At 49.0% G+C, this 141702-nt stretch overlaps 3 protein-coding genes across 6 annotated transcripts; all 3 read left to right on the top strand.

Moving 5' to 3' along the window:
• The first annotated feature begins 27367 nt into the window (after window positions 1-27367).
• RPH3A (rabphilin 3A) lies at window positions 27368-92535 on the top strand. 3 transcript variants are annotated; one of them, XM_028116680.2, is made up of 20 exons: window positions 27368-27438; window positions 31823-31834; window positions 40742-40888; window positions 55246-55375; window positions 56643-56729; window positions 57264-57429; window positions 60557-60595; window positions 60703-60855; window positions 66172-66258; window positions 67965-68027; window positions 69065-69304; window positions 71538-71617; window positions 74303-74377; window positions 75991-76100; window positions 80423-80549; window positions 83819-83875; window positions 84591-84745; window positions 88407-88488; window positions 91503-91599; window positions 92405-92535. In XM_028116680.2, exons 1-20 carry the CDS (start codon window positions 27368-27370, stop codon window positions 92533-92535), a joined length of 2109 nt encoding a protein of 702 aa, XP_027972481.2. The 3 variants fall into 3 exon arrangements, with proteins under 3 accessions (XP_027972481.2, XP_027972480.2, XP_087875417.1); XM_028116679.2 differs by lacking the exon at window positions 31823-31834; XM_088019291.1 differs by lacking the exon at window positions 60557-60595.
• A 6861-nt stretch (window positions 92536-99396) lies between these two features.
• Window positions 99397-110247, top strand: OAS1 (2'-5'-oligoadenylate synthetase 1). Of its 2 annotated transcripts, none has more exons than XM_028116522.2 (6): window positions 99397-99691; window positions 101548-101836; window positions 103938-104122; window positions 107746-107978; window positions 108432-108653; window positions 109734-110247. In XM_028116522.2, exons 1-6 carry the CDS (start codon window positions 99512-99514, stop codon window positions 109762-109764), a joined length of 1140 nt encoding a protein of 379 aa, XP_027972323.1. In that variant the 5' UTR covers window positions 99397-99511; the 3' UTR covers window positions 109765-110247. The 2 variants fall into 2 exon arrangements, with proteins under 2 accessions (XP_027972323.1, XP_027972322.1); XM_028116521.2 differs by having other exon boundaries at window positions 99402-99691; window positions 108432-108585.
• A 7842-nt stretch (window positions 110248-118089) lies between these two features.
• On the top strand, window positions 118090-137297 carry OAS3 (2'-5'-oligoadenylate synthetase 3). The gene is made up of 16 exons (XM_028116416.2): window positions 118090-118348; window positions 120774-121056; window positions 122697-122872; window positions 123925-124163; window positions 125564-125717; window positions 126151-126495; window positions 127594-127876; window positions 128196-128371; window positions 129101-129351; window positions 129784-129928; window positions 130661-130834; window positions 132187-132472; window positions 133532-133707; window positions 134013-134251; window positions 135019-135166; window positions 135363-137297. Exons 1-16 carry the CDS (start codon window positions 118172-118174, stop codon window positions 135372-135374), a joined length of 3264 nt encoding a protein of 1087 aa, XP_027972217.1. The 5' UTR covers window positions 118090-118171; the 3' UTR covers window positions 135375-137297.
• The last annotated feature ends 4405 nt before the right edge of the window (window positions 137298-141702 follow it).

The raw sequence follows: 141702 nt of genomic DNA, 5'->3' as shown, positions 1-141702 counted from the left end.
CCCCGAGTAGGGTGACCAGCTGTCCCAGTTTGCTTGGAACAGAGAGGACTCTTCGCATGCCAGCCTCTCTGTGGTTCAAACTGGAAAAGGCTCCGGCAAACCAGGATGAGTTGGTCATCTTATCTCTATGTCAGATGCTTGGAATATTGAAGAGCTCTCCAAAGACCAGAGACGTGGCTTTCTGGGGGAGTTACCTGCTCTCCTACTCAGGGGGAGGGATGCAATGGTCTCTGGAGCCCTCCCCAGCCTTCACGTTCTCCGCATGACTCTAGTCAGACCCTCTGCCTGGGTCTGCAGAGGCCAGTGGTCAGTCAGGGGCAGGGGGCTGGCTCCCTCCTCCCTCCCTGCCCCTTCCCCCTGGCAAGACTGACCACCCAGCTAGTCATTTGCTCATTTGTCACAAGAGGGGCTCAGTGAGAGATTGTAGATGGTTCTACGCCAGACGTTCTCACACTTGAGCCTGTGTCAGAATCCCCTGAAGGTTGGTTAAGGCAGGGTTTCTGATTCTAGTGGGACTAAGATGGGGCCCAGGAATTGGTGTGTCTAACACATTATTCCCAATGATGTAGTTACTGCTGCTCCAGGAACCCCACTTTGAGAACCGCTGCTTTTGACCAGTTCATTCCCGAATATGTATTGTTCGCTACCATGTGCCAGGCACTGCTGTAGGCACTGGGGATTCAGCAGTGAATGAGACAGAGTTCTGTAGCCCTCCTAGAGCTGACAGTCTAGTGGGGGACAAAGGCAGTAATTAAGTAAACACATCAACAAGATGATTTCAGGAAACGATATGACATGATAATGAAAGACAAGTGATAGGTAAGGGGGGGCTAATTTAGTTATAAAAAGGGGGGCCAGGGGAAAACTTTGAGAGATAACAATGTTTGGATTGAAAGCTGAGTTTCTAGAAAGAGCCAGAACAATCCAGGCTGGGGGAACAGCAGTGCAGAGGCAGAGACAACCGTGGTGTCTTGAAGGAACAGCAAGACCAGCGTAAGAGGGGAGGTGGGGGGCTGGGGGGGGAGGGGGGCAGTGAGGGGGGTGAGGTGGGCGGGGGGCTGGGGGCTGGGGGCTGGGTCATGCAGGACTCCAGTGCAGGCGAGGAGTCTGGATTGTATTTTATTTTGGGGGAGGGTTCTCATCAGGAACGTGACATGATCTAATTCACAATCTCGGTCATAATCACTTTGGTTTGTTAGTGGAGAAAGGACTGCAGGAGGCAGGGGTGGAAGCCGGGAGACCAGAGAGTGGGGGCCCAGTGATGGGGCTGTGGACCAGGGAAGAAGGTGGTCAGATTTGGGTGTATTTTGCGGGATCACAGACAGGTCTTACGGAGGGATAAGATGTGGGGGTGCAGGAGGAACCAGGGCCCACTCCCGGGGAGACAGGACCTGTTCTTGGCATTGGTGCAGCACTTGTGATTCTGGGGATCACAGAAGGGGCCTTGGCTGCAACCAGGGGCCAGTGACTTAAGAGGCAAGAGCAATAGTGTGTGCCAAGCTCGGCGGGGGGCGGGGGGGGAGGGCTTTCAAGGAGATTGCAAATGCTCCTTCCATGCTCGCTAAAATGCACCATCCCTCTCTCCCCAGAGGAAAAGGCAGCAGCTCAGGGTTTTTTCTCTCATGAGCGGGGCTGAATTAATCTGCCAGTGCTAAGCAACATACTGGTAGGGGGTCTTTCTGCTGCTGTGTCAGGCGGGGATGTGGCCAAGTATTTCTCCCAAAGGTCTACAGATGGGGGAGCTCTTGGGAAGGGCTGCTAGGCAGGAGGGAAGACACGAGTTCCTGGCGTTGGCAGCATTCCCTCTGATCCTTAGAGACCTCCATGTTGTTCACCAGAGCTGGTGAGCCCCGGCCAGAGGGGGTCATCAGCATTGGCATGTCCCAGAAGCTCCAAGCAAGACGACCCACCCCTAGAGGGGACATGCAAGGTACAGACCTATCACATAGCTCCTGCGCTTGTCACAAAGAGACCAGCTGGCCATTTCTTTAGATTTGTTTTTTTTCTGTTGTTTTTTCCCCCCCTTCAGGAGGGTTTATCTGGCTGGGATTTACGTATTCTCTGTCTTATCTGCAGGGGGGTCTGGGCGCATGTCCTCTTCTGAACACTCCATGCCTCTTTGGAGAGCAGTCCCCAGGGAGAAATAAATAGTGCTCCCATGCTGGTGGCCAGGAGGGGGCTTTGCTTCTGATTATTATAGTGTGAAGAGAGCTGGCCTCCTTTGGAGCTTCTCAGGTTTCCACCCAGAACTCATCTGCTTTGTAGATGAGTGCGGAATTTTTGTTCTGGCCCAGGTGCGGAAAATGGAGTTCTTTCTCTCATTTCCTATGACAAGACCACCGTTGATCCTTAAAGGTTTCTTTCTCAGTTTTTCGTTATTTTTTCTCTTTATCCACATAGGCCATACCCCTCCCCTCACAGGCAGCCCTTCTATCCTATTTAATGGACATCTCTTTTGTTTGTATATGCACCTTCAAAATATGGACTTTTAACTTATATAAATGGTATGTTCTATAAATCTTCCTGTTGCTCATTTTTTTTTTACTCACCACCGTGTTTTTAAGATCCTTCCACATTACAAAACGTACATCTAGTCCTTTGCTTCCAATTGTTGTTATAGTCCCAGCCATAAATACCCCCACATTTAGTCCCAGCCATAAATACCCCCATTCTCTTAGCCTGTTAGCTTCCTTCCAGTTACCTGGGCTATATTGGGACTTTCTTGCACTAACCAGCTGGGATTCAGAACACAGAGACTTATTTTAATAAAGATTTAATAGTCATCGGGGAGGTGTGGGGAGAGGCTTCACTGTTTAGCTGTTGATTGTTTGCTCAACAAACACTGAGCACCCACTCATGATGCCCTATGGGTAAAGAGAAGGAGGCAGTGGTCACATTGGTGGGGTTTGGAGCCCCGGCACAGATATGAGTTTGAATCAGACTCTGATACCCACTGGCTGTGTGACCTTGGGCAAAGTGACTTTGCCCCTCTGAGCCTCAGTTTCTTCTTCTGTAAAATGAGGAGAATGATAGTATTCATTTGATGAGTTTGTTGAAAGTGAAGTGAGAGGCTGCATGTCATTGCTTTGTGTGATAAAACTTTTTTGGCACCCTGTGAGGAGGGTTGGATAGATGTTTATATCCCCTCCATGTTCTGATGTTCTGCTAGATCTACCGTGTGTGTGTGTGTGTTTGTGTGTGTGTGTGTGTGTGTGTGTGTGTGTGTGTGTGTGTGTGTGTGTGTGTGTTGGGGAACGGTTTCCTAGCTGAGGCCGAGACAGTGGCCACCCTGTTGAGTAGTTCTTTTCCCATCTATGTGGAGAGCCCCTGGTCCTGTTCCAGAGTCAGCCACACGAGCCGCCTCTGTGGGTCCCCAGGCCCAGGGTTTCTACTCTAACACTGACGTGGCCTCTGGAAATGGACTGGTGGCAGCAGAAAGGCTCCTGTTGGTCCTGAACATGGTCAGAGGGTAAAACACCATAGAAACTGGTAGTGGGAGTCTTCAAGTGGCCAGAGAGCCCCCCGCCGGCAAGGGCCCCCCCGCAAGGCCCTGGGATTGAACAGACTCCAGCTCTGGAAAATTCTTCCTCTGGTTGTCATGGCAGTGGGTGTAGGATGGGAACCTTCATCCCCATGGGGCACCAAAAGGCTGAGATTTTGGGTTGACAGACTGTAGGGTGGCCTCAAGTCTCTATGCAGGGTGGTCTCTGATGCCCTGGGGGTGGGACAGGGGGCTCCCTACCTATTTATAGCATTTCATCATCCTCTTGCTAAGAAGACCCCTGAGCTAAGAGTATCTAGCTGGGTTCGAATCCTGGCCGTACCATATAGTGGTTATGTCCCAGAGCTGCACTTTGATATGGGAGCAAACGAATTGGATCCTGTCCACCAAGTCACAGAGCAGTGACAGGGGGCTTGACCTTGGGCTTTGCACTTACCTAAGTGCAGACCAGAACTCTGAGGCTATAGAGGACAGAGAGGTCTCAGTTCCCCAAATTCACACTGCTGGTCAAGGGGAGATTCAGGGACTCCAACCCAGATCCTTTGGACACCAAAGTCAAAGACAGAATTTTCGTAGCGAGGAAATGAACCTCCCAGGGACTCATTCTGCTCTGTAAAATGAGATAATCAATCACCACTTATTGTTCGGAGTTGTTGTGACGATCTAGCAGCTTAGAATTTCTTTCTTTAATAGGTAGCTCTGCAGAAATGGACTCTGTAGTCTTCAGATCCTCCTGGCTCGGATCTGGGGTCTTAAGCATGAATGTTACTCCGATGAAGGGCGGGAGGGCACGGATCCGTAGGAGGCCATAGCTCAGCGATTAGAGGTACAGCCGCCACCCCAGAGCTCCTTGCAATTCGAGCTGTGCAACTTGCCAGCCTGTGCCCTTGGGCAAGTTATTTGGTCTCTCTGGCCTCAGTTTACTCCCCTGTGAGATGGGAATAATAATGGTGCCTCCCTCACAGGGGCGCTGTGAGGACTCTATGACGTCATACATACATGAAGCACCCGGAATAGCGCCCAGGACGTGGTACGTTGACGGCATAAACCTCAGCTGCTTATGATTACATAGAACTTTTTTTTTTAAGTTACTTCTAGAGTCAATGTTTTTTTACCATAGCCTCCCAAAAAGAGGGTTAGAATTATGAATTCCATTTACAGATGAAGGAAGTAAGCCCCTTGGAGGTAAACTGATTTCCTGGGGATGACAATGGCCAAATCACAGAGCTCCAAAGCATAGGAGGTCCACCAGACCAATGACAAAGCATAAATCTGACAAAAAGTGACAAAATGACAGTCCCAGAGGCTGGAGAAAAGCAAACAGTGAATTCGGTGGCCTCAGGATCCTTCCCGATGGGCGCCAGCAGCTAGAACTGTAGTACCTCCAGCGCTCAGGGACCCGCACAAAACGTTTTGCCAGACGTAAGTAATAATCTATTGGGAACTGGAATCAAGAAAACAAAAATCTCCTAGGGATGTAGATGAAATGATTGAATGTCCATGTATACATAATACATACTTCATTAATTGTATGACACATACTTAAGATAACATTTTATATAAAATAATCGATTAATTGATTTTTCCTCCTGCTGATATATATTTAGAAAATAACTAGTGAACCAGAAAAGTAAGGAAAGTTTTATAACTTTAACAAAACTCATCTACTGCAGATAATTTTTGTTGAAGAATAGGAAAAGGAAGAGACACCATTTGGAGTTGCCTGGTGGTTGAAAAGTTGAGAAAGAATTTACTTGAACTATTTTGCTATGCAAAATAAATTGAGAGAATGAGGGGCGCTTGACAGTGTGAAAAACATCTTGGATAGAAGACGCTTTCTGAGGAATCTTTGGTTGGGAAGATCCTTACCTTCTATTTGTTCACTTATAGCATTTGCCAGGCACTGTGCTCAGTGCTGGAATATAGTAGAAAATGATTTCGATTTGGTCCTTTCTCTCAAGGAGGTAGACATAAATCAGTAATCATGCATGCGGATCTTATATATATATATATAAAATTAAAACCTGAGTGTTCTGAAGAGGTCTATGAGAGAGCATCGCAAGGAAATCTGGGAGGGCTTCCCTGAGGAAGTGACATTGGACCTGAGAGCTGAATAGGAGTTAACTGAGTAAAGCAAAGAGAAAAGAACAGTTATGGCAGTGAGAACAGCACGTGGAAAGGCCCTGAGGTAGCATTCAAGGCTCTGAATGAAAGCCAGCATGATCGGAGCACAAGCTTGGGGGGGAGCCCAGTGTGAGATGAGGCTGGTGGTACCTGCAGGGCTATGTGTGGCAACTTGTCTTTATTCTGAGAGAGGTTTGGAGAGAAACTCTGTTTTCAAAAGCGGATGACCTGATCTGATCCGTTTTGTAAAGTTAGCTGCGGCACAGGATTCACATCCAGGGGAGGACGTGGAGCGATTTGACAAATACTCTTGAACTGATGCACAGAGAGCTTTGTGTATGGGCCCAGCCCCCTGTGCCCTAGCCTCTTTACAGCACCAACCCCCTGGAAGGGGGGAGGGCAGTGCAACCCCAACCAGGGAGAGATTTTGTTCTGCGGTGAATGGTGAATCGTGGTGTGGGGCTCCTCCCTGAAAATCTGGAGAGGGGGGTAGGGATAGTTTCTAGTCCACCTGGGTTGAAATCCCAGCCCTGCTGCCCTGGGACTCTGAGCAAGTTACTAAATCTCCCTGTACCTCAGTTTCCTCATCTGGAAAATGGGGCTAGCAATAATATTGACCTCACTGGATTTTCTTGGGGATTTAATGATTCCATATATATCATCTTTGCTTGGACCAGCATGGCACATGAGAGAGGCTCAATAAACCTTAGTTATTACCATCTTCATGGCGATGATCATGGTGATGACAATGAAATCTCAGAGCTCAACATTCTAGAAGGGGTTCTCCTAATCCATTTCACCCTCTGTCCCCTGCCTCACCTTCTGTAGCCCTTTCCTCAAACATCACCTTCTCAGAGAGGCCTTTTCCAGATCATCTTATTTAAGATTGCACCCCCGTGCCAGAATCCTAGGTCTTCCTTGTGTGCTCATTTCTCCCTAGCACTTAGCACCATGTGACACATGATCTTACTACATTATTTATTTTGTTCGTGGTCTGTCTCCCTAGTAGAATGCCAGCTCCCACAGAACAGGAACATTTGACTCTTTTATTTACCACTGTCCACTCAGTGCGCTGTATCCCACAGCATCCAGCACCTAGTAGGTGCTCAGTAAGTATTTGTTGGATAAATGAACGCTAACTGTGCCTCTCTAATATTCGTGCTCTTGTTCAAAACCTGACCCGCTCCCCAGGCTGCTCTAACTCACCTTGGTGGTTCATTGAACAGCAAAAGCAGCAGTACGGAAAAAAAAAAAAAAAATCCCCAAGGCCTAGAAGGGGTGGGGGATGGACAGGGAAGGTGTTGAGGCACCGGAGATTTTGGTGCTGGGGGAAAAAGTGAAAAGTCTTTTATAAAACCAGCTCAGCAGCCTGATCTTTTTAACCTGATTAATCACATTAAGACTTAGTCAATATCCACATTCCCTCAGCCCTGGCCACAGCAGCTGGTGGAAGCAGACTTATTCAATATTTAAGAAGACCTGCATTGCAGGCGAAGGGTTTGGGCCGCATGTGGAAGAACAAGCAGCAAATGCTCAGGGACAGTCTCTTAAGTGGTGGATTGTTTTTTAAAAGGAGAGAAACAAGAGAGGGAGAGGCCCCAAAGCCTTCAGCCTCCCCCTGGCCTTCCCAGATTTCTGATGACATTGACCAGCACACCCCAGAGTTATTTGCTCTGACTCAGGGCGAGAGAGTGTTACCTGCAGAAAGGAGACTGGCAACCAGGAAGCTTGGTCTCGTGGGTCCCCTTTTTCTTATTTATTTATTTATTTATTTTTAAAAGATTTTTTAAAATTTATTTATTTGACAGAGAGAGACACAGTGAGAGAGGGAACACAAGCAGGGGGAGTGAGAGAGGGAGAAGCAGGCTCCCCGCTGAGCAGGGAGCCCGATGTGGGGCTCGATCCCAGGACCTGGGGATCATGACCTGAGCCAAAGGCAGACGCTTAACCGACTGAGCCACCCAGGCACCCCGGTCACCTTTTTGTAGCATTGGCATAAAGTGATGGCTTTCAGAGTGTGGTCCCCAGACCAGCAGCATCAACATCACCTGGAACTTACTAGAAATGCGAACTCTCGGGCTCTGTCTCAGACCTCCTGAAACAGAAACCCCGGGGCGGGCAGGGGGGACATCAGTCTGTTTTCACGAGCCCTCCACGGGACTGATGCATGACCAAGTATAAGATGCCCAGGCAGGAGGGACGGGGGCCTGAAGAGGGTGTGGAGCGGGGCCCGTGGTTCTAAGCTGGTGGGTCTCCATCCTGGCTGCACATTATAATCTTGCCAGGAAGACTTCCAAAAAGTGTGATGGGAATAGTCACCACGACGAGTTTCTTCTTTAGGTGGTTTGCTTGGGATCCTGGAATTAGCATTTTTGTTTGTTTTTGGTTTGCATATATTTTGCATATTCTACTTTATTTTAATTCCCGTATGCTGGAATTAGCACTTTTTACAGCCCCCTAGTCCCTCATGCTTGGGCTCACCACCTGAGAATTTTAAAGAGCACCAGAGCGCATCAGTTTGGAGATTACTGCACCTGGGAGAGGACAGGTGGACATGAGGCGCTGAAGGTGGGGGAAAGAGAGAGGAGAAGTGTATTAAGTTCAAACCTTACAGGCTGTGCTTGGCAACCAGGACTTCATGCTAGAATTGTCTTTTTTTTTTTTTTTTCCTGAAACGAGAGCTCCCACTTCCTGAGCATTTAGTGTGGACCAGCACTGTGCTGGGAACTCTGCATGCCTCATTTCATCCACCAGCCCTGAGAAGAAGGAATATTTGTAAGCCCCATTTTCCAGACAAGGGAAATGAGGTACAGAGAGGCCAGGGAACGTGCCCAAGGTCCCAGGCTAGCAAGGGACCAAGCCAGGATGGCAGCAGTGAAGTGTCTGACTTTAACCACTTCCTGTCTCATGGGTCCCTACACTGAACACAGGTTGGCTTCCTAGGAAGGGTGATTATTGAGGAGAGGTCCTGAGGATGTCTCCAGAAGCACCGGGTGAAGTGGCTATTGGAGAGGCTGAGTCTCGTGTCGCTTCCTCCTCCTCGTGCCTCTAGATTCAGACCGTAGTTTCAGTTCTGCCAGAAGAACTTGCTTTTCCAGGAGCCTGGTTTTCCACCCAAGGCTTCCGCATCCCCAGGTCCCACGAAGGCTTGTGAGGGACACTTTCGTGTTCTTTCTTGCTTTTCATACGGCAGCTTGGCCATTCAAAACCAGACCAAAAACTCGCAGATAACTGCCAAGCCTCCACTCATGTTTCAGAGAGAAATGACCTTCATGCTTTCTTTCTTTCCACAAGTTTCTTTTCTCAAAGAGAGCTAAGACTCAGGGTCAAGGGGACTCACTCTTCACTTGCCCTCCGCTTTGAAAGATGAGGACCTTCGTACTCCCTCAGATCAGGCCTCAGTCAGTGACCCGGTTTATGGCAGAAACTGAGCTGCAGCCTGGTGTGAGAGGAACCACGGGCAGCCGCCCCCAGCTCACTGCAAACCTTGTTCCCCTCGGTGCCCACGCCGTGGGCGCTAGAGATGGCAAAGACACTTAGAAACCCATTTGCTTCCAGCCCTGCTTCATTATCCGATCAGACTCCAGAAAAGCCATGTGCTGGACAATTCCTGTAAGTTTTCCGTCCCTGGCGAATCCCCAAACCAATGTGTTCACTCCTGGCTGGTTTCCATCCTCCCAGCTCACCTCGTTCTGCTCCAGAAAGGTGAATGGTTGGAGGAACGGGGTTTGAAATGCACCTTGGACGTCTCGGGGGAGAAGTTGGCCAGGAAACAAGCCATAATGACAGTACTCTGTAGGTCCCTGGCGCTTTTCCTCCCAAATTGCCTCTTTACATCAATTATCTCATTATCTACACCTTGCCTCAACCACACTCTGAGAAAAATAAAACAGAAAACAGACCAAACTACTAAACGTTTGCCCCACTAAATAGTCCTCATTGTAAAAGGGAAAGTGGAAAGGTAGGAGCACTTGTTGACTAGTATTATATATATATAAACATCTGCGTATCCTAAGATATATAGCATATTACACATTATGCATATAGTATACTTTCTACTTTATATATACACACATATATATGTATGAGAGAGAGAGAGAGAGAGAGAGAATTGATTCTCATTATTTGGAGTAGTTACATTCTGCAAAGTCACCATGATCACTGAATTAGCAAATACTGAATCATTGCTCCTAAGGGAAAATAACGGGGTTAGGTCCCTGCAAGCCTCTCCTCACACTTCATCAACCGATCCATACATATCCTTTGTTTTATGTGTGTTTCTGCTTAAAGACACCTTATTCAATACATGTCTTCGTCTGTTCAGGCCATGGTAACAAATTACCTTAGACTGGATGGTTTATAAACTACAGAAATTTCTTTCTCATAGTTCTGGAGGCTGGAGGCCCGAGGTCAGGCTGCCAACAGGGTCGGGTTCTGATGAGGATCCTCTTCTGGCCTGAGGACTGCTGACTTGTCTTTGTGTCTTTGCGTGGCAGAGACAAGAAAACTCTCTCGTGACTCTTAGATGGGCACCCTTAGATGGGTCCCATCATGAGGGCCCCGCTCCCGTGACTTCAGTTAACCCTGATCACCTCCCATGGCCCCACCTGCTAATACCATCCCACTGTGGGGGTAGAGTCCCAACACATGAATTTTGAGGGGACACAAACATTCAGTCCGTAACAGTATACAGTATTGTTGATTCATTAACATTGAACTCACGACCAATGGCACATGGCACATGAACTTATCAGACACATGTAGTTTCTCTTTAAGGCACATCACAGGCTTCTTGCACTTAGGAACACCAGAGAGCACCTCGGCGCTATGCTCAGGGGCCATTTTAAACAGTGAAATCACCGTTTTATCATCGTCATTTTATTGTTTGCAATAAAAATGCAAACAACGTGGCATTAAATGAGACTTTGAAAAAGAGACTTGTCTGCAGTATGAGAGCTGAAGGCAGAGTTGCCAGTGGACTTTAGCAGCTAACATGCATGTTGGGTGACTCAGTTTTTTTCTGGCTGTTCTGTGTGTGTGTGCACACGTGCACATGCCAAATGACCATGAAGGTGCTACAAGTATTGCTTTGGGGGCTACAAATAAAAGTTAGTGAGTAGGCAAATTCACAAATATGGAATCTGCAAATAATGGGAATTGGTTCTGAGTGTGCGTGTGTGTGTATCAATCAGGATTACATTGATTGTAAACCTCACTCAGGCTAGTTCAAGTGATACAAAGGGACATTTATTGGCTAATGTGCTAGAAGAGTCCACAACACGGCTGAAGCATGACTGTATCCAGTGGCTCAAAAATAGCATTAATGGGGTGCCTGGGTGGCTCAGTTGTTAAGCGTCTGCCTTCGGCTCAGGTCATGATCCCAGAGTCCTGGGATCGAGCCCCACATCGGGCTCCCTGCTGAGCAGGGAGCCTGCTTCTCCCTCTCCCACTCCCCCTGCTTGTGTTCCCTCTCTCGCTATGTCTCTCTCTTGTCAAATAAATAAAATCTTTAAAAAAATAGCATTAGGTTGGAGTTCCAATTCTCTAGCTCTGCTTTCTTCTGGGCTGGCCTCTCTCTCAGGTGGGCTTTCTCCACCTGGGAGAACCCCACCAATGTCCTTAGAATGCAGAAACTCAGGGCTTAGCTTTCCACAGTTCACAGAAATCATTCTCCACAAGATTGACAGCTCCGTGGGGGGCTGAGGAGCAGACATGTGTTCCTCCTTTCTGTGGTACCAACACTCCAGTTTTCTTTTAGGAGCTACCCTTTCCATATCTCAGTGCATGGCACTCTGATGGGGACCTCAGCTCTGCTCGGGTCATATTCCCATTGGCCAAAGAAAGCTACATGCTAAGTCCAGAGTGAGTGTGGAAGGAATTACCCAAGGTGGAAGGCATGTTTGTTGAGGGACATTAATTTAACAATCTCCTCTGCTGCTCCAGTACAAACTGGACCATGGCCTGTGTTTGTATTTTTGCTGTTGGCGTCATATACTTTTGAGAGCTCATGTCAGTCCCTGGAAATCTGGAGGCTGAGAGGCCCCTAATGCAATAAAATACTTCACCTACTAGAGCGAGTACCTTTGAAAAGAAGAGAAACTAAATCAGCTTCAGATGTAGGGTTTTTTTTAGAGATTTTATTGATTTATTTGAGAGAGAGAATGAGCAGGGGGAGGGGCAGAGAGAAGGAGACAAGCAGGCTCCTCACTGCGCAGGGAGCCCGATGTGGGTCCTCGATCCCAGGACCCCGAGATCATGACCTGAGCGAAGGCAGATGCTTAACCGATTGAGCCACCCAGGTGCCCCCAGATGTAGTTTGAATATGATGTCTTTTCAGAAAGTCTTCAAGTCAAAGGATGGACAGTGACTTATCGGATGCACCTTAAAGGAATTGTGTGTGTGTGTGTGTGTGTGTGTGTGTGTGTGTGTGTGTGTGTAGCGTAGTGTATACAAAAATGGACTCTGACATCTGGGGTTTGGACACGGACTCTGCCATCTGTTTAGCTGGAGACTTTGGGCCAATACCTAACCTCTCCTTGCCTCTGTTTCCTGGTATAAAATGGGGCTAAAGACTGAGTTGAGGATTGAGATAGATAACCACATGTGTAGAACACTTAGTGCTGTAACAGAATAAATGTTCTCGGCTGATTTAGGGGCTCAATGAAGGGGGATGGGCAGGAGGAAGAAGATGGCGGTGAGTATTTAGAGTCGAACTGTGCTTGACTCCCAGCCTTATTACTTACTGGCTCTGGTTCAATCTTGGGGAAAGCCAGTTAACCCTTATAAACCCCAGTTTTCCCATTTGTGAGAAGGACTCTGGTATCTCTTGGCAAGCATGACATGAGCCCGTTGTAAGTGAATCACATAGTGTGGCCCCTGGCACCTGATAGACAATAAATGCCATTGCAGGTGTTACCAGCAGCCTTTATGCCCCAGAAGTGTGACCAGGGAAGCTTGCCTCTCCTTATTCAGTGCCAACCATGTGCCAGACACTGTTCTAAGTGCTTGAAACGTATTAACTCATTTAATCTTTCAATGTCCCCCACCCCGAGGGAGGTACTATTCTCACTGTTATTGTCCTCTCTGGTTTTCATGTGAGGGAAGTGAGGCACAGAGAGGTTAAGTGACTGTCCTAACACACAGATAGGAAAAGGCAGAGCTGGGATTTGAACCCTGGCAGCTCGGCCCCTCTCAACCTCCGTACTTCTCTGCCTTCAGTGATGAGGATCTCATGCCTGCCTGCCCCCGTGATCGTGAAGACCAAGGGCTTTGTAAATCGCAGGGAGCTCCATCTATACTTGATGTTCTGATGGCTATTTCCATGGGGACATGGGGAGAGAGAGAGAGACAGGAACTTTGTGGTTCATTCATGTCCTCCAGCCAACACCAACCGAGATTCCTTTTTCTGTCACTTTCTCCCACCTGGCACCAGGAGGGTCTGGGCAGGGCAGGGGGTGGAGGGAGGCAGGTCTTCAAGATCTACTATTATGGCAATGAAGAGAAGCTTTCTGTTCTTTTCAAAGTGGTCTCAGATTTCTTAGCATCCACACCCCAGGGAAGTGGCCATGGCCACACTGTTTGAGGCAAGAAGTGTCCTTCCTGGCTGGAGACTCTGGAACTCGTGTTATTTTTCAGGTGGCGGAGTTTCTGGAAGAACACCTGGGTAACACCTGTGCCAGCACTGGGCCAGGTAGTCTTTACTACTCTGTTTTCTGCTCCCACCTCTCACCAGCCCTAGGAAATAGGTGCTGTCACAGCACCCATTTTATAGATGAGGAGATTGAGGCTCTAAGAAGTTAAATAGTTTGCCCAGACTTACCCAGCTTGGATTTAGCTAGCAGTTGGACCCAGGTCCATGTGACTCCAAAGCCTGAGCTCTTTTTTTTTTTTTTTCAAAGCCTGAGCTCTTGATGGAAAATTCTGTCATGAAATTTGTACCATGGGTGAAAATGAGGGTGATGTGTGTGTGCATGTGTGTGTTCTCGCCAAGGCGAGAAAACAAGTAGGAGCCCTTTCGGGGGTCCTGATTGCCTCTGCTTCACAAGGATGAAGTGGAAATAAGCATTTTCCCAGGACAGGGAGCATCTGAGGCCAGAGTACTTAATCTTTCTGTCTTAAGACACTGGCTCTGCCTGCTTGATAAGAGAGTCAGACCAAATCAGGGAGTTAGTGCAAGGAGGTGACTGGACCAGGAGGAGTCCATGAGCTTGAGCTGTTCCTTTCCAAATGCAGAAAGGAGAGGCCATTTCAGAAACGCATGTCACCCTCTTTACAGCAGCCCCAACAAGTAGTTTTGCTGTTTGCATTGGATTACTTCCAGTGATGGAATCTCCTCACCTCTCAAAGCAGCATACCTTCCTTTGATACCTCTGATGGTGAGAAAGCCATTCTTGACCTAAGCCCGTCTCCCTCGCTGTACCTCCCACCGCTTGGTCTGTCCAGGCAGCTGTGTTATAAGAGTGGTGGTCCAGAGAGGTGGTTTTTAAATTTAATTTAATTTAATTTAATTTAATTTAATTTAATTTATTTATTTGACAGAGAGAGAGAGAGGAGAGAACAGAGAACAGCAGGGGAAGTGGGAGAGGGAAGAGCAGGTTCCCTGCGGAGCAGGGAGCCGAATCTGGGACTCGATCCCAGGACTCTGGGATCATGACCTGAGCCAAAGGCAGACACTTAACCAACTGAGCCACCCAGTTGCCCCCAGAGTAGTGGTTAAGAGTGTTGGCATTGAAGGGAGACACACCGGGGCCTATAAGCTGGCTGGCCCCACCGTTCCTGGCTGGTGACCTTGGGCAAGTTAATACACCCCTCTGAGCCTCAGGAATAGGAGTAATGTCAGAGTCTACCTCACAGGATGGCGTTGAAAATGAAAGGAGGTTGTACTTGGAAATTGCCCAATTGAAGGCTGGTGCTCTTAATTTCTGTGCCATCCCACCTTTGCTAAGGACAGACCCTCAGGGTGGGATAGTGAGCTGGTCATAAGCACAGGCTCTGGAGCCACACTGCTGGGATTCTAAATGTGTCCCCATCATTTACTAGCTGTGTGACCTGAGAGAAGTTACTGAACCTCTCTGTGCTCCAGGTGCCTCACCTGTGAAGAGGAATAATCATCGTTCATTGGCTCATTGTGAGGATTAGGTGAGCTAAGTAACCTCGAGCAGTGCCTGGCATGTCGCAGGCACCGGGAAACTGGATGCACGCCTAGAGGAATAAATGAGGAGAGTTTAATGAAGAGACATTTACAGTCACGTGAGCAATCCAGCAGGTCTTGGATGCTCCATGGCCCAGCACCCAACGGAGGGAGCCATCAGCCTCTCTAGGCCTGGAGGGGCACAAGGGAACACTTGTGGACCCAGAAGAGAAAGAGTTATATGGAGAGGTCCTCCTGACAGGAGCTGTGACCCCCAACAGCCAGCCCATGGTGACCAGCAGGAGGGGGCCAGAGGATACATGCCCTAGCCTCTCTCTTCCCACCCTCCAGTCTTCTGCTGGTGCCTCCCATTGGACAAACCCAGCCAGGAGCCAGAGGGCAAGAGAACCACCAATACCAGCCACACAGGACATTCTCCCAGGGCACAGAGCCGGGTGGAGCGTGAATGCCTCTGGAGGAGTGGATGGAAAATATCCAGCAAAGCTGTTTTTATTATTGGGTCAGACCATACAATGCTGCCACTAGCCACCATATTTGCTGTACGAGAACAGCAAATTAATATGCTGAGCCAGATATTGTATTATTTGCATCAGTGGTCAATGGAGGAGGGTAGTGAGAAGGCTCATTTATAGAAGACCCAGGTCTGCATCCTTGGATATTCCACCTGCTACCAATGTGACCTTGACAAAGTGGGGCCTCAGTTTCCTCATCTGTAAAAAGGGAATGCTATGTCTCTCATCTGTGGTTGTGAAAATGCTCTTCGGATGTGAGGATGAGGCCCGCTGCCTTTTTTTTTTTTTTTTAAGGGATAAATGCCCCTCGCTGCTCTGTTTTGTCCCCTCTACCACGGTAGAGGAGGGGGCAGGATGGTGCTTGTGATCTCTGTGGTGTGATGAGCTTTAGAGCTGCAGATAAGTCTGTTCCAGCCGGGTTTTGATCAGGATGAGTTTCATTGCAACTTGGGCCTGAGTGGCAGCCAGAGGCCATTAAGCTAAGTGACTTGTTTTAATACGCAGACCTGGCTCATCGCATTTTCCTGTTTGGGGTCCCCTGTGTCTGGGCATGCTTGCGCGAACACAAAAATCAGTCCTGAGCTTTTCCTCTCTTCCTTGCACACAACAGCCTAGCTGGAGCAGAGATAAGCTTGGTTAACAGCACAACAAAGGCGAGTTTCCGCTTTATCAAGGAATCAGGTGATTGGCTGGACTGTGCAGGGAGTCCTGGAGAGCGTTCTTTAACAGTGTGTGCACTTAGTAGTTCAGTGTTTGGATTTGTAGACTCAGGGCACAGACAGATTCATAACCCAGAGGAGGAAGAAAAGGTTTGGGGTACCCCTCTCCAGCAGGAGACATTCTCCTCAGGAAGATCAATTCTGGATGCTCACCCCTGCCTTCGGTGTGTGAATGCACACCCTGTTGAGACTTCCTGGCTGTGTGTCCTTGGGCAAAAGACTGGACTTCTCTGGGCTTCCGTTTCCTGATCTGTAAAACTGAGTAATAAAAGACCATGTTTTCTAGGATTGTTCTGAAGCTCAAATGAGATGTTGCACATGGAATACTTAGTACAGTCCTGGCCCGCGGGAAGCACAGACAGGGTGGGTTAGGTTGTTGCTGCAGTAACACATAATCCCCAAAGTTTCAGTGGCTGGAGCAACAGAGATTTGTTTCTCGCTCATGCTACCTGGATGCGGTGGGCTAGTAGGGGGTGTCTGCTCTGCATGTATCCTCCCACAGGGACCCGGGCTGAGGGGGGGCTCCATCCTCATACATCCACGATTGGCAAGACAGGGAAAGGGGAATGTGGTGAAGAATGCAGGAGGGCACGTGACGTGATGAGTGTTATATGCACAATGGGTGTTATAAGCAACTAATGAATCATTGAACGCTACATTGAAAACTAATGATGTACTATATGCTGGCTAATTGAACTTTATTAAAAAAAAAAAAAAGAATGCGCTGGCTTCTGTTTCCACCTGGGAACGTTTATTGGTCAAAATGGCTCATGTGGCCACTCCCAGCTTCCCAGGGAGAGAGAAGGGCAATCCTATCACGCGGTTAGTCAGCAGCACTAACGACCACCGCAGCCCTCAAAAACAACCCTTGCTTTAGTACAATTACACTGTTGCTATCATATGATAATATCATATATTATTATTTCCATTATTCATCATTATCATGCTGCATGTACTTACTCTGGCTTCAAAAAGCCAGGGACATTTCCTTCTAGTGCCAGAGCTGGGCTCCCATCTCTTTAGGAAAACGCAACTGAAATCATTATTATTAATAGTAACGTAAATTCATGATAGCTCCCACTTGACGAGCAGGTGTTTTGCAGCGGACCCTGAACTGAGGGCTTCCCATACACCATCTCATTTAATCCTCATGATAGTTATAATTTGGGATCTAATTCTACAGACGAGGAAACTGAGGCTCAGGGAGGGGAATACACTTGTCAGGCTGGTAGATGGTGGGATGGGTTTGGCTGCCACACCCATACCCTAGGTCTCCCTGCTGAACGGTTTGCTAGAGCATGTGGTCTTAGCCTCTGGTTCCTTAAATGCAAGCAGGGTTGTCTGGATGGAGATTGCTTTAGGTGACGGGGTTAATCATGGCCTGCTCTCTCTTTCTGGTCCTGTCTCCCCCTGCTCCCTGCCCTCCGATCACCCCAGGCTCCATTCCTGTGAATTTCTCCAATCCACAAACATTGCCATGTCCACCGAAGCCTGTGAGTCTTTGCTCACTCACGTCCCCATTCTTTTCTTCATCTTTTCAGTCTTGCACACTCCTGCTCATCCTTCAAGGCCTGGCCCAAATGTCCCCTTCACTCGGAAGACCCTTGCCACCCCGACCCCCAGGCAGATAGAACCAATACCAGAATCTTCCTGTTCTCATGGCATTTAGTACATTAACAAATCTGAGCATTTTCTAGACACACACAGACACAGCCTCTTCAGAGGAGGTACGAGATTAGTCTTTGTTTTTAATTAATGCCAGCTCTGTCATCCTGACTTTTAATACCACCACCTCATTTGTCTTATTAAGTACTTAGTTTTGCTTTTAATTAGTACTGTTTATTGTCACTGAATTTTAATTGTCAGTGCAGGGTCTCAGTAGGCCTTGGTGAGGAAGCTTTACAAATGTTTCCTGTCCTCCTGCAAGGCCTGAGCTTGGGTGGCAATGCCTCTGAAGTGGGGGTGGGGGGTTCCAGGGGGTTGTTGAAGGCTGGTGTATTTCTCCCCAGGCCTTGACCAATTCGGGCTGCCTTTGACATCCCTGTTTGCTCCAAGGTGGCTGGTCTGTGAAGACACATAGAGGTCAGGAGGGTTGCAATGGCAAAAATTCAATTCAAATTGACTTGAGAAAAAAAAGGAGCAACATATTGGCTCATGGTTGCCAAAAAGGCCAGGATAGATTCAGGCATGGCTGGGTCCAGCATTCCAGTGCATTATCGGAGCTCAAGTCTCTTTCCGTCTTTCAGCTCTACTTTTATCCTTTGGCAGGCCTTTCCCATGTGGTGGTGGAAGTGACTAATAGCAGCTCCGGGCTTCTGTTCTACCAGCTAAGCAGTCCCAGAGGCAGGCCTTCATCTGTCCAGATTGGGTCATGTGCCTATCCCTGGACCAACTGCTGTAGCCCATGGGCTATAATGCACTGATTGGCCCGGAAAGGGAAGTTGGTCCACTTCTAGGGACCAGAATGGATGAGCTCCTCCTAAGTGACACAGAAAGAAGGAGGGTTCCCGAGGGAAAATTGGGGTGCTGTTACCCCCCAAAAGAGGGGTAAATGCCAAATAGGCAAACCAAGATATTTCTATCCCAAATAATCCACTGAAATGTCTCACTCAAGCCTAAACAAATACTGGAATTTAGACCTTTGTTCTCCTCCCTAGCCAAACCCTCAAATAACATTAGCAATGACCTCCTTGCCTACTGCTTGAAAAGGAGTTTGGATTACAAGGTCCCTGCACATATGTTAACTCATCAGCTCTTCCCAGCAACCCTGCAAGGTAAATGTAACAAAGATGGGAATTTTTATGTCCTAATTTTACAGATGCAAATACTGAGGCCCAGAATGACTACGTGACTTGCCAGAGTCACACAGAAAATAAAATGAATAGGGGAGCTGGGGTTGGATCCCAAGACTCTGGGCCCACAGTCAGCTGTTGTCCTGTAACAGTGGGCTGCTCTCTCCATCAGCTTTTGCTGTGTAACAAAGCACCCCACAGATTAGGGCCTCAGAACAGGAACCATCAATTTATCTCATGATTGTTTAGGTCAGCGATGGGGTTGAGCTCAGCTGGATGGTTCTTCGGTCTAGGCCCGACTTGGATGATCTTGTGTGGGCTTGTTAACATTTGTGGCCAGCTTGTATGTTGGCTGGGAGTGACTAGTTTATAATGGGGCAGATGCAGCAGCTGGGACGACTCTGACCCTCACAGTGTGGTCTCTACCACCTGCCAAAGTTGCAGAGTGGCAAGGGCTAGGCTCCTTGCCTGCCTGAAAACCCTATAAAATGGGGACTGTCCCATGGGACTCTTTAAAGGCTCATGGCAGGAATCATCTGTTACTGCTGTGTGGCTGTGGGAGAACCATGTGGAGGTGACAATGAGTTTGCTTTGTTTCAAGACCAGGAGCACAGAGGTGCCTTCCCCTTGAGCATCTCTCGGGCCTGTCTCTGTCCTTGTCTCAGGCACCAACCAGCTCAGCATGGAAGGAGCCAAGACCTTGCCATTCCAGCCTTGGCCAGGTTCTGGGGAGGCTGGGGATGGCCCAGCTGGCTTCAGGAGCAACAGCAGGGAAGCCAACAGTGGCCTGCACCTTCTGGTTGTAGCTGGCCATATAAGGGACACTGTGGCTCTAAGAGAGGAGTCTGGAATGGCAAGGCATGTGGGCAAGTGGAGGGGCACTCAGCTCCATCAAATGTGACAGGCAAGGCAAGAGACTGCCATCTTTCTCTCTGCTGGCCCATGTCCTTGCCTTGGCAAGGGTGTCTTGGAACCCTAAGAGCTTGGCAAATCAAAGTTGGATGCATGGTTGAGACAGAATAGAACATATTCAGCTTAGTTCTCAAAGCTTTTCCATGGCGTCCATATCATTCAGAGTGGAAGCTCAAATGTTCCTCATGATCTGACGTGCCCCCCTTCCCTCCCCCCCCACCGCTGCTCTGATCTCAGCTCCTACCCATCTCCTTTTTCTTGCTCTAATCCAGCCACTCTGTCCTCCTTGCCATTTCTCCAACTTACCAGCACATGCCCACCCCAGGGCCTTTGCACTTACTTTCTCCTCTGCTTGGAATGCTCTGCCTCAGATATCCACATGACTCAGTCCATTACCCCCTTCAAGTCTTTGCTCAGATATCATCTCTCAGTGAGGCCTCTTCTGAATACCTATTTAAACTCAAACTTCCTTCTTAATCTTCAATCCCCCTTCTTGGTCTTAATGCCTTACTGTTTGGTTATTATCTGTCTTCCCCCACTAAAAGGTAAGCTCCACAAGGACAGTGATTTTCCTCCTTCTTGTTTGTTTGCTTTGATGTTGTATCCCCAATGCCTAGAACAGTGTCTAGGCATTAGATGTTCTATATTAGATATATTAGATAATAGATGTTCTATAAATATTTTTTGATTCTTCCTATTTCTCAACAGAAGCTGGCAGTTTGTATTTTTAATTAAGTCCCATGCTTTTAGAATATTGGCTTGATTTTACTTTTCCCAAAAACACTGCATGGGCCAAGCAAAACATATTTTCAGCCCAGACCCTGTTCCTGGAATATCCCACCCACGCCCGGTCTCCCCCCATTTGAGGTCCTTGGTGCAAGTTGCATTTCCCACACCACCAGATAGTCTGAGTGAGTTTTTCCAGATTCCTAATTGAGCAGTGATAGGCTGGACTCAGGGGAAGAGGGGAGGGACAGGAAAGAGACACACATAGATAGAAGTGACTGGGCGCCGTCCAAGCTGGTGGCTGCAGGTTCTGCTGCGAGGCTTCTGGGTGAATCCCAAGACTGTGAGGCTGGGAGGCCAACCGTGGCATCGAATTCTGCGCAGACAGCGGCTCACGTTGGTTCCCTGCAGTGCCCTGCAGTGCCCCATAGAGCCCCCCAGGGGCCCGTCCCATACACCTGCTAGAGCTCTGAAGCTAAATGGGCTTTCAGAGTTGGTTTTTCAGCTCCTCAGAAAGCAACAGAAGACCTGGAGGTGGTTGGAGGCACAGTTCCTGAGTAAACAGTGCCAAGGAGAAGTAGGCAGAACAAAATGCAAAGAGGGAGAAATGCAGAGTTCTGGAATCTGGCTTTTCCAGGCTTGAGACAGAGTCTTCATGGTAGTTTCGGAAGCAAGGTGGCATATGGCTTAACACCAAGCTGTGCAGGGGGACAGATCTGGAATGGGCCTGAGGGCTCTGCCCCTTACATGCAGATTTATGGAGTGCCTGTGGCACTCACCGAGCTTAGGTGAAGATTTACTGAGCATCTACTGTATACCGTACTCAGGACCGGCTGCAGGGTGAAAACGCAGGGCCCTCTGTCCAAATATTATTAAGAATCTCAAGATGGTAACAGCAGAGCATTAAGGCAAGCTTAGGGCCCTTCTATGCATAGAGCCCTGGGCGACTGCCTGGGTTGTGGGCCCATGAAGCTGGCCCTGCATGCACTGGACGTAAAACTGTTGAACAAATCTGGACCCAGCCCTGCTGTCATGGATCTTACAGAAGAGATGGACAGACAAATAGTAAATAAAGAAAAAATAGTAATAATTGCAAATCATGATAAGTATTATAGAGGAAACCAATGCAATGGGGTGAGAGGAGGTGACTTAGAGTGTGTAGTCAGGGAAGGCTTCCTGGAGAAGGTGACACTTGAGCAGAGACCAGCAGAGTATGAGAAGGAATCAGCCTCGTGAGAATGCTTGGAAGACGCTGTCAAGGCAGGGAGAACAGCAGAGGCAAAGGCCCGGTAGCTGGAAAAGCCGGTGCGACAGGAGGTGTGTGTGGTCAGAGATACAGGGGGGATAGTCGGCGGAGGGACCTGGCAGTTCTTTGAAGTCAAGGAGGAGGCCTTAAGTCTTACAATAGGCAGCCACCAAAGCACTTTACTATTTTTAAATTACTAAATGTTCATTTATTTTGAGATAGCTCACATTGCGACACGGTTGCAAATTCAAAGAGGTACATTGTGAAAATTCTCCTTCCCAGATCAGCTTCAGCGACTCTCTTCCTCTCCCCAGAGGTGAGCGGTGTTGTCCGCCTCATGCTTGTTCTTTAGAGATACTTTATGCATGTCTAACCCAAAGTCACACGCATGTATCATGCCTTCCCCTCACCCCTCGAGCACACGAGTGCTGTTGATCTGGAACCTCATCCTGCATCGCGGTGTTCACACCAGGCAGTTTATCCTAGTGACACAGCCATATCTGTCATAAATCATCTCTTTATTCCTTCCAGCTGTGTAGCACCCACCGTCCAGATGCGCCACCACCGGCTAGCCGGCGCTTAGTATCAAGCATTTAGATTGCTTCATAGACACACTTTAAGCGGGACCTTGGGGAGCCCACTTAAACAGTCCATGACTCAGTGACTCATCTGCGAAATGGGTAAGAACATCTCTGTCGAAGGCTATGGTGAGGACTGAACAAGATAAAACTTGACAGGCACTTAGCAGGTGGCGAGCCCTTGATATGGGAACCGTCAGTTGTTGCTATTGTTGTTTTTGTGTTGGAATACAGACTGTGTCCTGGAGCTTGCTCCAGGACTGGGGGCAACCTGTGTGCAGGAAAAAGAGCTGGAGCCTCTGGCTTCTGGGGAGGTGGTGATTTTTATGCTTTCTGAACTTGCAGCTGCAGGACTGGATCTAAGCCATGGCTTTGGCCGTGACCAAGCCGAAATGTGTGCTCTTTCAGCATCTCCAGGGAGGGTGCTGGGTGGGCATGTCTCTGCTTGTTTCTGAGGCTGAGAGGTGGGAATACAGTCAGGGGTCGAGGGTCACCAAACACTCGTCAGGTTCGAACAATCTAAAACCGAGGAGGAATGTTCTGTGGGTGTGAGCAGAGTAGTGATGAGCACATGGGCTTGGGAGAGAGTTCAAATCCTGGCTCTGCTTCTTGGTAGCCTTATGATTTTAAGCAAGTGGCTTAAGCACTCTGAGCCTCACTTTCTCACCTGTAAAATGAGGATGCTCTCACTTACCTGGGAGGAGGATTGTAAGGATTCAAGCAAATGGTAAAGGTATGGACTTTTGCACATAGCAGATGCTCAAGAAATGTTAGTCATCATTGCTGAATCGACTAGTCTTAGGGGAAGCAGGAAAGGGGGGTTACCATTCTGCAAATGCTCACAGCATGTCAGGGACTCTTGTGGGTGCTTAAACTCACCAGCTCGGCGACACCAAGGTTCTGCAGGTTCTAGGACAGAATCCTATGTACTTTATCTGACACGTGCATCTCCTTTGGCTCCTGGAATCAATGGTTGGTTTCCCTCTGCTCCTTCTCCCTGGGGCTGCAGGCTTCCTGTCCACTGTGCTGATGGCTTCTTTGTAGCACGCAGTAGGAGAGGCAGGGGCATCTGAAAAGGTCAGAGGCTTACCATTTCTATTAACTCACCCTCAAACCCGACATCTTGTCTGGACTTCATGGAGCACCATCTGCGGGCGGGTAGGAGAGCGTCTTAGGATCGCCTCCTGTCAGGTTAGAAGGTGGTTAAGTGGCGTGCCTGGGGTGATGAATTCGGGGATCAGAGCCCTGCTGTCCTAAAATTCTCCCTTCTACTCCCCCACGAGGTCGAGTTCTCTAAAAGCAGAACCAGCGATGGGATTTGTAGGACTAGTGATGACTCAGGGAAGCCGTATAGGGCAGTGGGGGGTGTGGCTTCAGCTGGGGTCTGGCCTCAGCCTGATCCCGTGGGGAGCTCTGGAGCCGTTGGTACACAGAGCTGTCCCACCTGGACCCAAGGAGGCTGTGCTTTTCTATCCCCAACTTGTCCGTTGTTCATTGGCTTTGGGCTGCCCCTGGGGTATCTCTGCGCAAGGTGGCTGCTTCTGCTGGCTCAGGGCAATCCTCTGGGAAATGGTGCTGCCCTGAGCTTTTAGCTGGAACACTCCTAGAGGCTGGGGGGTGGATGCCCCTCCTGGAAAGGACATCAGCAGTGCCTGCTAGCCCCCTCCCTTCCCCCTGCATCTACTCCCCTCCCACCCCTTCCCCTCCCCAGTGAGGACCTGCCTGCTGACACATGACCTCCTTTCTCTGGGCTCACTCCTCTGCTGTTCGGTGTCTCCATGGCTGAGGCATCCCCTCTCCTGGCCCAGGTCCGGTTGACCAGGGCATGCACTAGACAAGGAGTCCAGTCCTGAGAGGTGAAGTGCTTTGAGAGCCCTGGATGGCAAAGCCGAAATAAGCAGTACTGTCCGGGGTGGCTTCAGGCCTGGTGGATGGAGCTGGGTGGTTTCCACGGGGCTGTCAGCCAATGCTCTTGTGCTTGGCAGGCAGAATATTAATAGGAAATGAACTCCTGGTGCTCATGACTGAATGAAAGCTGGAGAGGGTGGTGGCCAGGTTCCCCCTCGAGGGCACCGGAATTTGGAGATCAGAGCTCACGGGAGGGGGTACTGTGTAACCCTTGGCCCAGCCCTCCCTGCTTCCTGGGACCCCACCCCCACCCCCCAGGGCAGTCCTTCCTCTCCGCTGCAAAGCAGAAGGCAGGGTATTCAAATGAACGTTCCAAGTCCAGTCCAGGGACAGCCAAGGAAGCCCATTACCTGGGCCCGAGGCTCTTGGCACCCAGCAGGGCCCAGGGTGGCCTCGCTCAGCTTCCAGCACAGGCAAAAATGAGACGTTAAGTTTCTTCTCAGCAGATTTCCTCTGCACCAGGAGCCATCTCTCCTTTCTTTCTGTTTTCTAAGTGGAAACAGTGAAATTGTCATATGAGTCTGGGAAGATTATGTCAACCACAGGGGAGCAGACGAAATGGCTTCTCTATAAGAGGCTTCCCTCCCCCGTGTCCAGCCCTCAGCCCACTGGAAAATTTAATAACCCCACCAGTTTCAGGATAGCAGAGGGAGTACCCTCCCTGCTCACCTCCCGGCTTCTCAGCTGTTCAGTGTCCCAAAAAACAAGGCCGTGTTGTACCAAGACCTTCGGGGAAATCAGGACCCACTGGACACGGTGAGCCACCTTCTGAAGTTTTTTTTTTTTTTAATTAATTAAATGTAATCTCCGTGGTCTCTCCCCCTTTCTCTTTGGCTAGACCCTGCGGGAGGGGCAAGGCGGGGACCTTCGCAGAGGCCAGAAGCCTGGCTCAGTTCAGCTGGATTGCCTTAGTGTTAAAGGAGACTCATGCAGGCGTTCAACAAATATTTATTAAACGCCTTCTACGTGCCAGGCGCTATGGGAGGTGTTGGAGATTAAGAGGGAAGAGAACAGAATAAGTCCTGCAAGGGGCTTACATTTTAGAGCTAAGAGATGCAAACTCTAAGCCAATAAACAAACAAGACATATGGTAAGTTTGGGAAGGGATCTGAGCTCTGAAGAAAAGGAAATGAGAGTGAAGGAAGCCAGAGCGGAGGAGCTGTTTTAAGTGGAGCAGTCAGGGAAGGCCCTTTGAGGAGGTGACACTTGAGAATAGACCTAGACAAGGGAAGAGAATGAATCAAACAAACATCTGCAGGTGGAGTTCAGGCAGACGGGAGGGCAAGGAAGTGGGATGCTGGACGAAGCACAGGGAGGCCTGTGGGGTTGAGTAGGGAACAAGAGGAGAGTGGGAGGTGGGGTTAAAGAAGGAGGTCATAAGGAGCCAAGATCATGCTAAGGAGTTGAGACTTTGTTCTGGGAGCAATAGGGAGCCATTGAAGACTTTTGAGCAAAAGAGTGACATGGGCTGATTTCCTTTATTCGGGGTGAAGGAAGGGACATAAGGTGCACACCTGGCTTTTGCAGATGTATGTACCACCCACGTGAAGATACAGAACATTTTCACCCTACTGAGTTCCCCTCCTGCCCCTTCCCAGCCAGTACCCTCCCCAAAGTTAGCCATGGATTTGCTCTGATTTCTACAACCATCAAATACCTTTGTCTGTCCTTAACTTTTATGTAAATGCCATCAAATAGCGTGTCCTCTTTTGCTGCTGGCTTCTTTCATAAAACATCATGTCTTCAAGATTCGTCCCCATTGTTACGTACATCAGGAGTTTGTCTTTTATCGTGGACCAGTATCCCACTGTGTGAACAGACCACTTTTATTTATCTGCTCTCCTGTTGACGTACATTTGAATGACTTCTAGTTTTTAGCTGTTATGAATAAAGAGGCTATGAACATTCTTGTACATGTTTTAGAACATGAGCATTGTCCCCCTGGGTATGTGCCTAAGAGTAGAATTCATGAACCGTAGGGTAGGTAAATGTTGATAGCTTTAATGGGCCTGCCAGTTTTCCGAAGGGTCATCTCCCTCCCCCAGCTTCACTGAGATAAAATTCACATATCATACAGTTCACCCTTTTAAGGTAGACAATTTAGTGGCTTTTAGTATATTCATGAAGTTGTGCAACCATCATCACAATGAATTTTAGAACATTCTCATTGCCTGCCCTGGATTTGCCTATTCTGGACATTTCTTATAGAGGGAATCATACACTATATGGCCTTTTGTGCCTGGCTTTCACTTGGCATGTTTTGGAGTTTCCTCCACGTGGCAGGTGTGAATGCCTCCTTCCTTTCTACAGCTGGATGACATTCCATTGCACGGATACACCGTATCTTGTTTGTCCATTCATCAGTTGGTGAATATTGAGTCCTTCCTACCTTTTGGCTATTATGAACAATGCTGCAATGAGCATTTGTGTACAAGTTTTTGTGTGGGCATGTGTTTTCATTTCTCTTGCATGGGTAGATACTTAGGCATGGAATTGCAGGGTCATATGGTAGCTCTGTGTTTAACCAGGGTGGTGCTGTTTTTACAAGCCGTGACTTATGTTTGTGAACATCTTCCTGGCCCCTGTGTGGAGCATGGACTGAAGAAGGCCAAGGGTAGAAGCAGGGCTACCAATGAAGAGGCTACAGTAGTAAGCCGGGTGCAGATAGTAGTGGTTTGGATCATCATAGTAGCCAGCCAGGCAGAGAGCAGTGGGCAGATTCTGGGTCTGTTATGAAGATCAAGCCACCACGATTTTCTGATGGCTTGGGTGTTAAAGTATTTTAAAAAAAAAACAACCAGGATTGATTCCAGGATTTCAGATCTCAAAGCTGACCAAGCCAAGTGGACTGGCAAATGCGTCTGATGACATCCCCCAGTAGGAAGACCCTGGATTGGAATTAAGAACTCTGATGACCCTCCCCCTGCTGGGCATGTCATCTGGGTTAGTGAATGAGAAGAATGTGCATTTAAGGAAGAAGGCTCTCTGCTCTGATCCATTTCTGCCACTAGGGGAAGTGTGATGTCCTCAGTTTTCCCCATCTGGGAAGTGGAGAAGCTGGGTGAAGTTCCCTTTCTTCTCTGCATGCCCCGGAGTGCTTGGCATAGAGGAAGGACTTGAGAAATACAAAGAGCGGCTGGATAACTGGGTGATGTCCTCTCTGGGTTCCTATTTTCCAGGAGCACCGAACTTCTGCCATGACGGACACCGTATTCAGCAACAGCTCTAGCCGTTGGATGTGTCCCAGTGACCGACCTCTTCAATCAAAGTAAGTGGCTGTGTCTTCTGGGGTGTGGCTTGTGTGGGGTCAGTGAGGGAGAAAGGAGTTGCAAAGAAACAAATAGAATTTCCTTCCCTGGGGTGGGAAGAAATGGATCTGGTAGGGGTATTGTTATAGAAACTTCACTGATTTTACTGCTTTGCAAGGTTGGAATAACAAGAGGAAATTCTGAGCTGCATGCCCCATATTAGAGATGGCGGTAAGAGCATGGACCCGGTCCTTAGAATCAGGCTTGGTTCTGCTTCTAGACCCAAGCTCATTTCCTGTGTGATCATAGGCGAAGCTTTGCCCCTTTCTGGGCCTCAGTTTTCTTATCAATCACATGAAGAAGTTGGACTAAGTCACAGGGCGCAAAATGGCAGGCCACCAGCTGACTCTGACTCACAGAAGTATTTTCTTACTGTTTGTTTTTGGCCTAATGATTTAAAAATTGGGAAATGGGACATAAAGGTGACATCACATTCTGTATCCAGTGATTATTATACGCAAATCAGTGACACCTCGGATCTGTACCACCCTGGCTCATGAGAGCTGATAAATTTTCAGGCATTTTGCAAGCCAGTAATTAAACACAACCATTCTGAAAAATTGAGTTTGTAATTCTACAGTTAAATGATACTCAACACAAAGGATGTAAAGACTCAAAATTAATCACTTAATTATTTTACGACATTTTGTTATTCTCTGTGTTATGTTATGTACGTCTACCATACCCATGTATATAATGATACACTACTGTGTATTTCTTCCTGGTTTTGCATTCAGTGGGGCTTTTTCCCCACTGTTAAATCGTCAGTTGTGAAAAGTTCACCAGCACGGGGTGCCTGGGTGGCTCAGTTGGTTAAACGACTGCCTTCGGCTCAGGTCATGATCCCAGGGTCCTGGGATCGAGTCCCACATCAGGCTCCCTGCTCAGCGGGGAGCCTGCTTCTCCCCCTGACCCTCTCCCCTCTCGTGCTGTTTCTCTTTCTCTTGCTCGCTAATAAATAAATAAATAAAATCTTTTAAAAAAAAAAAAAGAAAAGAAAAGTTCACCAGCACACCATTGCTTGACAATCTAAGGCTGCTGTTTATCATTCCTGGAGATTTTCACTCAAAATGGCTTGTTTCTTTGAACACTTGGTAATTTCTTATTGTGCACTCAATCTGTGAGAATCCTGGAGATTCTCCTTCAGGGATATTTTTCTTCAGAGGGATTGGCACTCTTGCTCCTGCCTGGTCAGGGGTACCACTCCCCCTGGGATGACGTTAGCCCCCCTCACCCCCCACAGAGGGTCCTGGCTCCATGTCGGGGTCTCAGATTGAACGTCTCCGCCCCTGAGGAGCTGAAGGTCAGACTCCAGAACAGCAGTGCTGGTGTTTGCCTCAGCTTCTTGCTCACAGCTCACTGTCCTGGATCCCGTCTGTTGGGTCTTCTTTTTCTTTTTCAAAAGATTGCCTTTATAAAGGTATACATACGCACCTTCAACAGCACACAAAGTATGATTTGGTCATTGTAAAAACATATACTCGTGAAGCTGTCACAACAGCCAAGGGCGCCTGGGTGGCTCAGTTGGTCAAACGACTGCCTTCGGCTCAGGTCATGATCCTGGAGTCCCGGGATCGAGTCCCACATCGGGCTCCCTGCTCAGCAGGGAGTCTGCTTCTCCCTCTGACCCTCTTCCCTCTCGTGCTCTCTATCTCTCATTCTCTCTCTCTAATAAATAAATGAAATCTTTAAAAAAAAAAAAAAAACAATAGCCAAGATAGTGAACAAATCCGTCCATCCCAGAAGCTTCCTTGTGCCTCTTCTTCCATCTCCTCCCCACCCATTTCTAGGTAATTGCTCATCTTTCTGTAACTAGACATTAGTTTGCATTTTCCCGAATGTCCTAGAAATGGCATTGTAGAGCGCGAACTCTTTTTTGGTGAAGAGATGTCTCTTCTCTTTCTCTCAGCACAATTTATTTCATGAGCCATCCCTATTGTTCCAGAACATCCAAACTGTTTTGCGTAGCAATAGTCTGTTCATTGGTATGACTGAATTCCATTTCGTTGTGTGGATATACCACTAATTTATCTGTCTACTGAGGGACTCTGGGCTGTTTCCAGTTTGGGGCTGGTACAAATGAAACCTCCTATAGAGATGCTTTCCTCTCTCTTGGGTAATTATTTGGGAGTAGACTGTCCCTACTTGCATAATAGGGACTTCTCACTAAGCAGCCAGACCATTTTCCAAGTTGGTTGTGCCATTTTATGTTCCCGCCGGCGGGCATGGGAGAGAGTTCCAGCTTCTCTGACTCCACCCCAGCTCTGGAGATGACCAGTTTTTCCAGTGTTAACCCTTCTAGTGTGTGTGCACAGTGGCATTTCTCTATGGCTTTCACTCTCATTTCCCTACTGACTAATGATGCTGAACATCTTATGTAATATTCGCCATTCCTCTAACCTCTTTGTTGAAATGTGTTCAAATCTTTTGTCCATTTTTAAAATCAGGTCATTTACCGTCTTGTTAAATTTTACAGGGTTTTTTTCATATGTTATGGATAAATGTCCTTTTTTTGGAAACACATTTTGCACATATTTTCTCTTGGTCTACGATGAGCCTTTTCTTTCTCATAACAAAATCTTTTGAGGAGGAAACATTTTTATTTTGACAAAGTCTATTTTGTTTATTTGTTTTGCCAGGGGAGGCAGTTGGAGAATTCCCTTGCTTTCTAGCAATCCCAGAACTGCATTAAAAAAGAGTCTGCCCTGGGGCGCCAGAGTGGTGTAGTCAGTTGGGCGTCCAACTCTTGGTTTCAGCTCATGTCGTGATCTCAGGGTCGTGAGATCAAGCCCCGTGTCCGGCTCTGCGCTCAGTGCGGAGTCTGCTGGGGAATCTCTCTCCCTCTCCCTCTTCCCCTTCTGCTCATGCGCTCTCTCTCTCTCGCTCTCTCTCAAATAAATACATAAATCTTTTTAAAAAGAGCGTCTGCTCTAATTTATCTAGGACCTAATTATATACTGGTGAAGGGTCTTTCTGAATATTTAGTCCACTCATATTCTCTGAAGCAAAAGCCCCTGTCCGCTTCCTTCTAAGACCTCTAGTTCTACAAATTTTACAGTTTTGAAGACCCCAGGGAACTCTGTTGGCTTCCTTGTCAAAAGGAAACTTCTAGTCTGCCAAGCCCTTCCCGTGGTGTCCTCTTGGAGCCAAACTTACTTTGCAGAGAGTATTCCATCAGCCAAAAATTGTGTCTCTGTAAGATAAACAGTTGCCTGAAGGGTGGCTGGGGGTAAAATATTTATTTTATTTAAGAAATGTCAGTTAATTAAAATACCATCCATCAGAGTTTACTTTAGTCAATATGAAGCCAAACAATTTGCCCTACAATTAAATTAGAATTATTCAAACAGTCTGGACGTTGTTTCATTAAAGTGCTGCCGGGCTCCTACGAAACATCTTGCATTCTGCGCACATCCAGCTGCCTTGATTGCTCCTGCGTTTCTGTCAGATATTAAAATTATTTTTCAAATAAATGCTAATGGGTGAATTACAGTCATCACACATGCTGGCTCATCTGCTGCAGCTCATGCAGACGCCTCTAATGCTTTTCTCCTAATTAACTGCTGGCTAGCCAGAGACATTTACAATTTTTGTGATTTTCAGATGCTTTCGTGATTTTCAAATACCTTCCTCTCTCAGCCTCCTTGAATCTAATGACGGTGTTTGAAACACTGTCATTGTGATTGCGTTTGAAAGCCGGGAAGCAATTTGCTTCTTGCTTGGGGAGGGTGCTCCCTGTGTTGGGAATACGTGGGGAGAAATCCTGGTGCCTGAAAGTTGACATTTCTCCATGGCTTTCAAGTCTGCAAGCCAGAGAGTACCAGAGCTTGGGGGTGGAAACTGAGGCACATAGGGAGGCCATGACATGGCTATGATTGCTCCCCTAGTACATGGAGATCCAGTTCTCCTTTCTGGAACAACTTGCTTTACCAAAATGGGGGACTGCAAATGAATGATCCGCTGACTTGTTCGGGGCTCATGGCCCTCCCTCAGTGTGCTCCTCATCCCCCAGGATGAGGCTAGCCATGCTGCCATTAGGTAGGTGATTTCTCTTTGGTACCGAAAATCCATTGTTCACATACATCAATGTTCAGCTCAGTTAATTAATAAGCTGAACTGATTGGTCATTTTAATCAAAGCTGAGGATTTTACAACCTTACTTTGCAGCAGCCCTTTTCGGATGTGCCAAAATGAGATGATAATGACTGGGGTGGGGGGTAATCATACCAGAAGTAGGTCATTGCAATTTACACGCTGTGGTTGTTGCATCCAGTGTTGGCAGCGTTAGGAGATTTCTTTCCTAACTTTATTTTCTCTTTCTCTCCTTTCTTTGCCTTCCTTCAGTGATAAAGAACCGTGAGTATTCTGATACTTTAATTTTGCTACAAACTGAATTTGATCTCTTTTCTGATCAAATTAGCTTTGCCCCTAAAGAGAGCTGGTTAAAAAAGGAACTAGCAAGTTTTGCATATCTAAAAAAGAAAACAAACAAACCCAAGTTTCCTGAGGAAAAAAAAAATTATGAAGTTTCCAAAAATGATCTTGGTAAAAAGATGGAGTGCATTCCTTAGGAGAGCTCTCAGTTTCATCCTTGTTAGTAATCTGTGGGATTCCAGCAAATTTATGGACCACTCTGTGCCCTCTTCTGCAACATTTGCCTGGGAACAATGTTCTCAGATAAAGACAGTGTTAGCTCACATAACTGCTGTCATTAATAAAAGGTGATGAGGAACAGAACAGAGCCTGTGGAAAGTTACGTGCCGCACATATGGTCCCTGTCACCTCATGGGAGGTCAGTCTCATTTCCCAGTGAAGTGCCTTTGACGCAGAGGTCCTATCTTTGCTTACAATGTTTCTGTTTTAAATTAGATTCATTTCCTCAATATGCATGACAGATTGAATGCTGGGTCCAATAAATGAACAGTCAGGCTGCAAAGCAGACCAAGCTTTGGTTGTGTGTGCACATTGAGAAGCTCTGGAAAGCCGTTTTTACCCTTCCCTGAGATGGGGAAGTTATCACAAAGCCAGCAGCAGAACACTAGGCCTGCCATCGGAAAACCCAGGACTGAGTCCTGCTGTGGTACTCAGTTTCAACGTGGCCTGGAGACACGCCCTTCACCTCCTTGAGTCCTGGCTCCCTCCTTTGTAAGGTACATCTGATAACCCTGTCCTTCCTCCCTCTGCGAGTGGTGGTAGGATCGAATGAGATGCACAGGAAAGCTTTGTAAACTGTAAAGCACCAAGCAAAGTCAGAGGCATGTGTGAATTACAACCTTGACTTACCTTTGTATATATATACATTGTGTGTTTACACATACACATACACACACACATATGTTGTGTATATATGTTATATATACCTTGTAATATATATTATATGTGTGTGTATATATATATATTACATATGGAACTTGTATATACATATAGCACTTGCATAATTTCAGCTTTTTTGGACCCAAGTGACCACATCAGGCCCAGAATCCTTAAAGGCTTTCTTAATGCTGATAAACACTTAACCAGGTGATTTGGGGAAATTCTTTCCCCGACTCCGACCCTCCCTCCATATCTGTCAGCTGGGGGCTTGGGACAAGCTGATCACTAAAGACTATTTGAATGTTCTGCAATCTCTCTTGTTGGCTGATAACACTCTGGCCAGACCAGATCAGCGTTTTGTGAATATTGTGAGTATATTATTCAGACATCCAGAGAAAGAGGCTGGGACATTGTCAGATCATAAATATGAACATCCCAAGAGAGAAGTTCACGACTCCAGAGGGTGCCAGGGCTCTTGGAGGCTCCCCGAGGGCTGAAAGTCGAAAGGGTGTATGTTCATTCTCTTTCTCTCCTTCAACCCTTCCCTCCCCCCTTTCTTCCTTCATTAACAAATACCAAGTGCCTACCAAGTATAAAACACCGTGCCAAGCCCCAGGGATACAGGGATAGCCAGGTATGAGTATGTGTCTAGTGGGGTCTACAAACAAATGAACAGCCAGTCAGCAACAAATACACAAATGTGCAAGGAACTGTAGTAGCAGAATCACAGTGGGCTGTGGGGCACAAGGAGAGGCGCCCAGCCCAGACTTGGCAGTCGTGGTGGGAGAGTTCCTGGAAGAAGTGACGTGTAAACTGAGACCATGCGATGGAGGAGCAAGATGGGGAAGAGACAGAGGAGTTTCAGGTAGGGGAACAGCAGGTGCAAAATCCAAATAGGAGAGTAGCGTGGAAATTTAGAGGAAGTGAGTAGAACTCAGTCTGACTTAAAAGATTAGCAGGCCCCCTGAGATTTCCTTCACATTCTAAAGGGGGTGGGGGGGCCACAGCATCCCTTCTGCACCCCCTTTGGTTTGGTAGAGGTAAATTTCATCCAAAAGGGTCTTTGTGCCAGCAGGGCATATTAAACCATTTTGTGGTGTAGCAGCCTCTCCTTCCCCATCCTTTCCTCCCGGATTCATTAAAACCTCATTCACTGAGCCGTAAAGAGACTTCCTGCTGACACCTGCCTCTGTTGGCATCCTGGGGGGAAGGGGGGTGGAGAAGAAGAAAGGAAAGAAAAAGGATTAATTTTCTGCACACCGCTGCTATTTAATGCTTCAGAGCTTTCGTGCCCCGACAGCACTTCCATCATCCCACTCCTTTTGGGAATTATAATTTATTAATAGAGACATCTGGCGGGTATTTATTATGTGACTCTTGTGTGTGTGAAATGAAGAATCGAGGTGGGAGGCCAAAAGGAGGCGGGAGTCTGGCCTTTGCAGTATTTTAGGGAGCAGCACCTGTGAGGTGCTGCCATCAGGAGTCAGGATGGATTTCATTCGGCCTTGGGGGCTGTGGCTGCTGGCTGTGGTGGGAGGGCTCCTTCTGACACTGCCCAGATGCACCTGAGCAGGTATGTTCAGGTGGCCAATGAGGCATGGCCAGGATGCCAGTTTCTTGAGTCTCTGACTCACACGTGTTACTTAGCAATTCCCTGGTCTCTTCAGAGCATCAGTCAGTTGGGAAATGAGCAGGTCAGCTGCGGTGATCTTTAAACTTTTTGTCAGCAGTGAAACTCTTTCTTCGAATAAACTTAATTCAGAAGCTAAATATATATAAGACAGATAAGAGGAGAGCTGGATAAAGACCTTTAGTGGCTGAAAGCATTCAACATATGATAGTGAAGTTTATGCAACTTGTCATTTCAAGTAATACCAACCCGTAAAATAAATGTGGAGACTCTAACAGGCTTCACCTTTGTGTGTGGTGCCATAGTGGATAGTGTATCGGTTAGCTTTGGCTGTGTGACAAACCATCTTAAAACTCAGTAGCATAGAACCAAAGTTATTTATTCCCAGGGTTCTGGGCTTGGCTGGTGGCCCTGCTGGTCTTGCCTGGGCTTGCTTATGCATCAAAGGGTTGGCTGATCCAGGACGGCCATGGCTGGAATGGCTTAGCTCTGCTCCACATGCTTCTCATCCTCCAGCATGCTGTCCTGGGCTTGTCTGCTCGTGGCAGAGGTGAAGATGCAGAAATGCACGAGACTTTTGCAGGCTCAGCCTCAGGAAGGGCACAACATCACTCCTCTGCATTTTATTGGTTGGAGCAAGTCGTAAGTCTGGGAAGGATTCACGGGTAGGGAAATAGACTAACTCTTTGGTGAGAGTAAGTTCAAATTCACATGGCAAAGAGCATGGATACTTGGGAGGGTGAAGTATTGAGGTCATCAATGCAATAAACCATATTTCATGCTTTTATTAAATATTAAGTTCTTTAAAAATTTTTTTTCTTTTTTTTTTTTTAACTGGGATCCTGCTTTGCTAGTGTTGAGAACCCAGCTGAGTGAGGATGGAAGGCCTGGTTAACTGCCTACTCTGTCCCTTTCTTCCCCACTCCCCTGCAGCCCTTGAGATCCCTCTAGAGAACTGCCAAGAACAGTTTGGGGGGAATAGGAGGCAGGAATCCTTCAATATTTCTCCAGGAAGCATTGTCTTAAGTATGTGGATAAGAGTGGAGACAGGCTAGGCTCTTCCCTCTCACCTGTCCCAGCCAGTGAGCCAGGTCTCTCCTCATGCAGCTTTGGAGGGTCCAGAGTGGCCTCTCACGGTCCCTGAGAATAAATGAAATTATTCCCATTTAATAGATCCAGAAACCGATATTCAGAGTAGTGCAGAGCCCCAGTATACACCTGCTTATACATAGCAGACCCAGGATTACAATCTTGAACTCTGCCTGGTCAGGGTCAAGGAGGGCTCACGTTGGCCTGCAGTGGCCCTCTGGATGTTTTCTGGCTTGGGTACAATGCTGTGAGTAACTTGTTCAAAGAAGCAGTACTTTGGTCTCCAACTTTGGTCTTTGATAAGTTCCCAACACTGGACTCTGGTCTTAAGGATGTGCAGCTGCAATCCTATGCCAGAGGCCCAGGCAAGGGAGCCACTGTCTTGTCATAGGAGCATTCTCGAGACTCCCATGCTCACAGTGCTCCCCAGCATATCATGGGGAGACCCAGACAGACCCAACCTCCCCCTTGAGAGCAAAGGCTTTGGTTTGAAACACCATCTCATTTCCCTCTGTTTGCTTTTGGAATTAAAACATGAAAATCCACAGGAGGCTTGCGAGTCCCCACTGAGACCAATCGGTGACATTTTCAAACACTGAGGAGCTGTTTGTCAACTGCATGTTTTGGAGCCAAGAATGGGGAAAGGGTTTGGAGAGATGCTGGCAGCCCCCAGCAGACCGTCTGCTTGTCTGCAGATGGAGGCAATTTTCTCAGGCACGCCCTGTCAGGGAACCCCATCCCTGCTTATGTTTCTGGAGCCATGCATGTCCAGCAGCACCCGTTTCCTATGTACATGGACCACAATGAGTTGTGTGTTGGGGTGAGAGGTGTTGGCTTCATGTCTGGCCCCTGGCTGACCCTGTCCATGAGCGGATTGTGAGCTGCAGGAACATGGCCTCGAAGGGGTCTCCACTGGGTACATGGTCCAACATCTAACCTGTGCTCTGTTTTGGTCACTGAGCTGCTTTGTAAAGGCAGGAAATAAGCGGAGAGGGATCAGAAGAGGAGGAAGGAAGAAAATAGGGACAAAGGAGGGAAGAAGAGGGGCAGTTGAGACAGCCATTTCCATGGGAAGCCAGAGGGACCTGGGGAGGTGGCTGAATCAGGTTGTAACTAAGGCTCTTTGGGAAGGATGAATGGTCTTCATTATGCTAGAGTCCAATGTATCTTTTAAAAATAATGAGAAGAAATGGCAGACTAAGGGATATTAGCACACCGTAAGGAAGATCTTTTTAACAGAACATCACAGGCTCCTTATAAGAGAGTGAGGTCTCCATTGTGGGGAGCATTCAAGCAAGGCAGACAGACAGTGGTCTCCATTTCCTGGTGTTCATGACTTTGTGTAATCCCCTCACCTTGAGTGTGGGGACCTGGGATGTGGGACCTGTTTCTAACCTATAGAATATAGCAAAGGGACCTGATGTCACTCTCATGATTACATTATGTTATAGAAGACACTCTCAGTTGACAGGAGCTAGATTCACCTGGAATACTTGATGAAGCAAGCAGCCCACAGGATGAAGTTGGGGAAGCCCACCTAGTTAGGAATTGCAGATTGCCTCCAGGACCTGGGGGTGGCCTCTTGACAACAGCTAACAAAAAGCCAAGCCCTCACTTTAGGCAACTGCAAGGAAATGAATTCTGCCAACAACCTGAATTTGCCTGGAAACAGATTTTCCCCCAGTCAAGCCTCCACATGAGAACACAGCCTAGCCAACACCTGATTGCAGCCTTGTGAGACGCCAAGCAGAGGACCCAGCTTAGCTAGGCCTGGACGGACACGGAAACCGTGAAATAATACATGTGTGTTGTTTTAAGCCCCTAAGTTTGTAACAACTCATTATGCAGCAACAGAAATTGTATACTGACACTGTAGGTGGGTCTTTATGCCACTCCGTCTCTATCCTCCAGCCAAGTGTTTCCAGTTATCTAATGCTGCAGACCAAATCACCTCCAACCTAGTGGTTCAAGACAGCAGAAACCACTTGTCACATCTCACAGTTTCTGTTGGTGGGCATTTGAGAGTGGCTGGACTAGGTACTTCTGGCACTGGGTTCCTCACGCAGCTGTAGTCACATGCCCACTGGGCAGCAGGCATCCCAGGACTTGCTGGGGGCTGGAGCATCGCATAGCAGTCAAGTTGGCTCTGGCTGTCGCTGGAGGGCCCCCGATCCCCTGCACGTGGACTTCTCCACCGGGATGTTTGCCTGTCCTCATGACATGGCACCTGGCTTCCCTCGGGGCGAATGACCCAAGACACCAAAGCAGAAGCTGCATGATTCTTACGACCCAGCCTTGGAAATCACACACTACCACTTCCACTGTATTTCGTCAGTCACACACAGGACCAGCCGGGAGTCAGTGTGAATACCAGGAGGCATGGGTCTTAGGGGACCATCTTGCAGGCTGGCTGCCACATGGACCTTCACCTCCTCGGGCATTCCGCCAGCTTTCTCAACTCCAGGCCTTTGCAAAGACCATTTATTCCCTCCGCCAGGCCTGGTCTCTTCCTCTGCCATCCCATCACAGATTTCAGCTTACCTCTTGGGGTCTCTGCAGGGGCCCTAACTCTGCTGCGGCCCGAAGCTTATATAAGTTAGGGGGCCCTCTTTAAAATAACAAAAATACCTTGCTGTTGCAAATTTTTCAATCACTCAGCCACGGCTAATGCCCTTCCTGGGGTCGGAGAGGGTGCCTATGCAAACAAACAGTCTCAAATGTAAGGTTTGCCGGCATCACAGTAGACCCTTGTTGGGGTCTTCGCATGGATGTCACTTCCCCAGGGAGCTGTCCTTGGTCCCGTGGACTGACCAGGTTCCACTGCTTGGGTCTCCCTATGGGTCACACTTTTTTTTTCCTGGATTTCACCGACTTTTTTTTTTTAATTAACATATAATGTATTATTTGTTTCAGGGGTACAGCTCTGTGATTCATCAGCCTTACACAATTCACAGTGCTCACCATAGCACATACCCTCCCCAGTGTCCATCACCCAACCACCCCATCCCTCCCACCCCCCCCCACTCCAGCAACCCTCCGTTTGTTTCCTGAGATTAAGAGTCTCTTTTGGTTTGTCTCCCTCTCTGGTTTCGTCTTGTTTCATTTTTCCCTCCCTTCCCCTATGATCCTCTGTCTTGTTTCTCAAATTCCTCGTATCAGTGAGATCATATGATACTTGTCTTTCTCTGATTGACTTATTTCATTTAGCATAATTGGGTCACACTTTTGATTAGACATTTAACACCCCTTTGGGCCACAAGGGACCATGTCTTATTCAAAATCTTTCTGTGCTTACTCTCAGACACTATTCTAAATACAACTGACATGGTAGTGGTCTAGACTCAGACAAGGCCTCTGCCCTCCTGGAACAACATTGTGGTGGGGGGCAGTGGCATGGGTGGAGAGATGCACTAACCAGGTAAACAACAAAAATTTTTCCAAAGATAATTTCAGTTAGTGATGGGTGCCATGAGAAAAGTAAATCTGGGCTGTGGGAGATCAAGGAAGACCTCTCCAAGAAGCTGCTATTTGAGCCGAGACCTGAATAATGAGGAGCCGGCCCTGGAAAGATCTGTGGAAGTAAGTTTTCCTGGTAGGGGGAACAGCAGGTGCAAAGGCCCTGGGGCAAGACAGTGTTCAGGACTGAGCAGAGAGGCCAGTGCAGCTGACTGTGATAAGGGAAAGCAAAAGGCCATAAGGATGGAGAGGCAGGTTAAGGATAGAGCGGGTAGGATTTTGCAGATAGGCAAAATCTTTTAGAGCAGGTTTTATTTTATGAAGGTAGAATTCACACAGTAACATAACATTAGCCATTTAAAAGTGTACGATTCAGTTATCATATTCACAATGTCATGCACCCACTACAGCTATGTAGTTCTGGGCATTGTTCTAAATCAGTGAGAAGTCCTTGGGGGGTTTGAGCAGCGTGGTCCGAGTGCTTTTTGCAGTTGTTCATCCCCAGAGGCCCTTGCTGCAGGACAAGGTGTGTTTCCATGAGGAATTTCCCCAGGCCACACCTTCCTTTCCTTTCTCAGAGTAAGGCCTGCGCCCAGGCAACTGTTTCTCTTTGCTTTCAGACTCTTCCCTCTCCGCTTTTCCGAACGAACCAACTAAGGGTGGGAGAATGGAAGAGAAGCCAGGGGGAGGGAGGAAGATAGGGCTTTTAATTTCCAACTTTGAGTGTCAAAAGGCAATTTCATGCCTGCTGATGTGATTAGAGCAGTGGAAATAATGGAGTCTGGCAGCTGGTGGGGTGCTGGCTCCGGAGGATTCCTACTTACTGATTTTCTTCCCTAGCAGGGACAAGCATTTCTAGTGGTGTTTAACCTTGTGCTCCCCTCAGGGGGTGCACCTCGGTGCCATGGGGCGTGAACCATCTTATTAGCGGAGATGATAATTTGCCATAGACTACAGTATCCCCTCTCCACCCGGCAGCCTTTGATCTGCTTGCCCCCACTGGGGCTGGGTGGGCAGAGCTCGGGTTCCCTCCATATTGTGGAGGTTAAGTGAGCCGCCTGCCCAGCTCCGAATTCCACCTCTGCCACTTTCCAGCCATGTGACTTTGGGCAAGTGGTCTCATTTCTCCATATTTGTAGGGACCGTGTGAGGATGACATGAGGTCATGTGGGCACCCAGTGGGTGCTCTGTCAATGTTGGCTTTCAAAAAAAGAAAAGAAAAGAAAGGCCAAGCAAAGTGCAGGATGGAATGCAAAAGCTACGGCAGCTTTTGAGGTTGGAAATCTGGATGTTGATGTGAAATGAAGAGCTTTTTGTAAACCCAGTTGGCAATTAGTTCTAATTTATAAAAGAAATCATTTGTGGCCCAAACAGAACATCCATGCCAGGCAGGAGCTGGGTCAACCTGGGACCCAGGGCTTCTGACTACCCTCCCAGAATTGTTTCTGCTCCAGCTGTAGAGTCTTCTATTCTGGATTCTTCTCCTGAGAACACCCTTACTCTCCGGGTTCTCATGAGCATCCTACAAATGCTGCTCACAGAGTGTCTACCATGTACTAAGTGCTTAGTGGAAATAAACTTCATCAGAATGCTATGAGGGAAGAAAGTGTCCCATTGTACAGATGAGCAAACTGAGGCTTGTCTCCAGCTGGTGAGTTTCCCTGCGGGGATTTGAACTGAGATATACCAGACCCCAGGGACCAGAGCCTAACCACCACTGCCTGCTTCCTGCTGGGCATCTCTGCAGCCTCATGCCTCCCCGTATTACCTTTCAGGCTCCAGGCTGGCTGGTCCATTCATCCTGGTGGTCAGCCCGACAGACAGAGGAAGCAGGAGGAGCTGACAGATGAGGAGAAGGAAATCATCAACAGAGTGATTGCTCGAGCTGAGAAGATGGAAGAGATGGAACAGGAGCGAATCGGGTGAGGCCCCACACTTCCCATCCATCTGGAGAGCCCCTGAGGCCTGAGGGCCAGCAGACTGCCGCTCAGGGGTGTGCTGGGGGGTGGGGCAGACTGCCTCGGGGGTTTGCCACTCCCCCCCGCCTCCGCAACTGGCAGAGCTGGAATCCTTGTGGCACGAGGTGGGAGAGCTCAGGAAGGAGGAGACAGAATGGGCTGGGGACTGGCTTGGGAGAGGGCTTGGTGGCTGGGGGTGCCTTACAGAGCGGGAGCTCTGAGAGGGCAGTGCATTGGAGCCTGGGGGCCCGTGATTGTGAGCACAGGGCATCTGGGCCAATCTCAGCTGTGTAGAAATATGCTCTAGAGACACTGTAGACCAGAATATACAGCTGAGGGAGAGGTAAGGAGGAGAATGTCTAGGGACAGTATGTCAAATAGCACATTTGCAGTGAATTTATATGAGAGAATGGCAGAAACGGATCCTGAAAGAGGGAGACAGCACGAGAGGGAGGTGGCAGAGGTTAACCAGGTGGGTCTGGACTCTGAAGAACGGGGGGCTCCATCCCAGCCTCCCCACTTGCCCGCTATGGGTCCTGGGCATGATGCTTCACCTCTCCGAGCCCCTGCTCGCTTGCTTGTTGAGCAGAGGACACGACAGTCTAGCTCACAAGACTGTTGCAAGCAGTAGGTGGGGTGAGGCACGTACACTTCCCAGACCCTGGTGACACTTCATTTTCATAAATGGTAAGAAGAAGGGAAAAAATAGAGTTTAGAGGGTGGAGCTTTTTTGAATGTGTATGAGAGAGAAGCGAGGAATAGTGATAGGAGGCTGTGTGACGTGTGTCAGAGAGTGACAGAATCAGTGAGTGAGGCCAGGGCTAGAGAGGGAGGGGGCAGTATGTGGGTGGTCTTGCAAAGGGAGGAGTGGGTAAAATGGGGGTGACTGTGGGGGTAGGGAGGGGAGGGGGGACCGAGGGAGGGTACGGGTGTATGGGGGTCTCTTGGCACAGGTGGAAAACTGGCTGTCAGATTGCCAGACCCCCAGGGGGTCCTCCCAGACCAGGATCTCAAATGGACCTCCTCCTCCGCAGCCCCTTCCCCAGACCCTTCTGCCAGGGGTAGCCTTTGCCAATTGCCTACAACTGATGTGGGCACCGAAGTGCCTGTTTATCTCTCCACCCACATACTCAGCTAGGGGCAAACAAGAGTCTTGGATGGAAAGTGGAAGTCGGTGCCTTTGGTCTGAGCCTCCACAGATCATTTTAGTCGGGGTGGGTTGGGGAGTGCTGCTGACAGACAACAGACACCTGTCATGGCCAGGGTCAGTGTCAGGCTCCACACCCTCCATCTGCTTACTCTGGAGGTAGCTGAAGGGATAAGTCTCCAGGGGCACGCTTATGGGGTTGCACTCTTATTTTGCTTTTTAGAAGAGAAACCAGAGTGGGGAGTTGTCCAGGCAGGAGGTCTATGAGTGTGTGTGTGTGTGTGTGTGTGTGTGTTCACCCAACAATGGGCCTCAGCCTTTTGAAGTGAGGGATATGGGTAATAAGGGTAAATGCTTAAAAGCAAAACTTCTCTCAGCCTTTTTCTGCCATAGCACTTACCACCGGGTAACATATTTTATATTTTACATAATTAGTTTGTCTATTGTATATCTCCCTGTTAGATTGTAAGATTACTGAGGGTAGATATTTTTTTGCCCGTTTTGTTCACTAGTAAATTCTTAGAGCCTAAGTACATGGTAGGGGTGCAGTAAAATATTTGTTCAATGAGTGAGTGAACGTGTCAGACCATGAGGCTCCAAATTTCTTTAGACGTCCCCTGTGGCCGAGAGGGTCCCGATTCCCAGGGAAGGCGCTCTGATTAGCTGGCTTGTGTCAGGGGCTGTCTCTCATCCAATCAGCTGTGTCGGGTGCCAGCCGTGTTGTACAAACATGGCAGGCAGGCTGCTTCAGGGGGTAAAGTTATGGAGGTCCCTGTGGGCTGAGCAGATTCAAGCTTGAGCCTTCTAGAACAAGATAGATGGGTTCCCTGCCTTGTCCTCCATGTCTTATCATATCGCCCCAGCTAACTTGAGGATGTGGTAGAATAGCATGGTGGTTAATTCCTGGGGCCCCAGAGTCAGAGATACCTGGGTTCAAATTCCAGCTCTACCATGTCCTCTCTGTGTGACCTTAGGTAAGCCACTTTAACCTCCCCGTGCCTCAGTTTCCTCATCTGTAAAATGGGGTCAACATTAGCACCTAACTCTTGGTGAGTGTTTAATTAGGGTGCAAGGGGTTATCGTAGTGCCTGGCACAGAGCACATGCTCCATAAAGAGTGGCAGTCCTTTAAAGATGACTTTGCTGAGGAAGCTCAGTTTTTGACATTGGCCAAGGCCTCTATTCTAGAAAAATGCCCTGAGACTCCTGTTTGGCAAGCCCTGGAATTCCAGCATCCCTGGCTTCCTTAAAGGGAATTTGAGAGGCTTCCAGGGAGGCTGGGGCCAAGCCCTTGAAGACAGAGTGTCCCTTCGCTGAGATGGTGTTCCTTCTGCCAGAGTGGGGGAGGACAGCCCCACGGGATTCTGGCTGTGGCTCTTTCCAGCAGCCAGTGCTCGCTGGTAGCATTGCCGGAGGCAACCCAACATGATTTGTGTCTTATGATCTCAAACCTGCCCTCATTCCTGTTCTCTCCATGCTTCCCTGGGAAGGGATCAGAGCGGACTCAGAGGAAAGCAAGATGACACATCAGGCACGAAGCAAGGCTGAAAACGGGGTGCCATCGGGGCTTCCACTTCAGAACCCAGGGTTCTCAGTCAATGAGCCTTTGGGGCCTCGGTCCCCCTCCCCCCATCTAATGAGGCAGGTCAGGCTGATTCTCAGGATCCTTCCTGCTCAGACTCTATAGTGGTTGGGTGTGTCTGATGGAGGACCTCATACCTGCTGTTGGCTGGCCCTCTCAGAGCTAATGAGCTCCTTCTAATGGTTAAAATTGCAGATGTACCTGAGAACCCTTCCAGGTTTGCACCAGCTCTGTGATGTGGAATCTTCTTTTCTATGAACTGAGGGAAAGCCATCTGGGAGGGGTGGGACATCATCATTAATAAACATCATAAAAGATCATCATCATACTAGGTACCATTTATTGAGCACTTACTATGTGCCAAGCACTGAATCTAAAACTTCCTGTGGATTAACTCGTTAACTGCTCCTCTCAACCTTGTCGAGTGGGTGCTATTATTGTCCTCCTTTTGCAGGTGAGGAAAGAGACTCAGAGAGGTGATTGGCCCAAGGTCACATAGAGCCAAGATACACATTCCTGTCTGGCTGACCTTCAGAATTTTGCTTTTAATTCTTAGGTGTCTTTCCTGAAGGCTTGGCCCCAAATTCTTAGACTCTGAAGAACATGGAAATTTTAAAAGTTCAGGTGTGGAGGGGGACACTGTGGGACTGGAAGCTGGAGCCTGTTGGGTGCTGGTCTAATGGTTTCTTCCAGTTCTTGTTCGCCTGTTTGTACCTCCAAAGCTGTCAGTACTGGTCTGCGTGCTCCCAAGGCTCTGACAGATCTGGGGAAGAATCGCCCTCAGGCCTCCTAGGAGGCGCCTCCGTCCCTGGGGCACCCCAGGAAGCCCCAGGCAAGCGGCAGACAAGAGCTGCTTCTCTCCTGGAAGCCTCTTTGCTTCTGTCCTGCGGGGGCGGGGGGGGGGGTGTCTAAACCTTACCTCACCACTCAGTCCACAACCCAGCTCTGCTCTCTTCAACATCCCTGGAGGGAGAGATGATGACCAGCAGGGAAACTCATTAAACAGCCTCCTGTTGCCCCCTTGTCCCTTACTGAGGTGCTAAGTGGGATAGTGGAGTTTATTTTTCATGCCCTGACTGCTCTTTGCAGGAAAGGGAATGAATTCGAGGGAGATTGCTTGAATTATGTGTTGCTGTATAACAACCACCCAAAACTTAGTGACTTAAAGCAACAGCAGTTCTGATTTTTCATGATCCTGTGGGTTGAGAATTCGGGCAGGGCTCTGATGGGTTGGTTTTCTGCTCCATGTGGTGTGGGGTGGGGTCACTCGCTCAGCTGCATTCAGCTGGTGGCTGGGCTGCCCTGCAAGGGCCACAAAAGCTCAGCTCCCATGTCTGTGCTTCAGCACTCTCTTTGTGGCCCACCCTCTCCGTGGGATCTCTGCTTTTTCAGTAATCTGGCCTGAGCTTTTACATGGCAGCTGGATCCCAAGAGAGCAAAGATGGAAGTTGCCAGGATTCTTAGCGGCTGGGTCTGGAACTGGCAGGGCATCACCCCTCCACGTTCTCTTTGAGAGGGAAAATAGGTCCCTTCTCCTTATGGAAGAGCGACTTAGGCCCCCACGGAAGGAAGGCATTAATGGCGGCCATCTTTGGAGACTCTACCACCTTATGCAAAAAGGCGAGTTTAATATAAGGATGGGGATATATCTCAAGGGACCCAAGGGCAGAAACACAGCCTGGCCTCAGGAAAGTTTTTCTTCACATCCAACATGTTAGAAAATATACCCGTGCCATACCTGCCTGGATTTTATAGCTCTTCCTAGTCCTAATTCCAGATTCCTAGGGAAGGAAGTCCGATTGGGCCAGCTCACCCTGAGCACTCCCCTCATCCAGTCAGCTGTGGCCAGGGGTGCCAGGCCACACCAGCGTGGCTGCCGAGTGTGAGAAGGACCTTTGTGAGTTGGACAGACACCCATAGGATGTCCACCGGACTTTTGAAGGTATTAACTCTGCAGTTAAACATTTGCCTAGGAAAATCTGTTTGTGGTTTTTGTTTTGTTTTTACCCACTGGTAGGTCCCTCTGCATCCTTATATTTCTTTCTGCCCAGAGCCTCTCAAAGGCTTAGCTCACATATCCTGCCTGTGCCACGGGATAGGTAGCTGGGTGGCTTCCATTTGAGGTCATTTTCCCTAAACAGATGGGCCCCAAAAAGTAATTAGGATTTGTCATTAACCTTGGTGTCCAGATGATGTGATGGAGGAGGAAGGCAGAGAGACACAAGGGGACCTCTTGTTTGTTGACAGAATCCAACCTTCCCATCTCAGTTCCATCATCTCCTATGTTTTTGGCACAGAATTTTTCCAAAATGTGGACAGAGGGAGAATTGAGTAACAAGATGCATAACTTTGCTACATTGAATCAGGTTGACACACTGACAGTAAGCCAGATCATACTCTCCTCTTTCAAAAGGAAGACCACCCCCCACTGCTGCCTTCTTTTTTTTTTTTTTTTTTTTAACCTGGAGGCCTAAGTGTTCTATAAATAGGATTCAGGGAGGTGTTTGTGCATGTGTCTTGTGTATTTTTTGAGAAGAAATATTAATAGATTTCACCAGACTTGGGGGGGGGCTCTGAACCCTCCTATGTTAAGAATCATTGAGTAGTAGTACCTCAGTGTCCCCAAGAATTGGATTTCTAATGTCCTTTCACAATAATACTTTATGCAGCCTGTTTTTGTAAGATGAACATGGAAGTCTTCTCAATTCCTTAAGTAGCCCAGTGTCTGGGATAAAACAGAAGAGATGAATACATGTTGGAGGGATAATTTGTGCTGAATGAATCGTAAACCCTAAGCCTCTCGTTGAATCACTTTGACCTCACTGCTTCCTAGACCTTATCTGTAAAAGGGGGAGTTGGACCATGGGGTCTCCAAGTCCCTCCAGCCCGGGGTTTTTCAGCCTTCATACTACATGCATTTGGGGACAGATCGTTCTTTGTGGTGTGTACTGTCCTGTGCATCGTAGGAGGTTTTTTTTTTTTTTTTAGCAGCATTCCTGGCCTCCGCCCACTAGATGCCTCTAGTAAACCCCCATCCAGCTAAGACAACCCCAGATGCCTCCAGCCATTGCCACACGCGCCCTGCTGAGAACCGCTGTTCTAGTCCTGCTGTCTAGAAGAAAGAAGAAACAGACTTGAGAATTTTCCTGGTACCACGCTCAACTTCTAGGGAAATAAAGCAGTAGCGCCCTCTTACGAAGCTCCATGTACCCACACTGTGCTCGAAGCTTTATGTAGATTCCTTTTTGTAAGTTTCATAACAGCCCTATGCGCGAGACCACGTTATTATCATTCCCATTTTACGTATGAGGAACCTGAGGCACAGAGAGGTTAAGCAACTTGCCCACGGTCACACGGTTAATAAGCGATAGAAGTGGGATTACAACCCCAGGCAGTCTGGCTCCAGGGCTAGAGTCTAACTCTGCTGTTCTGTAGAAAAGCAAGTATTTATTGCCAAGCACTATGGTAGGGACTTCCAAATATGTTATATCTCCTTTCATTTCCTTAATGTCCCCTCATTGAGAGACAGTCTGTTATCCCTGCCATACAGCCGAGAAAACCAAAGCTCAGTGAGGTTCAGACACTTGCCCAGGGGCACATAGCCTTTACATGGCCAAACCTGACTTTTGAACTTGAATCTGTCTCTCCACTGTATCCTATTGCCTTCTGGGGTGCAGGGAGGGAAGGAATTGACAGATGAGTTGAGGGATTTAAGTAAGTCAAGAATTGACAGGGTGTCTTGGATCTTCACTCAGGCTAACTGGTTCTGTCTCACACACTTCTTCCTTCAGTGGGGCAGTTCATGTCTCTCCACTGCAACAACCCTTGTCCCCTCCCCCACCTGGGGAGGGGATAGAAAGAGCTCCAACCATAAGCACTACAGTGAAACAAAGACTTCATCCTTCTACAACATCTGGACAGCTAGACCTGGCCTCCAGGGTCATCTCTGCCCCTCACGGGCTCTGTGTGCCTCAGTTCCCCATCTGTTAAGTGGGGGTGAATCATGGAACTGCTCTCACAGGTTATAGATGGCCTAAGGAAAAGAATGCATGTGGGGCTCCTGGGTGGTGCAGTCAGTTCGGTGTCTGACTCTTGGTTTCAGCTTGGGGTTGTGATCTTGGGGTCATGGGCTTGAGCCCTGCGTCGGGCTTTGCACCTGGTGAGGAGTCTGCTTGGGACTTTCTGTCCCTCTCCCTCTGCCCCTCCACCGCCTCAAATAAATAAATAAATCTTAAAAAAAAAAGAAGGAAAAAGAAACAATGCATATGGAGTACTCAGCACAGCACCTGGTAACCCTGACTATTCCAGGCTTTATAAGGACCCAGCACCTTGCCTGGCATTGACTGACTACCTTAACTCCTCTGTACCCTCCAGCAGTCTTTCTCTCTTGGCTCCCTTGTCTCCAGCTCTGAGCCGAGGTGACCCCTTCCCCGAAGAGCTGAGGCCTGGGCAGGAATCCCATTCACCCATCCATCAAGGAGAGAAATTAGGATCTACAGCTTCCCAGGTGTTGACAGCAATAAACAACAGTGAGAGTTAATGAGTCTGAAATGCTCGCATCCTGCATGCCCGCCGAATGGCGCCGTGATAGAGCAGCTCAGGCATTTTAGGATAGGCTTCTGAGAGATCTTGGCCATGGAGCCTCGGGCCAGCCTTCATCAGAGCAGCTGTGTCCCCATTCACAGCAGACGATCTGATACTGACTTAAGGAAACGCCAAGTTTAGGGTAATATTCCCCCCACTGGGCAGTTAGGGTGAGGGGGAAAGCAGCACGATCTGGAATTGGGGTGTGTGTGTGTGTGTGTGTGTGTGTGTGTGTGTGTGTGTGTGTGTGTGAGAGAGAGAGAGAGAGAGAGAACAGAGGGAGAGCCAGAGATCCAGAGAGACAACATGACATCCACTCTCCCACTTCGCGCTGTTTTTATGAATTGTGTGTAATCACCACCCACCGCTGCTCTGAAGGCAGCCCCTCCGGCCCCATCCCGTCAGTGGCACAGCCCTGGCTTTTTGCCATTTCCCTCATGGATTGAGGAATCGCCCGCAGAGCCATCATGCCTCCCAGGCAGGGCACCTTGGCTCTGCAGCACGTCACATTAAGCCTACTTCCCAGGGTAACTGTGCATCCATCAGCCTTCTCCCCAACATTCATTGAGACGCTGCTGCAATATGTAGTTGACAGCTCAGAAGTGGTTGCCTGAATGTTTCTGAGGCCAGTTTGCACTTTTTGAGGGAGCTGAGCTTTAGGAACAGGCGATGTCAGTCCTCGATGTGGTTTCTTTCCTTGTTTGCAGAAGGTAGCCAAATGGGGCTAGGCTTTCTGCGAGCCGTGCATGGGAAGGCGCGTTCCACATGTAGGTGTGATCCCACACGGGTGTGTGAGCGTGCACGGGTGTGCTCACAGGTGCGTGTGGACCTGTGCCTCTAGGGGTGTGCCCGTGGTGTTCACCTGGGTGGATACGTGCCATCCGTGTCCATTTCTAGTCATTGCAGCCCCTTCAAAGGCTTTTCAAAAGGCAGATTTCATGGGCAGATGATAGCATCCTGATAGAAAAAGTGTGAGTACAGGGAGTTATAAAAGCCACGGATATCCAGAAGAAATAATTAGCAGCAACCATTACTGAGTAGTTATCATGTTCCGGGCATTTTACACACGCTCTTATTTTATTTTTGCAACAACCCTAGGAGGTAAGGACTTTGTTTTCCCTAGTTTACAGATGAAAAACAGAGGCTCAGAAAAGTTAAGTAACTTTCTTGGGGTCCCAGAGCTAGGAAGTGGCAAAGCCAAATATGGACCCAGGCAAGCTCAGCCCAGAATTGGCACCCCAAGCCTTGCATCACTGCCTATTTCTAAATTCTGAAAGTGTGTGCATGCCTGTGTGTGTGTCTACCTGTGTGGAGGGAGTCTGCGTTTTCCTGGGGCTGAGCATGAGCACCGGGAGAAGGTGATTGGGATCCTGCAGAGTCCAAAGTTTGGCTTGTCTGTCATCCACAGCGAGGCAGAGAGATATTGCCCAAACCTTGCTCTGGAGAGCAGGGCAGAAGTCTGATTCAGACGTGAATCAGGGGGAAATAGGACCTGGGTGGCAGATGGAGCAGGAATGTAGGTGTGGTAGGCAGAATAATGCCCTCCCCTACCCCCCAAGATGTCCACATCTTAATCCCTGGAAACCTGAGGATCTGTTACCTTCCATGGCAAAAGGGACTTTGCATATGGGATTAAGTTAAGGATCTTAAGATGGGGTGGTTATCCAGTGGACCCAATGTAATCACATGGGTCCCTATAAGAGGGAGGCAGGAGGGCCAGAGTCACAGCAAGATTGGAAAATGCTGCACTGCTGGCTTTGAAGATGGAGGAAGGGTCATGAGCCAAGGACTACAGGCAGCTTCTAGAAACTGGGAAAGGCAAAGGAATGGATTTGCCCCTGGAGCCTCCAGAAAGAATACAGCCCTCCCAGCACCTTGACTTTAGCCCAGTGAAACCCGCGTCAGACATCTGGTCTCCAGTGGGACCCCTGTCAGACATCTGGTCTCCAGAACTGTTAAGGTAATAAATATATGTTGTTTTAAGCTGTTAAGGTTGCAGTGATTTGTTACAGTAGCAACATGAAACTGATACATGGGGCAGCTTCCCGGAGCCTGCTATTGGGCGATGGGATTTCAAGGCCCTCCTGCTACTGTACTCTTAGCAGTACTGACTTAGACCCACTGGGGACAGTCCTGTAGTTTCCAGAGACCCAGTCCAGCTCCATGTGTAGACAAAGTCTGGGGACTTACCTGCTTCATTCTGCCTGGACCCACTGCAGCATCTGAAACTCTCACTGCTCTGAGCATCTCAAGAGCTCCATTCTTATGTCCACGCGTTGTCTCAAAACAGGGGATGTGGAGCCTCCTCTACCTAAAGCCTCTTGATGCTATCCCATCAAGACCTGGAACGGAGTGGGCCCTGCCCACCCCTCCAGCCTCATCTCCCTCCACCCAGCGCATGAGCCATGCTGAGCGTGTGTCAGGGCCTTTGCATATACTATTCCCTCTTCTTCCAAGTGCTTTTCCTCACCCTCTTTACTGGATCAGCTCCTCTTTATCCTCAGGTCTCAACTCATTGGGTGTTTCCTCAGAGGCCCCTTCTTGACGGTTTCTGTCCCTCTCTTCTGCATTCTCCTGGCTGCCTATACTTGTCGTTCAGGGAACTTACTATGAGCGTGATTATGATGATCTATGTGATGAATTCAGTAGTGCCCGAGCCCTCTCTGCAGTGCCAGCTCCACGAAGGCAGGGACTCGCCTGTTTTACTCCCTGTTGGGTCCTCATTGTCTACTTGGCACGTGGCAAGTGCTCCATAAATATTTGAATGAAGGAGCAGCACATCTGCTTCCATTTGGATAGCAAGGTCGGACCAAGTTGGGAATCCACTTCCCGTCACCTCCAGGGGGGTTGTCTGCTGGGGCCCAGAGGAGGAGATGTACCCTTTCTGGTGCCTGTGGGAGCATCCTGGGAAATGGGAGATGTCACAGAGTGAACAGCAGCTCCCCTCCCCTTAAGCGCTCAGCCTGGTGATGGATATGTTTCCTGGATGCAAGGCATGAGTGGTAGTCATAAAGTTAATCGGGCATGTAAAGACATAACTAGAGAGTGACAGGCACGTACGGTGTCCAGCTAATTGGGCTCTTAATGTGGATGCATTAGACTGGCAAACAAACCAGGCTGCCGATACAGAGAGGGCCTTCTCTTAGGCATGAAGGGACCTTCTATTTCAAGACACCAGGGGAAGTCTTGGTGTTTCAGCCTCAGGATCTGAGACTCCCTGACTGCTGCCTGTGGGAGGAAGCTTGAGCTGCAACTCATCTAACCCCTCACAGTAAAGTCTGGGAAAAGGGCCCCCAGAGAACAGAGGTTTTTCAAGCCTGTTTACTGGAGAGAAGGTAGGATTCAAACCCATGTCTTTTAACCCTGCCTTACCTGCTCTCGATCTTCAAAAATGCACTTTCTCTTCTAATATAAAGGCAACACACGTTCGTGGTGGGAGGTTAAGGAAGCATAGGGGAGGCCACCTAATCGGGTGCTTGAGGAGGGAGGGAGACAGAGGCATTAAAGAAGGAAAATTTAAAAAAAGAAGGAAATAAATGTTACTTATAATCCCACCACCCAGTGATTCTCACTGTGAATATTTGGGTGTGTTTCCTTTCTAAATTTTTTTTTGTCTGGTACACATCATGAAGAGCTGCAGATGAGCATGTTCCAAACCCCAATTCACACCCTGACTACAGTTCTACATCCTGGGTTTTGGGGGGGTCTTTTTCCCCCCTTTAACATAATAAGGAGAGCATTTTCCCATGCAGTTTGCCCTACCGCCCCCTTCCTTCCTTCAGCCCTTCCCGGAGCATGGCCAGGAATTCACCAGCATCAGGACCATTCAGGGGGCTGCTCCAAAATACAGATTCCCAGACCCTGCCACGATCCCACAGGATCATTGTCTGCATGCCAAACACTCTCCCAGGGTGATCTAGAAGCACCGTGAATTTTGAGAACCGCCCCCCATGCCGTGGCTCCCCACAGGGCTGCATACTCTAATACTGCTCACCGGGCTTCAGCAGACCCATAGCTGACGAGGTTGAGAGTCGGAGGGGCTCCGTGCCTCGGTATTCTTTCCAAAGGCTCCCTGAGTGATTGACATGCGCGGAGGGTTGCAGGCATCCTTCAGGATGCATAGAGTGTGCGCCTGCCAAGACTAGTAGGAACAAACATTCCTTCTGGGGTAAAGAAACGGAAATATTTTATCACCAGGATAAAGACCCATCTGTGATTTTGACTTAGCTTCCTGCAAAGTTTCATTTCTAAGTTTATGACCTTTGGCTGTGGCAGCTGTCTGTGTTGAGGTCCTAGCACAGGGAGCCGCAGAGAGGGTGTCCACACGAGCGGGCTGCAGGAAAGATCTTGGAGCAGCGACAAAGGTGTGCTCTTCCCAGCCCACGTGTGCTTCTATCCTTATTGGTCTCAGCCAAATTCACAAATAACAAGGGTCCCCAAGCTGAGACATCTGAATAATGATCTTAAATCTGTGGTTTTTCCGTGCCATTTGCTCTACCATAGGAGCTAATGAGACACTCCCCGTACAAGGCCTGTTAATGGGGCCTTTCGGCATTTAGGAGTGAACAGTGCAAGGAACAGGCATCTGGGGGCACCTGGGTGGCTCAGTTGTTAAGCGTCTGCCTTCGGCTCAGGTCATGATCCCAGGGTCCTGGGATCGAGCCCCACATCGGGCTCCCTGCTCTGCCAGAAGCCTGCTTCTTCCTCTCCTGCTCCCCCTGCTTGTGTTCCCTCTCTCGCTCTGTCTCTCTCTGTCGAATAAATAAAATCTTAAAAAAAAAAAAAAAAAAGGAACAGGCATCTGGGTGGAGGCTCAGAGTGTGGGTTTTGCAAGTGGTGAGTGAATCCATGGCCTTGATTTTCCACGAGGAGGCAGGAAAGCCTCCAAACCTCCTAAACAGAGTGCACTATAGTTTAAAATTGGGTCATCTGGCCTGGGCTGTCTTCCTGAGGCTTGACCCGAGGCGGGAAGCCAGGAGGGTTTCATGGAAAGCAAAGATGATTTCCTGACCCAGAGAACTAGATACTCGCCCTCGCTGAGCAGCCCCAGGCCAGCCTTTCACCCTCTCTGTGCTTTGGGACCTGCCCTGCTAGAGTGAGAGGAATAAAATCGAACCATTTCCTGGCTAGGGTGGTGGATGAAGGAAGAAATCGGTAGAAGAGGAAAGTGTGTACAATAGGAATGTCACCATGCATTTACCATCCCCTGCCTCCATCAGCTCGCCTCATTGTCTCATAATATTTTATAATTCTGTGGCATTGAAAGGCATCCTGAAGTTTACCTGCCCTGGACAACTTCAGGCCGTTTCTTTAAACTGCGGCTTTCCAAAGGAGATCTAATTTAACAGCCTAAACAAACAAAAGTGATAAATGCAGACATGCTGTGGGTGAAGGAGGGTTTTCTGGACCCTCAGAATCACCCCCCCACCCCACCACTACAGTGGGTGGCCCCTAAACTGGCTCTAAGGAAATCTGGGGTGCCATAAAGCACAGTTTGACAACCGCCGATTCAGCTTAACACCTTCTGCTTTACAGATGAGGAAATTGAAGCCCAGAGAGGCAAAATCCAGGGCCAAACTGCAGATTTCTCAACCCGACATTGAAGGCTTTTCAGGGAAGCAAAATGATGGGGCAACTGTTGGGTGTCTTGTCCCAAGCTTAGGGAAGTGAGAGACAGAGGGACAGAACCAGCCGGGGTAACGGGGTGTGTGTAACTTGGTGCTTACCAATAACTGAAGGTCTCCCTGGGTGTGGGGACTGCAGGGGTGGGGCGAGCAGCGTGGAGATCAAACAGTTCAAGAAGATCCCCATGGCTCTGCCCAGCACAGAGCAGGAGGGTGGAATTACAGGTAAGAACAGGGACTCAGGACAGACTGTGCCTGGGTCTGGATCCCAGCTTTCTCCACCTTCCCGCTGCGTGACTTGCGTAAATCACAGCCTCTCTGTGCCTCAGTTTTCCCACTTGGAAAATGGGCACAAGAATAGTTCTCAGCGTATTGTGCTGCTGGAAGGACTCATTAAGAAGATCAAGGTGAAGTGCCTAGCTCTGCGCCTGGCACATGGTAAGCGCTCGGTAAACACCAGCAACTGTTACGCTAGGTGTTCTGAGACCGTGGACTGGGGCTTGCGCCTGGTGACTGCCCCCCACCCATCATCCTATAAAAACAGTTTCTAGGGAGAACCCAAGGAGGGAGAGGGAGGGAAGAGGAGGTGGAGGAGGAAGGAGAGGGCCGCCTCTGGCTCTGCGCATCCTGCCTCCCAAAGCAGTTCTGTCCGATCTGGGTCACAGGGAGGCTCTGGAGCCTGCAGGCTGCTCTTGGCTCACCCTGGGGCAGAACGGCTCTCCTGTGAATGAAGCACAAAGGGAGAAGCTGCTCTTTATAACGTTGTGAGTCAGAGCACTTTGCAGGGATGGCAGGAGCGAGGAGGGCATGTGGGGTGAGTCCGTATCAGGTGGCTGCCAGGCAGGGCTGCCAGCGACCTTCTAGAGCCTGTGATCCCCGAATTGCGTCCCAGCGGTTCTCATGCCCATGGTGCCCGAAGCTGGAACCCGACCCGTGGAGGGGACGGAGCAGGGGGGCAGGGTCCAGCTCCATCCTGAGAATGGGAGCAGGTGTGCTAGGGATGGGGCTGGAGAAGAGCCAAGTTGAAGAGCAGCTGTAAGTAAACTTTGAGATGCCCACAAAGACATCCAAGGGAAGACGTCAGGTAGACAATTAGATAAACAGAGATCATGGGAGATAGAAAGTCTAGAGAAGGTGCTTAGTCTGTGGTCAGCCCGCGGTCAGTAGAAGAGGTGGGAGATATGGGACTTGGGTCTGCGGTGGTCTGAAAATGTATCAGAATTTCCTCTACACGTGCCTTTTTCTGGGGAAGGGTCCAGCAGTTATCATCAGACACTCAGGAGCCCACGACTCAGAGAAGGGTTAAGACCATCAGCCTGATACTGTGGGAGATGCTGGTGGTCCCTGGTCCTATAAGGCCCTCATGACTCTGTCTCTGCTTCCAGGCGCCTGGTGGACCGTCTGGAGAACATGAGGAAGAACGTGGCCGGGGACGGGGTGAACCGCTGCATCCTGTGTGGAGAACAGCTGGGGATGCTGGGCTCCACCTGTGTGGTGTGTGAGGACTGTAAGAAGGTACTGTCAGCCTCCTCTTCCCTGCTTCCCTGCTCTTCTCATGCACAGGGCTAGGCCTGGGCTCAAGCCAGCCCTTGGGGCCCTGGGTCTTGGGGATGGAGCTTGGATCCTGAAGGGTAGTTGCCAGCATATGATTCCTTTGGGGGTGCTCCCATGCCCAACTATCTTCTAGGCAACCCTGATTCTGGTTCCTCTCCTGGAAGATGCTCTGACTCTTCTGCCCCTTGGAGCTCAGCTCAATCTAGGGTGAACTTGGGAGCCTGAGGTAGGACTTGAGCTATGATTGAGCCTCCAAGTATCCTGGTTGTGGCTTAGCGAGTTATGTGTCAGGCTCAAGAGCATACCAGGCAGGTGTCTACACCTGTGTGTACATGGAAGGTTTACTGAGCATCCTCTTACCCTGGCTTAGAAAGCCCCTCTCCAGCCAAGTTAGAGCCATTGGGCTTCTTGAGCATTCATTCTTGAAGGCGAGTCTCCCTGTGCTCCCTCCACCCTGCACCTTCCCCTCAAGCTGTCGGCACTTGACGATTCCAGGACACGGATACAACTGCCCTTGGGTCTGCCCAATTCCCAGGAAAGGAATTCAGGGGAACACCTGAGCTGGAGACATCCATAATGTCACTTGGCATCTCCTGCTTGGAATCCCCCTTAACATTTAGAATGCAATTTTGGGGGAAATTTATCTAGGCTAAAACACTTAATCTGCTGCAGCCAACCAGATAGTGAAAATTTCGTGACCTGTTGGGTTTTCCTTTTTGTCTTGACTGCCAGGCAACTCAGCCAAAAGTATAACATTCTAACCATCACACAGTCATAGCTTTTATACGGGTAACTTTCTTCTCCTTGGAGAGCTGAACCTGCAGCAGCCATAGGCTAGGTTAGGTCAGATTCATGCGGGAAAGAAAGAAGAAATAATAAACAAATAAATATGTGACCTCTCCTCTTGAAAACTCATGCCAGCGATCTCCCCTGTGTGGACACTGAAAACTCAGACCCCACAGGGACTCTTGGAGAACTCAGGAGAATTCACTCATCCAGTGCCGGGGAGTGACTCCAGTTGTTGTTATTGGAAATGAAGACTCAGATTGGAACTTTAATCCTAACTGGCCTTGGTCATGGGAGGGAGGTGAGGAAGAGTTCAAGCTCTTTACATCCACCAAGAGAGAATAGGGCTCAGTTGCCACCCTTCCCACCCCCTTCGCCCCGATCACTGGCAGCTCAGAGCCTGGCATATCTGAGTGTGCCCTGGGCTATATTTTGTCCCCAGAATGTCTGCACCAAGTGTGGGGTGGAAACCTCCAGTAACCGCCCGCATCCCGTGTGGCTCTGCAAAATCTGCATCGAGCAGAGAGAGGTGAGTCGATTGGTCCCATCTGGCTTTTGGGACACCCTTCCTTGTTTGCGGCACCCTTCCTCACTGTAACCAGGGAAACTGGGTGGCAGTCGAGGGCCGGGGAACCTGGCTAGGTATATGTCCTAAGGGATTGGTAAAAAGGAGCCAGCTCAGCGGTGAACACTGGTAGAACAGTCCATGACGTTTGAAAGAATTTCTGTTCTCCCGCTTCCGTGACTCTTCTCTTCCTCGAAGTAGGGAGCGCGCCATATTTAAGAGGTGGAAGACTTGGAGTCCACTTACTCTACTTTCACTCTCTCGCTGGGTAACTTCATACCAGTTCATCATCTTTCTGATATTCAACTTTCTCCATCAAGAAAATGGGTCTACTCAGGCCCTGCCTACTGAGTGTTTGGGGATAGTGTGTGAGTCAAGTAGGAATTGTGGCAGGCTCTGTACTGTGGGCAGGGAGCAAAGTTAAAAAGTGGCACTTGTGAAGGCAGGACTCTTAGTGACTGGCTGCCGTGTCTTCATCCTCTCCCTCTCTTCCCCTAGGTGTGGAAGCGTTCTGGAGCGTGGTTCTTCAAGGGCTTCCCCAAACAGGTCCTCCCACAGCCTATGCCTATAAGGAAGACCAAGCCCCAGCAGCCTGTCAGTGAGCCTGCTGCCTCTGAGCAGGTCGCGCCTGAGCCCAAGCATGCTGCCCGGGCTCCAACCCGAGGTACAATAAAACACCTTCTCCTTTTAGGACCAAGGACAGATCTTGGCTAACTGGTCTACACGGAGGATGTCCTGACATGATGTCTTGTGTTTCTACCCAGCTGGTGAACAGCCCGCCTCTGGGCTTGGGTTTAAGAACCCTATCTCCTCTGCACAGCTCACCGTGAACCCTTACCAAGAGGGTAGCACAGGAAACCAGTATGGAGCTTCCTCAAAAAGTTAAAAATAGGGCTACCCTACAATCCAGCAGTCGCACTACTGGGTATTTACCCAAAGAATACAAAAACCCTAATTCAGAGGAGTACATGCACCCCTATGTTTATAGCAGCATTATTTACAATAGCCAAGGTATGGCAGCAGCCTGTGTCCACCAATCGATGAATGAATAAAGAAGACATGGTAGATATAGATATACACACAATGGAATATTATTCAGCCATAAAAAAAGAATGACATCTTGCCATTTACAACAACATGGATGGAGCTAGAGAGTATAATGCTAAGTCAGTCAGAGAAAGACAAATACCATATGATTTCACTCGTACGTGGAATTTAAGAAACAATAAATTAGCAAAGGGAGAGAGGGAGAGAAACCAAGATACAATCTTTGAACCGTAGAGAACACACTGATGGTTACCAGAGGGGAGGAGTGGGGGGAATGGATGAACTAGGTGATGGGGATGAAGGAGGGCACTTGTCATGATGAGCACGGGGTGTTGTATGGAAGTGTTGAGTCACTATATTGTACATCTGGAGTGAATAGAACACTTCACAGTATAGTGTAATACGGTAACACTATTGTATCATGTAGTGTAATACGGTAACGCTATTGTATCCCGTAGTGTAATACGGTAACACTATTGTATAATGGTAGAATTAAAATAAAAACTTCTAAAAAAAGAGAGGGTAGCACAGGAAATTCTCCAGCAATGCCGGGCTGCCAAAAGCTTTTGTTGTCATCCCTGATGGAGTATTTAGAGGTACAAGAGGTGGAAATTAAAATTAGAAACTGAGAGACTCCTGTCACCGCAATACACACCGGGGCCTGAGGGGGACTTGCTGGGAAGGCCTTCCTTCTTCTGCAACTTCTTCTATCAACCATCTCCTGTATCTGAAATGGTACGACTTAAAAGTGAAAGATGAGTAGAAGGGAAATTACCAAAAGAAAATTACCACGGCTATGGATATTATCACTCTTATCCAAGTATTACTATTAATTAAGTAAAATGATGATAAAAGGGAGAGGCAAAAAAGTAAAAAGAAGAAAAAAAGCAACTACAGTGCAAACATATTTTAATTGGTGAGACCAATGGGGCTGACCTCAGAAGAGGCCCTTGTCATGATCTCAGTTGACACTAAGTGATAAAATCTGGCCTGAACGTCAGTTCTGGAGTTGAGTGCAGGCAATGCTTCTGAAAGGTAAGTTGTCGCTAAAGGTCTCAAAGGTCGAAATGTCCAACTTTGTCTTCCGTAAGATGACTTCTAAAGGTGCGCAGTCCGGTGCCTGGCACTGAAAAGGCATCCACCAAATGCTTTCTTCCTGACATGGCCCAAGCAACGTCTATTCCTTGCAGAGAATTACCGAGTTTTCAATATACACCGTGTCCCCAAGGAGCCCCCAGTGTCACCGCCAGAACATCCTTCTTCCTGGTTAGGCTTTCCCTCCTGTAGCCTGAGAAGACTGCACAGCTTCACCATCAAGATCTAGGACATCTGAGACCGAGAGAACCTGAATCTCAGTTCCAGCTCTGCACGTCGCCTAGCCCTCTTTCCTCATCTGTGAAATGGGGTTAATAACTCGCTGGGTTATTTTAAAGATTAAATGAGATGCTAGATGGGAGGTGCTTTGCAGAATGTAGCACTTAGTAAATATTGACCAATATTATATAATGTTAAAGACACAGACACACACATAAATAATATGAACTAGCTTATCAGATAACTTTGGACAAAGCAAATAACCCCAAAACTATGCTTGATATAACACCCATTCATATCACTAGAAAGAAGTAACATCACCAGCATTGCATAGTGACAGATGAAAAATTATTGGTAGAAAAATTATTGGTTATTCCAGTACTGGTGAAGGTGGGGGAAATGGATACTTTACAAACTGTTGGTAGGACTATAAATCACCTCCAGGCTTTTGGAAAGTGTTATGGCAGAATTTAATAAAATTTGAAGTATACATGCCATTTGATCTGGCAATCCCTCTCTGGGAATATATCTAACAGCAATAAAAGGACCAATATAAATAGATATATGTGTAAGTATATTTATTGTATCATTATTTATGGTAGCAAAACCCCTGGAAACCCCTAAATGTTCATTAATGGGATTGTTTAATGGATTGTGGTATAGCCACACCATGCTGTATTAGGCATCTTTTAAAATTGAACGATGGAAATGTATATTAGAGATTTGGAGTTAAGCCCATGATAGAAGCTTTCGATATTCTTTTAACAAACCCTTACTGAACACCCAGCGAGTTCCAGACTCTGTTCTGTGCCCTAGGAATACAGTGTTAAGTGGAACAGACAAAATCCTTGCCCTCACACAGCTAAAATTGTCCTGGGGAGAACAGATACTCGACGAACAAGGACGGGCAAATACCATGTAATACCAGATAGTGATGGTGTCCAGAGGACAGATGAAGCGGGTAAAGGGGACAGATGTGCCAGGAGGCTCCATGTTGGACAGAATGGTCACAGAAGGGCTGTCTGAGGAGCTAGTATTTGGGGGGAAGGGTGGAGAGGGCTCATGGAACATTTGGGAATGTCACGTGCAAAGGGACTTGAGGTTGGAGCATGCCTGGTGAGTCCTGGCAAGTGAACAGAGAACGTTCTAGAACAGTTTGTACGATCATTGGCTAATAATCCCAATTTGTTCTTTTTAAAGGCTTGTGCATGCTCACACATGCTCGTGCACACAAAGGAAATCATGTGAAATAGTAAATGGGAGCTACCTCACAGGGGATGTTGGGAGAGGAGACTTCCACTTCATTTTGTAAAAGTTCTTAAGAGTGGCACTGGGCCCCTTTGTGTGTTCCTTAGGCAAGGGTTCTCCAGAAACCGTAAAACAAGGACTCCCCATCATTTCTCTCTCTCTCTCTCTCTCTCTCTCTCCAGGTGACACTGAAGACAGGAGGGGCCCAGGTCAGAAGACAGGTGGGTTCTGCTGACTCAATCTTCTATTTTGGGACAGGAGCCCTTCTAACCTTCTATCCCATGCCTCTGATGCCCTTTCTCCATTTAACACGTGCTTTTCTCTCCAGGTCCTGAACCGGCCTCTGCTCCCGGGCGAGGAAGCTATGGGCCTCCTGTGCGCAGGGCCTCTGAGGCACGCATGAGCTCATCCAGCCGGGACTCAGAGAGCTGGGACCACGGCCATGGTGGGGCTGCCGGTGACTCCACCCGGAGCCCAGCAGGTAGGAAACATGGGCAAATCCAGACAGGCTTCCTGGCTGAGGAGAATCCAAAGGATTGGGGGTGACAATGTTTTAATCCATGTATTCATTCAGTATTTATTGAGCATCTGTTGCATGCCACGTTCCGTTCTAGATGTTGGTTCTAGTCTGTGGTAGAGGAAAGACAACTCAGAAACAATTCTGACTCTAGACATCCGTATGTTTGGTTATACCCATTTCCTGCTCTAATGCCAAATGTCAGGAAAACGTAGGGGTTTTTGCCTTCCTCCCAGGAAGCCCTGAGGAAAATGCAACGTGCCTTTGAGCAAAGTCGGGACACTTCCCTCTCACAGACCCACCCCAAGTTCTTTCTTCTCTTGGCCAGTGGCCTCTGCTGTCCGTGAGGATGGGGTGGTTCAGCATAGCCAGGATGTCACTCATAGCTGCTCTTGGCTCACTGGTGCCCAGCACCTCTGGCTGCACTCATGGGGGATTTATTTGCCAAGAGTGCCCACCGTGGGAGTCCTTGATTCCTGGACTTTGGGAAAAATGTCTACTGGATGGGAGAGATCAAAGCTCCCTACCTCCTGTGTGAGCCCTCAGAGCCACTTCATTTCCTTTTTAACAAGGGGATGAGACTGGGTCCAAAGTTAGATGGGCTGAATATTCAGGCCCCATGATGACCTCTGGCTTCTCTTCTTCAGTAGTGTGTCTGTGGCTTAGGCCCGTAGTCCCTCTTCTTGGCAAGAGAGCTGGGTCCATACCTTGTGCTAAATCCACCGTGCATACCCCCTAATGAACCTGTGATTCAGATTCATAGAGAAAGAAGAATTTCTCAGCTCTGCAACATCATATGGAATATTTGTTGTGTACTTACTATGTGCCAGATGCTGGCCCCAGCTCTTCACGTAGAACATCTCATTTAATCCTTGTCACAACCCCAAGCCCTGTTATGAAGACATCTACTCTTCCCATTTTACACATGGAGAAACTGAGCTCGGAGAAGTGATGCCACTTGCCCTAGGTCACACAGCTGATCATTGGTTCAAATGGAAATTAAACCTATGTCTGTCCAACATCAAAGCTTGTGCTTGTTTTTCTCTTCCAGAGGTGAAGTTTTTATTGACAGTGCTTTTTTAAAACATCTTTTTAAATGGTGGTAAAATATACTTAATATTAAATTTACCATTTTAACTATTTTTGAGTCTAGAGTTCAGTGGCCTTAAGTGCATTCACACTGTCATGCAACCATCACCACTAACCATCAGCAAAGCCATTTCATCCCAAACTGAAACTTTTACCCATTAAACAATAATTCTGCATTCCATTTCCCCCTCCCCAGCCCCTGGTAACCACTAACCACTAAGGATTTGCTTATTTTTGACATCTCATATAAATGGAATTACACAATATGTGGCCTTTTGTGACTGGCTTCTTTCACTGAGCATCCTGTGTTCAAGGTTCATTCATGTTATGACTTGTATCAGAACCCTGAATTCCTTTTTAAGGCTGAAAAATATCCCCTTGCATGGATAGACATTTTATTTATCCATTCATCTGTTGATGGACCTTTGGGTTGTTTCCACTTTTTGGCTGTTGTGAATAATGAACGTTGGTGTGCAAATATCCCTTTGAGTCCCTGCTCTTAATTTGGGGAGGGTCTATACCTAGAAGTGGAAGAGCTGGATCATATGGTAATTCTATGCTTAAGTTTTTTAGGAACCACCCATCGTGGGTTCTACAGCAGCTTCACAAGTTTACATTCTCACCAGAAATACACAAGGGTTCCAGTTTCTCCACATCTTCACCAACATTTGTATTGTGTGTGTGTGTGTGTGTGTGCATGCATGTGTGTCCATCCTAATGCATGTGAACTGGTATCTCATGTTTCTGATTTCCATTTCCTTGATGGTTAGTGATGTTGAGCATCTTTTCATGTGCTCATTGGCCATTCGTATATTTTCTTTGGAGAAATGTCTATTCAAGTCCTTTGCCCATTTTTTAATTGGGATGTTTGTTTTATTATTGTTGAGTTACAGGAGTTCCTTATATATTCTGGATATTAATCCCTTTCCAGATCTATGATTTGTCAATACTTTCTCCCATTCTGTGGGTTGCCCTTTCACCCCATTGATAGTGTCCTTTGATGCACAAAAGTTTTTAATTTTGACGAGTCAAATTTTTCTTTCTTTTGTTTTCTGTGCTTTGGGTGTCATATTCAGGTACACCAAAGATTTATTTATTTATTTATTTGAGAGAGAGAGTGTGCAGTGGGGAGAGGCAGAGGGAGAGAGAGAATCTCAGTCTCACGACCCTGAGATCATGACCTGAGCCAAAACCAAGAGTCAGATGCTCAACCAAATGAGCCACCCAGGCACCCCCTCTTTGATCCATTTTTAGTTGACTTTTGTATATGAAGCCTGTGCTTTTAAGCCTCTGTATTATTTTGCCTCTTGAGGGAAAAGACAGTCACACAACATTCCTGAGCCAGATTTGACCCCCTGTCCCTCGAGAGTCAGTGTAAATGTTATCGCCATCTATGAAGCTTCTAGCATCCACCTGCTCCACCTTGAGCTAATTGCTCCCTCCTCTGAGTTCCCAGAGTACTGACACCCAGCTCTAATTAGTGCTTGTCACTGTCTAAAGCATATTAAAGCCAGAATTTGTTTCCCTGAGAGAACAGTAGAAGACAGGGGATCAGCAGATCCATGTACCTTAGGTGTGTGTTAAAAGCACTTGTTCTCTGCCCCATTCCAGACCTATTAAATCAGAATTTCTGGGGTCAGGACCCAGACTCTGCACTTTTTAAGCAAATTCTTCAGGTGATTTCTGTGAATGCCGAAGTTTGAGAATCATTGCTCAAGAGCCTGAAAATTTAGATAAGTGAGTTTAGATGGTTTCCTGAAGGTGCTAGGGAGCCACAGAAGAATATTGAGCAGAGGAAGGGCCAGCATCTTGTATTTTTATATCATTCACACATCACACAGGTATGGCAAGTCAGATCCTATCTGGTGGCACTGAGGTTACTCAGAGGGGTCTGGTGCTCCAAAACACAGACATGTCTGTGCTAACCTCTTTGTGCCATTTGCAGAAGGGATGATTGCAACCCTTCCTGATCTGCTGGAGCCCAGATACCCTTGCTGTATAGTAAAAGGCTCAGTCATTGCCAGCAGCCCTCAGTCATGAGCCAGACTAAGCCCCAGAGGGAATTCCAGCAGGAGTGCTGAGGATGACTTGCAACTCAGGTCCCAGACCCTCGACAAGAATCAAGTCAGCTCTGTGCTTCCCATTCAGTAATCCTGACACCTCCCAGTGCCCCATTCTCCGCAGATCTAGGATGTGGAGTTAGTGCTGTGGAATAAACCAAAATCATCCCGACTTTTCTTTAGGCTACAGAGGTCGTCTGGGCATCAATATCCCTTTCATGTTGGTATACCCAAACTCCAAGTCCAAAGGCCACCTGCACCAGGAAGCTGTTCCCATCCCCCTAGCCAAATGTCGCCTGTTGCCTCCATCCCCAGTGATGTTACTTATTTACCTCTCTGGCCATTTCAGTTCAGTGTCAAGGGCACAAACACCAGAACAAAGACTGTGTGGGGTCAGATCTCAGCTCTACCACCTACCAGCTGTGCATTCCCATTTTACAGATCAAGACACCAGGCTTTCAATTACTGTAAAATGGAAAGAATGACAGTAATCAGTCTTAGCTTATGGGGCTGCTCTAAAGGATTAAGTGAACTGAAACCTCACAGTGGTACTTGTAAAGATCTTGGAGCAGAGCCTGACATGCTGTGGGGGCCCAGTGTGCACGATTATTCACTTTCTACCTCCTGGGGCAGGTATAACATGATAGCTAAGGACAGGGATTTTGGAGTCAGACAAACCTGGTCGGAGGTCCTAGCTGCTTCTGAGCTACGTGACTCTGGGCACACTTAACTGCCATTTTCTCTATTGCAAATGGGGACTGTAATACCACACATGACGTCAAGTTGTGAGGGTTCCGGGAGGTGATGCTCATGGCCTGGCACATCTGAAGCACTTAGTGGATGTTGGCCATTAGCGCTGTTTTATAAACTCATTATCTCAGTGTCTATCTCCTTCCTCTGACTGGGCCATGCACTCCTGGAGGAATTAAGATGGTTTTTGTCCATCTTTGCCTAGGGATTGGCACTTGGCAGACATTCCATGAACACTTGTTGAATGAGTGAGTGAGTGAGTAAGTGAGTGAGTGAGTGAATGAATGAATGAATGAATGAACAAAGACCCAAATGAACAAACCACAGTGCTACTGCAGGATCCGTAGGGCTTGGTAGGCTCGCAGCCAGAGGTGGCAAAGCATCTTCTGTCATTGGCATTTAAGCATCTCTCCAAGGACAAAGAGCTGAATTCAGGAAAGGTGGGATCCAGCCCAGTGAAATGAGAGATGACGGAGCTTTTTTCCAGGAATATCATACCTTCTGGATGCCAGGAACTGCTGTGTACATTATCCCCTCTGATGCCCCAGTAGCTGTGCAGGAGACCATAGCACTTGATGGTCTCAGGCAGGCTCTGGAGACAAAATGCCTGAATTCAAACCTTGGTTCTGCCACTAACCAGTAAGGAGACATTAAGTGAGCTCCTTAGCCCTCTGTGTCCAGCTTCTCCATTTGTAAAATGGAGATAATACAGCACCCAGTTCATAGGGTATAGAGATTAAGTAAGTTCTTCTATGTAAAGTCCCTGAAACACAGAACATGGTAAGCATGAAATAAATGTTAATTCATTATTATCCAGTAGATAGAGCTGTTGCCTCCATGAGACATCTGAAGTTCAGAGAGGGTGAATGACCAGCCCAAAGTCACACAGCTTATACAAGAAGCTGGAGGCAGAGCTAGGTCCATGTGAAGATAGAGACCAGATTCAATAATAATACTTAGTGTTTACTCCATGCCAGGTGCTGTTCTGAGCCCTTTGCTTGTATTGTATCATAACATCTCTACTGCAACCCTAGGAGGTAGATACTGTTATCCCCATTTCGCAGATGAGGAGACTGAGGCCCAGAGAGGCCAGGTCATTTGCCCAAGGTCACACAGATGGAGGCAACACCCTGAAACCTTTACTTTTCGACCCCCATGTCGCTGCTGTGACCTGCACAGGGGATCTGAGTGTTGCACAGAGAGAAGGCACAGAAGGGAGGAGAGGATCTAGAGATGCTGAGGGTGTCGGGGTCCCGCACTCAGTTCAAACCCAGAAGGCATTGCCTCCCGCCAGCTCGCCAGTTCCAGGCCCCCACCTGCTGCCACTCTGTGTGCGCATGCGCAGAACAGGACCGGCGCTTTCCTTTCCTTTCCCCGGCAGGTTTGCGACGGGCCAACTCCGTGCAGGCCTCCAGACCCGCTCCCGCCTCCGTGCAGAGCCCAGCGCCGCCTCAGCCTGGGCAGCCAGGTATCTGCCGCCCGCCCACCCAGACTGCCACTCAGCTGGGACCCCGGTGCCTCCTGTCCTTGCTTGCAGAGCCCGCCGGGCTTTCTGCAAAGCCACAGCCACCACCAAACCCTCAACTCTGCGAAGACCCTGAGAATGAGTAATCCTCCGGGTGGGGAAGCCGGGCACAAGTGAGACGCGAGTCCCAGACCCGCGTTGACAGGGCTTTTTCTTTCCCCACTGCCCCGCCTCAGGCACTGTCACTCCCTTTCACAGTCCTTACCTCATGCACCTGCCGCCTGCTCTCTTCTTCACATCTTTCTTCAAATGGATTCACTTGAAAAACGCAACCGAGAGAACTTGCTATCACAGACTCTCTGTCACGGAAGTGCTGGGGACAAATGCTCCCAGAACAGCAGTGTGAGAGTCAGGAAGAAATGGTGACCAAAGAGATGGTAATATGGGAAAATCTATACAAATATGGATTGCATAAAACAATAGAAATAATGCTTACTCGGTGCAGTTAACATTGTGTTATTTTAAGAGAAACCTTATATATATATATAATAATGGCATAAATGAGAAACTGGTATTCCGTGCCGTAAAGACACCCAGCAGTTTGCTAGGGCTATCCTAACAAAATACCACACACCAAGTGGCCTAAAAGTACAGATATTTATAGTCTCACAGTTCTGAAGGCCAAAAGTCTGAAATCAAGGTGCTGGCAGGGGTGGCTCCTCCTGAAGGCTGTCAGGGAGAATCCGCTCCGTGCCTCTCTCCTAGCTTCTGGTGGCCCACACCTTCCTTGGCCGGTTGGTGGCATTCTCCCTGTGCCTTCACATCATCTTCCTTCTATGTACATCTCTGTGTCCAAATTTCTCCTTTTTTGTAAGGCCATAGTCGTATGACCTCATCTTTACTTGAACATCTGCAAACACCCTCTTTCCAAACAAGGCTACATTCACAGGGACTGGGGGGTTAGAACTTCAGCATCCTTTGGGGAATACAATTCAACCCATTGCAGGGGGTAATTATAAAAAAGTAATGCAATGAAAATAAAGCCATGCAGTGAGAGTCTCAGTATGCTGGCCTGTTGAAGGTTCTGAGCCCGAGGCCTGTTCTTTTCTGCTCAAAAGGGAAATTCACAAAAGTTAGAGAGGTGTTAGAGACGAAGTAACACCTAAATGCGACATTTCCATGATGGAGTCGGTATTGATAATACCGAGGCAGGCAGTGGAAACTGCAATGACTTTCTTGCTGTGTGGTTGAATGTTATTCCAAGCCCCCTCCCTGTGGCTCTCTCCTGCATCCCATACTTTGGGAAATGTAGTTGTAAGGAATCCACTGGACCAGGAATGACCACCATAGCGATGGTGGGCTCAAGGCATAAATCTGCCTGTCACCTCACAAACAATTCTTACTCCATTCGTTCATCAACTTCTTAATAACTGGTGAAATGCAAAGAACAGGTACAGCCATCCCCATTTCACAGAAGAGGAAGCTGAGGCCCAGGAAGGAAGCACTGGGGCTTGAACCCAGGTCTTTCTGACCTCAGAGTCTCCCACTGGGACCATTCCTGCATCCCTGGGTACCTCGGTCCATCACCTGCTGCCCCCAGGCCTGTGTCCACACTCCTGAAATGAAGGCAGGTGGGGGGGGGGAGGCAGGGAAGAACACCCAAATGATGCCACCTTCTCTGCTCCGTCCCTTTCTCTTTCCCCATTCAGGGCCTCCAGGAGGCAGCAAACCCAGCCCCGGGCCAGCAGGACGCTTTCCAGATCAGAGACCAGGCAAGTGTTCCTTTCTTCCCATACCTTTCCAGTGGTCACCCCTCTTCCTGTGGGAGAGCAGGAGCTGCTAGATCTTTGCCCCCTCTGCTCTCAGAGACCCATCTGATGAGCTCTAAGGGGACTCCCTAATTCCAAAACTCTCGAGAGTCCTCACTAAGATTAGATAGAAAAAGCACATGCAGTGGTTAAGAGCACAGACTGCCGGAGTTCAAATCTGGGCTCCTTTCTTCCCAGCTGTCAAGTCACTTAACTTCCCTGAGCCCGTTTCCTTATCTCTAAAATGGGAATAACCTCACAGAATTGATGGGAGGGTTAAACAAACTAAGGCATATAAAACCTTAGCACATGACCTGGAATGGATTAAGATCATGCTAAGTGACAGTGATTCTTTCCTATGATGTATATGCATCGTCATCAGTTTCTAGGGCTATGGCTTCTTCATTGCTTTCTAGCTCACCAGGGACTGTTTTAAGTACTGTACACGTAGTAGATAATTTTTAAAAATAACAGCTACTAGTTTTAAGCGCCCTCAGGTATTATAATTCCCATTTTACATGTGAGGAAACTGAGGTTCAGAGACATTAAGTAACTTGCCCCACATCACACAGCAGAGATTCAAACCCAGGCCGTCTGGCTGCAGAGCCCAAGCACTGATCAGTACCCCCATGAGGTCTGTTTTGCCTGCATCTGAATCAGCTCCTGGGAATTGTTATAAGACATGGACTCCAAGGCCCATGGCACTGCCTACGGAGTCTGGATGGGACCTGAGAACCTGCATTTTTGCAAGCTTCCCTAGGTGGTTTTGACCAAGGCAACATTCAGAGGACCAGTGAATAACATGATGCACCCCACCCCTTGCCCCGTCAACTGGATGTGGTGATCCTCCGTGGCTGGGCTGGGGTGGTTCTGGTATAAGGCTTGCCGAGCACCTGGTATACAGTAGGTGCTCATCACTGATGTAATGCTGCAGCAGTGCTAAGGTCATGACACAGAGACTCAGCTGCTTCTTTCCTGCCCTTGCCCCATCTCCCCTGCAGAGGTGGCTCCTGGCGACTCTGGCTACGCTGGGGCCATGGCCCCACCGCGGGAGGAGAGAACAGGGGGAGTTGGAGGCTACTCAGTAGCTGGAGCCAGGGAGGACCGAGCGGGCCCCCCTCCGGGCCCATATTCCCAAGCGTCTGCTGCTGCCCCCCAGCCTGCCGCGGCCCCTGCGCGCCAGCCCCCACCCCCGGAGGAGGAGGAAGAAGAAGCCAACAGCTATGATTCGGATGAAGCAAGTAGGTGGCCCTTACAGGAGGGGTGTCTCAGGAGAGTCACTCGGGGGTGTCGTTCCCGGGGAGAGAGGAGCAGCCCCTCAGTGTTCCGAGCCTAACAAACATATTAACCAAGCTATAAAGATACAGATTTGTGTTACTAAATTGACAAAACAACATCAGCTTTCTAAAGAATAGGTGCTACGTATATTTTTGTGATAAATACGTAACATCAAAGTTACCATTTAAATCATTTTAAAAGAGTACAGTGCTACTACATTTGCGATGTTCAGATGTTCAGTACGGTGGTTCCTCAACAAGTCAGACAGAAGTATCATATGACCCAGCGTTTCACATATATATACATATGTATTTTAATAGCCTCCAAAACTCTTTAATGTGTATCTTCTAAAAGTAATTTCTTGACCATAATTTAAAAATTTAAAAATTCCTAGACATTTCCTCCTGCATCCATCCCTTCAATGACTTGTAAAGTGCCTGTTCTGGGCCTCGCCCACTCAGACCCAAAGTCCTAGGGACCCACACACACACACACACACACACACCAGTGTGTGTACTTATGTTGGGTATGTCTGAGCAGCAGGGGAGAGCTGGGGTGGCCTTTGTGAGCTGGAGGGAGACGTGGACGGACGAGGGTCTGGATCTAAGATGTGTTGTGGGGTTGGGGGCATTCCAAGAGCTCCTGGTCAGGTGGACAGACAGGACGTACACAGAAGAAGTAGGCCTACAGTCATAATCAGTGGCCTGGCTTGGGCCCATCCTGTCACCTCTCCTTGATGTAAAATGGGAAGTGAATACAGCCTCCCACACAGAGCTGCGGGGAGGGTAAACTGAAGTACCTCCTGGGAAAAGGCTTCATAAACTGGCAGTCATTATTATTGTGTAGTGCTAAACACACAAGAGGAATTACGATGTAGTATGCACATCAGAAGTCCTAAATGTCAACACCTGCTGAGCGCTACTTTTGTGCCCAGCACTTTTTCTAAGTGTGTTGTGTGCACGTGCTCCTTTAGTCTTCCCACTGGGCCTGGGAATCCGTGCTTCTACTAATCCCATTTCACAGATAGGGAGACCGAGGCTCCGAGAGCTTCAGGGGCCTGGCCAACCTCACACCACCAGTGAGTGGAAGGGCTGATGGTCACTCACAGATGACCAGGATGAAATATCAGCTGTGCTCTCCCACGGGTCCCGGGTCTGCCGTCTTGGGAAAGGAGAGTGGGGAGTCCACACTACCTTGTGAGCCTCGGGCTGCTTCTGCTCTGGAAATGCGCTGTACCTAGCCCACCTTTCTGCCTTTCTGCACACTAGCACCTGAACAGCATCCGCTGCTCCTTCCTTCTGCCTTCAGTATCTCTTCACTGACCTGCCAAGCCTAGATGATCCCTCCCAGCTTGTATCTGTCCCTATGATGAGCTGTCCCCGGTGATTTATAACAAGCCTATCACTGTATTCAACTATATACTGCTCACGCACTCATGGACTCATCTCTATAGTTGACAAGTATTTTATTAAGCACATACTACATGCTCCAAACTATTCTAGGTGCTCCAAACTATTCTAGGTGCTAGGGACACCATGGGGGCGGGGGGCCCGGCGGCGAAGAAAGGCCAAAATGGCTGATCTAAGGGAACTAACATTCTAGTGGAGAGAAATAGTTAACATACCAATGAGTTTGTTTCAAATGGGTTTGTTTCAAATGGAGATAGCACACCAAGAAGGAAATAAAATAGGGCAATGACCATGAGGGTGGGTGCTTTAGATGGAGTGATCAGGGAGGGAGGAGGTGACATTTAAACCAAGATATGGATAATGAGACGACACCAGCCACGTGAGGCTCTAGAGGGAGAGTATTCCAGGCGGAGGCAACAGCAAATGCTCAGACTCATTTCTTCCTTTAGCGAGTAAGTGAGCACCGACTGTGTGCCCTATACTGTGCCCAGTGGGGACACAGCAGTGAAGGAGACGGTCACAGCCCTTGCCCTCGGGGGGCTCTCAATCTAGCAGGATGGGAAGTCATTAACTAGGCAATTGCACACATGATTAAGCGATCACAGGTGTGCCGAGGGCTCTGAAGTAGAGGAGGGTCTACCAGGATGGGGTGTGCAGAGCAGGGACTGAGTCTTCCCCTCTATAGGCTCAATGCCTTGACCAGACTGGGCACATGGTAAGTGCTCAGGAAATGTTTGTTGAATGACTGAACGAATGTTCTCTTTGTTCCTGCCTCCGCCCCCTACAGCCACCCTGGGCGCCCTGGAGTTCAGCCTTCTCTACGACCAGGACAACAGCTCCCTGCACTGCACCATCATAAAAGCCAAGGTAAGTGAGAGGCCAAGCTGGGGACCACTCAGGACGCTCTGGCTTGTCTAGAGGACTTGGGGATGGAATGGGTGACCGGGTCGGCCTGTCTATCTGTGACAGTGACGGTGATGAGAAAGGGGCAGGAATTAGCCATGGGCGCTTTTTTGGGAGGGCTTCCTTCAGGGGTGGTCCCAGGGGGGTTTCACGGTACTGTAGCTGCCTCCCGGGAGTGGAGGCAGCTGGGAGTCAAGGGCAGAGCTGAAATCAGCCCGGCCCCGTCCACAGCCTCTGGAGGGGACCAAAGCAGAGGGGCTGCCTGGTGGCATTGACTTGACAGCTGACAGGCCCACCCAGTGGTTCCTTCTGCTCCTGTGACTATCAGGCTGGAGCAGTGGCCAGAGTGGGGGGTGGGGGGAAACCCATTGTTGCAGATCCTACGACATCTCGCTGCTGCAGGCTCCAGGGGGAGCGAGCCAACTCAACTCAACTCCGGACCCTGAGGAGAGCTGGATGATACCAGTGTACATCCTGGAAAGTAACTGGAGTTTCCCCCACTGCAAATCTGGCCCATGTGGAAGCAGAAACAAGGCTCAGGAAACAGGCTTCCTGGGTTCAAACACTAGCTCCATTGCTCCCCAGCTGTGTGATTTAGGGAAAGTTACTCAACTTCTCTGAGCCCCAGTGTGCCATTTGTAAATCTGGGATAATAATATGCATCTCCCATAAGCATGACTGAGTATTAAGTGTAAGGTGGCCACATGTTCCCGTTTGCCCAGGACAGCCCCTAGCCATGCCTGTGACCTTGCTGGAATAATTAAAAGCTCCCCCTTTCACGCACAAAATGTCCCAGTTTGGATGATAAACGAGGCTAACGCTTAGCACAACTCCCGGATCAACACGCCCAGGGCACATCTTCAGCAGGTTTTGCTGAGCGCCTGTTTTTATCAGTCGCTGTAGCAAGTGCTCACGTGCCCCAAGAGCACAATGAGGTAAGCACATTCATTAGCTCCAGTCATCTTCCTGGGAACTTCAGAGGTAGGGAGCATTATTAGCCCTGTTGATAATACCAATGGGGAAACTGAGTCTCAGGAAGGTTAAAGCCTGAGGTCACACAGCTGGTAGGGGGAGGGCTGGATTTGCGTTCGGATGTAATGGTCTCGCTCTCTGCCATTCAGTCCCCTCCTTCAGCTCCAGAAATGGGGGAAAGCCACGCCATCACTGCCCCCTCGAGACAGGGGAACAGAACACTCACATGCTCTCCGGCTGGGCGGGTGACGGAGATGAGCAAAGTGTGTGAGATGTTCGCTGTGGTAGTAGCTCTGGTAAACCGGCCTGAGCAGGCCCCATACAAAGACGTTCAAATTCAGATTTTTAAAAGCATAGCGTCTGCCAGGTGGCAGCCTTGCAGTAGTCATTCCAGAAACGTTCATTAAGTGCCTACTCTGTACCCGGCACTGCCCTACACGCCGGTGATCCTAGCATGGGCAAGAATTGGCCCTACCCTCGTGGACTCACGTCGGGGAAATGGCCCAGAAACCACTGGCATTTCCTGAGTATTATATACTCTCCAGGGCCTTCCACTATGATCGCATCCCACTTAATCTTCACAGCCACCTATGAGGAAGGTTCTATCATCATTCCCATTTTACAGACGGCAAAGCTGAGGCACAGAGAGATTAAGTGACTTGCCCAGATCACATAGCCAAGAAGTGGCAGAGCTGGGATTTGAACCCATGCAGTCCAGCTCAGGAGCCTCTACTCTTACCCACGAGGCTACTCTGCTAGCTTTCCCCCTTGTCCCCAACTTTGTGGCCTTCTCCCCATTGTCCACACTCACTAGTGCCAGGCCCAGAGCTCACCCTTCACAGGTGAGGTCTCATTTAATCCCCCAAGAACCCCATGAACAGGGGCTGCGATCAGCCCCGCTGAACATATGGGGAAACTGAGGCCCACAAGGTTGCATGGCTTTGGGATTAGTGCTGTGAGAGAGGACAGTGGGAGCCCAGAGGTGGGACACCTGCCCAGCCCTGACACAGGAAGATGGACAGCGTGTGTCTGGGCCCCAGGAATTTTGGGTTGCTCATACTAACAAGCCCAATTTAATTCCTACCGCAGACAAACTCCCTTCCCCCACGGTGTCTCACTTGAGCCTCGTTCAAGCCCAGGGAGGGCGGCCGGACAGACATTGTGATGCCCATTTAGTGGATGGAAGAACTGAGGCCTCAGAAATGAGTGCAGAGGCCAGGGGCAGAACTCAGGTCCCCTTTCCCCAGCTTCTCCTTCTCTCCCATCCTTCTTGTTCTGGAGCATTTCTGTCCATGCTAGGAGTAACAGTCCAGCGTTGATGCAGCAAATCACTGTGTGCCAGGCTGTGTGCCCAGCACTTCACAGGTATAACTGTGTTTAAGTCTTACCACTCCGTGAAGCAGATACCGTTATCCCATTTGACAGATGAGGCAAATGAGGCTCAGAGACTCAGCCTAAAGTCACCCAGCTGGGAAGTGACATGGCCAGGCTCCAAACCCTGTTCGCCTGATTCCAGCATTCTTTCCAAAGATATTTCATTTCCCTTCTGTCTTTGGAAGAGGAAGCACATAGGTGGACCGATGGGCAGGACAGATGCCAGGGGCTGTGCCCATTGCCTGTGACAGTTGAGCACCAGGCCCTCCCGAGGCCCTCATGCTGTTGCCTTTTCTCTTGCAGGGACTGAAGCCCATGGATTCCAACGGCTTGGCTGATCCCTACGTTAAGCTGCATCTCCTGCCGGGAGCCAGCAAGGTACCATATGGCCTGGGCCTCTCGGCAGGCTGGGCACATGGGCCCTGGCAGGTACCCAAGGTTCCCAGCTCAGAACCTGAAATAGGCCCCCTATCTGGCCCCAAACTCCCCTCCTCCCTGAGTGGCAAAGTCCTTGCAAGGGGTGAGGGGTAGACCAGGAGTTACTCTCCCTCAAGGGACAGGCGCTCTGCCCGTTTCTCCAACCCAGAAATGGGGGCTCCAGGGAGCTGCCGAAGGCCAGGAGAGAAGCAGAAGCCCCAATTATGCCATCCACCTGCTCAGATACCTTCAGTGTGTCCCCAGTGCTGACCATGGCTCACCTCCCCCACTCACGTTATGTCCCAACCAAATGCTTTTCATCTCTCTAGGCTGTGGTGCTAAGCACTTGAGAAAATGCTTGTTACTGAGTGAAAATGCACTACTGCCCCGCCCACCTTTCTCTCCCCTTCCAGCTCGCTCACCTGCTTATCACTACCTTGCTCTGGGGAAGGACAATGGAGTTAATTCTCTCTTTGGATGGACCCACTCAGAGCACATGGCTAGACATGAAAGGGTGCTTTCCTGGAGTTTATTTTCTGCTTTGTTGTGTTAATTTGACATGCATGGTACACTGGGGCTCAGAGAGGTTGAGTAACTTTCTCCAAATCACACAGCTGGGGAGCAGCGGAGCTAATGTTTGAACCCAGGAAGTCTGCTTCCTGAGCCTTGCTTCTGCTTCCACATGGGCCAAGCTTGGGGGGGGGGGGAGGGCGGCGGGGGGGGGGCGGGGGCAGGGAACAAGAGTGACTGTACACTTGGTTGCATGATCTTGGGAAAATGGCTGTTAAAAATCTCTGCAAGTATGAAATATGCCCCATAACACAAAGAGGACACACGTGTGTATTCACATATACACTGTCTCTCACTCTTTCTTTCTTTGGATCAAGAAAGGGGAGTCCCTCACCTGACCATGGCCAAACTGTGAAGTGTTTGGCCACTACTCATTCTAACCCCCCAGTGACATTTGCTTCTTTCTCCTCGAGACTCTCTTCTTTGCTCACGCCTGAATCCAAACTGGCATTGCCAAAGCGTCCAGTGAGTCATTTACATGTTAGTATGAATTAGATTTGCTACCAGGCCACCTCTTCTGGATATAGTGCATGTTTAGCTGTCTTTCTTAGAGTAAAATGAAAACCTTGTCCCCTAAGGACTTTCAGGCATGGAGAATGCTATTTGGGGAGACAGAAGAAACCATTTCAATACCCCCCAGAAATTGTTTTTTCACTGCTTATAAGTGGGTGACTCTTTATTTCTGCCTTTCTGGCTTATAAATCATATTTTTTTCTCATGCTTTCTAATCTTAATGGAAAGTTCAAAGAGAGGGCCCAGCACATGGAGGGAGGGGTGGCCCAGTGTCCAGCACTGATGATGGCTGTAGCCAGCATTGGGGATGCCCTCCACTCACTGAGAGCATGCATTTTGGGAGCAACTGAGCCCCCGGATGCTTGTAAGGGGAGTGGACTCCTACATCACCCACCCACCCCTACCCACACACCCCATGTCAACCCAAAGGATGGGGCTGCAGGGCTGGCTTCCCACCAAGGCAGGTATCTGTCCATCTCTCTGGGCTCTAGTCCAACAAGCTTCGTACAAAAACTCTGCGGAACACCCGGAACCCCATCTGGAATGAGACCCTTGTCTATCATGGCATCACAGACGAGGACATGCAGAGGAAGACCCTCAGGTACCTGCCGGGCAGGTGGGCAGAGAGGGGGCTGAGGCCGGGCAGATTAAGACGAGTAGCTACCAGAGGCCACTCTTGAAAACATATCTGCATTGTTTTTTCTTTCTTTTTTACTTCTACAAAAACAACATATGTTTCTGGTAGAAACTTTTGAAAATACAGGCAAACAAAACTCTTAACATCTTGGTGTCTGGACGTTCAGGTTGTGTCTGTATGTATTTACGTATGTGTACAATGTGCAAACATTTCTTATAAAATTAAGTACTCTAAAAACAGACCATTCTAATAATTAATTAGCCTCTCTTACTTAACAATGTATTGATGCCATTTTATATTCTTCTACAGTGTTTTGTTAAACTGCATTTTTAATTATGTAAGTAATAAGTAAATACACTTTTCTTATTTAAAAAAAAAAAAACTTATAGAGGAGGCAAAGTTCCTTTTAAATGTTAGTCCCCAGGGCACCTGGGTGAATCAGTCTGTTAAGCGTCTGCCTTCGGATCAGTCAGGATCCCAGGGTCCTGGGATCGAGCCCCACATCGGGCTCCCTGCTCAGCGGAGAGCCTGCTTCTCCCTCTCCCTCTCCCTCTCCCTCTCCCCCCTGCTCACTCTCTCTCCTGCTCTCTCTCTCCTGCTCTCTCTCTCAAATAAATAAATAAAATCTCTTTTAAAATTAAAAAAAAATAAATGTTAGTCCCCTCCACCAGCCTGGGTCTGCTTCCTCCCTCTGTGAGTGTATGTGTTATTCCTACTACTGTTTACAACATAGTGCGTATCATGCTATATAGATCTCCAACTTGCCTTTTCTCTTAACACTATATTTTGGAGTTACAGCCATGGGAAGACATTTAGATCTGCCTCATATTTGACTGCTTCAGAGTATTACACAGAATGGTTTATCTCAAATTTTTAAAAATGTTTTATAATTAACTATTACAAATGTACAGGAAAGTGTAAACATAATAAGACGAACATCCATAAAGTCAACCCTCAGTCTTTTAGAAAAATCTTAGTATTTTGCTGTATGTGCTTCAGCAACTTAAATTGTTACTATGTTCAAGAAAGAAAGTATTGCAGATGCAGACTGAGGCTCCTCTCGTACACCCCCATCCGCTCCTTCTCTTCTTTCCCCCTCAGGGCCAAACGCCACACTGAATTTTATGGGTGTCATTCCCAAGCATGTTTTATACTTCAGCTACATGATTATGTATCTGTAAACAATGATGGTATTGTCTGGCATGTTTCTAAATTTTTTTAAAGATTTATTTATTAGAGAGAGAGAGAGCATGAGCGTGAGCAGCAAGGAGGGGCAGAGGGAGCGGGAGAATCTCAAGCAGATGCCCCCCTGAGCGCAGAGCCCGACACGGGGCTCGATCTGACCCAAAATCAAGAGTCAGACACTTTAACTGACTGAGTCACCCAGGTGTCCAGGTCTGTTTTAAATTTTATGTAAATGTTTATCAGTTTATTCAGCCAGTGTCCAGTGGAAGGACGTTTGGGTTGTTTCCAGCTTCTCTCTTTTACAAAGTTGCAATGAGCATCCCTTACTCTTTCTTCTGTGCATACTTGTGTTTCCTTAGGGTAGATGCCAAAGGGGAGCGTTTGTTGGATCATAGTAGATCTTTTTTTTTGTTTTTTGTTTTTTTACAAGTCATACAAACTGCTTTTCAAATTGGCGTTCCACGTATATTCTCGCCAGCTATGCTATTACTTTAAGTAAACATTTTTATTGCAGGGTAACAGTCGTTTAGAAAAATGCACACATAAAAACTGCACAGATTGATGAGTTTTTGCAAAGTGAACACACTGCAGTCTGAGAACAGAACCACAGACACCCTGCCCCCGGTACTGTCCCTGTAGTGAGGACCCCCCCCCCAGGGTATTTACTACCCTAACTTCTAAAGAACAATGAACTCAGTCTGGTTTTGTACTTTACATAAAGGGAATGGTACAGCATGACTCTTTTCTGTCTTTTCACTTAATATTGTATTTGTGATACTTGCCCAAGTTGTTGTGTATAGTTGTAGATTAGGGATTCTTGTCACTCTTTTTTTTTTTTTTTAAGATTTATTCATTTATTTTAGAGAGAGAGAGATAAAGAGCAAGAGGCAGAGGGCGAGGGAGAGAGAGCATCCCAAGCAAACTCCCCGCTGAGCACAGAGCCCAATGTGGGGCTCGATCCCATGACCCCAAGATCATGACCTTTGCCAAAATCAAGAGTCTGACGCTCAGCCACCCGGGTGCCTCATCTTGTCACTCTTTACTATCCTATTGTGTGACTATACCACAGTTTTATTTATCCATTCAACTGTTAAGGGACATTTGGTTTGTTTTCATTTGGGGGCTATTATAATAGTACTGCTAGGAACATTCTAGTGACAGTGTATTATGCATGCTTTTCTTCTAGGAGTGTAATGGTTGAATCATAGTGTATGTATATGCTTGGCTTTAGTAGAAACTGACAATTTTCCATAGCGATTGTACCAGATGACACTCCTGCCAGCAATGTACGAGAGTACCCGTTCCTCCACAGCCTCATCAATACTTTGTCATTCTGGTCATTCTGGTGGGTGTGTAGTGGTGTTGCATTATGGTTCTGCCTTTCCCTAATGACTAATTACAACACTGTTTTCCACGTATACAGTTATATTCTTATGGTTATCTCATGATTTTTCTTAAGTAGTCCCCCGTTATCGAATACATATGTTATTTCTGCTTTTTTCACAACTAGAAACAATATGGTGATAAACATCTTTGTAGTTAAATATTTTTGCACTTCTTATGTCTTTGAGATAAATTCCTAGAACTGGCATTATTAGGTCAGAAATGATGATTATTAAGTCTTTGGAGACACATGGCCCTGCAGAGGGATGGGGTTGGTTACATGCTCACCAGCCAAGTAGAGACAACTTCTTTTTCCAGTCCTAAACATTGTGGGACTCAGCCATGAGAGTGCTCTGGCGCTCCAGTGCTTTGAACATTGTTCAACAAATATTGATGGCCAAGGGGGAAGATGCTGTTGGTCCCTGCCTGGCCCCCAGACTGCGTCCCGTGCCTCAGGGAGCCACATCCTTCCTCCCCTTTGGTATATGTCAGGATGAATGATCATGCCGTGGCTGGCCCTTTTGGCCTCCTGAGGGTCCATGACCTGCCCTTTCTGTGTGTACCTCTTTCTACTCACTGCTGTGCAGGGTAGATAACAAAGGACAATATAGTGTTTGAGGTTTCACAGAGACCTGGATTCAAATCCCAGTTCTGCCTCTTACCAGGGGAAAATTATTCCACCTCTCTGGGCCCGTCTCCACTCTAAAGTGAGAAACTCATGTTTACTCGGAGAACAAATTAAAGGAGGAGAGGTTAACTAAGTTCCTGGCCTAACTTTGCAAAAGGTGATGCTCAAATGGCCATAAAAGTATTCCTTTATCACCGGGGAACTAAAAATTAAAACTACAATGAGAGACTATTGCTCCCTCAGAAAGACTAAAATTAAAGACTGACAAAATCAAAGTTAGCAAAAATGAAGAACAACCAGAACTGGTGTGGCTTGCTGGTGGGGGCAGAATGGGTGGAACCAGTCTGGGAAACTAGAAGTTTCTACTGAAGCTAAACTTAGGTGTAGCCCATGACTCAGCATTTCCACCCCTAGCAAGATACACAGTAGAGATAGATCCACGTGCATGCAAAAAGACTCAGACAGGAATGTTCTGGGGCAGTTTTATTCATAATAGCTCAAAGCTAGAAATTGGTCAAAACCAAATGTCCATCCATAGTAGAAGTATTACGGTATGGTTGCACAATGGGATACTATACAGCAGTGAAAAAGACACATTACTACAGACACAAATGAAGCTCACCAACTTAATGCTGAGCAAAAGAAGCCAAGCATAAAAGAAGACATGCCATCTGATTCTACTTGTCCAAAACAAGACAATATGAATCTTGCCAGAGACCAAGAGAGTGGTTATCATTAAGGGAGGTCATGACTATGAGGGACCATGGAGGTCTTCCAGGAGCCAGAATGTTCTATATCTTGATCTGGGTGGTGGTTGCATCGGTGTATGCATATGCAAAAATTTTGTAATTTTTATTACAAATAAAAATTTGCATCTGTAAAATTAAGATGTGGGCACATCACTGCTTGTAAGTTACACTGCAATAAAGAAGGAACATAAAGTAGCTGGGCTAGTGCTCAATAAATAAGAAATTGAAAGATTCCTGTGCACATTGCACATGCCCTGCCAGTATCAATCATAGCTCTTGGTACGTGATATTTGCTCAATATAGGCTCTTCGTTCTCTCCCCATCCCGTATGTTGATCGCAGGATCTCTGTCTGTGATGAGGACAAATTTGGCCATAACGAGTTTATCGGTGAGACCAGATTTTCACTCAAGAAACTGAAGCCCAACCAGAAAAAGAACTTCAATATCTGTCTGGAGCGGGTGATCCCGGTGAGTGCCTTTGCCCCAAGGATGCAATGGGGGAGAAGAGTTTGGGGGTTGAGAGCCTTCCTCTGGGCCTGCAAAGGGGATGATAGATCTGCAGGGTGCTCCACGGTAGAGGCAGGAGGGAGATTTCAGGTCAGAGCGTGGCGGCTGCATCCCAGTTCTGCCTTTCACCAACCCTGTGCCGGCATCACTTCTGACGTCACAATCCTCCTCAGTGCAATTGGGAAGGGCAGTGTGCTGTGGCAGCCTGGGTTCAAAGCCTGGCTCTGCCACTTTCCTGTTCCCTGCCTTGGCCAAGGCTCTGAACTCTCCTGAGCTTCGGTTTTTCTTGTCTACAAAATGGGCGTTTTAACAGGACCTGCGCCAGAGGAGGGTTGTATGAAAGACAGAATCAGAACAGAACCTAGTGTCTAATAAGCACTCATAAATTAACTGTTGTTATCGTGGAAAATAATTCTGCCTGACCCGCTTGTCAGTCACGAATTCATAAAGCACCATGCTGATCAACAGGAGGCAAGGTCGAGTAGTGCTTAAGAGCATGGGCTCTGGAGCCAGACTCCCTGGGTCTGAATCTCAGGCTCTGCCACTTATAGTATCATCTGAGCCAAATTATTTCACCTCTCTAGGCCTTAGTTTTCTCATCTGCAAAATGGAATCATGTAGCAAGTACCAACTTCATAGAGTCTTTTAAGGCTTAATGTGAGAGCCCATATAAAACGTTGGAGCTGTTACCGTTAGGGGTGGTACTCACCTTTTGGGAAAGAACAGGAACCAAACTGAGGCTCTTCAGTTGGGCCATACCTTGGAATCAACCGGAGATTTTTATTTCTATTTTTTAAAGTTTAATGTATTTTAATAACCAACTTACGGGAACAGCACAAGAGACAGACAACATTAAAAACAGGTATTTGCAGGCAGGACAACTCAGAAAACTACAGTGAATATCCATCCATTCACTGGGACCTACTGCATGATAAAAACGCCACAAACACCGATTAGCTGCCATTGATAAGAAATTTCCTTGTTTAAAAAAAAAACAAAAACAAAACAGGGGCGCCTGGGTGGCTCAGTCATTAAGCATCTGCCTTCGGCCCAGATCATGATCCCAGGGTCCTGGGATCGAGTCCCACTTCGGGCTCTTTGCTCAGCAGGGAGCCTGCTTCTCCCTCTCTCTCCCTCTGCTTGTGCTCTCTCTGTCAAATAAATAAAATCTTTAAAGAAAAAAAAAAATGCTGGCACTGTCCAGAAAAAAAATGTAGCAGGTCTATTTATCATGGTCATAAAGTTGAACCTGCTGAAAAGTGTCCACAGGTACGGGACTTGCATTCATGCCTTAGGTCCCCACATTTGTGAAAAATTCACAAACAAATGAAAACGGAAACACTGTCCATACCTGATTTCTGTCCCCTGTTTTTCCACTGGCAATCATTACTTAGTACCTTTTAACCCTAGGGAAAAGAAAATATCGAAAGTTCAGAACTACCAATAACAGGAAGACTTTTTTTTTTTTTTTTTTTAAGAACGAAACATTTTCCATCATAGTGGAGCCTTAAGCACGTTTCCACATGTGCGGCGTGCTCGCTGGTTGTCTTTGGGCACAGCCCTTACATGTTTGGCATGGAGAACACACAGACTGGTGTCTTCAAAAAAACCCAGCAGGGAGGCCTCCAGAGCTGCACTCTGGATGCGCAGATTGTTTTGCAGTCCTGAGCAGTTGCCCGCCCCTGACGCTGGAAAGGGAGTTTGTGCCTCCAAAGTTCAGTGGATTTCTGATAACGTCTGATTTCACGGAGAGGCAGCTGTGCCCGGACTGTAAGGATGAGGTTCCTTCAGCCCTTGGGTAGAGGGCGCGGTCTGGTGAGCAGCAATTTGCCAGCAGTATGAGCCTCGGCCCAGACGCCTCCTCACTTCCCCTCCTTCTCCGTGGCTGGCATGCAGGGAACCAGAGGCCGCCCGGACCCGGCAGAGTGAGCCATGGTGGCACAGCCCCAGCTGCAAGGGCAGGTCTCAACTGGAGATAAACCAGCGCTTTACAAACTCAGATTTGTGTGGATCTCCCTGGAGATCCTGACTTAGTGAGGTAGGGTGGAACCCAGCAATCTGTTTTAGAGATAATCCAATCAACCCCTTTTACAGATGGGCCACCTTGCGCCCGGAGAGGGGAGCGGGCTGCCAAGGTCATACCACAAGTCCGTGACTGTGCTCTCAGGCGGCAGCCAGAGCCCAGCTCTCCTGCAGGGCGCCTGCTCCCCGAGGGGACGCCGTCGCGGGCAGGAGGGGCCAGCCTGCAGCATCCTCCCACCAGAGGGCCGGCCGGAGGATGGAGTGTCTGTGTGGCACACCATATTTGTATAGCACTGGAAGACAGGACAAGAAAAATTGCAAGGAGCAATTTACACCAAATGCCAGGCTCCAAATAAATTGTTTACAGACAATCCTACGAGTGAGGCATTTTCTCTGGATCTTTGCCTGTAACAGCTGCTTCTTCAGGCCCCCTCTTCTCTCCCTCATTCAGTGAGTCCAGCTGGTCAGGACAGTGTCCAGGGCCCCCCTGGGTTTTCAGCTCCTGAGTTTGTGCATCTTGCTGTGGGGGATGCAGCCAGCCCCAGAGGCACGGAGGTGGCAGCACAGGCAGAGCAGCCACAGGACCCTGCTGATCATCTTCTTTTGTTCTTTGCCCTTACCCTTCCCACCACCAACTACCCCCACATGCCCCACCAAGGGCAGGGGCCTCGTAAGTGCTTCCCCTCCCCTCTGGATCTCAGTTTTCCTCATCCCTAAAGTGGGGAGGTTGGACTTAGCCAGTGGTTTTCACATAGTGTTGCCCAGAGCACTAGAATCCCGCAGAAGAACCTTAGGAGCCACAGGCCAAGAAGTATCTGTTGGCTCAGACCCCAGGACCCCTGTGCCACTTCTACCAGACCAGATGAAATCTTACCCGTTTTGTGTATGGGGGGCTCTGCCACTTGTTGGCTGTGTGACCTTGGGCAAGTGGCTTAACCACTCTGGTCCTCAGTGTTCTCATCTGTAAAATGGGTTAGTAATACACCCTACATCGTAGGCTGGTGTGCATTAACATAGCCTGTGCAATGGTTAACATTATATAAATTTTATCTAAAAGGGGAAAAGCTGGAGGGCCACAGAAGCTTGGAGAGCCCACCCTCATGGCTCTGGATGCTAGTGGAAGGGTGAGGGTTTTCTCGTCCTTCTTATGTAGGGAGATGAGCCTCATAGACTCATGGTACCTTTCCTTTCCGGTTCCTTCCCCTTAGATGAAGCGTGCCGGGACCACTGGGTCAGCCCGAGGCATGGCCCTTTATGAGGAGGAGGTGAGCACTGAGCGGGTATTGAAGCCACGGTCGGGACCCACCATTTCTCTTTGCTCTCCCTCCCGGCCCCTTCCTTATTCTTTCTCCTAAAACCACTTGTCTGTCAGTTTACCAGGAGAGAGGTACCCTTGCCCGAGGCATTCGAACACAAGACCAAGTGGATGTTCCTCCCACCTGGAGCCCCCACCTTGGGGCCGGCCACCCTCTCACACCCAAGACACACCCTTGAGTTCCCCTGCTTCGTTGGCTAAGCTCTGCTGGCCGTTCTGCAGGACCAGAGCGATGCCACTCTCCTTCCCTCTGTGGTGACGTGGAGGCTGGGGTTGGGCTACACGTGTGCGCTCTTTGCCCAGGTCCTTCCTGCGACCCCAGGGACTATAATTGTGAGAAGCCTGGTTGACTCCGGCAAATCTGAGCTCAGAGTCAGAGTGCAAGCAGGGTCCAGCCCCACCTATGATCACTCAGGGCTCTGTCCATGTCCAAGTCAGAGTAAAGTCCCCCATGTGCCTTAGATTTTCACCAGTGTTGCTGTCACCACTTGCTGGTCCCTGGAGACTGGAGACTGGGGGCATCTGCTGTCCGTGGTGCGGGGGGGGGGGGGGCAGCTCCTCTTCCTCGCCCCAGGCTCCTCCCTAATACTAGCCATCCATCCAGTTGTCTGACCCCCTCCCCTTCCTAGGCCCATTTCTCCTACTTTTCTTTTCTCCTACTGCAGCAGGTGGAACGTATTGGCGACACAGAGGAACGTGGCAAGATCTTGGTGTCCCTCATGTACAGCACACAGCAGGGGGGCCTCATTGTGGGCATCATACGCTGCGTGCACCTGGCCGCCATGGACGCCAATGGCTACTCAGATCCATTCGTCAAGCTGTGAGTCACTGGGACTGTGAATGGACCCCAGAGGGGGTCCTAGATCCTTGCAAAGGGAGAACCAGAGAGCTTCCCCAAGATCATTGCACATTGAGTCCCAGAGAGGGAAATGAGCCTGCCCAAGGTCACACAGCTAGACAATGCCCAGACCTGGCTAGAGCGTGAGTCTGGAGTCTCAGACCGTCAGACTCGTGTGTCACTCGCCCATATGAGGAGCTTCGGAGCTCTGTCCCCTCCGATGGGAGAAAGGCAGTCGGCAAGGTTGCAGTGATCCCATTTGGAGCCCCCTGGAATCATCAGCATGTCCCTCCAGCAGTCCAGAGCGCCTCCGCCAAAGAAGCAATCCAGTTTTTCCCAGTGCAATCTGGAAATGCTCAAAGAAAAGGCCTTAGACTTTGGATTATTCCCAGAATCTCCACCATGGGGAGTCAGAGAGTCGTGTTAGCTGTGTTAGTCCAGGGCCTCTGGACGGCTGCCAAGATGGGATTCAGCAGACCAGGGCTTCACTAGTGCAAATGCCTGAGTGAGGGAGACGGGACACCTGCTAGACCGCCATGCGAGTCTCACTCACGTGAGCGGAGGGGAGAGACGGGGTCCGGTGGCTGCAGCCTGGATGCAAGTTCAGCAAGGCCGTCAGAGTCCTCAAGGCCAAAACCAGCCCTCAGACGAGTCCCAGGGCGCCTAGGAGCAGAACCACCCTAATACTCCTGCCACCTTCAGTCCTCAGCGTGGCACGAGCGTGGCTGGGTTTCCAGGGGCAGCAGCTGGGGCCTCGGTCAGTGATGCTGTAGCTGGAGGTCCGCCTGGCACATTCTCATGGCCATCACTGAATCAGGTGTGGCTCCCACTCCCCTCTCTGCCCCCTGCAGCTCTATAACTATAAACAAGTTATCCTAACCTCTCTGAGCCTCAGATTCTTCACTGGCATAACAGACAGTAGCTCCACTTACGTCCAAGAATGGGCACAAGGCTCAAGGCTCAAATAAGATACCATATAGAAAGCAATTAGAAATGTGCCCGGTACAGTAATGTTTGGCCTACTCTTCAAGAGAACTCTGCATTGCCTTGTGGCAGCTAAGTGTGTGTTTCTATGGATATGATTGAAAGCTTGAGCTCTGGATCCAGACTGCCTGGATTTGAATCTTAAGAACCAATAGTCTTCAGTATTCTCTAACTGTGTGACCTTTGCCTAGTGCCTTCACGTCTCTGGGCCTCGATATCCTCATCTGTAAAATGGGAAGAGTGATATTGAGCATTAGGTTCTACCCTCCAAGAAGCAGAGTCCAAGGCTAAATGAGATGTGCAAGAGATTTACTGGGGGGAAATGCCCGTGAAGAAAAACTGAGAGGGAGCCAGAGGAGGACCGTAGGGAAAGCAGGTGGGGAGGGGGAGGGGCCCAGGAGGACGGTTGGGCAGGAAGTGTCTTAGATTGCAGTACAGTTCTGAGGAAGTTTCAGCGCAGGTGAGGGGGCATCCTTGAGCGCAAAGCCTGCATCTCCCACGGGGGCTGCCTCTTGTCCTCACCTGCCCAGGTGCTGGCTGGGAACCCGGGGCCCGTGCAGCCACAGCGAGAACATAGTGGTGAATTCGGAGCCCAGCCACCTTGTCAGTCCATTTTGCCCCCTGCAGTTGGAGATCTGAGAGAAGCATTGTCATGGGGTCTGGTACCCAGTAAGTGCTCAGTAAGCATCTGCCATTACGGTTCTAAATCACTAGCCCTGCTGTTCCTACTCATGGCAAAGAGTGTTTATTGAGGTTCCCTCCAGCTCGGGAGACATTCCCTCCCAACGACTCCCTCTCATAATAGAAAGCAGTGCTCCCCTTCAGGTCATGGCTACAAAATCAGGCCAGGGCAGACTTTGCTTTGGATTTTCTTTGGACGAGGATTTAGTGAACAAAAGAACACATGAGTCAGGGATGAATTTGATTTCTAGGAGTAATTGGGTTTTGTTTTCTCGTATGGTCCAATAAGGAAAATTAGCTCACGGGCTGCTGTTCTGCACTCTGTTACATCCCAGCCACAGGCAGACTGTTTTTCTTAAATAATTCTCCCTACCACCCCTTCTCCCATCCACCCAATCCCTGCAGAAGAAGGAGCGTTGCTGTGGTCACCGGGAAAACAGCTGCCCTGGTGGCCGGTGTGGAAAGGCTAACAGGAGGCCGCTAATCAGTCAAAGATCAAATTAAGATTTTTAAAATCAGAATTGCCCTTTGTCTTTGCTCAGCACTTCACATGGTTCAGTCCCCCCTTTGCGTCCCTTCTTTAAAACTGTCCTCAAGGGGCGCCTGGGGGGCTTAGTGGGTTAAGCATCTGCCTTCGGCTCAGGTCATGATCCCAGCGTCCTGGGATGGAGCCCCACATGGGGGCATGGTGGTGGTGATGGGGGGTTCCTGTTCATCGGGGAGCCTGTTTCTCCCTCTCCCTCTGCTGCTCCCCCTGCTTGTGTGTTCTCTCTCTCTCTCAAATAAATAAATAAATAAAATAAAATAAAATAAAATAATAAAATTGTCCTCAAGGGCAGTGGGAGGTACAGGCTTCCAGTCATAGAATGAATGAGTCACAGGGATAAAGGCACAGCAGAGGGAACATCATCAATGGCATTGCAATAATGTTGCATGGGGACAGATGGTGACTACCCTTGTGGTGAGCACAGCTTAAGTATCGACTTGTCAAGTCACTGGGTTGTACACCTGAAGCTAATGTAACACTGCATGTCCACTCTGGTTCAATAAAAACAAAGCAAATGATCCTCAAAAGCAGTTCTGTAAGTGAGGAAAAAAAGTGTTTGCCCTCTTTACAGATTGGGAAACTGAGGCATGCCGCAGCTACACTTAGGTTCAAAGTTGCACAGCTAGTGACAGCTTTAAGGAGAATCTGAATGTCCCAACTCTTTGGAGTTTCTGGCCCATTTGATTTATTTGCCCAGAGAGTACTGATCGAGCACCTACTATGTGCCAGGCATTGTGCCTACACTGGGGAAGAGCTGTCTAGGCAGAGGAAATGGTATGTGCAAAGGCCCTGGGGTGGAAAGGAGAGTGAATGGGGAGTCAGGTGAAGAGCATAACACAAGAGCAGGCTGGGCTGGAGCAAGGACCTGATCATATGGAGCCTTAACAGCCACATCAAGGATTTTGAACTTTACCCAGAGATCAAAGGGGAGCCACTGAACAGTTTTGAGGAGGATTAATTGTTATCAGATTTGCATCTTCTCCTTTCTGTCTATACAGTCACCGCCTCCCCAGGACTTGGGGGCAGCCTAAAGGGTAATCGTGCCACTCTAGGCACTACTCTCCAGGCTTTCAGTGTGATCCATTGGGACCGAGTACTAGCTAAGAGCACAGACTCCAGAGGCAACCACTGGGTTGAGTCCCCAGCTGTGTGATCTGAGGCACATGTCTCAACTTCTCTGGGTGCTCAGTTTCCTTGCCTGTGAAATGGGCAGTTGGAGCTCTACCACCGAGGGGTTGTTGAGAATGAAATACCCCGCACGTGCTTAGACCAGTGCCTGTTGCTGCTCTCATGCACATTGGCCATTGTTAATGTTGACTCATTTTCTGATTTGTTCAATTATTCTCCTGACATGGGAGGGAGACTTTGGGGTCAAGAGGCTGATCTTATTCATTAAACTTCCTCCACAATAGCATCTCTGTCTCCTCTCAGCTGGCTGAAACCAGACATGGGAAAGAAAGCCAAACACAAGACTCAAATAAAGAAGAAAACCTTGAATCCTGAGTTTAATGAGGTAAGGCTTCCTCACTTTTGTCATGCTCTGAGATATTTCCTGTGAGAGAGGAACAGGCTCCCTACTAGAATGTTACAAAGCACATCAAAGAAGTTTTCTCTTGGGGCGCCTGGGTGGCATAGTCAGTTGAGCGTCCGACTCTTAGCTTCAGCTCAGGTCATGCTCTCGCGGCCGTGGGACTGAGCCCCACGTCGGCTCCCTGCTCAGTGCGGAGTCTGCTTCAGATTCTTTCTCCCTCTCCCTCCCCACTCTGTCGCTCCCTGGTCATGCTCTCTCTCTCTAAAATGAATAAATAAAATCTTTTTTTTTTTTTAAGTTTTCTCTCATAGGTCCACTTGAATTATCTAAAGGATAGGTAATGAGTTCCTTGTCACCAGAGGGAATCAAGCCCAAGACAAAAGCCTGTAGATGAGCAGTGTCATAGGAAGAAGCTGCATTTGGAGACAGATTGAATGAAATCATTTCCGATGTCTAGTAGTCTGTGGTCCTGAAATTTGAAGAAATAAATAGGGGTAGTGATGCCTTTTACCAGTCACCCAGTTGACACTGCCCTCTCTCCCTCACTCCCCATGTCTGTCCTGGGCCTCAAGTCCACTATCTACATACCCATTGAATTGTGCCCCTTCCTGTTGTCTCACTGTTACTTGAGCATTTCATGTCTGGACCATTGCAGTAGACTTCCTGACTCACTTCCTTGTGTTCGGCCCATCCTCACATAAGCATGAGCTTTCTAAAGAACAAATCTGAATTTTTCATCCCCGTTGCTTAACCCAGCAATGGCTCCGTAACTTCTTAGTGTGACAGTCAGGCCCTTTCAAACTCACGTCCCACCCCTGCCCCATCTCGCACTCCCCTCCTCAAGTCACTCTAACTTGACACGGGTCCTTGGTACATCTCTTAGCCTTTGCGCTTGCTGCTCCCTTTTCCTGGACCTCCATCTTTCTCTTTTCCTCTCTGGCAGACTCCTAGTCATCCCTCAAGGGTCAGTGTGTTATAACCCCTGCAGGCTTTACGTGTCCCTGCATCTCATGTTGTCCCCCTGGATTTCAGTTATTTGTTGACAAGCTGTCATATACGGGGGGGTCCAGAAATATCCACTGAATGTAGTGATCTGATGTCAGATCAGAATCAGCTAGCACTGGTTTTTACCAAATGTTGGAAAGTGGACCAAGAAAACTACAATACAGTGTGCTCTGTGTTGTTTTGCTTTTGAAATGCATGTGCCCATATGAGCATGCATGGAGAAAGTTCTTTGTAAACAGAGCTCAGAGCATCACTGGCCAGTAGTTCAATGCATCGTATTCCCAGGTCCCTCCTTCAGCTGGACCCCTAATGTCCCAACTCTGACTCCTGAATTTTGAGTAAGGAGCCAACGACCGCTGTCACTGAAGAAGAAATCCAAATAGCCAATAAGCCTCATTAGCAATAGAGAAGATACGAAACAAGGCCAGACACTGGATCTCATCACAAACTGGCACAAAAATATTGTAAAATGTTGGTACCTGGTGCTGGTGAGCCTGTGGGGAAATGTACACACCATGGGTAAGAGAACAAACCGGTCCAACTTCCTAAAGGATGTTTGTCAAATTGCTCCAAAAGCCTTAACATTTTAAAATTTAAATGCCATTTATTTGAGGAACAGGGAATAGAGTCACATACCTGAAAATTCCAAAAGTACCAAAGGGTATCCAGTCAAAAATCCTCCTCCCTTCCCAGCCTCTGTCACCTACTTCTCTTCTTCTGAAGCAACTTTCAGGATTTATAAATATACAAGACAAATATGTATGTAGCCAGCTTTCTTACTGGTCACAAATGGCATCATGGTGTACATCCACTGCTCTCTATCTTAAAACTGTACAAACTCAGGGGCGCCTGGGTGGCTCAATCATTAAGCGTCTGCCTTCGGCTCAGGTCATGATCCCAGGGTCCTGGGATCGAGCCCCGCATCGGGCTCCTTGCTCAGCGGGGTGTCTGCTTCTCCCTCTCCCTCTGCCCCTGCTTGTGCTCCCTCTCTCGCTGTGTCTCTCTCTGTCGGATAGATAGAATCTTTAAAAAAACAAAAAAAAAAAACTTTACAAACTCGGAGATACATGTCTCCAGAATTTATCCTAAACAAATTATCATGGATTCACACAATGACTGAGTTGCAAGGGTGCCTTTTATCATATCATTAATGGTAGTGGAAGGTTGGAAACAACCTAAATACTCAGTTGTTGGGCATTAGGTTAAGGGACAGCTACACAACAAGCATTAAATGAAACCAGAAAGATACTGGCTAACACGCTAAGTTGGTTTTTTACCATATGTTCTAAAATGGGAAAAGAAGATTGTCACAATGCAGCATATTTATATTATACTTTATATAATATTCAGATGTTTAATATTCAAATTAATATCCATATTAACTTTTGAAAACATATATTAATGTGGTCACACATGGGGAATGTTGACAGTGGCTATTCTGGGGGATAGGTAGATGACAGGCTTTGGGGGTTGGGTTTTATTTGATTTTATTTTAGCTTCCTCATTTGTTTTAACAATGAACATGAATGAATTTTACAGTTAGGCGGAAAAGTTATGTAAAAAGTCAGATTGTCTGGAAACCTAAGCGCCTATCCTTCACGTCAGTCTCCGTGCCCTCAACTACCCTTAATCTCTAAATGATGGAGAGGGGAAAACCCACTTCAGAAGCTACCAGAATGGAAGGACTGAATTCACAGCCATTTGCCTTCAAGGAAACCTGACCAGGAGCAGCTCTCTTAGAAAAACCCCATCAGCCTTCCTGATTTTAGAGAGTCACTGAAACGTGAATTACAGGGCTGGAGAGACTTTGTTATACAGAGTGTTTGTTGAAAGGGGATTGTTAGTCCTGGCGTAAAAGCTCCAGCAGGAGGGCCCCCTTGCTCCTAGATGCCCAGTTCAGGGGCCTCCCCTTGGTCCGGCTCAGCCTCTTAGTTTCTGATGCTGAAGGCTCAGAACCCTCCCAATCACCTGTCTTTCTCTGCTGCATCCAGGAGTTTTTCTATGACATCAAACATGGTGACCTGGCGAAGAAGTCCCTGGACATCTCGGTCTGGGACTATGACATCGGCAAGTCCAACGATTATATCGGTGAGTGCTCCTGGCTCCCAGAGAAAAGCCCATCCTCCCAGGAGAGAAGAGCCTTAAGGATTCAGGCTTCTCTTGGAGGGTTCAGGGCACTCTGTGTGTTTTGGTGGCCGCATTGTCCAAACACGTACTGATCTGGGTCCAATTTGGGGATGCTTTTATAGGAAAGGGCTTACAAAGCTGGGTGACTGGGTCATGGTTGGTTATTTGCTGAACAGATCACCTCCAGTGGATAATCAAATCACAGAGGAGAGTGGGGTCTGTGGCCTCAGAAAGTAGGGTGCAAAGGAAGCCCCCTTAATCAATTTGCGAGTCCTGGAGGAAGATTCTAGTTTTCCCAGCTCCCCTTCAAATGATGAGGAAGAGCAGTCATTAAAGATAGAGCAGGGAGGGCACTCCAGGCAAGGGACACAGCATAAGCAAAGGTGTGGAGGCAGGACTGGACAGGGTGGCCAAGCTGACCCTTTGGAAATAGACAAGGGGTACCCAGACGTAGTGGGAGACAAGTTTCGGTGAGTGCGGTGGTGACTTACAAAAGGTCTTAAAAAAATGAGACCGTGAAGCTACAACTTAATGCTCCAATAGGGAGCCATGGCAGGTTCTTGAGTAGCTAGTGTGCACACAGAGAAGGCCAGGAGTAATAACAACATCCTAACAACAGCCCTCCATGAAGAAGGACCCCAGGTTGCTGGAGGGGTCCCTGCTGGTGGCAGTTTTTCCCCAACTAAACATTTGGATCCAGAATGAGAGTCCCATGCATAACCTCCACTCTGACCACCTCCCTCTCTCTCCCCATCTTGTCTTCCAGGAGGCTGCCAGCTGGGGATCTCGGCCAAAGGAGAACGCTTAAAACACTGGTACGAGTGTCTGAAAAACAAGGACAAGAAGATTGAGCGCTGGCACCAGCTACAGAACGAGAACCACGTGTCAAGCGATTAGGGTGGGCCCCCAGGTCCCGGCTCCATGCCCTACCCCATGCCAGGTCACCCGCCAGCCTGACCCAGCTGCCCTTCGCACTCTGGTCTCTCTTCTCTCTGCCTCCCCCACCCTCTCCCTCCTTGCACCTGCCTTTGAGGTTGCCCCCCTGACCTTGGGCACTGCTGCCAAAGACCTTTCTCCTCCATCTGTGATGCTGTGGTGCAGGCCCTGACTGCAGCCCCTCTCTGGTCCCTCTAGGATGGAGCGGGAGGGAGAGGGATGCAGAGATTTTTACAAGGAGGCTAGAATTTAACAAGCTTTCTGGGAAAACTGCAAAGGTTCTTCATCATTTAGGACTGTTTTTAGACCCTCCTGGCCTTGAACACACACACCCACCCCCCCACACACACCACACACACACACCCACAAACACACACACACACACACACACACACACACACACACACACACACCCCTTGTGTTTCCAGTGTCGTGTCTGTGTATGCCCTCAGCTGTCAGCTGACCGGAGCAAGTCTGTGAGGACCAGCACTGGGGCAGAAATAGAGCATCCAGGCCCTCACTGCCCCTCCACACCATACCCCCTGGTTGCCAGGAAAACAGACCACCATGTTTAAACTCCCTGGTGACTAGGAAGGCACCCTCCTGGCCCCAAATGCGTCCAGAAATAGACACGCGGAACACATAAAGGGGCTTGGCAGCCCCCTCTTTCAGGATGCCATCTGTTTGCTTCCTAGCAAAACCCAACACCCTTTCTCTAGCACCCCCCATCCCCCATCCTTCCCTCTCCCCCTCCCTAACCTTACACCCCATCAAACTCTTTCTCAGCTCCTCACACTCCTCTGTTCCTGTCCATCTCTCTCTCCTTTCCCTCTTTCTAAGAAGGTAAATTAGCAACAGCAAAAAAATACCTTAAGCCAGCCTCACCCGTTCCCCAGCTCGGCCAGCAAACTCAAACTGGCCCCTCCCCAGTTCCAGTTAGGCCCACGCTTCTCAGCACCACCCATGCCTCCTGGTGGCAGAGCCCGGGGTCCCTGGCTGGGCCAGCTACTGGCGCTGCCCCCGGTGCATGGTGGCCTCCCGACAGCTGCATAGACGCCCCTAGAGGGCTTCCTCGGCCCCTGGGCTGCCCATATAGGTGCAAAAGGCGTTTAGAAACCAGAGCTCTGGGTCTGGGGTGGGAGGGCTCTCCAAAGCCCCCAGCCTTCCCCCTCCGTCTGCTCTTAAGTAAACACACTGCTCCATCCCTGGCACTCTTCGACTCTCTGCTTCTCTGATCTCTGGAGTCCTGTCTCTCACTCAGAACGACCTTGAATCTCTCTGTCCGTGGCTCTGTCTATCTCTTGCACCCTCTTCACCAAGTTTGTCGGGAGAATAAAATACCATCACGAATGTGAAGCTTCAGAGAGTGACAGATCCTGACGCCAAAGACCGTTGTTCCATCATGAGTCGTCCGGTCTTTCTTCCTAAAAAATTAAAAAAATAATAATAAAAAGGAGGAAAAGGCGATGAGAATGAACATTATAAATGCGAGGCTGGGGTCAGGGCATCGTCACTGCCCCATGAGAAAGGCTTGTTTTCTCCAGGTTTCCAGTGTCTTCCCCCGTGAAAAATCCTCTCCTTCTGTCTGACAGCCTGTCGTCTATAGATGCCATGAGATGGACACTCCAACTCTCACTTTCTCCAAACGCACCTTTTAACCTTTCCCAATCAATGCCTCCACCCTCAGCTCCCTGCGCAATTCATCGGAAGACTCTGATTTCTTGCCTTGAATAACCATCTTCTAAACATCAAACTCGTCTCCTTCCCCAAGATGGCCAGTGACTTCCAGGCTGCCATCTTGCCTCCTGGCCCTGGCTCTCCGTCAGTCCCCGTGGCGCCCACTCTCAGCCCACCTCCTTCCCACGATTTGCCCCCAGGAGAAAGCATGGGGGCTGCACGGCTCAAGCCTGACACTGGTATTGGCGCTGGAATCAGCATGCAGCAAGCTCACGGTGTCCCCGGTCCGGGCGCATGCTGCCCCTGACAAATGTAACCACCTCCCTGCCTAGAATACACACACGCCCTCCAGTGCATGCAGAACCGCCCACTGCCTTTCTCTGTGATGATGTAGCCAAAAATAAAGTAGGAATATCCAGGAAAAACTGGTGGCCGGGGTTTTTCCTTTCTGGTTTCTGGAAGTGCTTCCTTCCCATCAGGATACGTGATGCTATTTGGAGAGTCAGTGTTTAATGAGCATCTGCAGCTATGTCCAAACCTTGGGGCTACTGCAGTGGACAAGGCAGATGTGGTCTCTGGCCATGTTGGCCGACTCCACACCCTCTTAGAAGAATACTTTTTGCTGGTGCCCACCCAACAGGGGTCCAGCCTCCGGTGTGGAATTAGACAGTGTCAAGGCTCAAAGAGACAAAGAGTTGAGCCAGGGCCTAGTTCAATCAACTCACTTATCTGACAGAGGAATAAGCCAAAGCCCAGGGAAGGGACTGACACGGCCAACGGCTCACGGCAGCAATGCCAGGAAAGGAGCTGTTTCACTGGACTCCTGGTACAATGTCCTTAACACGCTGATTAGTAATATCACAGATCATCAATGCCTCCTTTATGTTCTAGCACCTTCCATCCTGCAAGGAGTCTTCACAGGTGGCCCCCAACAGTCCTGAACATGAGCTGAGGAGGTAACTAACTTCCCACGGGGATTCTTAATCTCACCAAGATCTATCCCGAAAGTGTTTAAGTAATTTATCAGGAATGTCGGTTACTTCCCAGAAGGAACCATCAGTTCCATCCACCGGATAGCCACGTTAGAGACAAGATCTTTTCCTTATCCCCAAAAGAGTGGTTCTCAATCCTGGGGAAGAGATAGGCATATTAGGGTCACCTGGGGAGATTTTCTTTTCAAACTACCCATGCTCTCCCTGCCACTCTGCCCCCAGACCCTAAATGTGCCCTGGGGACAAGCTGTATATTTGAACATATTTCTTAGTTGATGCCTTGAGCTTCCCGCCTCCCTCATGACTTTTCCAACTGCCCTATAGTCCATCTGTTTTTCCTACAATTTAACCAGTTGCCAGCAGGTGGAAAGAGGTATCAGTTAGGGCCATGCAGCCCCCTCCAGGAGCGGCAGGAGACCCTGGTTGCCCTGTGCTCATGGCAGACATCACTAATCTCTCCCTGCACTCATAGCAGACATTGCTAATCAATATGGCATCTTCCTCACAGAGCCTGCTAGCAGCCTCTGAATCCTGCTCAACACGGCATTCTAGGCAGCCACCAGCAGTCAGTCGTGGGCAGTTGAAAAGAAAGCTAATTTCCATCTCTAAAATGGTTGATCTCCTTCCCCAGGTATGTGGACATGCCAGAGAAGCCAAGATGAATATACATGAGGAGAGTTTTCATAAATATGGGTATGCCTGACTTGGCTAATGTACCTGCTTCAAGCTGAATTAGGGCCAAGTAGGGACTTCGGAATGGAAGAACTTGACATAATGCAGGACATAACTCCCTTGTTCTAATGGAGGAGATATGTCAAATGTCACTCCTTGTCTGAGAATATGGATATTCTTCTTCTGTATAGGTTGGCTCTGCATGACATCATTAACCTTATTCCCAAGTATATCCCAAGCAACAGGGACAGTATAGCCAGGCCTAATGTTACCATTTCCTCTAAGGGGCGCCTGGGTGTCTCAGTCCATTAAACGTCCGACTCTTGATCTCAGCTCAGGTCTTGATCTCAGGGTCGTGAGTTCAAACCTCGCAATGGGCTCCATGCTGGGTGTGGAGCCTACTTTAAAAAATAAATAAAAATAAATAAATAAATAAAATTGATTTGATACTGGTGGGTATCCTAGAGAATAGATCAGTAAACCAGCCCCAGCCACCTTGGAAAAGGGGTTTGTGGCGTTCAAGGGCTTCTTGTAGCCAAGCGGCTTGCTGCCTGATTTTATCTATACGTATTCTTACTTCCCAGGAGGAGCTAATATAGGTGCGGCAAGTGGTGGGGTTAGCCATCATAGAGACTCTGCCTTGTTCAGCAGGCAATCAGGTCATGAATAAGAGGCATTTCTATGGAAACGTAAACAAAACACAGGTTAGGGGCTCCTGGAGACCCGCCTTCCAACCGGCTCCCTGCTCAGCGGGGAATCTGCTTCTCTCTTTCCCTCTGCTCCTCCCCCACTCGTGCTCTCTCTCTCAAAAAAATAAATAAAATCTTAAGAAAAAAAAGAAAGAAAGAAAAACACAGGTTAATGGTCGGAGCAAATTACAAACCCAGTGTGAGAGTCCTGAGTGCGGCCAGTGAGATTTCTAGATGTCAGGCTGGAGGCACCTTCAGATGGAGTGGGGGCAGGCAGCCTGAGTTCCTTCACCTCAGCAGCAATCTGGTGGGTGTTTCTGGTTTGTAGTTCAAACGTCCCCAGCCATCCTTTTGAGGGGCCTGCAGGGCAACAGGCACTCCTGTCAATATAGGAGCTGTTGAGACAATTTCTCCAAAGTTTATCTCAAGGTGTCCAGCATCCGTCTGCAAAGCTTCAGCAGAAGGAGCAAGGACTCCAAGACAAGAGAGTGGGAGAAGATCAGGAACCTGAGTTCGGAGAGTCATTGCCAAACATTCGAGGAAACCAGAAGGATTCAAGATCCAGCCCAGTTTTATAGGTAAACAGCAAACACTCAAAGATAATTAACCAGAACCAGAATCTGACAAACATCCACAGTGTTACTGAAACATAATCTTTTTCTCTAAAGTCACTGTCCCGTTAAAGATAGCCAAATGAAGACTAATATGTTTGTTTGTTTTTAAAGATTTTATTTATTTATTTGAGAGAGAGAACGAGCGGGGGAAGAGGGGCAGAGGGAGAGGGAGAAGCAGGTCCCCGCTGAGCAGGGAGCCCGACCCGGGACTCGATCCCAGGACCCTGAGATCATGACATGAGCCAAAGGCAGATGCTTAACAGACTGAGCCACCCAGGCCCCCCCAGACTAATATATTTGTAAAATAAGTTCAGTTTTAACAAACTTGGCTTAATTATTTACAGAAGCACAGCAAAAATAGTGATTGTTCTTGTGCAGATTCCAGAAACAGACAGACAGATGAGATTCCTCTTAGACAGATTTCCCCTCCTTTGAGGAGAGACAGGTACGGAGCCACTTCCAAGTCCTGTCCCTTACCAGTGGTCCTGTAGATTGACCCAGAAGGGTCCAGAAGGCTAAAAGCCCAGAAGGCACAAGAAGAAGGCTCCCCGTGTGCAGGCCAGCAGACTTACCCGGTCCCAGAGCCCATCAGCTCAAACAGATGGAACAGAGGCATGTTTTCTTTCCACCAACAAAAAGTGAAAATAGGCAGTCAGTCCATGCCCAGTCCGGAGAAGACAGAGAGCATCTCCAAAACAAAAGGGTTTGGACAGCTGCTTGGGAAAACTTCCTCTAAGACTTGGCCCCGCTGGCTCCCCCAGCCACCAGCAGCTGGTTCCATCTGTCACGGCCACCAGCTCTGGCAACATACGGGTGGGCCCTGGGCCCTACGGCAGCCAGCCACCTGCTCTGTCTCGGGGAGTCCCCGGGGAGGGGGGCGGGACTGGACAAGTCAGAAGCACAGCTTTTGGCTGCTGGCCACAATCTGTTACCAGACCCAGAACCAGTTCTGAACTCAGGTTCCGCTGCTCACCACTCGAAAATCAATGCTCAAGGGACACATGATGGTGGGAAAGGAAGGGTTGCTTTATTCGGGGAGCCGGCAACCTGGGAAGATGACAGACTGATGTCTCAAAGACCATCTTCCCTGTGCAGGAGGAGCTGGGAGGCTTTAAAGGGGAAGGCACGGGGAGAGGGAGAGGGCTATGGGCAGGAGAAGCAGGTGGATAGTCGTCCGTGGACAGGACCCAGAACAGGCTGGCTGAGATCACGGCAGCTGTTTTCTTGAATGTGGTCAAGCCTTATGCTCTGGGATAGTTTTGTCCTTCTTTCCTGGAGACCAGGCGTCTGCAAATCTCAGGGACGATCCCTTCTGCTATAGACCAAGGGACTTAGGTCAGCAAGCATAGAGTGCAGAAGCTTGAAGCAAGTTACCCCTTCAGACCGCTTGGAGTGCTGTTACAGGAGCTCGGTTCTTTCTCTTCAAATTTTCTCTAAACATAAAACTGCTGTAAGAAATAAAGCCTATTAGTCGAAAGGGAAAATATATATAGCATGATGCTTAAAAAAAAAAACAAACCGTGAGTGTGTGTGTGTGTGCTTGTGTGTGTGTGTGTTAACCTAGAAAAATATCTGAAAACATGTATACCGAAGTGTTTATAGTGGTTTTTGAGTTTTAGGATCACGGATGGTCTTTAGGCTTCCTGCTTTTCTGACTTCTTTTCCACTTTACAATGTGCACATATCGCTGTAAAGATCATAGGAAACTATAAAACAATTTTGTCAGCAATAAAAAAAGACAAAGCAGGAAACTGCAAATCCCTTTTTTAGTGACAATTTCTCCAGGGTAAAGCAGAAAACCACAAATTGGTTTTTAATGACAATTTCTCCTGGGTGAGGTACTAATGCGGGTTAAAAAGCAACAGTTTCAGGGGCACCTGGGTGGCTCAGTCGAGGTAAGTGTCTGCCTTCAGCTCCAGTCATGATCCCAGAGTCCTGGGATGGACCCTTGGACCCTGGGATGGACCCTTGGACCCTTTGGTGCTCCCTGCTCAGCGGGGAGTCTCCCTCTCCCATTGCCCTTCCCCCAGGCTCACACGCTCACTTAAAAAAAAAAAAAAAGCAACAGTTTCAGAGTCCAGCCCGATATTCTGGGCCGCCGCATAAAGGACGAGAGGGTAGTAAGTTGTGGATGGAGCTGGTAGGGTGGAAGCCGTTCTGGGTGTTTGTCATGCTAAGCTCCTCCCTTCTCAGGAATTGAAACTCACTGAATCAGGCCACAGGACCTCGGAGGCTAGAGTTCCCTGCAGCCAGCTCCTCAGCCACAGGCACTCCTGTCCCTGCCCTGAGAATCATGGGGGAGCTGGAAAAGACCCCCGCCAGGTTTCTGGACAAGTTCATTGAAAACTCTCTCCTGCCAGACACGCATTTCCGCAGGCAGATCAAGGAAGCCGTCCACATCATCTCCACTTTCCTGAAGGAGAGGTGTTTCCAAGGTGCGACCCACCCTGTGCGGGTGTCCAAAGTTGTCAAGGTGAGCCCAAGCCTCCCTGCCTGGGGGAGGGGTGCCTGGATGGGCAACAGGTCCCGCAGAGACAGAGAGGGAGAGCAAAAGGGTAAAAGTCTTTGGGGCTGGTGGTTTCTGACATATCCATACCCCCCCCCCAAAAAATCTAACCATAACTCGTTAGAATAGATTCTGGGGTGAGGCCCTACACCTGTAACTTTTAAATAAATGTCCTGGCTGAAGTTTATGAACCACCATCCTCAGCCACATCCATTTCAGAGACAGGAAAACAGGCCCGGCTCTAGTAAATAATTTGCTAATGAACAGCCAGGCTGGGGACACACAATTTCTGCAGAATCATGAGCTGTTTAAGACTACGTCCCGGGGGCTTGTTTCTGTTTTTTTCCTGACAAAATGGCTTCCAGAGCCCCTCTCCAGCCAACAACAGCTAGCTGTTATTCTGATTTTGTGTGGCTACAAAGTTGTAGGTGTTGCCTCCCGTAAAGTAAATACTCCACAAAAACAGAGCCAGGCGTTGCTGAAAGCTCAGCTTTTCAACTTCCCTGATGAACTAGGATTCTTTTTTCTTATTGAGGTATAACGAACATACTATGTGATATTAGTTTCAGGTATACGATATATTGATTCGACAGTTCTATACATTACTCAGTGCTCTTTATCATAAATGTAGTCACCACCTGTCCCCACACAGTGTTATTACAATATCATTGACTATATTCCCTAGGCTGTACTTTTCATCTCTGTGACTTATTTGATAACTGGAGGTTTGAACTTCTTAATCCCCTTTTATTTATGTCACTCATCCCCCACCCACCTCCCCTCTGGCAACCACCAGTTTGCTCTCTATATTCGAGTCTATTGTTTTGTTTGTTTTATTTTTTAGATTCCACATATGAGTGAAATCATATGGTATTTGTCTTTCGCTGTCTGACTTATTTCACTTAGCATTATACCTTCTAGATCCATCCATGTTGTTGCGAATGGCAAGGTGTCATTCTTTTTATGGCTGAAGAATATTCCATTGTGTGTGTGTGTGTGTGTGTGTGTGTGTCTACCACATCTCCTTTATCCATTCGTCTTTGGACACTTGGGCTGCTTCCATATCTTGGCTATTGTAAATAATGCTGCAATAAACATAGGATTGCATGTATCTTCTCAAATTAATGTTTTCATTTTCTTTGGGTAAATACCCAATAGTGGGATTCCTGGATCATAAGGCAGCTCTATTTTTAATTTTTTGAGGAACCTCCATACTGTCTTCCACAGTGGCTGCACCAATTTCCATTCCCACCAGCAGTGTATGAGGGTTCCCATTTTCCTCCATCCACAATGGGGACCCACCATTTCTATGGTATCATGGGCTGGTTAAGAAGTGATCATATAGATAGCACCTGCTGGCTGTGAAATTTTGAGCAAGTCACTGCACCTCTCTGTGCTTCACTTTCCTCTTCCATAACTCCCAGTGCCTGATAGGGCTGTACAGATTCTATGATGTATGTAAACTCCCCAGCACGGGCCAGCCTACAGTATATAATCCTATATAAGATAGTAAAGGTTAGGGAGTAAAGAACACAGATGCTAGAACGAGACAGCCAGGGTTTGAATTGCAGCCCTGCCACCTCTCACCAGGAGGCTGGGCTTCTGTATCCCTTCTCTGAGCTCTTGTTGCCCCACCTGGAAATAGGGGGCTGATAACAAGAGTATGGGAGTCATAGAGTCCTGTGAGCATCATGGGAGCTAAGACTGCTGATGCCCTCAGCGCAGAGGCTGAGGCTCAAGAATGTTAGTGATTGTCCTCATCACTTTATATAGGGAGGCTCTCCTCCATAACTGTTAGTTCTCATTTTCCTCATCTGTTTTAGGGTGGCTCTTCGGGCAAAGGCACGACCCTCAGAGGCCGATCAGATGCTGACCTTGTGGTCTTTCTTAACAACCTCGGGAGTTTTGGGGAGCAGCTTCACAAACGAGGACATTTCATCTGGGAAATTAAGAGGCAGCTGGAAGCCTGTCAAATAGAAGAAACCTTTGAAGTGCAGTTTGAGGTCCGGAGTCTGCAGCCTGAGAAGCCCCGAGCCCTCAGCTTTCAGCTCCGGAACCGCTATCCGGACGAATGGGTGGAGTTTGATGTACTGCCCGCCTTTGACGTCCTGGGTAAGTGCGCGCGCACACTCTCTCTCTCTCTCTCTCTCTCTCCCTCCCTCCCTCCATCCCCCCCTCCCCCCCCCTCTCACACACACACACACACACACACACACACACACACACACACACACACACACACACCAGCTTTCTGCCTTTGTCCTGCGTCAAGGCTTCTTTCTCTTTTCACATTTCTGAACAGAAACTTCCCACAGTTGGGGAGTCTTACCATGACGGGACATCCCATCAAAGTGGGGAGGAGATCTTAGAATGAATGAGGTCATAACCCGCCACAGGAGCGACATGAAACGGCAAACTGGCACCATTTGGGGGCAAGACATTTCTCAGGGAACTCCTGTCAGGCTGGCTGCTTCTACTTGAGACTTCTCTTGCTGAAAATGAGGCAGCGTAGATCCGGCACAGAGTCAACATGTGAATTGCATCTTTTACCCCAAACGCGAGGAGACCCCGCTAAACTTATGCCGAAGGTTGGAATCTCTAGATAATTCTGCAGAAACATTTGGACAGGAAGCATCCCCTGGTTAGGAAAACGGGTTAAACCAGGCCACCTAGGTCCTGCTCTTACTTTAAGTATTAAATGATCATCTACATTAAGCTCTTACACAGGGCCTGGCACATAGGAGGTGTTAAAAAATGCGAGTTCCCCAACTGTGCCCCAAGGCGCCCCAGGGTGCCACAGTGAAATATCTCACAGGGGCACATGGAATAGGTTAGATTTTAAATTTTGGTGGGAAACACCACAGAAACTACTACTGTTCCCTCGTACTCAACTACATACATGGAACTGGGGTGGGTTTTGTTGTTGTTGTTTGGGTTTTTTTGGTTTGGTTGGGTTTTTTTGTTGTTGTTTGGCATAGGGGACCCATGAGAATAATACCGAAACTCTAAAACCACCAGGAAATGAGAAAGTTTGGGAATCTTTCCTTGTTCCATGTCCAGTGTTGGGTGCTGGCATTCCACTGGCTACAAAAAAGATAAGAAGGGGAGGAAGGACATACCAGGCAGAGGGAACAGTGCAAGCAAAGGCCTGGAGACGAGAGAAGATCAGGATGTGTTGGAGGACTGCAAGATGCTGAGGATGAACAGAGGGTGGAGGGCAAGGAGGGAGTGAGCTGACCCTGCAGAAGCCTGCAACCTTGGCCATGCATTTCTCCTGAGCACAATAGATAGCTGTGGAAGAGTTTTGAGCAGGGTCAGATTTCTGTTTTGGAAAGACAGCCCAACTGTAGTGTGGAAAATAGATCGGAAGAGAGGTAACACCAGAGGATGGAGACATCCAATCAACAATGAGAGGCACAGATTATCCATGGAGCACCTACTGTGGACCAGGCGCTGCTCTATGGCCATGAATGAGCCCAACAAGGAACCTCTCTCCTGGAGCCGGACAATAAGTACAGAAATAAGATAAATGGCAGGCTACCTGCTGTGACAAAAAACCTAACAGGATTGCTACAATGGAGAGCAATGGAGGGTGGAGGGCTTTTTCGGACTGAGTGATGATGGAGGATCCCCTGAGGAGGTGACCTCCGAGCTAAGGCCCAAGGGATGAGAAGGAGCCCACCATGGGAAGATCTGGGGGTTCCAGGAAGAGGAAACCGCAAGTGCAAAGGCCCTGAGACAGGAACGAGCTTGGCATATTTGGGGAAGAGAAAAAAGGCCACATGGCGTCCGAGGCAAGGGAGCAAGGTAGGAGGCGAGATGGGAGAGGCGGCAGGAGATAGAGCACATCCAATTTCATAGGCCATTATGGGGACTCTGGACTTTATTCCCGATGTTGTGGGAAGCAAGAAGCCGTGTGACCAGGTTTTGAAAGGCCTGTCTGGGTGCTGGGTTGGGAATGGGCTGTGGAGGCCCCAGCAAGGAGGCTGGCGCCCAAAGCCCTGGTGGGAGAGATGGGTGACGGCTGCCTGGACGGGGTGAGAGCTGGAGAGCTGGGAGAAGGAAAGGCTGGGGATGGACTCCAGGCCCCCTGGCTCTGGGCCTGCTGCCCCTTCCGCTGCACCCCACGGCCAGCAAGCTTGTCTCCTCAGAGCAACTGAAAGAACCTCAGAGAAGCGCTGACATCTTAAAGTGATGGATTTGTCCCTAACAGGTCAGTGGACCAATAACGGCAGGCCTAACCCTCAAGTCTACATCAAGCTAATCCAAGAGTGCCAGGATCTGGGCAGAGAGGGGGAGTTCTCCACCTGCTTCACGGAGCTGCAGCGGGACTTCCTGAGGCAGCGTCCAACCAAGGTGAAGAGCCTCATCCGCCTGGTCAAGTACTGGTACCAAAAGGTATGTTCCTCCTGCTTGGGGAGCAGAGGGGGGGTGGTAGAGAAGGAAGAGGGGATGGTTACAGAATAGAGGGAGGGAAGGGGTGCGGAGAGGAGGGGGAGGATGAGAAGGGGAGGCGCAGGGCCTAGGACAGGTGCCCGTGGACCCAGGGTGCCTCCTTCCTCCTGGTCCTTCCCATCTTAGGAAATGACAACCCCATATGGGCTTCCAGCCACTCTGGCCTAAACCGTGGGTCTTCCTGGACTGTTTCACATGCTCTCCTCTATCCCACCAGTCTACAAATGATGTTGGTCCTGTACTGAAAATATAACCAGTTCTCACCCCTCTATCACTCTCACCCTGGTCCCAGTCATCTCATGAGGCTCCAGGATCTGCCCTGGACCTCTCCGAACCCCCCCCCCCACCGCCCTTCAGGCCATGCTGTCTTCCTTTTATTTCCTCCAAGGGGGAAACTCTGCTCCAGCCTGTGGGATAGTCTGTCTCCCCACTAAAAATGTGCATGAAGGAAGGGATTTGTGTGTTTTATTCACCGTGGTATCTCCAGAACCTAGAACAATACCTGGCACATAATAGGTGCTCAGTAAGGAATTGTTGAATAAATTAATGAACGCTATAAGCACACACACACACACACACACACACACACACACACACTTCTGTGCACTTCCTGGCTGTCTGACCTTGAACAGGTCTGACTTAACTCCCTCTGGCTTCTTGTTTTCTCATTTGCAAAGAGGAACATGGCATAGCAAGAGTAAACACAGAACGTGGTGCCTGGCACAGCCAGTCCTAATAAATGTGGTCTCTTGGAGCCGTGCCAGGAGCACACAGAATAAAAGTTCACATGTATCATGTGCTTTGCTTGTGCCAGGCTCATCATAGTTCATCTTTTGTGGATGTGGTATGCATTTCTGCTTACTCTCAAATAGCCTATATCTTACTTATGGTGAGTCTGTTCACTGAGTAAGGGTAAGTGTTACTCTCAAACCTGTATTACAGAAAGAGAATAAGAGTCAGAACGCTCTTCCAGCTAATAAGTAGCAGAACAAAAACTTGAAATTTGGGCCTTCCAACTTAAGACTTTGCCTAATATATAATATTCATTTTATAATATACATGTATGTTTTTGGATGAATGAGTAGAAGAAAGTAATTAAGGATAAACCTTCCTACTTTAAAAATAATCTTTAAGGGACACCTGGGTAGCTCAGTCAGGTAAACATCTGCCTTCAGCTCAGGTCATGATCCTGGGGTCCTGGGATCGAGCCCCACGTCAGGCTCCCTGCTCAGCAGGGAGTCTGCTTCTCTCCCTCTCCTTCTGTCTCTCTCCCCTGCTCCTGCTCTCTCTCATGCTCACTATCTCTCCCTCTCTCTCAAATAAATAAATAAATAAAATCTTAAAAAATAAAAATTACCTTTAGGCAGAGCAAGACAATCCTTTATTTGCTAGACATCTTAGTTTGCTGTTGAAGGAAATTTGATCATGGAGCCTGAACATCTTAGAACTTACCAAAGTGGTTCTTGACAAGTGTAACACTGCCCCCAAGGATATTGAAAATTCATGAGGACATTTTTGGTAACCATGGTGTTAGGGGGCAAGGATGCTACTGACAAAGAAAGAAGCCAGGAATAGTAGTTGTTTTACAATGAGCAAGATAGCCCTGCATGACAAGGAATTGTCTCTTTCCCTCCCTCCCTGCCCCTCTTCCCTCTCTCTTCTTTCCCATAAAACAATACAGGAATCTCACAATACTTTAACTCCACTCACCACCACCATCACTACCTGCAACTTACATGCCACTTTGTTGTGTGTTTCAAGTCTCTGTATTTTCAAAGGCTGCAAAGCATTACTATTATTTTCCATAGTTAGAGCTCATTTTATCTATCCATGTGTTTACTGCGCTCTTTACCACCAGCTCTTTCCTACATCTCTAACCTTCCTCCTGGGATCATGTTCCTTCTTCCTGAAGTATGTCCTGGAAGATTTTTTTGCTGACGGTCTTCTGATAATGAACTCTTAGTTTTTGTTTGCCTGAAAATGTCTTGATTTTACCTTCATTGTTGAAGGGTATTTTTGCTGGGTTGGCGGCCATTTCAGTACACGGAAATATATCACTCCATCTTCCGGGGTCACTAGTGAGAAGTCAGTTGTCAGTCTAACTGTGGCTCCTTTGTAGGTAATCTCTCTTATTCCTCTGGCTGCATTTATATTTTTCTCTTTGTCTTTGATTTTATTCCATTTCAATCTGAGGTGTCTTTTTTTTTTTTTTAAGGTTTTATTTATTTATTTGACAGAGAGCTAGAGCCAGAGAGCACAAGCTGGGGGTGGGGAATGGCAGAGGGGGAGGAAGAAACAGGGTCCCCGCTGAGCAGGGAGCCCGATGTGGGGCAAGATCCCATGACCCCAAGACCACGACCCAATTTGAAGGCAGATGCTCAACCAACTGAGCCACCCAGGTGCCCCTCAATCTGAGGTGTCTTAATGATGATTCCTTTTTCACTTGTCCTGCTTGGAGCTCACTGGGTCCTTCACTGGGATTCCTGAATCTGTGAATGGGTATCTTTCACCAGTTTCGGAAACTCTCAGCCATTCTCCTAAAACATTGTCTCTCTCTCTTCCTCACCTCCTGGAACTCCAATTAAATGTATGTTAGACCTCACTCTATCTTCCATTATCTTTACACTCTCTTCCACATTTTCCATCTTTCTGTCTCTCAGTGTTTCATTCTGAATAGTTTATTCTAACATACTCTCTAATTCACTAATTTCTCCTTTAACTGTGTCTAATTTGCAATTGAGTTATTAATTACAGTTATTGTAAATTTTTGTTCAACATTTTCTATTTTATTCTTTTTCAAATATGCTAAGTTACTTCTTATGGCTTCTAATTTCCTCTAGTTCAAGCTCTTCTTTTATTTCTGTAAACAAAATGTTTCTAGTTATTTTAAAGTCTCTATATGATCCTTCAATATTTAAAGTTTTGTGGACTTATTACTATTGTCCCCCCCCCTTTCTTTGCTGGTTATTACTCTTGGTATCTTGTTTCCTTGTGTGCCTGGTTATTTATGTGCTGGTCATGGTACTTGAAATTTGCTTGTGAAATCACTTGAGGCTTTAGGTTTTATTTCTTACTCCAAAGGGAATTTTGTTTGGCTCTTAGGGATACTACAAGTTCTTCCTCTCAGTTAATTTTCACAGTATCCTTATTTGTTTGGTGCTACTATGACCTCTCACAGGGGAGAAAAATAAGGCTCCAAGAGTCTAAGTTGTCTTCCAGGAACTGGACACCAGTGGAGCCAGGACTCAAACCACATCACTCAGAATCCAGAGCCCAAGCTCTTGACCCAGGAGTCAGTAAACTTTTTTCCATAATGCCCTAGGTAGTAGGTATTTTGGACCTTGTGGGCCACATGGTCTCTGTCACAACTACTCAACTCTGTAGCATGAAAGTAGCCATTAGACTCCACATGAATGGAGTGTGGGTTTGGATTGAATGGGCGTGGATTTGCTCCATGGAAATGATATTTACAAAAGAAGATGGCAGGCTGGATTTGGCCTTTGGGAAATGTGCTTTATGCCCCAGCTGGACAAGTGCACGTTTCTGATTCTTTTTCCTCCTCTCAGTGTAAGAAGAAGCTTGGGAAGCCCCTGCCACAGCAGTATGCCTTGGAGCTCCTGACAGTCTATGCCTGGGAGCACGGCAGCAAGCAAACGGAGTTCAGCACAGCTCAGGGATTTCAGACCGTCTTGGAATTAGTCCTGAACTACCAGCAGCTTTGCATCTACTGGACAAAGTATTACAACTTTGAAAACCCAATTATTGGACGATACCTAAAGAGGCAGCTTGCAAAACCCAGGTACTCTATCTCCACATGGATTAGCTCCCCACGTAAATGAGCCCCTAGATACAGATGTGGCATCCTGGCAATGAGGGCCCCTCATTTGCTGGTCCTTTTCTATGGCCAGCCATTGTGCTGAGCCTTTTCCTGCTGATTTAAACCTCCAACCGTCTGAGGCAGGCCCTCCGTAGCCACTGTACAGATGGGTAAACTGAGGTTCTGAGGGGTAAGGAGCTTGTGTTACCCTTAACAGAAAATGAGTGGAAGAGCCAAAATTTGAACTAAAATAACAGCTAGAGCAAGAATCATAATCGCTCCCGGGGATTAAGAGCTTGCTGTAAGAACAGTGCCCCACTCCTGCCCTGAGTCCCAGCCTGTGGCAGGCTGGTGTTTTGCCCTGCCAGGAACGTCTGGATCTGCCAGACACAGCCCTGGTTCCTCACCCGTCCCTCTCTCACTGTTACCCTCCAGGCCTGTGATTCTGGACCCAGCTGACCCGACGGGAAACGTGGCTGCTGGAGACCCATACAGCTGGCGGCGACTGGCAGACGAGGCCAGGGCCTGGCTGAGTTACCCATGCTTTAAGAAAGGGGATGGGTCTCCAGTGGGCTCTTGGGACGTGCCAGTAAGACCTTCTGCTTCCACCCTGTCGTCCTTCCCCACACACTCTCTGCATGGCATAGCATGGGGCATGTAAGACTAATGCTCTCTAACATACTAGTAAATAATTATGGTCATTATCTGACGTGCACTAAGCACTTATTATGTTCCAAGTCTGGTGCGGAGCATTTCACATGTGTTGTCTCGTCTCCAACCTCCCATCGTATCCTTTGAGACAGGCCGCTCCTACTCTCCACATGTCACGGGTGAGGAAGCAGGCCTAGAGAGGTCAGGTGACCTCCATCCTCTCCAAAGAAACATTCTCTCCAAAGAAATTGCTCCTTGCTAGAAGTCACATATATACAGAGTCTCAGGCTAGGCTCCATATTTTCAGTCATCTTGGGCCCATTCAGAGGGTTCCTGGGATTTGCACATCCCTTGTCCAGACTTCATTCTTCAGTTAACATGACCCTGGCCAGAGGCAACTCTTTCCACAGCCCCAGTGGGCTCATTCCTCTGTGAATAATAATAAATAATAATAGCCACCTCTTACTAAATATTGGCTTTGGACTCAGGTTCTGTCCTAAATGCTCCATTATTTCATTAAATCATCACAACACCTTTTGAGGTGTGTTTGCTACTCCCAGTCTGACATATGAGAAAAGGAGGCTCAGAGAGGTGAAGTCACCTGCTCAAGGACATTTATCTAGGGATTGGTAGAGCTGGGATCCGAAGTCGGGGACTCCAATGCCAGTGCTCAGCCCTCCCTGGGCCACATTTGCTATGTGGGCACAGGGAGAAGTCCAGCTGGGGAGGAGCCCAGTGAAAATCTCAGCCCACCCCTCTGGAGCTCCAATGGCCTTCAGAGTTGCCCTGCCCCAATCTGGGGTGATCAGGCCTTTAGACACCCACACAGATCCGTCACTGAATGTGGGCAACTCAGGAAGGGGCATAGCCTTGAACGTGGGGCTCTCTGTAGTCAAGGCAAGCCTAAAAGGCTGACTGCTGACATCTGTCTGCTGACCCCCTCCCCAGCAGCTGAGACTTCTTTGTCTTTCCTCAAGGGGGACCCAGGGGGCATGTCACACAGTATCCACCATAAATGCTCACAGAGACCCAGTGCCAAGTGGAAGGACCCATCCTCTGATGTGATCACGTGCTTTTCCCTTTCAGCTTGAAGAAGACAATGAGGACAATTGGATAACTTACGAACACGGAATGTATCAGTCCGAGGGTTATGGATGGCGCCCTTTATCTGTTGGGAGCCTCAGCACAGGCATGATACCACCCACTGCCCGGAAGGAAGATGACTGGTTGTGTGCCATCCTATGAATGCCAGGGAGCCTTAGGGGGAAGGGCTCCAGAATCATCCAGGCCAGCCCCCTCAGTTCAGGGGTTGGGGGAGGTCCCTTGATCCAGAGGGCGGAAGACGGCCCCAATCCCAACAGTGAGTTGGTGTCAGACCTCAGACTGGAATCCAGGTCTCCTGACCCCCACCCTTCCCCTGTTCTATGCTCTTTCCCCTCTCATAGCTACCATTTCCCTCCGGCCCCACCCTGGCCCAGCCTGTTCTCTGACAGTCATCTCTGAGAGGCAGCCAGAGAGCCTTAACTTTCTTCAGTGTTCCTGGCAGGAGGCTTATAGTCCAATATATCATCAATAACAATAAAAAGAATAGCAAATACCATGTGTTGGGTGTTTATTAACTGCAAGTCCTAGAGCCAAGAGGTATATATATCTGCGTGTTATATGTGTGTATATATGAATCAATTCAACTAGAAATATGTATTGAGTACCTATTGTGTTCCAAGCATTGTTCTGGACGCTGGGAGCACAGCAGTGAATGAAACAGACCGAAATCCCTGCCTCCTGGTCTGACTTTTGCATGCACTGACTTTTAATATTGGATCATTTGGGATCCTTCTAACTTTCAGAAGGATCTAAGACCAGCATCTTTGCGGGGGGAGCAGCAGGCAGAGGGAGAAGCAGACGCCCTGAGCAGGGAGCCTGGTGCGGGGCTCGATCACAGGACCCTGAGATCATGACCTGAGCCGAAAGCAGATGCTTAACCCACTGAGCCACCCAGGTGCCCCAAGAATGTCACATTCTTGACAACTGATCATTTTTTATATTGATTGCATGTTGAAATGACAAAACTTTCTGAGATGTTGAATTGAATCAAAATGGACTTCTCTGTTTCTTTTTGCTTTTTCCTACGGCTCCTAAAAAATGTTAACATTACACCTGTGGCAGACATTTGATTTCTATATATTCCACAGCTCTGCCCCAAAAGGCAAATCACTGGATTAAAGAACACACTAGACCGATATACATTGTCACACTGTCTCATCCTTGGTACCAAGAAACAGCATTTCATTTACAAGCCTCCGAAATATAAAAACCCCCCAGAAGTGCTCACAAAAGGACCAAGCATGCTTGTGTCACCTGAGTTGCTGGTCACCTTGAGTGGCTGACAAAGTCTTGGGCTTGTCCATCTCCCTATTCCTCCTTTTAAGTCTCCAGCATCCCTGTGAGATGGGTTTTATTCTTGTTGCCATAATAATAAACTGAGGTCAGGGCACTTGCTCAGGGTCACCTGGCAAGCGAGAGACATAGCCTGAACTTGAACCCTAGTCCTTGCTCTGAATCTCATGCTCTTCATCACGGCGGGATGGTCTTTTTTTTTTTTTTTAAGATTTTATTTATTTATTTATTTATTTATTTATTTATTTATTTATTTGACAGAGAGAGAGAGAGAGAGAGAGAGAGAGAGAGCAAGAGCAGGAACACAAGCAAGGGGAATGGGAGAGGGAGAAGCAGGCTTCCCGCTGAGCAAGGAGCCCAATGCGGGGCTCGATCCCAGGATCCTGGGATCATGAACTGAGCCGAAGGCAGACGCTTAACAACTGAGCCACCCAGGCGCCCCTGCGGGATGGTCTTAATGCATCTTCATTCCCCACTCTGATGACCCCGAGAAGGTACCTAGCCAAGCGAGCTCCCAGGAGAGGGGGTCCCAGCTGCTGCACTTCCAAATCCATCCACACGTTGACAGTGAAGTCACCCTGCCCACGGGCTGCTGAGTGAGACAGGGACACTAAGGTAGCCCCATTCCTGGGAGACATGGGGTCCTCTGACAAGTCACAGGGCTGAAGGAGTCCCCACTGGTCTTTGCTGACCTTCTCTAGACTGCAAAGCCAGCTTTTCTTCCTTCTTGCCTTCGTTCAGAGTCAGACTCAATCCATCAGGGTCTACCCGCTTCCCTGGAGGCTCCCAACTTCCTCCCCAGTCTCTCTTGCACATTTAATCCTACATCAGCATCTGCTTCATGGAGTTACCCAGACCAGCATCACCACCCCTACCCACCTCCCCCCGCACCGCCTTCAGGGAGGTTTGCACCGCTCAGCAATTCCTAGCTGTGATGAAGAACTGACACCCCATGCCAGGGGTCCTAAACTTGTGAACTCTTCTCAGCCACTATCCCTGCCTACAAGGTGGGCACCTGCAAGAAGCTACCATCTCACCATGTCTCCCCCCTGCCTGCCCCAACCTCATTCCTACTGGTGCTTCTGGACTAGTCACGCCTTTCTTTTTCTGAATTTTCTGATATTTTTACTTCTGGGGCCTTGCTGATCCTGGAGACACGGCCCCTCCCAGGGTGGCTAATTCCGAGAGATAGCAGAGCTCACCTTTCATATGCAAACTACCCAATCCTGAGCCCAGACTCTCAACCACCTCCTTTATAGGCTTCCCAGGATTCTCACACCCTGGGCCACAATCCACCTGCCCACCTCACCCCAGGGCCAGGTACCAGACAACTCGGGACAGCCTGTACACTGCAGAGCCCACGGAAATCTTTCAAAGTAGCTGACCCGAAGTCTGCTAACCCTCTCTTGCCTTGCCTGCAGAAACTATGACAGAGGCTCTTTCCATCTTCTCCCTTCGTTCCCTCTGCCTCATGAACGACCCTAGTGCTTCCGTGTGTGGTAGACTGTGCCCCTTGTGTCCGGGGTTCTGGGGGTATAAACTTCTTCCTTCAGGACATTATTCGGTTATTGTCTTTAACATTAGCAAAATAAAGACATCCATTAAAAAAACAAACAAACACTCCATAGTCCCTCCCTCCAACCTGTTAAAATTTGGTGCCTGTCTCTTCAGCCTTTTTCTCTGACTCCCCCATCTCCCTGTGTATGTGGCGTTTTTATAAAAATGGGATTCGACTCCCTACCCGGTTTTGTTACCTGCTTTGTCACATTTATGTAGTTACCACTCTAGGATGAGTGGGAATTTTGGCATCACATATAATGACTGTATGGCATTACATCATAATAAATAAAGTGGGTAATCCACTTGGATTGTCTTCTGAGAGTGTTTCATGATTATAAACAATGTTACAGTCATCAGTTGTTTAATTGAAAAGTCACGTCAATCATACGGTAGTATTGGGCGCCTGGGTGGCTCAGATGGTTAAGCGTCTGCCTTCGGCTCAGGTCATGATCCCAGGGTCCTGGGATCCAGTCCCGCATCGGGCTCCCTGCTCCTTGGGAGCCTGCTTCTCCCTCTGCCTCTCTCTGTCTCTCATGAATAAATAAGTGAAATCTTTAAAAAAAAATCATACGGTAGTACTATTTTTATTTTGGGGGCAACTCCCATCCCCGCCCCCCACGGTGCACACAGGTTCCAATTTCTCCACATCCTCACCAACACCTGTGTCTTTTGTTTTTTTGGTAACAGCCATTCTAATAGGTGTGAAGTGATAGCTTATGGTTTTGATTTGCAATTCCCTGATGATTAGTGATGGGGAGCATCTTTTCATACACCTGTTGGCTACTTGTGTGTCTTCTTTGGAGAAATGTCCATTCGAGTCCCTGGCCCGTTTTTAAATTAGGTTACATTAGTGTTTTTGCCATTGAGTGGTAGGAGCACCTTATAATTTTGCAGGTTGACCCCTTACCAGATTTATGGTTTGCAGATATTTTCTCCTTTTCCATAGGTTGCCTTATTACTCCATTGACTGCTTCATTTGCTGTTTGGAAGCATTTCATTTTGATGTAGTCCCGCTTGCCTAAATTTTTGCTTCTGCTGCCTTTGCTTCAGGTATACAGCCAATTCATCTTCAGCGAGTTGCCAAGAGTACCCAGTGGAGAAGGGACAGCTCTTCAACAAATGGCAATGGGAAAACTGGACACCCACATGCAAAGGAATGACATTGAACCCTTATCTTACACCTTACACAAAAAGCAACTCAAAACGGATTAAAGACTTAAAAGACCCCAAATCATAAAAGCCCTGGAAGAAAGCATAGGGGAAAAGCTTCTTGACATTGGATTGGGCAATGATTTCATAGATATGATACCAAAACACAAGCAACAAAAGGCATTTATTTTTACATGGTGTGGGGTAGGACTCAGTTCTAGTCCTTCTATCTGGATGCCCAATTACCCCGGCAGCTTTTGTTGGGGAGACAACACTTTCCCCATGGCCCTGCAAGGCCACCTCCAACATACACCCTGAGCCCATCTATGTGTGAGTCTCTGTTCTGTTCCACTGGTCTGTTTTGTATCCTTGAGATACTGCTACCTTGTATTAATTACTATAGCCTTGTAAGAATTCTTAGTATCTTGTAGAAAACTCTGGTCTCTTTTTATCAAAACCCCTGCCTTCTCACTGTGGAAAACAGTATGGAGGTTCCTCAAAAAATTAAAAATAAGAACCATATAACCCAGCAATTCCACTACTAGGTATTTACCCAAAGGATACAAAAACACTAATTTGAAAAGATACATGCATTCCTATGTGTATTGCAGCACTATTTACAATAGCCAAATTATGGAAGCAGCCCAAGTGTCCATTGATTGATGAATGGATAAAGACGTTGTGGTCTACACACAAAATGGAATATTAGCTATACAAAAATGAAATCTTGCCATTTGCCACAACATGGACAGATCTAGAGGGTATAATACTAAGTGAAATAAGCCAGTCACAGAAAGACAAATACCACATGATTTCACTCCTATGTGTAATTTAAGAAGCAAAGCAAACAAAGGAAAAAAGAGACAAACCAAAAACCAGACTGGTAACTATAAAGAGCAAACAGGTGGTTGCCAGAGGGGAGGTGGGTGGGGGGTTGGGTAAAATAGACTGAGGAGATAAGAGCATGCTTATTTTGATAAGCACTGAGTAAGGTACAGAATTAGTGAATCACTATCTGGTACTCCTGAAACTAATATAACACTGTATGTTAAGTACACTGAAATTAAAAAAATAATAATAATTTTTAAAAATAATCCAAATTGGAATCGGTAGTTGGAATCTAAACTCAATACATTTTTCCTTTTTTTTTTTTTTTTAGCCAAATACACTTATCCCAATTATTCTGCTTCCAACAGTGAAAGCGATTAATTTTTGTAAATCTGGGGCACCTGGGTGGCTCAGTCGTTAAGCGTCTGCCTTCGGCTCAGGTCATGATCCCGGGGTCCTGGGATCGAGCTCTGCATCGGGCTCCCTGCTCCGCGGGAAGCCTGCTTCTCCCTCTCCCACTCCCCCCTGCTTGTGTTCCTTCTCTCGCTGTGTCTCTCTCTGTCAAATAAATACATAAAATCTTTAAAAAAAATTTTTTTTTGTCAATCCACCAGAGAGTCTCCTGGAAATCATGGTTACTATTAAAAAGTAATAATAAATAAATCTTATATTCGGGGGTAAAAAGCCCTGGCTTCTCTTGGCCCTCTCTATTCCTATGTTGTCAATGTATGAAATTCCACCCAAAATATGGGGAGGCATCGAATTGGAATTACATAAATTAGTTTAGGAAGAATGACATCAGTGTTCTAGTGAGAATACCATCCATGAACTTGGAGTTTCTCTTCACTAATTTTAATTTTCTTTAATGACGCTGTAACTATTGCAATTTTTCACTGCATACGTCTCTCATGTCCTCTATCATGCTTGCTTCCGTGTTACTGTACCCAGTGTGTTTTCTTTAACTGTATTTTGTAGCATTTGGTTCCTGGAAGACCTAAATGTCTTCTTAAAGATTTTTATTTATTATTTATTTGAGAGAGAGAGAGTGCAAGAGAGCACAAGTAGGGGGAGGGGCAGAGAGAGAAGGAGAAGCAGACTCCCTGCTGAGCAGGGAGAAATCCAGCGCCCCTGAGCCATCCAGGCACCCCTGACTTTATCAATTTTGTGCAATAAACTTGTATTACTTGTATGACCACAAGAAACAATAAAGCAATTTGTCTTGCCCCCCCCCCCCCAAAAGTGTTTTGGATAAGCATTTCTCTCCTGCTAAGCTCTGGTAGCTTATGCAAAGCCAGCAGACCCAGGGTTATAGAAAGCTCTAGGTGCCGGTATGTGGAGCTGCTGGTTCCAGCACAAATTCATGAGATTTGGAAACAGGGGTGCAAGTGGGTAAGGGAGGAAGGAAATGATCGGATGAAAACCACAGCACCTGAGTCACACATTGCTGCATCCTCAGATGTCTTGCCTCATTCTGGGCAACTTCCTGGTGAGGAAAAGAAACTGAGAAGGGTAACTTTTAGCCCACAGAGATGAGGGCACAGCAAAGAGAGGAACTGTGTGATGTGAAGCTGGAGGTCTAGCATTGATGCTGAGGTCCCTGCCCCACTCAAGAGAAGGGGAATTTTAAACTAATACCACCTTTGAAGCCCGGAGTGAGCGCTCCCAGATGCCTGCCACCCCCTCACACAAAGCCCTCCCTGCACGCCCCTTTGAGTCCCTCCCTTGAGCTCCTCAGAACCCTTCCCACCCCACAAGAGTACTTTCCTCATTCCGTGTTTCAGGCCGAGATTTTCCTGCTCCATCTCATCCTTGCACCTGTGTCTCCAGCTCACCAGTGGTGCCTCGATTTAGGATCCAGCAGCCTTAGTACATTTTTTCTTCTCTTCCCCGTGACTTCTAGAGTCTAGGGTGGTAGCTGAAGGCTTGTGTATGCGATCTGCTCACCATCTTCATCCAGTCTTGACCCTCTGCTTTCTCCCTTCTCCACATTTCTCAAATGTTCTGGTCCTTGACGGCGATCTTTCTTGATTTCCAACCCATTGAGTGAGTTGCACGATACTTTTAACACATCTTTGCTGTCATTTCGGTAGGATCTCGAGGGTGTGTTCAGCACACCATCTCACAAGGAGGATTTCTAAAGTGACCCGTGAATCAAGAAGATGACTGATGGATGGGAGAGCATGAAACCATGGCTTTATGGCTGAGGGCACCTGGCTTGAATCCTCCCCCCCAAAACATAGAACCTACCAGTCTTCTTCCTACACTTGAATACCTCCCAGTGATGTGGCACTCACTGCTCACTGGTAGTCTGCCACCTTTTCTTCTGGTTCACTAGGAACTCTGAAGTTCACCCTCCGACCCCATCTATGTCCTTTAGGTGAAGGCAGACTTCAGGAAGTCCTCGTTAACATTCATTGCTACCGGAGGGGATGGACTGCGAAAGAGTTCAGGTTCTGGTCCACTGGGTGGAGAAGCAATCGTGAAGCCGCCAGAAAGGGAGAAGACAGGCATGAAGTCAGAACAGCAGTGAGCTACCTGGTAGATTCAGGTCTCCACTCCTCGGCTAGTTTTGTGCCAGTCCCAAAGGGACTTAACTCTCCTTGTAGCTTTATAACGGCCAAAGATGTAATATTGTGTGAGGTGTCATTCTACACTGACCTTCCTTCCTCGTTTCTCCTCTTTAAAAATAATTCTTAATTCTTACAGACGGACTCCAGAACGATATGTTTAACAAATGGTATTCTAAACATTTTGGAATTGCATTAAATGTATACATTATTTAGGAGGAGTTGGCTCCTCTAGGAACACAGCACTAGTACTGAGAGCTTGCGCTGGGTTTGAATCCAGTCTGACAACTTTCTGGCTGTGTATGTGACCTGGGCCAAGGGGCCTCCATTCTCTGTACCTTAATCTCCTCATCTATCAAATGCGTATGATAAGAATAGCACTTACATCCTGGTTGTTGGAAGGACTGAATGCGATGATGGACGGAAAGCAGGAGGGACATGTGTCCTGCAAGTGTTTTTTGTTACTGGTGGTGTTTAGAATGTCTCCTTCAGCCAGAGAGCCAGCCAGGGGTTCTCTGTTTGGGGGAACCTCCTCCAGGCTGCTCAGTTGGTGTAGCCACGTCCTCCCGTAAATCCTGCACGTTTCTTAAATGCTCGGGGCCCGTGGCTCGGTGCCAGTGCTTGTGCTCTGTGCACCTGCTGAGGCCGAGGCGTTTTGTTCAGGCGCGTGCAGTTCATTGGAGCTGGCGGCGGGGGGCGGGTCCAGGGGAGGCGGGCCCAGTACTGGAAGCCGGGAGGCGGAGGGAAAGAAACCAGGCCGGGGAAGGGAAAGGGAAAGCGGCTGCAAGAGCCCAGAACTGCTGAAAAGAAATGAAACTGAAAGCGGGAGGGGAGTGGAAGGCCTGCGAAGTTGGGAAGGAGGGACGCGGGGGCGGGGAGAGGGGGGAGGGGGGAGGCTGGCGCAGCTGCGCCGCCCCCTCCCCGGCCTCCGGGCGCAGAGCCAAGGCCTAGGCTTTGCAGGCACCGGGGAGCGCGCAGAGCGCGAGAGGGAAGCCGGGGCGCGCTAGGGTCCCGGAGCCGGCCATGGACCTGTACCTCACCCCCGCCGCCGCGCTCGACAACCTGGTGGCCCGCAGGCTGCAGCCGTCCCCCGAGTTCCTGGCGGCTGCGCGGCGCGCCCTGGGCGCCCTGGCAGCCTCCCTGCGTGAGCCCGGGGGCCGCGCGGCTGCCCAGCCTTGGAGGGTGCTGAAAATCGCCAAGGTAGGCGCCGCGGGAAGGTGGGGACACCTAGAAATAGGGACAATCCTCGGAGGATGCCGGCGCATTACCACGGGCTTTGCGGACCACGACGGTTTCTATCAGCTCTTTTCATTCAGCCCTCTTGCTATGCGCCAGTGCTGTTCGAAGTGCCCTGAAAATAGACTGCACACCACAGCCCGGCCGGGTAGGGACAACTAACCCCGCCTGACACATGGGAAACTGAGGCACAGAGACGCAATAATGTGTCCAAGCTTGTGAGAAATCCAGCCAAGATTCAAAGCCAGGTGGTCTGATTGCTTGCATCTATGCTCCTGTGGGCTGCCTCTCACAGGTTCTTTCATTGACTCACTCAGTCCTTTACCCGGTCCAGACAGACTCCAGTCCTCACACCATGCCTGACCCTAAGGGTGCAGAAACAGAGTAATCTATAATAGCCATAATAGCCTAATTTACTGAGAAACTACCCAATAACAATAAACATTGTCTCGTTAAAGGAGTCATCCCTCTTAATCCTCACATTCAGTGAGGTTAGGGATTATTGTCCCTGTTTTATGACTTGGGAAACTGGGACTGGGTGTGGGTGAGCCCTGCCCCATTTTGTCACTTAAATGCTTCGCTGGTGACCTGGTGACCTCAGGTTGCCCACAGACTCGGAGGAGATGGGCGTCACCTACTATATCCTCAGCGCAAACTCAGGGGCTCCAGGGATGCAGCGAGGGAAGCTGGCTGGGGTAGAGGGGACTTGGAGCTTGCCAGGGAAGGGATGAGCAGGGGATGACCCCAGAGCAGCTAGTGGTTTCCTAGGGCTGAGTCTTAGCTTGGGAGGTAGGAAAGGGGAAGGAGAAGGAGAGACTCGCAGCCTATGAAATGTGGAGGCAGATTTCTGCCTTGGAGGTGGACAGGAAGAATTCCTTTGGAGCAAGAGTTTAAGAATCTCTAAAGCTCTGGCATCCTTTGCTTCCCTGGAAAACCTGGAAACAGCTCTCGTGGTTGAATGTAGCTTATGGCCTTCTGATCGTTCCAGGCTTTGAAGGAGGCAGTGGTGAAGTGGGTAGGGCTAGGGGCTGCCTTTCCTGTCTTGAGATGCTGCTCCCTGTGGAAAGGGCTCCTTGGAAGAATGGCTGATTCCAGGGCTGGAATAAGATGTGCAAGATGAGCCTGGGGCTTCTAGGTGGACCAGAAAGCAAGGAAGGGGGGCAGGCCTCTGCAGTCCCGTCAGAAGAACCCCCACCCCCGGGGCCAACGTAAAGGGGCTCCCCTGCTCCAGCTAGGACCACCAAAAATTGTCTCTCGGCATTGCCAAATGTCCCCTGGGACAAATGTCACCACCCCTCACTGGGGATCACCATGTTCGAGATGCCCATGAAAGCGTATGCAGATGAAATGACACAGTGGCTGGAATTTCTTTTCAAATCACATAAGGAGGAAAACAGAGGTTGAATAAATAGAGCAAATGTGGCAAAAGTCTTCTTTATAACCCTCTCTTCTTTTGTGGTAGGTTTAGACACTAAAAAATATAGACATATTTTTTAGTGAATTAATCTATGGGGGAGGGGGTGCAGGAAGAATGTAGGCTTGGAGCCCAACCTCCCGAATTGACTTCCTGCATTCAAAGCACTTGATGCTGCCTCTCTGGGCAGGGCTTTGGTAAGCAAACTTCCCTGCACTTTCGTTTCCCCATTCCCTCCTTCGTAAAGTGAGAGAATGACGAGTCACCTTTCTCCCAGGCTTGTTGGGAGGTTCAATGAGATGATCGTGTGCAAAAGTGCTCAGTCTACAATATCCCTCTTTGCTCTGCCCCGTTCCCCCTTGGTTGGCAGCCCCTGATGTGAGGAGCTGGCCGCAAAGGAACTGGGATACCACTGGGGTAATTAGCAATCCCAGCTTGGTGGGGGAGGTGCCCCTGGAGGGCTAACCCTGGTTCTTGTCTTTTCCTGGCTGTGTTACTCACTTCACTCCCTGAGCCTCACTGCCTCGTGTAACCACAAGTAAACCACATCAGGGGTATTGCCTGGAAGTGAGGTTTTACAGGTTGGCAGACATTTGACAGAGCTGCAGGCACAGAGAGACTGATCGTGTGTGAGTTTCCTTCCCAAGTCCTCAGCCAACAGCTTTGCAGAAAGAAACACCTGTCAGAAAAGTCCTGAAAATTCAGCAAGTCATATAGTAGCTCTGGACTGAATCCCAGGCAAAGGTCACAAACATGTTCTGCAAACCAGAATTTGTTTCACCCACAGTTAAAAAAATAAATAAAAAATTTTAAACTCACAAAAATGTTCAAAGTTGGTTGACAACATTTAGAAATCACGGATTTACAAATGAAAATGGCTTTTCTCGAAAACATAGCTGGCTGTGCTCGCCCTGCATTTCTGCATGGCGCCGAATACCAGTTGCTGTGTGCACATGGTCTCCCCTTTCTCTGCAGGGAGGCTCCGCCGGCCGGGGCACCGCGCTGAGGGGTGGCTGTGATTCTGAACTTGTCATCTTCCTTGACTGCTTCAAGAGCTACCAGGACGAGAGTGTTCACCGGGCAGAGACCCTCAACGAGCTGCGGACCCTGCTACAACCCTGGTGTCAGAAACCCATCCACGGTCTGAGCTTTGTGTTTCCTGAGCAGGACAGGCCTGGGGTCCTACAGTTCCGCCTGGTATCCACGGACCTTGAAAACTGGATGGATGTTAGCTTGGTGCCGGCCTTTGATGCTCTGGGTGAGGGGTGCCTGGCCCATTCCAGACTTGGGGGCAAGAGCATTAGGAGTCAGACAGAGCTTCCTGCCCTGACCTTATGTGTGGCCTGGGCAACTCTCTCTGGGCTCCAGTTTCCTCACTGAACATACTGAGTCTGGGCCAAGAAAGCCCAGTTCCTCCTGGATCTGTGGTCCTGGTGTCCAGATGCCCCGCCCTCGCTCAAGCAACTGGGGAGTTTCCTTCAGCCACTGCCTAGAACAGTGCTGCTCGGCCCTTCCATAAATACCCCCAAAGGAGAAAACAAAGGGGCATGCACCCGGCAGTAGGGGGCTGGGGACAAGGCCAGAATTCTGCAAAGTCTTGTCTTTTATCTTAAAACCATTAATGTGATCTTTGCATTCCTCTTCATAATATATCCATCCTTGATTTAATATAATAAGGTGCCCCTGTGCCCACACTTGTAAAATGAGGTTAATAATAATGGGACCCTAGTTAATCCATCTTACGGAGTTTTTGGAAAGGCTGTATGCGTTAAGGTGTGTGATGAATTTTGAACGGTTCCTGGCGCATGATGGGGCTATATGAGTGCTTGCTCTTCTTCTTCTTCTTCTTATTATTATTATTCTCCGCTATTATTATTAACCATGATGCCCTGGGAGATAGGTCTCTTGAGTTTATCCAGTTATGAGGTCCTGGAAGACAGCCACGCTCTCCCCATCTGGTACATCCACCCTCTGGATATGCAAACATTAATCATAATAGCTACTCCTTATTAAATGCTTCACTGTTCCAAGCTCCTGACATATTTTATCTCATTAATCCCTCCAAACAAACCTGTGAGACCTGCACTGTCGTATCTTCCTTTTTACCAAGAGGGACGCTGAGGCACAGAGACGGACAGTAACTCGCCCAAAGTCACACAGCAAGTAAGCGGTGTCAGGAACCTGGGAAATTACGGAGAGGGCTTACTTTTCCCAGGCTGGGCCCTCGGGAAGTGGTGGAGGGAAAGGCACATACCGTAAAGTCAGCCAGCTTTAGGTTCCCATCCTGTCTCCATCACTTGTCAGCTATGTAACCTTAGAAAGAGTACTGAGTTTCTTCTCTGTGCCTCGAGGTCCTCAGCTGTGAAATGAGGTGAGGAACACTTGCCTGATCAGGTTTTGGTGGGGCTGTGGGGGACTCACGTGAAACTTTCAGCCCAGTGCCTGCCTGGAGTGTCGTGAGCACTCAAACAATATTAGCCATCACTGCTAAGGCATCAGGACCTTTTGCCTTTTACTTCTCCAGCTTTGTTTCCTTTCCCTATGGCACCGATTAATTAAAGGTATGTATGGTGGTATTCTGGTGCCGCCTGAGGGAGCCTCGGGGAGGGGAGAACTGTCAGATTCTACGTACTCCTGACTCAGCTCAAAGCATCATTCCTGTTTAGCCACCTTGGAATACGGCTGCTCTTCTTCAGCCTGGCCCTGGGTTTGGAAGGAAGGGACCCTTCCTTCTGGTCTCGAGCTTTCCTCTCTGCCTCCTGAGAAGCTCCAGGTTCTCTTTCTCATCCTCCAAACCCCCCATGCTAGTGGATTCCTCCCCCTGCCACCAAATTCCCCCCAATTTCTCCATCCTGTGCCTCAGAACCCTTCCTGACTCATAGCACTTCACACCCCCAGGGCAGCTCAGTTCCAACGTCAAACCTGCGCCCCAGGTCTACTCGACGCTTCTCAAAAGTGGCTGCCAGGGCGGCGAGCACGCGGCCTGCTTCTCAGAGCTGCGGAGGAACTTTGTGAATGTTCGCTCGGCAAAGGTGAAGAACCTGATCCTGCTGGTGAAGCATTGGTACCGTCAGGTGAGGCCACCACCAAGGGTCCTTGTTCCAGGCACTCGTGACGGAATTTGTGATTTCATGACAGCAAGAGTATTTTCTTAGGCTTCGCAGACAAATCATGTGTCTCTTTATGGGAATTGCCTGTTCATGTCATTTGCTTATTATTTTCTACTGCATTAGCCGTCTTCTTGTTGTTGGTTTGTTGGAGCTCTTTATATAGTCTGGGTGCTAATTCTTAGGGAGTTGATATAATGCAAATCTATTCTCCTAGTCCGAGGCTTGTACTTTCACTTTGTTCATAGGTCTTTTGTCACAGATAATGTTTGAATTTTAATGTAATCAGGTGCATTCATCTTTTTCTTAAGTGATTTGTGCTTTGTGCGTCTTGTGTAAGAAGGCTTTGCCTATCCTGACTTTCTAAAAATTATTCTTCTGTAAGAAAAATTATTCTTTCCTTTCAAAGGGTTTTAAGATTTTTCTTTTCCTGTGGTGTTAGGGCTTTGAAACTACTTGGAATATTTTATGTATGGTATGAAGTAATGTGGAGTTTGTACACCCCCCATCCCAGCCTCAGGAATAACACCCTCCCTCCAAAATATTCATGTTTGTGGATAGGCTCTTGGGTATTGAGGAAGGGGTGCCCAGCCTGTGCCTAGAGATGAGAGATCAGGCCCCGCAAAACCTCAGGGCACATGGCTTGGTCCTTCTGTTGGACCACTCATCATAAAGCAAGTCTAGGATGATGAGGTCCTGGATTCCTGTTCTTGCTCAGCCACTGACTTGCCCTCTGACCCTGGGCAAGTTCTGCCATGCTTTCATTTGGGGGATCAGTAACAGGTTCACAGTACCGACTGGCCTCTCTCTGACTGCTCCCCATTCCCAGGAGCTTGGATCTCATATGAGCCTGTGACTTTGCTGAAGGAGTGAGGGCAGATGAGAAAAATCAGGTTGCTTCTAGAACACAGCATCTCATCCCAGGCTTCAGCCTGTGGGGTCCACGCCCCAGGGACTGAGAGATCTAGCAAAGTTCTGTGGAGAGCTCTCTCCTTCCCCTCCCCTTTACCCTCTTACAGGTGTGCCAGGAGGAGGGGAGGAGGGAGATGCTTCCTCCGGCCTATGCCCTGGAGCTGCTGACGATATTCGCCTGGGAGCAGGGCTGTGGGAAGGATGCCTTCAGCCTGGCCCAAGGCCTCCGGACCGTCCTGGGCCTGATCCAGCAGTATCAGCACCTGTGTGTTTTCTGGACCCTCAACTATGGCTTCGAGGAGGCTACAGTCAGCCAGTTCTTGAGGCAGCAGCTTGAGAGAACCAGGTACCTCCCCACACCCCCTACCCACTCTCCTGGGCTTGAGGCCTCGGGAGGTAATTAACAACGATAAAACTGGGTGGGCCTGCGTGGGGGCCAAAGCCAGGCACCGCCCGTGGCTTCCTCATTCCGTGGATTCAGCCCCAGAGGGAAATTACAATCACTTGGGGCAGTTTTTGTTTTTATTTGAGAGAGAGAGAGCACAAGTGGGGTGCAGGGGCAGAGGCAGAGGGAGAAGCAGACTCGCCGCTGAGCAGGGAGCCTGATGTGGAGCTCGATCCCAGGACCCCGAGGTCATGACCTGAGCTGAAGGCAGACGCTTAACCCACTGAGCCACCCAGGCACCCCTCTTGGGGCAGTTTTTAAAAAGATTTTTCTTGTGTGAACATATTGTACGTGTGAACATTGTAGTGACACACAGCATACCTATCCAAAGGGCACATTTTGATGACGTTCTGTAAAGTGAACGTCCCTGTGAAACCACCATCAGGGGCACCTGGGTGACTCAGTGGGTTAAGTGTCTGCCTTCAGCTCAGGTCATGATCTCAGGGTCCTGGGATCGAGCCCCGCATCGGGCTCCCTGCTCAGTGGAGGGCCTGCTTGTGTTCTCTCTCTCGCTGTCTCTGTCAAATAAATAAAATCTTAAAAAAAAAAAAGAAAGAAAGAAAAGAAAAGAAACCACCACCAGATCAAGGGAGAATATTTCCAGCACCTCAGGAGCTTCCCCTTTCTCTCTCCCGATCAGGGACATCCCAGAGGTGACCCCTTCCGGCTGTTACCCTTCCAATCCTGTCTGTTTTAAAATCTTACCGAAAGGGAATCACACGGCATGTACTTTTGTGTTTGACATCTCTTTCTCAACGTTAAATGTTTGAGATCCTTCTGGATCGTTGTGTGTACTTGGTTATTGTTGCTTATTTTTTTGTGTGGCTGAATAGTGTTCCATTGTGTGAATTTATCACAGTATGCTTCCCATTGTGCTGATGATGGACATTTGGTTGTTTCTGCCCCGGGGCTGTTACAAGAAGGCTGTTAGGAACCGTTTTGTACGTGTACCTCTGTGTGCGTGCACCGTTGGATACACACGTAGGAATAAGACAGCTAAGCCATGGCCGTAACTCTTGAGCCCCTGGGGCTAGATCCTCGTACCCTGTGATTCTAATGTGCAGCCAGAGTTGAGGACCGTTGATCCAATTTAATCTCCACAACAGCCCACGAAAGCAGGCACTGTTGTCATCCCCATTTTGCACAAAAGGAAACAGGCTCAGAGGAGGTAAGTTATCTACCCCAGGTCACACAGCTAGAAAGTAGAAGAACGGGGATTGGAACCAGGTCTGCTTGACCTCAGAGCCCCTGATCTTGACCGCCGTACCAACCGGAACCTTCCTGTCCCTCTGGATTTGCAGGCCTGTGATCCTGGACCCGGCTGACCCCACGTGGGATGTGGGGGACGGAGCAGTGTGGCGCTGGGATCTACTGGCCCGGGAGGCACAGTCCTGCTATGAGCACCCATGCTTCCTGCAGGCGGCAGGGAGCGCTGTGCAGCCCTGGGAGGGGCCCGTGAGTGAGGGGCTCTGGGGATCCTTGTTAGGTGTAAAGCCGCGCCTAATTCACATGCTCAGTGTTTGCTGAGTGCCTAGCGGGCGCTGGGGCCGTGGGGTGTGGGACAGAGTTGCGGAGTGGGGGCTGCAGGCATGCAAACAACCTGTTCACCAAGCTGAGCCTGCTTGGAGGAACACCTCTGTGCTCGCGGGGTTGTTGTCCGCTTACCACACCGTGTCCGCCCAGCACAGGGGCCCTTTCTAGAATTGATCCCGTCTGTAAGGGCACCCTTTTCTAATCTGCACAAAGGCACCATATGGGCTACGGTGGCCCTCCCACTTCCCCGCTCGTAGTCTCAGTCACCCTGACTGTCCATTGGGAGGGGGCTGGCGAGAGAAGGGCTGGAGAAACTCCTATGCCTGTAAGACAGCTCCTTCCTACACACTTCCAGGGCCTTCCACGTGCCGGGAGCTCAGGTTTAGGCCACCCCATCCAGCGAGACTCTGCCCAGAGGACCCCTGAGGACAGCAGCAGTCTCCATGCTGTGCACCCAGGGGCAGGGAGCAGGCAGCCCTCAGGCCCAGCTCCCGGCCCCTCGGGGGCTGCCTGCATCACCCCTTCCACACTGGGGACGGCCTTGGATCTGTCTCAGATCGCCGCCAGGGACCTGGACCGCTTCATCCAGAACCACCTGAAACCAAACCCCCAGTTCCAGAAGCAGATCGGCAAGGCCATCGATGTCATCTTGGGTTGCCTTCGTGAGAACTGTGTCTACAAGGCCTCCAGAGTCAGCAAGGTGAGTCGGTGCATGGAGACGCTGATGGGCACTTCCTGGGGCACCACAGTGAGGAGGGGAAGGAGTCGGGGGCCAGCAAGGCAAGTGGACATCCATGGAAGGGGAGTGTGCTGCCCTCCGAGGTACATATCTGAGTGCCAGCTTTTAAAAAAGTTTAATGATAGTTTTTTAAGCCGCTATTACCCTAATCAGACCACTTCCATCCTCTGCTCAAAATCCTCTGTGGTTTCACCAAGTACAATGGCCTCAAGGCCCGTAGGATTTGCTCCTGGTCTTGCTCTGACCTTCACTTACTCCATACTGGCCTCCTGGCTGCTTCTTGAACTCACCAGGCACAGTCCGCACTGGCTGGTGTCTCTTTCTGGAAGGCTCTTCCCCCATCCACTTGGCTCCCTCCCCTCCTTTAAGTCTGGGACCCAAGTCCCCTTCTCACGGAGGCCTGACTGCTCAATTTACAACTGCAACCTCCCTTCCATCCCCGGTCCCCTTCCTGATTGATGTGCCTCCACACAGCACTTAGCACTTTCTGAGGGCTTTTGTCTGCTGACTGTCCCTCACTCCTCTCCCCTTGCTAGAATATAAGTTCCAGGAGAGCAGGTACCTTTTATGTACTCCCGTATCTTGGTACATGTGAGTGCTCATAAATGTGTTGAATGAATGAATGGATGGATTGATTGGTTGGTTAATTGAAACAGGCCAACAGAGCACATCTGCAGGCCCCATCTGGCCCTGGGACCTCAATTTGCAACCTGTGGTCCATATGTGCAATCAGTAGGTGCTGCAGATGTTTGGCTAAAATCTTTAATCTCTGACCCCCCTTCACTGCATCCCCTGTTCTCTGTTGCTGCACGCTGGTCTGACTTTGTGCAGGGCCCCGGGGGTCAGAGGGCAGGTGCAGACAGGTATAGTCAGACTCTGCCAGGCTTCTAAGAGTCAGAGGTCACTGCCTCTGTCGTGGTGCCCCAGGACCCAGCATCAGTGAGATGCCCAGTAGTGTCTGGGCTGCAGGGGCGGGGCGGGGGGGGCAGCCGTTGGGGTGAGAGTCTGACGCCTGAGCTCAGGGACACTCGCGGGTCTGAGATGGTCCTTCCTCTGCAGGGGGGCTCGTTTGGCCGGGGCACAGACCTGAGGGGCGGCTCTGATACCGAACTCATCATTTTCCTCAACTGCTTCAAAGACTACAAGGACCAAAGGGCCCACCGCCCCGAGATCCTTAATGAGATGCAGGCACAGCTGGAATCCCGGTGGCAGGACCCAGTCCCCGGCCTGAGCCTCAAGTTTCCTGAGCGGACCGTGCCCGGGGCTTTGCAGTTCCAGCTGGTGTCCACGGCCCTAGGAAGCTGGATGGATGTGACCCTCCTGCCCGTCTTTGATGCTGTGGGTGAGGGCCACCTCCAGCCTGTGCCTTGGAGTCTAATTCCCTTAACTGCTATGCTACATAGCTTGCCTGGGGTCAAGATCACCCACCTTGAAGAGTTATTGGGTGGATGAGTGAAAATTACTGAAAAGCACCCAGCACATATTTGGTGCTTAAAAAAAAAAAGTTCCGATTGCTATTCTACGTTGTAGATTGTGTATTATTGATTGCAGTGCTATGTAATTAATGTTCAAATATTAATAAAGGCTGGTGAGTGGCTAGGCTGGGACATGCAGATGTCTTCGTTAGAGCTCTGCGCTCAGAGTATTTCAAATTTCCACAGGGCAGCTCTGCCCTGGCGCCAAACCTGCGCCCCAGGTCTACTCGACCCTCCTCAACAGCGGCTGCCAGAGGGGCGAGCACGCGGCCTGCTTCTCAGACCTGCGGAGGAACTTCGTGAACAATCGCCCAACCAAGCTGAAAAACCTGATCCTGCTAGTGAAGCACTGGTACCGTCAGGTGAGGCTGCCATACCCCCTAGCTTCTCCCAGGAAGCAGCTGCTGTCATGGCAACTGCCTCAGCCAATCAGCTCCTCTCCTAGGCAGACCTCTCCCTTCCTTCGCTTCTTATTGGCCATCCCAAGTAGAAGGACCACCTCCTCCAACAGGCCCCAAGTGTTCATTTCCTGTGGCTGGGGTTCACCATCCCTCTCTAGCTCCTCAGTTTCTCCTCCATCCTCGCACTGCTAATGCTTCCCCTGTTCTTGCCCACCCGCAGCCCTAGCTCATGCTGTTCCGCCATCACTGTCCTCTGCGTAAGTTGTACTAAATAAACCCTGAACATCCTCCAGAGCGCCCCCACTAAACAGTAATCTGAATGCACTCGCAATCATGTACTCAATTCAACAAACATCTACTGAGCACCCACTGCTGCTGACGTCACTGTTGCGACAGATGTCGGCATACCAAGCTTGAATATATTGCAGCCCCCAATCCTGTACACCTTTGAGGAGAGACTCCAGGCGGAGATCAAGTCTGAGATTCTTAGTCTCAGGTCATTGTGTGACTTCGGACAAGTCACTACCCCACCCCGGACCTCCGTTTATCCACCTGTAAAATGAGAAGGGTTCTATTTTTTCTGTGGTTTTGTTTTTCTATTCCCCTCCCTCTCCGAGTACATAAGGCCATGCTTAGCACATAGTAGGTGCTCACATCCACTCATTCTTTGATTGGCTTTGGGTGACATAGGTTGCAGCTCAGAACAAAGGACAGCAACCAGCCTGTGCCTCTCTGCCCCCCGTCTACGCCCTGGAGCTGCTGACCATATTCGCCTGGGAGCAAGGCTGTGGGAAAGATTCTTTCAAAATGGCCGAAGGCCTAAAGACCGTCCTAGAGCTTGTCCAGCGGCACCGGCAGCTCTGTGTCTACTGGACAGTCAACTATGGCTTTGAGGACCCTGATATCAGAACACAGCTTCTTGGCCAACTTCAGAAAAAGAGGTGCAGACCCACTTGCCCATTGCCTTCCCTGCATCATCCCTCTCCTCCCCCACTGTCACCCTAGAGTCATCATTGTGTCCAGGAGGGGTGCAGGGTGGGCTCTGGGTGCCCCAACCCCACTCCTCACTCTGCTTCCTTCTGGACTCTTTACTGAGGAAGCATGGACACGTGGAGCCCCCAGATAAGCCAGGGCCAGTTTCATTAACACAATAACATATCATTTCTGAAATTAAGGGACCACCCAATACCTTCCTGCCTGAGGCGGCCAGACAGGAACCCTACTGTGCTTGGGAGAGATTGGGCCAACCCTAAGGTCCTGACACTCTTCTCCTTCTCCCCAGCTCCCACACCCTTTCCTAGTCCCTTCCACCTCCCTGCTCCTTCACTGATTCCCACCTCCCTCACCTGCCTGCCCATCCACTCTGCCCCCAGGCCCCTGGTCCTGGATCCTGCCGACCCCACCTGGAATGTGGGCCAGGGCAGCTGGGAGCTGTTGGCCCAGGAAGCAGCAATTCTGGGGACTCAGGCCTGCTTTAAGAGTGGAGAAGGGCCATCTGTGGAGCCCTGGGATGTGATGGTAAGAGAGGAGTCCCTGGGGTGGCAGATGCTGTTGGGGCCCCCTTCCAGCTCGCCTTTCCCTGCTGGTGCACACATCCTCAGCTGCTAGGAGTGTTCGCTACTGATGGCTTACAGCTGAGACACAGGTTGTTTGGCCCCAGCCAATGCTTGAGTGACATGGGGTACAAAAGGCCCACCCTTGTTTGAAGGCGAGACCAGCTCTGTGATGGAGTTCTTAGTCCAGCGTTCCCTGTGGGATCAGGAAAAAGCTTTTTCCAGCTGGAGCCTTACTTAGCTCCTTCCCCGGCCCTCCCTACTTCCATCACCCCCCTTCTCCTGCAGGCAGGCACTGCCCCCAGTTAATCCATGCACAGGAATCCCCATCATGGGCTCTGCTTCTAGGGGACCCCACTTAAGATGATAGCCAGCCCCCAAAGGGACATGATTTTATTGCATTTGCTATTTTTCAGCAGGATCTCATAACCAGTGCTTAATAATACAATCTGGTGAGGCATGGGCCTTGTTCTTGCCCCCATTCAAAGTGGGGAGACCAAGGCTGTGTGTTGGTGGTGGAACCAGAACTGGAAATCAGGTCCTGCTGATGCTACCACAGAGACCTACCAACCAGCTGAGAAAGAAAAAGGTTATAGGGATAGTGAGAGTCTCATCCGCTCAGGATATCAGGAGTCAGGGCTGGGGCGTTCCTAGGGAATCCTGTCTCAAGCTGGCCCTACCCGGATTCTTTCCATAGCCTGCTCTCCTTTACCAAACCCCAGCTGGGGACCTCGACAAGTTCATCAGTGAATTTCTCCAGCCCAACCGCCAGTTCTTGGCTCAGGTGAACAAGGCCATTGATACCATTTGCTCATTCCTGAGAGAAAACTGCTTCCGGAATTCTGCTATCAAAGTGCTCAAGGTGGTCAAGGTAAGTCCCCAGAGAGCTATGGGCAAGGAGGGTCCTGCAGGCTGGTGATCTTTCCCAGACCAGGGCCAGGCCTGACCCACTTCTGTCATCCTTATGACAATCAGCACAAGGCCGGGTGTAGAAGAGAAACCAAAATGTGGTTGTGAGTGGATGGCAGAGAGAGGACCCAGATGTGTCCAACACATCTGTTTTGGTTGCTTATGACAACCAACTTGAAAGGTGGAACAAAAGAAATATATTGGCTGATGCAAATGGAAAGCCCTGGAGTAGATCTACCATCGGGTACAGCTAGATCTAGGAGCCCATGCAGGGTCATCAGGACTCAGATTTTCATCCCAGCTCTTGGCTCTGCCATCTTCTGTTTTGGACAGGACCTTTCCATATGATGGTCTTTGGCATCTCTAAACTTCCAGAAAGAGGCATTCTGTTTTCTTAAAGTTCACATAGAAGTCTTGGAATTGAGTTTCATTGGCCTGACTCGGGTTTATACCCATCCCCAAACTAATCCGTGGGGCTAGGGAGAAAATCATGCTCTGACTGGCCAAGCCTGGCTCATATGATGGAGTCAGCTGCACATGGACCTGAGTGTGGGGGAGGAGTGATTCCCCCAAAGAAAACCAGGATGCTGATCCCAGAAGGTAGAGGGATGCTGGTGGTGTATAAAAAGTCACATTATCCAGAAGGTAGAGGGATGCTGGTGGTGTATAAAAAGTCACATTATCCACTATATCAGATACAACCTCAGTCCACAATTGAAGTCACAAGTGAGGCCCAGGTCAGCTCCAGAAGATTATCAGCATAGAGTCAGCCAGTGAAAATTCCCAGGCCTGGTGATTTGTTGTGTGACCTCAGGCAAATACTCTCTCCTCTCTGATCCTTACCTTCCTCATCCATGACACTTGAAGATGATAACCTGGTTCACTGGTTGTCAACCATGGCCTCACTTAGAATCATTTAAAAAATTATACTGATACCCAGTCCCCCTCCCAGGCCAATTAAATCACAGTCTCAGGGGCATAGGAGCCAGACATCAGTCATTTTTTAAAACTCTCCTGATGCAGACAGGCTTGAGAACCACCAGGTCAAAAAGAACAAAAAAACAAAATCTCTCAAATCTCTCCCAGCCCCCAGACCCCCAAACTTGATGGAATGAGAAAGTTTACATTTGTTGAAGGGTTTAAACTTATGTCTTGCACATTTCTTTTTCTCATAATCATACTATGTGTTAACCCCATATTGAAGAGGTAAAACAGAGAGGTTAGGTGACTTGCCAAGGTCAGACAGCAAGTTCCTAACCCACAGACTCTAGCCGGAGTCCTTCAGGGGTTAAGCCACCTCTGTGTCCTCCCCAGGGCGGCTCTTTAGCCAAAGGCACAGCTCTGCAGGGCTGCTCGGATGCGGATCTAGTGGTGTTCCTCAGCTGCTTCAGCCAGTTCTCGGAGCAAGGGAACAGGCGGGCTGAGATCATCTCAGAGATCCGAACCCAGCTGGAGGCATGTCAGCAGGAGATGCAGTTCGAGGTGAAGTTCGAGATCCCCAAGTGGGAGAATTCCCGTGTACTGAGTTTCTCCCTGACGTCCCAGACGATGCTGGACCAGAGTGTGGACTTTGATGTGCTGCCAGCCTTTAACGCCTTAGGTGAGGTACCCAGGCATAGTCCTGAGAGGAGGGAAAAGTGGGGGCCGGGCTGCCAGGGACAGTTTTTGAGGTTGTGCGGTGCACAACCAGAGCACACCTGTTCACCTTGTAGGCCTTGTACACGTGTATGTTTATCACCATTCTCCTGCAAAGTGGAGAAAAGGGTACCTTTGTCTAATTCACCCAACAGTGCTACGTGGTCTCACAGTGGCTCTGGGCTGGGCCCTAGTCTCAGCAGTTGTACCAACATGATGGATGACCTTGGGTGAGGGACTTCGCTGCCTCGAGCGCCAGTGTCATCCCCTGACGATGTGGGTATTGGGGTGTCGCTGTGCATCCCCAGCTTTGAGTATTTGTGCGTGGTTCTCCTCCACCTGCCACAGATCCGTAGGATCCATGAGTTCAATAAATTCACCAAGCATGTGCCCAGTGTTCTCCAGGCACTGAGGATAAATCCCTAAACAAAACAGACACAGATCTCTTTGTATCTATTCAGTTCTGAGTTTGCATAGGGGAGTTTGCAGAGTGAGGACGTCCCCTGTATCTGAATGTATGTGGTTTCCAAGGTTGGGAAAACAAGTGACAAGGAAGGGATTCATCCAGAAATGTATCTGAATCTACATCGTTCTTCAGAAAGCAAGAGTTTGAATATCAAGGAATGCCTTTAAGGGCAATGAAACCAGAGGGTGATGTCAGCTCACCACCTACGGTCCTATTTCTTACCGGAGGCTCTGAGACCAAAGCTCTCCCTTTGTTAGAGAGGGATGAGCAAGCAGCCAAGAGCCGTTAGAGATGAGTTAGCTCCCAGCTGAGACTTTCTCCATGACAGGCAAATGGAAGGGTTGAAAGGGGGCAGGAAGGAACATAAGATATTTTAACTCTGGGTCATGCCATGTCTGTGCTTCAACTAAAATCACCCTGTGGCTCCCCACTCCCCCAGTGGGTCCCAGCCCAGCCATTAGGGAAATGCCCAAGTAAGAGATCCTGGAAGTCCTTGCTCAGTTGGCCCCAGCGGGACTCTGGGGAATGAACTGATGGTGGCCTCCTCCCTTTCTCCAGGCCAGGTGGTCCCCGGCTACAGGCCCCCGTCTCAAGTCTACGTCGACCTCATCCACAGCTACAACCACGCAGGCGAGTACTCCACCTGCTTCACGGAGCTGCAGCGGGACTTCATCATCTCTCGGCCCACCAAGCTGAAGAGTCTGATCCGACTGGTGAAACACTGGTACCGGCAGGTGCGGTGTGAGGACAGGGCCGCCCCACTGAGGTCCTGGGTGGGGGCAGGGCCCAGCCCTGGCCAGAACCCTGGGTTGGTGGAGCAGAAGGAGAGGTACTTCCTAGCCCATGGGACCTCAGTTGGCTTCTCTGGAAAATTGGGCTAGGTCACAGGATTTGAGGGGATAATGCACGGCCAGGCATCTGACACATGGAAGTGCTCAGTAAAATTTGGGGGTGGGCTTGCCAGCTCTGGAAGGGGCCCCTCCTGCCCCTCTTCATTGCCAGTGTGAACCGACACATCCTCTTTCCCGTTACTCCCCAGTGCAACAAGATGCCCAAGGGGAAAGGCTCCCTGCCCCCCCAGCACGGGCTGGAACTCCTGACAGTGTATGCTTGGGAGCAGGGCAGCCGGGACGCCCAATTCAACATGGCCCAGGGCTTCCGCACCGTCCTAGAGCTGGTCAGCCAGTACCGCCAGCTCTGTGTCTACTGGACCGTCAACTACAGCAACAAGGACAAGACTGTCAGAGACTTCCTGAACTGGAAGCTTCTCCAGCCCAGGTTCTGGCCCACCCTCACCGTCACAGAGTCTCAAAGATGGGGTTGCTCGCTCTCCCACATCTGGAGGGCACAGACCAGGGACAGCAAACTCCTCTTCCTAAGACTGAGCTCCTTTCTAACAGGGACGTCCTTAGCACCTGAGGGACAGGCGATCCATTTCCTTGTCCCCCATAAATAGGGTTGCCAGATGAAGTGCAAGGCTCCAAGTCAAATTTGAATTTCAGATAAACAATGAATCGCTTTTTAGGATAAGTATGTCCCATGCAGCATTGGGGATATACTTATGTTTATCCAAAACTCAAATTTAACTGGGCATCCTCTATTTGTATTTGTTAAATCTGGCAGCCCTACCTGTAAACCCACCAGGTAACGTAAGCATGTCTTATTCTTTGGGATTTTGCCTCCCTCTCAAATGGTGCAGAGAAAGCAGAGAAGCTTTCACAAATTCGTGATGCATCCCCAGTCCGTGGGTAATGGCCACTTAGCATGGTATGTTGAAAAAGACTCTGAGGTGGTCCCATCTGCCACAGATGTAGGAAGGGAGAGTGGTAGGACCGGTACCATGATTTGTTACCAATGCCAGCTACCTGCTGAAGGGGTGTGGCCCAAAGGAACACAGTGATTGATTAGTGACGTCTGCCCTGGATGTAGAAGGGAGAAGTGGCCGGCGCAGAGTATTGGGTGAGGGAGGAGACTAGTTCAACCAGTCTCTCAGGAGGACACCCCGATATTACCAGGAATAAGCCTGACTCCAGTGGCAATTGCAGGCCCATCATCCTGGATCCAGCTGACCCGACAGGCAACCTCGGCCATAATGCCCGCTGGGACCTGCTGGCCAAGGAAGCCGCCGCCTACATGTCTGCCCTGTGCTGCATGAGCAGGGACGGCAGCCCCATCCAGCCATGGCCAGTGAAGGTAAGAGAACTATGGTGCGGCAGGGCACGCTTCGTTGGGGGCAGTGGGCTCAGGGGAGGGCCATGACTCCAGCCAAACGGGCAGGCCCAGCCATGGCCCCACGTGTGCCCCCTGCCCCATGTGCTGGCTGTCCCTGTGGTCTCAGCTTCGCCAGGAAGGGTAGGGCTAACCCACTTCTTCTCTAACCTTCCCCCAGCCTGATGTGTGAAGGCCAGAGAGTCCACGTTTGTACCAGACGGACAGAAGGACACCAACCCTCGGCATGAGGAGACTCAGGGTCACCTGCCAGATGTGTGTGTGTGTGTGTGTGTGTGTGCGCGCGCGTGTGCACATGCACGTGTGAGAGATTGATCCAACCACTCCGTCCAGCCTCCCATCTGATATCCCTGCCTCCCCACTCCGTGCTCTCCTCCTGCTCTGTGTAGCCAGCCTGGCTGATACCCCCTTGTATCAGGTGGGCACTGGCCACCTCGCAGACTCGCCTCCCTCCTGTGGCCACGCATCAGAGTCCAGGGACCATGGGCTGGCAGCAGCCTGCTTTTCCAGCCTCCCCGCCATGACTCTGCTCTCAGACAGAGACGGGTACATCCCACACTGCATCCTGCCCCTGCTGAGAATGTCCTCCTTCCTGACTTCTCTGCCCTTCCACACCAGCTCACGTCTCCTGCTGAGGAGCTCTCTGAGCTCAGCCACTGGCAGGAGAGCCTGCCCAGATTGGCTGGTGTTGTTTGTCACAGACAGAGGGAGTGGGGCCACGCGTACCATGCAGTCCCTCTCGTGGGACACCTGACTGAATGCCTGGTCACTAGAGCCTGATTTTCTTTCCCCTTCCTGTTGTGCTCACTCCCCATGTGCGTATCTCGAGGCCATGCCCTGTTTGCCTTCCTGAATTTTTACTAGGCTCTTGTCTTCTCTCCTGACCTGATGGAACATCGCCAGTGGGATTCTCCATCCCCAGAGGCTGAACGTGAGCCAGTGCCCAAACAACGGTGCTCAGCCTGCTTCTCTCTGCCCTCCAGGGCAAATGCACCGGCTCCTTGCAAGAGGCACTCCTGACCTCTGGGCCAACAACAGTGTCCCCCGTAGTCAAGACTCAGCACGGAAAACAAAATAGTCCAAGAATCGTAAGCAGAAAGGGATTCCATCTAAATCCCTGGATGGTCTGGAGGAGCGGAAGGCAGGGGCCGCAACTGGACTGTGGGTTTGAAGATTAGAGCACTGCGGCCGAATCAGAGGTCGGGAGGCAACTGCAGCCAATGGCACTCACACCCACAAAGCGGGGGGCCAGACCCAGAATGTGGGCTCCAGTGACCACAGGCGAGGCTCAGGGCTTGCTAGCCATCAGCACGGCGGGAAGATGCCTTATGTCCCCCGCCTTCAGCACGATCTAGATCACAGCCGGAACTCGGGCAACAGGGCAGGCACGGGGAGGAGCAGATGCCCGGCACCCACAGCGGGCCTCGGGGACAGCACCCCTGCGGATTCACAGTGAACGTCTGTTGGGTGGGTGAGTGGGCGGTCCGGCCCCGAGGGAGGAGCCGGAGGAGACAGAAGGGAAGGAGCCAGGACGCACTCCCGCCCCCTGCCCCCCAGCCCCTGCGTGTCTCAGCGAGCCTGACTCTCCATGGCCCATGGCTGGGCGCCACCAGGGTGCTATAACACAGTACCTCAGACCCGGGGGCTTATCAACCACAATGTATTTCTGGCAGCTCTGGAGGCCAGAAGTCAGCACCGTCAGGTTCTTCTGAGAGCCCCTGCCAGGCTGCACTCCTCTTGCATCCCTCTGGCCTCTTCTTATGAGGGCGTGAATCCCATTTCCGAGGACGCCACCCTCAAGACCTCATCGCCTCCCAAAGAGCACACCTCCTCGTACCATCACACCAGGAAGAGTGTTTCCACATAGGAACTGGGGGACACAGCCCAGGGCAGGGAAGCAGGATGGGGGGGGTGAGGAGGAGCCCTCCCCTCTCTAGCGCTGCTCTCTGGGAGGGAGACCATGCCGGAGAGCAGTTCCTCTGCTTCCCCTGGGACTACGGTGGTGGAGGCTTAGAGGCCGAGCCGGCTCACACCTCCTGTGTGCCCCCATCTGATGCTAAGGGCACACGGTGCTAATAAAGTCTCCTTAGACTCACCTCCCTGACTGCCTGCGTATCCGGGGGTGGGACTCTCAGGACCCCAAGTTACACCTTTGGGGTTGGCCAGTTCCAAGAGCTCAGGGCAGACACTTGTGGGCAGCAGAGACCTGCCCCGCCAAGCACCCAGCAGCAGGTGGGGGCCCGGCCTTGGCCTTGCTCGTCCTGGGAGGAACTGGTGGTGGGTCTCAATTCAGTAACTCCTATCTTCATGACACGGACTCTAGGCCTCCCCCCTAAAGTGACTCGAATGAGGGGAATTGTGAGATGGTGGGAAATGGGGTAGCCCCAGGAGGTAGGAGTAAGGAGGACATGTCACCTGGGTGGGGCTGATCCCAGTGGGGATTTATTTTACTCTAGCTCCTTGGTCTCTGACAATGGCTACCCTTGCATGGACATAGTACCCCACTGTCACTTTTGAGGGCTTCCTGATATAGCCACACTCTTAGATAGATGTCAGTTCCAACTTGATTTATACATTTAATGATCCTAAAGATACTCACAAAAATGCCCACAAGCACTTTCCCCGGAACTAGACAAACTGATACTAAAGGTCTCATGGAAACATACATGTGCCAAGGAAAGTTCAGAAAATTAAAAAAAAAAAAAAAAAAAAAGAGCTCCAAGGAGGGAGTAACCCCAGCCAGTATTAAAACTTACTGGGGGAGGGGGCGCCTGGGTGGTTCAGTTGGTTAAGTGTCTGCCTTCAGCTCAGGTCATGATCTCCGGGTCCTGGGATCAAGCCCCATGTCGAGCTCCCTGCTCAGCCAAGAGTCTGCTTCTCCCTCTCCCTCTGCTGGTCCTCCTGCTCGTGCTCTCTGTCTCTGTTTCCCTCTCTCAAATAAATAAATAAAATCTTTAAAAAAAAAAAATACTTACCAGGAAGCAAGAGCCTTAGAGGCTAAAAAATAACGAAAATCTAAATGTGATCAATCAGCAATTGCAAGCTAAGCAGAGAGCCAGGGGGCCTTCTTGTGTGCCAGAGCACACAAAGAGGCTCCATCTCCAGCAGCCAGAAGGCAGAGGGGAATGAGGACCCAGTCCAGAAATGCAGCATGCGCACAATGGTTTTTTTTTTTAATTTGTCAATTTAATTTTAAATTAAAAAAGACTGCAGTTGAGATGTAATTCACACACTGTGAATTTCGACTTTTTTAAAGTGTACAACTCAGCGGTGTGGGGATAGTCACAAAGTTCATATTTAGGATATTGACCAGGTGAGCCATGTCACAAGGGGCATCCATTATCCTAATTCCAGATCATTTTCATCAGCCCCAAAAGAAACCTGAATCCCATCAGCAGTCACTCTGCATTCCCACCACACCTTCCCCCCTAATCCCTGGCCACCACTGATCTGCTTCTGTCTCTGTCATCGACAACTCATACAAATGGGATCACACCGTATTTGTCCTTTTGTGTCCGGCTTCTTTCAGTCAGCATCACGTGTTCAAGGTGCATCCATGTTGCGGCTTCTACCTCCGTGCTTCAACCCTTATTACTGGACAATATTCCACTGAATGGAGAGACCACATTGTGTTTACCCAGTCATCCATTGGTGGGTGTTTGGACTGTTTCCACTTTTTGGCCATTATGAGAGTACACTATGAATGTTGGTATATGATTTTATGCAAACATATTTTCATTTCTCTTGGGTGTATATACCCAGGAGTGGAATTGCTGGCTTATATGATAAGTCTGTATTTAACCATGACGACCCACCCTACTGTGTTCCGTAGCACTATACCACTCACACCACCTCCAGCAATGAGTGGGGGTTCTCCACATCCTCCCCAACACTTGCCATTACCTGTCATTTTGACGATAGCCCCCCGCTCAGTGGGTAATCAGGTCTGCGGACTAGGGTCAAGACGCTGCCTGGGGAAGAATGGGACTCTGACACACAGCCGGGGGACATAAGGGGTGGAGGCCCCGAAGAGCTTGAGCCCCCAGATTCCTCTGAACCCTCTGAGCTGCACCCCTCCCGTTAAAAACTAGCACCTCCCGCCTTACAAGGAGACCCTGCAGAGGCCTCTCATCTATAAATCATCCCCTGCCCCCATGACCTGCACCCACTTCCCCTCCTGCCCGGTGAGTAGGACTAGGGTTAAGTCCCAGAATAATCCAGCCAGGGATGCTGGGCCGAATAAGGGAAAGATGGACCTGTACCCCAAACGGCCGGACAACCCAGCCAGCGTGTACCAACAATAGCCAGGTGGGTATGAGTGGGAGTGGACCCAAGGGTGCTTGATCAACGGGCTGCTGTGTAAGACCGGATGAGGAAGAGTTTATTGATTTGGAAGTCTCTCCTGGAATTCAGGACTTCATACGCAGTCCAGGAGCCCAGGAGGTGCAAGCTTGCTGCTAGCAGAGCTTCTAGAAAAATGGAAAAGGTTAAGAGCTGTGCTGAGTGAGATCCGAATGACAATATTGCCTGAAGGATGGGGGAAGGTGGGGCTCAAAGGTCAGAGAGGTGGGCTTGAGGGGGTGGATATGCCACATAAGGCCAGAAGAGCCATCAAATTATCTCCCAAGGAAAAGCAGAGAAGACACCTTTACCGAGGCTATGAGGAATAGGCTAGTGAGCAGACCCAGCATCACTACGAAGCTCGAGTGGCCCCCTCCATAGAAGACATCATGGTCCCCTGAATAGCACTGGGGTTGGTGGGACCTTGAAATAATATCAGCCATGAGACAACACTGACCCATCAGGTGGACACAATTTCCTTTGAGGGGTAGGGTCGAGGGGGCAGCCGGGAGGCCCTGAGCCCCTGAGCCCCAGAGAGTTAAAGAGCTGGTCATAAAATAGGGTGTCCCTAGGAGCAGACTAAATGGGCCGCAAACCAGGGAATTAGTCAATTTGCACCATCAAAACACTTAGAAGACAGATCATTAGGACACAGGGAACTTTCCCCCAAAATGACACCATCCCTTCCCCAGTGCTTCCCAGGGATCCTGTCTGTGACCCATGACAACTCCAGAAAACATATGATCCTAGAGCGGGGTGGGGGAGGGGGTGGGGGCGGGGGCGGGGGGAGGAGGCGGGCGTGGGGGCGGGGGTGGGGGCGGGGGGAGGAGGCGGGGCGTGGGGGCGGGGGTGGGGGTGGGGGGAGGAGGCGGGGGTGGGGGTGGGGGCGGGGGTGGGGGTGGGGGTGGGGGCGGGGGTGGGGGTGGGGGTGGGGGGAGGAGGCGATAAAGATCAGCATTAGAATAACTATTTAAAAATTGAATATAAGGATCTATTCTTTGTAAGTGCTATAGGAAATGATAGCATTGTATCAAGGTTAAAGTTCTAAATCACATCACTGCTCTGTGTTTCTGTAACAAGATATCCATGTGCTTAGGGGATACATATTGAAGTATTTAGGAGGAAAGGGGTCTGGGCGATTTTGACGTGTCAATATGGGTTCATCAGTTCTAACAAACGTTCCAGTCTGGGGGAAGGGGATGTTGATAGTGGGGGAGGCTGTGCGTAGGAGGGCAGGGGGTCTCTGGGAAATCTCTAGGCCTTCTGCTTAATTTTACTTTAAAATACAAAGTCTATTTTTTAGAAAAAGAGAGAGAGATGGGGCACCTGGGTAGCTCAGTTGGTTAAGTGTCTGCCTTTGGCTCAGGTTGTGATCCCAGGGTCCTGGGAGACCTCTCTCCCACGTGGAGAGAATGAGGAACCAATGTGGTAAAATATTCTGGGGGAAGGGCATAAGAGACTTCTTTATACTCATCTTGCACATTTTCTCAGGGTTTCAAATTATTTCAAAATAAAATGTTTTTAAAAAAATGATAAAGCTTGGACTTTGGGATCGGGTCATGAGGAGTTAGAACCTAGCCAGACAACCTACAAGCTATGTGACTTCCCACCTCTTTCTGCCTGCGTTCCTGTTCTCCTCCGGAAAAGGAGACTGCTGGCCCCTGACCAGCCTACCTCTAGATGTGGCAGGAACAGGCCTAAGGACAAGGAAAGACCCTTACTGGGTGGATGTGGTAGTTAAGATTCTCCGGAGAAACAGAAACAATGGGATGTATAGATCCAATTCAGGAATTGGCTCGTGCTGTTTTTAAGGCTAGCAGGTCCAAATTCAGTTGGGGGGGGGGTGGCATCTGCTGGTGGATTTCCTTCTTCCTCAGGAGACGACAGTGTTTTTTCTTTTGAGGCCTTCAACTGATTGGACAAGGCCCACCTGTGTTATAAAGAGTATTCTGCTTTATTCAAAGTCTACTGATTGAAATGTTAATCTCACCTGGGGGGGGACGCCTTCACAGAAAGATCTAGAATAATGTTTGACCAAATATCTGGGTACCATGGCTCAGCCAAGTTGACATACAAAATTAATCATCACAGAGAAGGGCAGGCAGAGAAGGGCCCTGTTCTTCCCACATCTCGGGGATTTTTTTTGCCTTCTGTATTAT

The sequence above is a fragment of the Eumetopias jubatus genome, unplaced genomic scaffold, assembly GCF_037043125.1.
Source record: "Eumetopias jubatus isolate StellerSeaLion01/CBP00866 unplaced genomic scaffold, mEumJub1_p1.0 scaffold_16, whole genome shotgun sequence".
Taxonomy (NCBI): Eukaryota; Metazoa; Chordata; class Mammalia; order Carnivora; family Otariidae; genus Eumetopias; species Eumetopias jubatus.
This window is presented reverse-complemented; position numbering and strand designations above follow the sequence as displayed.

Coding starts and splice junctions, on each gene's coding strand:
- OAS3 (XM_028116416.2), top strand. CDS start 118,172: ATGGACCTGTACCTCACCCCCGCCGCCGCGCTCGACAACCTGGTGGCC. Junction 127,877..128,195: donor GCCCGTCTTTGATGCTGTGG/GTGAGGGCCACC, acceptor AAATTTCCACAG/GGCAGCTCTGCCCTGGCGCC. Junction 134,252..135,018: donor TGGAAGCTTCTCCAGCCCAG/GTTCTGGCCCAC, acceptor TGGCAATTGCAG/GCCCATCATCCTGGATCCAG.
- RPH3A (XM_028116680.2), top strand. CDS start 27,368: ATGACGGACACCGTATTCAGCAACAGCTCTAGCCGTTGGATGTGTCCC. Junction 60,856..66,171: donor CTCCACCCGGAGCCCAGCAG/GTAGGAAACATG, acceptor TTTCCCCGGCAG/GTTTGCGACGGGCCAACTCC. Junction 91,600..92,404: donor CAAGTCCAACGATTATATCG/GTGAGTGCTCCT, acceptor CTTGTCTTCCAG/GAGGCTGCCAGCTGGGGATC.
- OAS1 (XM_028116521.2), top strand. CDS start 99,512: ATGGGGGAGCTGGAAAAGACCCCCGCCAGGTTTCTGGACAAGTTCATT. Junction 104,123..107,745: donor TCAAGTACTGGTACCAAAAG/GTATGTTCCTCC, acceptor TCCTCCTCTCAG/TGTAAGAAGAAGCTTGGGAA. Junction 107,979..108,431: donor AGGCAGCTTGCAAAACCCAG/GTACTCTATCTC, acceptor GTTACCCTCCAG/GCCTGTGATTCTGGACCCAG.